Source organism: Astatotilapia calliptera, chromosome 4 (genome assembly GCF_964374335.1).
Source record: "Astatotilapia calliptera chromosome 4, fAstCal68.1, whole genome shotgun sequence".
Classification (NCBI taxonomy): Eukaryota; Metazoa; Chordata; class Actinopteri; order Cichliformes; family Cichlidae; genus Astatotilapia; species Astatotilapia calliptera.
This window is the reverse complement of record NC_137425.1, coordinates 24,498,625-24,619,882: the sequence shown is the minus strand read 5'-3', so window position 1 is coordinate 24,619,882 and position 121,258 is coordinate 24,498,625. Positions and strand designations below refer to the sequence as shown.

At 41.8% G+C, this 121,258-nt stretch overlaps 4 protein-coding genes across 6 annotated transcripts; 3 read left to right on the top strand and 1 right to left on the bottom strand.

Annotated features, from left to right (window-relative positions):
* Nucleotides 1–8,634: 8,634 nt before the first annotated feature.
* Nucleotides 8,635–52,066, top strand: myo15aa (myosin XVAa). Its single transcript, XM_080300420.1, has 64 exons — nt 8,635–8,717; nt 9,069–9,132; nt 13,995–14,104; nt 14,321–14,395; nt 17,962–18,052; nt 18,211–18,216; nt 18,457–18,560; nt 18,689–18,752; nt 18,839–18,952; nt 19,069–19,230; nt 19,475–19,588; nt 23,394–23,452; nt 23,734–23,857; nt 24,991–25,086; nt 25,514–25,645; nt 25,735–25,860; nt 25,979–26,056; nt 26,151–26,305; nt 26,396–26,441; nt 26,525–26,649; nt 27,787–27,904; nt 28,116–28,291; nt 28,642–28,726; nt 28,962–29,015; nt 29,173–29,254; nt 29,569–29,699; nt 29,893–29,988; nt 30,761–30,996; nt 31,138–31,328; nt 31,767–31,839; nt 31,968–32,159; nt 32,253–32,365; nt 34,037–34,128; nt 35,254–35,389; nt 38,571–38,635; nt 39,860–39,997; nt 40,108–40,168; nt 41,030–41,177; nt 41,270–41,363; nt 41,447–41,567; nt 41,673–41,788; nt 41,908–41,967; nt 42,232–42,307; nt 42,420–42,535; nt 42,634–42,752; nt 42,966–43,107; nt 44,666–44,777; nt 44,885–44,959; nt 45,112–45,314; nt 45,582–45,706; nt 45,830–45,893; nt 46,023–46,095; nt 46,287–46,360; nt 46,463–46,545; nt 46,641–46,771; nt 46,852–46,946; nt 47,254–47,331; nt 47,522–47,618; nt 47,736–47,896; nt 48,164–48,297; nt 49,481–49,614; nt 49,988–50,121; nt 50,415–50,555; nt 51,235–52,066. The coding sequence occupies exons 1-64, from the start codon at nt 8,635–8,637 to the stop codon at nt 51,334–51,336; spliced, it is 6,975 nt and encodes a 2,324-aa protein (XP_080156546.1). The 3' UTR covers nt 51,337–52,066.
* A 560-nt stretch (nt 52,067–52,626) lies between these two features.
* On the top strand, nt 52,627–87,395 carry llgl1 (LLGL scribble cell polarity complex component 1). 2 transcript variants are annotated; one of them, XM_026165586.2, is made up of 24 exons: nt 52,627–53,005; nt 56,955–57,052; nt 70,691–70,772; nt 70,903–71,063; nt 71,220–71,366; nt 74,199–74,361; nt 74,468–74,603; nt 75,443–75,497; nt 75,885–76,039; nt 76,135–76,355; nt 76,993–77,060; nt 78,728–78,905; nt 80,245–80,349; nt 80,606–80,898; nt 81,048–81,198; nt 81,283–81,421; nt 81,590–81,903; nt 82,053–82,244; nt 82,337–82,409; nt 82,691–82,805; nt 83,270–83,334; nt 84,086–84,221; nt 84,346–84,425; nt 85,538–87,395. In XM_026165586.2, exons 1-23 carry the CDS (start codon nt 52,925–52,927, stop codon nt 84,419–84,421), a joined length of 3,204 nt encoding a protein of 1,067 aa, XP_026021371.1. In that variant the 5' UTR covers nt 52,627–52,924; the 3' UTR covers nt 84,422–84,425; nt 85,538–87,395. The 2 variants fall into 2 exon arrangements, with proteins under 2 accessions (XP_026021371.1, XP_026021370.1); XM_026165585.2 differs by having other exon boundaries at nt 52,629–53,005; nt 84,343–84,425.
* Nucleotides 87,396–88,021: 626 nt separating this feature from the next.
* On the bottom strand, nt 88,022–100,375 carry flii (FLII actin remodeling protein). The gene is made up of 31 exons (XM_026165584.2): nt 100,164–100,375; nt 99,000–99,110; nt 98,427–98,498; nt 98,188–98,268; nt 97,812–98,059; nt 97,552–97,655; nt 97,293–97,468; nt 96,943–97,100; nt 96,727–96,811; nt 96,214–96,361; nt 95,956–96,086; nt 94,828–94,935; nt 94,366–94,470; nt 94,048–94,227; nt 93,877–93,959; nt 93,611–93,685; nt 93,347–93,430; nt 93,081–93,252; nt 92,642–92,749; nt 92,335–92,526; nt 92,111–92,209; nt 91,940–92,029; nt 91,693–91,832; nt 91,381–91,600; nt 91,105–91,259; nt 90,907–90,967; nt 90,681–90,809; nt 89,472–89,578; nt 89,244–89,349; nt 89,100–89,165; nt 88,022–89,021 (listed from the first exon to the last, which is right to left on the bottom strand). Exons 1-31 carry the CDS (start codon nt 100,224–100,226, stop codon nt 88,887–88,889), a joined length of 3,792 nt encoding a protein of 1,263 aa, XP_026021369.1. The 5' UTR covers nt 100,227–100,375; the 3' UTR covers nt 88,022–88,886.
* Nucleotides 100,376–103,851: 3,476 nt separating this feature from the next.
* On the top strand, nt 103,852–110,703 carry desi1a (desumoylating isopeptidase 1a). Of its 2 annotated transcripts, XM_026163724.2 has the most exons (7): nt 103,861–104,045; nt 104,353–104,374; nt 104,837–104,906; nt 106,289–106,398; nt 106,525–106,647; nt 107,324–107,441; nt 108,066–110,703. In XM_026163724.2, the coding sequence occupies exons 1-6, from the start codon at nt 103,955–103,957 to the stop codon at nt 107,412–107,414; spliced, it is 507 nt and encodes a 168-aa protein (XP_026019509.1). In that variant the 5' UTR covers nt 103,861–103,954; the 3' UTR covers nt 107,415–107,441; nt 108,066–110,703. The 2 variants fall into 2 exon arrangements, with proteins under 2 accessions (XP_026019508.1, XP_026019509.1); XM_026163723.2 differs by having other exon boundaries at nt 103,852–104,045; nt 107,324–110,703.
* Nucleotides 110,704–121,258: the final 10,555 nt, after the last annotated feature.

Sequence of the window (121,258 nt, the reverse complement as noted above, 5' to 3'; positions counted from 1 at the left end):
TGAAAGCCTGTTGTCAGTGGTTGGCACACGGATGAAAAGACTTGATCGTCATCTCTCGTTCACTCTCTATCTTCCTTTCCTGCCGCTCCTCGTTTTCACTTCTTCTCAATAACAGTTTTCTCTGAGGGACACCTATCACCACATAGTAATCCATAGTTTATTTGGAGTAATCTGCAGTTTACACACTATTACAGATTCTGTCTTTTACATGCCTTCTACCTCCCCTCTTTTTCCACCTCAGTCATTTCTGTCACTTGTGCTCTGTTCATTGCACATTCACTCAGTCAGCAGGCCACATCAGTCAGACAGCAGATGCATATCACACATATCAAATAGAGCATTTTGTGTGTCTTGTTACCTGCCTGGTGACCAACAGTGTTCACATGGAAGGAACTTTTGAACTTTCCTCTGGGCCCGTTCTCTGTCCTGTCTTCACCCTCTTATCTCTACCGGCAGTTAGATGATACCGACAACTGCTGTTGTTATTGCTGCACAGGCTGCAGACAGTTTAGAGTGTGCTATGGTCACTGCCTTCGAGGAAACGTGATACCCATTTCTGCTTGGATGTACTCTCAGGTCAAGACTATTAGTCATTCCAATTCAGTGGTTAGAAAAGTTAGAGGTCAACCTGTTAACTGTGGTTGGCATTAATAACCACAATCCTTATTTTGTTCATTGTAATTTTCCTTGTAGATGAATGGTTGTAAATGCCAGTATTAAACCATTACTTTCCATCTGCTGTATGATGTCTGGCTGTTAACCCCTGACAGCAGTATGTATAATATATTGGTTGGGCAGCGGGCCTGGGTGGGGTTGACCCTTTGTGATATATTTAGAGGAGCCCTTGCTGAATGTTTTATCCATGCTACGTAGAAAGAACACAGGGCAGTCATTAAACATTCATATCTGCCACTGAGATGACCTCCTGGAATATCAGCCCATCATCAATGAATCCACGACAGACACTTCTGTAATTCTCTCAGTCTTTTGCACTTCCCATTGCGCATCTACTGACAGCCCATACATGTATGTGTGTTTGTGTTTTTACCAGTTTAAATATGCCAACATGCCACAATAATGAGGGGGAAAATAATAAAAAGGTTTTTGTTGTTTGGCTGTTCTTTAGTTTGCCTCATAGCAGCCATCATTAATATTTAGAAAGATGCATAATAGCCAGTTTATGGTCACGAAGCAGACTGAGTTTTTAAAAGATCTGGGCAATATCAATAAGAAGCAAAGCGACTTGATTTTCTTAAATCTTTCCTAAATCCTTACTTGCTTTTTTAGTTGACATTTTAGATCCTTGAATGGTGTCTTTTTCCATAAAATGTATTGTGCATATGCACTGTAGGAACCTAATAGAAGGCATCACTCTCAGCTGTGGTCCATGCTGCTTCTTGTGTGTGTGTCTGTGTGCATGTATGTGTGTGGTTAAGCTATTTGAAGCTTTGCCTCTCAGACACAGTTTAGCAACAGCTCAGCCAGCTTGCATTATTCATACAGAAGTGAGGCAGCAGATAGTGTTACCCCAAGCCAGTATAGCTGGGACATTATGGTTCCCCTTTTCAATTGTAACTGGGGAGACTCATATTCTGATGCACATGCACGCACAGACATACAATATATTTCTATATTTCTATATATGCTCCTATGTCATGCAACTGGATTGAGATGCGGAAGAGGCCTCGTGTTGAGGTGAACTGGGCTGTGGAAGTTTCAGTAACCAGAGAGAGATGGAAAAGGTTGCAGGAGGTCACAAAGGCAAGCTGACGCGGTTGTGGGTGGATACAACCGCAAACGCAACACTTGTGCACACTCATTCTGAGACAAAGAAGAGGACATCCCTTGACACGGAGACTCACTCTGACGCACTTGCATCGGCTCTCCTTGTTGGGGGGAGCATTGCGCTAAAGTTGGTGCGGTGGCCAAGATGAGGATTCACTGCTGGACTCACAGGACGAACTGACAATGGGAGACACACAAAGGACTACACAGAGTCTGTCAGTGGGATAGCAGGGTCTTTTATCTGTCGTGTGAACCTGGGAAATTACTTACAAACCCATACAGACCATCGGGACCAGGAACTTGCTTTGCCATGATGGATTATTTTCTTATTTTAGATGTTAAGTGGAAAAACTCAGTAAGTGGGTAAAACTTGGAAACAATCAGCACGATTTTTTTTTCCATATGTGATATTTGAAAATCAGTAAGCATCTGCAGTTTGGGGAGTTTTTGGGGGTTTTTTGGGTTTTTTTTGCAATACTCCTGGAAAGGAGGTTTGTTTCTCTTTTTGTGCTTAGAAAACAGCTCTTTTGCCGAGGATTGAGGACGTATTGTAATGCGAGCGAGCACTGATGGCTGAGATTCCGACTCTGTTACTAGATCGTCTTTTGAAGGACTGTGGTTTGTGTTTATCTTGGTGTGCATTATAGAACAACTGACTCGAGACAGAGTATCCTGAAGTGTGTGTTTGTGGTGTCACACTGACAGATCGGATGGAGGAAAAAGGAGAGAAGACATGAAAGCAACTGGGGATGAGAGGATGTCGCTTCTGTTTAAACTGCTCTTCTCAATGCTGCATATCAACATTTACATTAATGCTGCCCTGTCCAGCATGCGTTTGGGAACTTCCTGACCTTCTTTGAAATGATTTGACTCAGAATTCATCATGCCACCCAAAAAAGGTGACCCAAAATCAGCTGCCAAGAAAGGCAAGTCAGAGGAACCAAAGAAGGGAGGGAAGGATGATAAAAAAGGAGGAAAAGTTGACAAGAAAGGGGGGAAGAAGGTGGAGGAGCCCCCAGCTAAGGGGAAAGGAAAGGATGATGGAAAGAAGGGAAAAGGAAAGAAACCTGTCAGTGAGTCGGAGGAGGGGTCGGAGGAAGAAGAAGAGGAGATGAAGACTGAGGAAGAAGAAAGTGGTGACAGTGAGGAAGAAGTAGTGACCAAGAAACCAGATAAAGGGAAAGGGAAAGCAGCTCTTAAAGGTGCATCCAAGGCCATGGCTGTAAAGGGTTTTAAGCCTCCTTCTAAACAGCCTCCTCCATCAGATGATGAGAGTGATGATGGAAAGCCACAAATCAAAAAAGGAATGGGTGCAGTAAACCTGAAAAAGATGAGTGATGTACACATTAAAGGAGCGTCTAAGGCCATGATGGGATTTGCTGCAGAGGGGCAGAAGAAGACCTTAGGAGCAGCAAAAGTACAGAAGACACCCGATGTGAAATCTCACCTGAAAGGAGCTTCCAAAGCCATAACAGGCCTTACAGGAAAGGCATCCCCTTTCAGTTTTCCCTCTAAACAACAGCAGCCAGAGAAGGCAAAACCAAAGAGAAACCTTAAAAGCACATCTCGTCTCTTCCTACGACTCTCCAAAAAAAAGAAACCAGCTGCTGGTAGTAAACCACTTCTAGGCACCAGTAAGCTTTTTGCTGGTTTTGGGGCAAAGTCTGCTGACAAAAAGCCAGGCTTGTCTGGCTTCAGCTTGCTTAATAAAAAAGACAACAATGCAAAAGAAACCACACCACCTAAAAAGACAATAAATCTATCCAGTTTAGGGGGTAAAGGAAACATGGCAACAGAGGCAAAGGGACTAGGAGGGAAGTTCAAAGGCATGTTTGGCAAAAAGAAAACCACACCAGGCTTTAAGGCTAAAAGTTCGATGTTAGGGAGGATAGCTGCAGCAACAAACTGGTTGACAGGGAGGTTCCTGACTTCAAAGGGCCATGGTCAATTTGGTGCAAGGGCTGGAGGACGAGGCCGAAAGCGCTTGTCATTTGCCAACAGGGACACTAGAGGGAGACAGACACATTATTACAATGGAGAATATGAGTATGATGATAATGAGCATGGATATGAGGATGATTACCATGACAGGTGGAGGCCTAGAGGCTTTGGTAGACAACCAATTGCCTATGACCCATATGACCCTTTTGGAGAGGAAATGGATTACTATGATGATGATGAGTGGGAAGATGAATATGGTTACTATGATGAGGAAGGCAACTTTTATTACGATGACGAGCTTTACTATGATGATGAAATGGATTACTATGATTACCCTTATGGCTACTATGAGGATGAGTATGACGATTACTATGGTGATGAAGGGGTGGAGTACTACTATGGTGAGGATGGAACGCTATATGCAATAGAGTCAGAACCATATGGCTATTATGGTGATGCCATAAATGGTTTCTCTGACCCATATGACCCTTGGCCATATGAAGAATACTTTGACCACAATGTGGGATCTGCCTTTGGCCTTTCAGACTCTTATGGACTGATGAACGGTGGAAATGGTTTTGTTTCCGGTCTATATAATGACCCAATGCTGGGATATCCACAGCCTGCTCCTACTTATAATCATTATCAGCAACCTTTCCATATGGATTCTGGGCTGATTCCAGTTGAGATTGGGCAGCTATATGGACAAGAACAGCTGTCTTATCCTCTACCTGAGCCAGTTCCTACACAGCAGTTCAGGTTTCCCAGGCCCCAGGTTAGGTTATTTGGAAAAGACAGACTAGAGGTGGAAACATTGCCACCACCTCCTCTTCATTCTCGTCCCCCATCCCCTATGGTTCCTCCTCCCTCCCCAGTTCTGGCCCTCAACAATCAGGAGATGATGTCAGATATACAATATGAGCAACCCATCCACACATATCATCCTACACAGCCAAATTACCCTACTGTCATGAACCAACAACACACTTCCATTCTTGCTGGACACGCCCCTTTTCTTACAGCCGCAAGCATTCAACAAGAACACATTCCTTTCCCTCAGCACACTTACCCTCCTTTCCCTGTTTCTCCTAGTCATCTGACCCCATCTCCCCTGCCACCTCAGTTCTCCTCACAAGTCTATCAAGATCCCTTTGCACAAGACCCACAGACATTCCAGATGGTTCAAATGACACCACTGGGTCCACCAGTGCAGCCAATGATGCATTCACAGCTACATTCACCTGTTGCCTCACCTAGGCCAGTGCGCCGAATGAGTCCCCTTCCATCCCCACAGCTATCACTGAGGCTGGGATCAACTAGGGCAATGGCGCCTCCTTCATCTCGCCTTTCACCACATCACATGGACTTCCAAACAGGCATCCGGTCTGACCTACACCTCTCTCCTCACCCTCATAGGCGGGTGCTCAGTCAGCGGGCCCCAGTGCCAGGTCAAAGGCCAACATCCCCAGTTAACAGGCGCAGACCACACAGCCCACCACCTTCTTCTCCACTACAACATAGGAGAGGTATGTCAGTGAGAACTCAACCTTCAATGACAAAAGAGAGGGGAGATATTCGGTTGCGTCGAGCACCTTCATCTGTCCGACCCCAATCCCCAATTTCCAGCCCGCTAGCTTCTCCCCGGGGATCGCTAAGGAAGAGAGCAAGCCCACCACCTTCCCCAAGACTCTCCTTTAGACAGCAACCTCCACCAGATGCAGTCCATTTGCCTTCTACCAGACCACAATTGTTCAGAGGAAGAAAACAGACATCTAAGATGAGGCGTTCCCCCTCTCCACCCCAGCCACATTCACAAAGAAGGAGCCCGACTCAACCTGAAAGAGCTGAGTCGCCTCCGCGATCCTTCCGCCCCACCTCTCCCCATCGCCCTCCTTCTCCATCGCCGTCGCGCATCACCAGTAGACCCCTCCCCACCCGCTCCTCTACTCGCAGAATGAGAGGTGGTGCAGGGATTCGAAGTCATGTGCCCATGGGGGCTGTGAAACCGTCTCCAGCCAACCCCTACTTACAGAGACACAGTCGACACGGGGCCCCTGTTACTCAGCATGTTGCCCCATTTAGGTCCTCCATCCATAGTGGTCCCGCCCCTCTTTCAGGTCAGATAGAGGATATAGCTGGAACACCGATGTTAGCCAGGGCAGGCTCCCGGCCTACAGGGTTAAGGGAGTCCAAGCGAATTGGTACCCCCCAACGAGGATTCCACAGACCTGTAGGTAGAGGGCAGCCATTAGTCCGAATGCCCAGAAACCAGTCCTCTCTTCAGTCTAGGCAGTCATTCAGAGCACCTCCTCCAGGTCCCCCTGCCCCTCCACAGCAATCATTGAAACAGAGTGGCCCTCTTTCTTCCCAGCCATCAGTGCGCCGGCTTCAGAGTACACCTCCATCTCCACAGCCCTTGCATCAACAATCTCCAATGCTGTCCCGTTCTGCATCTCCCATGCACCATTTGTCTCATCCACCCTCCCCTTTGCCTCACAGGGCAATGAGTCCCCATGGCTTCAGACCAGCATCTTTTCAGCCTCCTGTTCCTAATGCTAATATTTCTCTTGCTACTTTTCCACCATCACAGAATATCACTCATTATGACTATACATTGATGGAGCCAGGCCCATCTCCAATGCTTACAAATGCTTTACCAAACGGTCAAATTGTAGGCTCACCCTTTCCTACCTCTCCTCTCCCTTACTCCACTATAGCTCACACTTCACCTTTACAAAGGCCCAGCTCCCCACAAACACAACATGAGATTTACCCTCAGAGCCTCCCTCAACTTACACCCTCATCACCTAATCTTGGACGCACACTCCAGAACCCTTACCTGCACAATGTCAGCAACACCACAGCTTTTCAGAGGAGCCCGTTACCTGTCATGCCTGGTGGACAGGAGGAGATATCAGCTAATGTACAGGAGAGCCAGATGATGCCCCAGTATCCCACTGCTGGTCTATCCAATGCTTTAATGCAGAACTCACGCCTACGGAGTGCCTCCTACTCATTTCCTCTGCAGCGCAATGCCAACCTCTATACAACAGTTCTCACGCCACCTGAAGCAGCAGTCCCTCTTGCCCCTTCTGTCCCTTCCTCCCCACAGTTGTCCCCTGCTATGCTGACCTCTCAGCTACGTAATGCTTCTTTTGCTTCACCATTTCAGCGACAACCCTCCCCCACATTGCCAGGCTCACCTGCTCCTCCACCTTCCCCACAACAACAAGGAGGTGTCAGAGGTAGCTCCCCACTTCTCTCAGGTGGATTGCGAACTTCACACATCCAGGGATCCATGTTCAAGCTTCCAGGTGGCACTTTGACAATGTCCCGGGGCCCTGTTGAGACTCCAGTTAACACTGATAGTGTAGGTGGTGTTAGCAGTGGGATGCTCTCTAATGCCTTACAGAACCAAAGCCTACATCGGGCGACCTATAGACTACCCGATGGCTCTTTTGTCACAAGAAATGAACCTGCTGAACATGTCTCAGGTCCATCTCCACTGTCTTCCCCTATGCTGTCCTCTGCTTTGCTCAATCCCAATTTGCGACAAGCCACATATCGTTTACCTGATGGTACACTTGTTACCAGGACAGAGTCCACATCTGCACCCTCCCTTTCCTCTTCTACACTCTCCTCTGCTCTTCTCAATGCTAATGTTCGTAACGCCTCTTATCGATTACCAGACAGTTCATTTCTCACACGTCCAGGAGAGCAGACGCAGAGTGCAGAGAGCTCAGTAGCCTCCCCTGGGCTTTCTAGCGCCCTGATGAATGCTAACTTGCGTAAGGCAAAGTTTCAGCTCCCAGAAGGATCTTCATTGTTCTCACGGAACCAAGCTCAACCTTCTTCCTCTGCTTCTTTCGGCCCTGTCCTTTCTGGTGCATTGTTAAAAACCAACATCCGTGGTGCCTCTTATAGGCTTCCAAACACATCATTATTTAAGCAGCCTGGATCTACTGATGCCTCTCAACCGCGCTCACTTGACCTTTCCAATGCTCTTCGCAACCAGAACCTCCGATCTGCCACTTACCGTTTGCCAGACGGAACTCTCATGACCCGCCCTCAGCCGGCTTCGACACCCAAAGCGCTTGACCTATCTAATGCCTTATCAAAAAACCCAAACCTTCGTGGGGCGAAATACCGCCTCCCTGATGGCAATATCATGACACGACTCGGTGCCCCCAAAGCACCAGAACCTCGAACACTCAACCTATCTGGTGCTTTGCAGAACCCTCACCTTCGGGGGGCCTCCTTTCGCCTACCCTCCTCATATGCAGTAGTATCACCCCAGGTGCAAGGATCTGGCCCTAGACAGCACTGGGCACAGAACGCTGGAGTTGAAGCCCAACAAGATGAAGATGTGTGGGGGGCAGAGAGGGTTTTACCTCATGGCACAGTCCAAAACTTAAATAAGTGGTCCATGTATGGTGAAGGGGAGCTGCTGGACCCCCGCAGCTTGATGGGACAGGAAGGCTTGGGGAATGAGCAAGGAGAATGGAATCTCCGCAGGGAGGGGGAACCACATGGGCAGTGGTTTGACAAGGTAATTTCTAAAAACGAATGTGGCATGACAAAACTATGTATCCACAATGGCTAAAATTGTCATGGTGTCAACCTGTGAAGTGCTTTTGTTTATGCAGTGAGTTCGAAATATCTAGTGTAACATTAGAGTGAAAAAGTTCCATAAATGATTAGGTATGTCTTGATGTTTTTGTTTTGAAAAAGCAGAATGTTTTGCTAAACAGCAAAAAAGGTAAAAATTTCTGAAATGTTTTTCATAAAGTTTGAGGGTAAGCAACTAATAATAATTCAAAAGTTAGAGAATCAACAGTTTCTTGTGAGTGAATGTGTTCTTGTAACATGTACTTGCATTTAATTTCTGAATGTCTGTGCTTGTTTTAGATGTATGCAATCAGAAGCCTGCCCACAATGGTTCAGCGGGAGCAAAGAGAGGAAAATGGTGTTGAAGATATGACACAGCTAGAGTAAGTTAAAAACAAAAATGCCACAGTACACCACAGTTACACTTAGAACAAAGCAGTGGGGACCTTGAACACTGTCTGGTTGTTCAGTATTTGTATATATTTAAGTCATATTTTTGGTTATCAGATTATGGAGGCAATGCATTGTGCTCAGCAGGCAGTGTTGCACAACACATTTTATAACACCTTTATAACTAAAGAATGATGAAAGGGTGGAGAAAGTATTTGGCTGTAAGAAAAAAAAAGCTCAATTTAAATTCAGTTGAACTCAAACATGAAAAAATAGTGTGGTTTTGGGTTGCTTTTTTTGTTCATAACCCCATAAATAATACTCTAATTGCTTCTTTCCCCTAGTGACATGCATGAAGTGGCTGTTCTGCTGAACATAAGGAAAAGGTTTGAGAGAGAGGTTATTTATGTAAGTATTTAAAGTATTTAAGCAATACACACATTGCAAAAACAACCCTAAGGATGTTTTTTTGTTTTTGTCTTTGCAGCACTCATGTATGGTCAAGTTATCTTGTTGTCTTAAAATTTTCCTTAATTTTTATTTAGTTGGATGACAAAAACGTTGTCTATAAACATCTATGGCTACTTCACAAACTACATTGAGTTTGAAAGACAAACAAAACCTGACCTGTAAACCTTGGGTTACACCAAAAAGCGTACATTTTTAACCTGGAATCAAGAGTTATAAAAGGGACATAGTGCATGTATTTAATTCTTTGGTCAATAATTTTAGATACCAGTTTTAATACACATTGTAGCCAGATGGATTTACATCTTGGCTGTACATCTAAATTGACCCACAGGCTGATCATTTAACCTACGTCTGCTGCCTTTAGCAGTACTTGCTGTGTATGGCGTTATTTTTGTGCCACTATTCTGAGCGCATGTAAAAACAAATTGCAGGTGCAGGTGTTGCATTTTGAGGAGAAATTTATTTTGAGTGAAGAAAAGCTAAATTAGAGTGAACAAAATTCATTGCTGCTTGCAAAAAATGTATTTCAGTGTTTGCTATTATCCACACACACACACACAATAGCAGCCCCTCTCGCTCAGTTTTTGCATTTGTGCTCGCTCGCAATGTGTTGCTCGCGCTCTCAACATTTCTGTATGTGCGTGCTCAACTCTTTCTGTACACCGCTATATTTGTGCCACAAAACCAGCCAATCACAGACTTGGATGCAAAAAAAATCTGATTGGCTGTTTTGGTCTCCAATCAGTTCGAAATGACGAAATGCAATATCCCAGAATCCATTTCGTCCAAAACTCAAATGAGGCAGTGGCGGAGGAACACAGAGTGGCGGAGTTTGAAATATTACTCTTTCTGGGTCACAAAATAAACTTTTAAGATATTTTCATGCGAGAATGGTGCTGTGTAAACTTCAAATATCTGCTCGATTTATCGAGACATCACATATTTGCATAAGTGCTCTAACGTTTTCGGAGATGCCTGTTACCCACCAGCTGACCTGGTGGTCACTCGGGTTAAACATAATATAAAAAGCTGAACTGACAAAAAATCGGCCGACTACACCACCAGGTATTATAGGAAAAACCATAAAGCCTTTCAACTAAAACAAACGCTGTTGTGACAGTGATGTACACTGTCTTGTTGGTATATATGTATGATTTGTATCACCTTCATGTTTCCCTCTCACCACATATCCAAACCGATATCATGACCAGCAGCTTTTACAGCTGTGGCTCCAGCAAACATCAGCTGATACTAGAAAGTAATATTAAATACATTCTAACAACAGCTTATCAAGCTTGAACGTGCTGCTGTTGTTTAGCGCGACATCCGCTGGTTTCCTGTTTCTGGTGCACAGTGGGCGATAAACAAACAAGAGAGACGATCAGCTGATCATTGATCAGTTTCATGATTGAAATAGCAACAGGAGAGGGAGGGGGAGAGAATGAGAGAAGAAGAGGAGCTGTGCGTTCCTTTTCCCCTCAATACGGATGTATTGTAATTGGTCCAGCCCAGAGTTGATCATGACCAACTGGCTAATCCACCACCTTTCATTGTTTATATTGTTACAAAAACAAACATAAAAATGAAAAATCACCATCGGCCCACCGGGCAAATGTCCGGTATGCCCAACGGCCAGTCCAGCTATGCGGTCAGCTGGTGGGTAACAGGCATCTCCGAAAACGTTAGAGCACTTATGCAAATATGTGATGTCTCGATAAATCAAGCAGATATTTGAAGTTTACACAGCACCATTCTCGCATGAAAATATCTTAAAAGTTTATTTTGTGACCCAGAAAGAGTAATATTTCAAACTCCTCCACTCTGTGTTCCTCCGCCACTGCCTCGTTTGAGTTTTGGACGAAATGGATTCTGGGATATTGCATTTCATCATTTCGAACTGATTGGAGACCAAAACAGCCAATCAGATTTTTTTTGCATCCAAGTCTGTGATTGGCTGGTTTTGTGGCACAAATATAGCGGTGTACAGAAAGAGTTGAGCACGCACAGGCAGAAATGTTGAGAGCGCGAGCAACACGTTGAGAGCAAGCGCAAATGCAAAAACTGAGCGAGAGGGGCTGCTATTGTGTGTGTGTGTGGATAATAGCAAACACTGAAATACATTTTTGCAAGCAGCAATGAATTTTGTTCACTCTAATTTAGCTTTTCTTCTCTCAAAAAAAATTTCTCCTCAAAATGCAACACTTGCACCTGCAATTTTTTTTTACATGCGCTCAATTTTTTTTACGTGCGCTCAGAATAGTGGCACAAAAATAATGCCATAGCTGTGGGGTTCATGCAGTCCTGGTCACCAAAAACATCGCCTGTCAAGTTAAATGTCTATGATATTTCAGGATTTTTTTTGTAATTCTTTATTCAATATTTGGTGGTGACTAAATGATGACAGTACGGTGGCCCTGAGAGGCCAAATGGACTGCAACTTAAGAAAACACCAGCAATAAGAAAAATGCTGCAAAAGCACACAAAACACAACAGAAATAGGAAAAAACACAAGGGAAGTGTTTCTGGGGAGACAATAACCCGACAGACCAGTTCCAGGAACCCAAAACATGGTAGGCGTGTTTTATCATGATTCATATAATACTGATGACGGATTTTTAGGCTAATAGTTAGGCTATCACACTTAGCTCTCATCTTTTCTTTCCTCACAAAACCGATAGATCCTCCACTTCTGTTAAGTGTCTTCCAGCGCAATTCTTAACATATTTTGGTTCCTGCAGCTGGTCCGTCAGATCTCCCCAGAAACACTTCCCTTGTGCTTTTGGATATCTGTTTTTTCCTATTTCCGTTGTCGTTTTTCCTATTTCTGTTGTGTTTTGTGTCCTTTTGCAGCGTTTTTCTTATTGCTGGTGTTTTCTTAAGTTGCAGTCCGTTTGGCCTCTCAGGGCCACCGTACGACAGATACAAATTTTGATGTCTTTTAAATTCCACGCAGGTGATGTACAGGGAGTGCAGAATTATTAGGCAAGTTGTATTTTTGAGGAATAATGTTATTATTGAACAACAACCATGTTCTCAATGAACCCAAAAAAATCATTAATATCAAAGCTGAATGTTTTTGGAAGTAGTTTTTAGTTTTAGCTATTTTAGGGGGATATCTGTGTGTGCAGGTGACTATTACTGTGCATAATTATTAGGCAACTTAATAAAAAACAAATATATACCCATTTCAATTATTTATTTTTACCAGTGAAACCAATATAACATCTCCACATTCACAAATATACATTTCTAACATTCAAAAACAAAACAAAAACAAATCAGCGACCAGTATAGCCACCTTTCTTTGCAAGGACACTCAAAAGCCTGCCATCCATGGATTCTGTCAGTGTTTTGATCTGTTCACCATCAACATTGCGTGCAGCAGCAACCACAGCCTCCCAGACACTGTTCAGAGAGGTGTACTGTTTTCCCTCCTTGTAAATCTCACATTTGATGATGGACCACAGGTTCTCAATGGGGTTCAGATCAGGTGAACAAGGTGGCCATGTCATTAGTTTTTCTTCTTTTATACCCTTTCTTGCCAGCCACGCTGTGGAGTACTTGGACGCGTGTGATGGAGCATTGTCCTGCATGAAAATCATGTTTTTCTTGGAGGATGCAGACTTCTTCCTGTACCACTGCTTGAAGAAGGTGTCTTCCAGAAACTGGCAGTAGGACTGGGAGTTGAGCTTGACTCCATCCTCAACCCGAAAAGGCCCCACAAGCTCATCTTTGATGATACCAGCCCAAACCAGTACTCCACCTCCAGCTTGCTGGCGTCTGAGTCGGACTGGAGCTCTCTGCCCTTTACCAATCCAGCCACGGGCCCATCCATCTGGCCCATCAAGACTCACTCTCATTTCATCAGTCCATAAAACCTTAGAAAAACCAGTCTTGAGATATTTCTTGGCCCAGTCTTGACGTTTCAGCTTGTGTGTCTTGTTCAGTGGTGGTCGTCTTTCAGCCTTTCTTACCTTGGCCATGTCTCTGAGTATTGCACACCTTGTGCTTTTGGGCACTCCAGTGATGTTGCAGCTCTGAAATATGGCCAAACTGGTGGCAAGTGGCATCTTGGCAGCTGCACGCTTGACTTTTCTCAGTTCATGGGCAGTTATTTTGCGCCTTGGTTTTTCCACACGCTTCTTGCGACCCTGTTGACTATTTTGAATGAAACGCTTGATTGTTCGATGATCACGCTTCAAAGCTTTGCAATTTTGAGACTGCTGCATCCCTCTGCAAGATATCTCACTATTTTTGACTTTTCTGAGCCTGTCAAGTCCTTCTTTTGACCCATTTTGCCAAAGGAAAGGAAGTTGCCTAATAATTATGCACACCTGATATAGGGTGTTGATGTCATTAGACCACACCCCTTCTCATTACAGAGATGCACATCACCTAATATGCTTCATTGGTAGTAGGCTTTCGAGCCTATACAGCTTGGAGTAAGACAACATGCATGAAGAGGATGATGTGGACAAAATACTCATTTGCCTAATAATTCTGCACTCCCTGTATGTTGAACGTGACAAACAGTGAAAGATAGCATTTGCAGGGGGATAGTGAAATGCACATATAGTAACACAGAAAATCAAAAGAATTGGGATTTATAATAAGTGTTTTTAAAACATATATTAATAATTGTGGTATGTGTGACAATGTTCATGAAAAGTTTTTGTTCAGATTGGTCCACGTGTTAAGGGATAGATAGGGTACACAGACACATGTTCCTACACACATACACTATGATCATTATGGTAAAATTACTTTCTTTGTGAACCTCTTCTTTCTTTTTTGTCCAGACATACATAGGCAGCATTCTGGTGTCTGTGAACCCCTATAAGATGCAAAACACCTATGGGACAGACATGGTGCTCATGTACAAGGGCTGTGCCTTGGGAGAAAACCCTCCGTAAGTTATTTTCACTCTAAAATTGTTGAACCGTGAACCTTATATTTAAAAAACAAAACAATAAATGTCAAATTATTAAGTATGTTTCATCCATGCTGACAGCTGTAAATAACTGTCAGCAACAGAGGATCAAAGTGCAGAAAGAGGGAAGCAGAATACTTTGTTGCGCTTCCTTTAAGAGTCTGAAGGCTTGTTGTGTATCTCTTTCTCCTTCAGGCATTTGTTTGCCATAGCAAACGCTGCTCATTCCCAAATGATGGATGCCAAAAAAAAACAGGTCATAATAATCAGGTAAGAGGCTGACTCTCATTGTTTCTTCAGTCACTTTCTCTGCAAATATGAATCAGACAACAGAGACGTGCATGCAGTTAATTATACGGTGCATTGTATTTTTAACATCTGAGTCTTGCAATGTGAAGCTTTTCTTTTGTATCCTTTGATATATCATTGGTAACCTTTCAAGGTTGTCCGTGAAGCTTCTTGGTTAAAGGTTTCCATCTACAGATGGATTAGTGTTTGTAAATTCATGAGTGTCTGTCTGTGGTTTACTGGCCAGCAAACTTAAGATGGAGTGTTTTGCTCCATGTCAGAACTGATCTCTTGGAAGAAAAAACACACACACACACAAACACACACACGCACATAAACCAGTGAAGTTAAATTTACCAACACTTGAGTGTGACTTCATTTAGTGGCTGCGCTCATCTGTGAAAACAAACACACCGACATCCAGAGGTTTGCACAAACATAGGTCTATGCTTTTGGATATGACAAAAGACACTCATAATATACACATAAACGCACACTCACACATGCACACGCCCTCACAAACCTGGAACACTTTAGCCGTATTCGGAAGGAGACACCTGTAAGGAAAGCCCAGCCAGGTCTGAGTTGGAGCAGGTTATGTTTCAGAGGTGTGTGTGTGTTTGTGTGTGAGTACATTTGTGCGGGCTGTGTGCTTGCAAGTGTGTCTTTGTGTTTCAGTTAGTATGTGTTAAGGGGTAACTGAGGTCTGGTGTACAGTGACCAATAATGGTCCTGTTTTTAGCTAAGCAGCCATTGAGCTGAAACCCTATGCTGGAATGCGGTGAAGGTGCCAGCATCCCTAAATGCACACACACACACACACACACACACACCCTTTGGCCAAGCTTACATAATGGTGGTATTTAGTGCTTGGCAATGGTAGATCAATGGACCTGTGTGTGCATGTGTGTGAAACTCTTTCAGGTGGTTTAATGCAAAAGTGGAACCGAAGCCTTGCCTAATGCAAGATTAGCCTTGTCTCACATCACTTAGTCAATTAAGTCAAACACTCTGCAAGCACCACCACAGAGGTGAAAAGGATCAAATAATGGACGCTCTAAATGATTTCTGGAAGTCCTGAGAAGCTGTGCTCTAATTCAGGGTAATGTTCACACTTGGTGAGCTTTTCCTTGCATCAAACCTGTTTTTGTATTTCCACTAGTAGAATGCAGATGATCAAAATAGTTCAGAGTTATTTTTGCCTACCATTAAAGAATATAATCTTTTACACTGCTCAAAAATAAAAGGAACACTTTTTATTCAGAGTATACCATCAAGTTAGTTAAACTTCTGGGATGTCAGCATGACTGGTTTGGTGGTGGGTCAGGGATGGTCTGGGGGGGCATATCCATGGAGGACACACCTCTACAGGCTAGGCACTGACACCATGACTGGCGTTACATATCGGGATGAAATCCTTGGACCCACTGATACACCCAACTCTGGTGCAGTGGATACTGGATTCCTCCTGCTGCTCAACTCATGTACCAAGAGTATGTAGGCAGTTCCTGGAGGATGAAGGATCTGATACCATTCACTGGCCCCCACGTTTGCCTGACCTAAATCCAATAGAACACCTCTGGGACATTATGGCTACGTTCACACTGCAGGCGAAAGCGCATCAAATCCGATTTTTTTGACCCTATGCGACCCATATCCGATCATGGTATTGTCACGGTCCGCTGTGACGGACCGAGTGGAAAGTGCGTGGAGGACTCAGGTGCAGACACGAGTGATAAGGAAGTGGACTTAAACAAAAGCGAGCCTTTTATTGTGGCTGATGAATACAACAGAAGCAAACCAGAATAAGGGCAGCACAAGAGCAATAACTAAACAGAAACCTAAACTGGGAATAAACTAAGGTAAGGCTATGGCTTGGAATATAATAGACCGGGCATGGAAACACGGAGGGTGGGAACACAGACGACGCGACACAGACTGTACGAAACACAGAGACTAAATACACATGAGGGAAGATCAGGGGAAGTGGATGCACACGGGGAACACAGGTGACACTGATAATCATAACAAGACACGGCAGGAGTGGACGTAACACTGATGGGAGATGGGCAAAGTAAAGCAGGAAGTACACAGAGGTTCAAACAGGAGGAGAGAGAGCACGGGGAGAACGCAGACATAACGGGCTGGGGAAAACATAGAATAAAGCACAAAGAGAGACGAGGGCTCATAAATACACAGAGGGGCACACAGGGGGTAAGAGTCACGAAGGGAAAACACATAAGGAACAACGTAACAGATCAACCCAGGAAGCATGGCCTAAATAAAGAACAAAATACAAAAATACATGAAAACTAAGAATACTGGGCCCACATGGCCCATGACCATGACAGGTATGACAGTGTGAACGGCGCAAATCCGATATTTTCAAATCCGATCTGGGTCACTTTCGTATGTGGTACTGAATCCGATACATATCCGATGTTTTAGAAAGCGACTGCTGTTTGAACGGTCATGTCACATTAAATCCGCCTTTTACGTCACCGACACAAGACTGAAGCCAATTATCAGCGCCCGAGAAGACATCGCGAACGCTTCCTGGCCATCCAGTGTAGATGTCAGTGAAACTGTTGGGAAGACAACGTAAACATTTTATTTGTACTGTATAATCTGCAGATTCTGACAGAAATCTGCAGCTATCCTTTGAAGCACCGCTCCTCTCTTAAACGGCAATAAGGATCATTATTAGGTTATTTACATTATTATGTAAATAACAAAATAACTTAAAGCAAAAATTGGGAAACGTGAAGACCGAAGTCTTTATATTAAGGGCCATCAGTCAAACAATACTGTTGCTCTGGGTCTAAACAGAGCGCGTTGTGTGTGACGTCTTCTTTTGCGCATGCGGGCCGCTTTGAGCGTTCACACTAGAGCGCGTTTGCTGTCGCATTTTATTTGTAGTGTGAACGAGCAGACAAAAAAATCGGATTTGATCAAAAAATCGGAATTGAGCATTAAGACCTGCAGTGTGAACGTAGCCTAAGTTTCAGTCCATCCGACGCTGCCAGACTGCACCTCAGACGGTCCAGGAGCTCAGTGATGCCTTGGCCCAGATCTGGGAAGAGATCCCCCAGGACACCATCTGTCTCATTAGGAACACCCCCCAACGTAGTCAGGCATGCATGGAATCATTTCTATCACTTGATGTGCCATCATTTCATTGAGCACATTGCCCAGTCCATATCTGTGTAGATATCAGCATCATTTCTTTCCACTGAGATCAGTGTTTCCAAAGTGTTCCTTTATGGAAATGGCACCTCATAATTAACCCATCATGGCTGTATAACAATAAAGCTTTTTGTATCTGGGCTTTGAAAAAGCACACACAGATTTTAAACATTAAAAACTGGGCATTGTAATGTTTGATAAGCTCAGTTTGTATGCACTAATATTCAAACTTTCCAGGTGCTGGTTATCTGAGGAAAAGTTGTCTCCAGCTCAGCTGAGCACTGGGGCAGTTCTTGATTGTTTTCATTGCCGTGTTGATGGGTTTTCTGTATTCCCAGTGAGACTCTGTTACTGTGTTTCAGTGGGGAGAGTGGGTCTGGAAAAACCGAGTCCACCAAACTCATCCTTCGCTACCTAGCAGCTGTACTTCACAAAACTAATCTTGCGCAACAGGTATGCACACACACTTCCTGACATGAATAAAGAACTGCCATCAGAGTTGGATATTTGCAAACTAAGACACTCAAAGTTTTCCTTCTTGTAATGACGACTAATGTGCTTGTGCATATTTTTTATTTGCCTGTATCTCCGGTGGCTTTCCTTGGGTGCAGATTGAGGTAGTTGGGGTTTTCTGCATGCTGCGTGTTTTATATTTTACAAGTAATTTTCATCAATGGCCATAAGAATATCAGGTTACTGTGTTTTGCCGTGGTGTGTTTTTCTATGATTCATTTGGCCAGACATTCCCACTGAAACAGCTTCTTTCCTGTGTGTTGTACAGTTACAGTTACTGCTCCCTTTATAAGGCGATCTGATAAAGGTTTATATATTGTTTGTGTGTTTGGCATCCCTGATAGATACTTGAGGCAGCTCCTCTTCTGGAATCTTTTGGAAATGCCAAAACCGTGCGGAACGATAATTCCAGTCGCTTTGGGAAGTACATTGAGGTCTTTATGGAGAAGTGAGTTGTTGTTTTTTTTAAAAAGCAACAAGCAAAACTTTGACCTCTGCTCTGATCTCACTCCAGCTTCTTTTACTTCTGAAGCTGCTTCTTTTTCACGTGTGTTTTCTGATTCCTTGTTTTCCCAGTGGTAGGATCAGTGGTGCCATAACCTCTCAGTATCTGCTGGAAAAATCCCGCATCGTCTTTCAGGTGAGGCAAGCTGACACAAAGGTCTCGATAGCTTGTTTATTTCTGTATATGGAAGTGTTGCTGTAAATGTGCCGTGTGTGCTTCAGGCCAAAAATGAGAGGAACTATCACATCTTCTACGAGATGCTGGCAGGTCTTCCTTCGCAGCAGAAGCAGGCCTTCTATCTACAAGAAGCTGAAACCTACTATTACCTCAACCAGGTAGAAGATAGTTTGAGTTTGATCATCATCATTGTCAGTGATTTTGGGTCACGACCCTTCCAAAAATCCTTCTCGGGTCACGTTTAGCACTGCTGGTCTTCTCGTTCTGCACACAGGGAGAGGATTGTGGGATAAAAGGGAAGAACGATGCAGAGGACTTTCTACGTCTGCTTTCTGCCATGGAAATCCTTCACTTCACTGCGGATGACCAGTCGTCCATCTTTAGAGTCCTGTCTTCCATACTGCACCTGGGCAATGTTTACTTTCAGAGGCATGAGGTGTGAATTATTTTATTTCTCAGGTTTTTCTCGTATGTCATCCCTTTTTTAAAATTTTGATTAATATAATAATAAGGTGCAAAGTGTTCAGTCACCTAGACTAATGAGTTAAATTCTAAAATAAACTAAACTTTATCAGGACAATAAAAACTATGTAAGATAAGCAGCAAAGATTTTCCCACAGGTAATTCTTCTTTTCTTTTTTCTTTTCTTTTTGCATTTCTATTTTCCTCCTGAACTGCAGGCTGATGGCCAGGAGGTGGCGTCAGTGGTTAGCACTCAGGAGATCAGAGTAGTCGCAGAGCTGCTGCAGATCTCACCAGAAGGACTACAGAAAGCCGTCACCTACAAAGTCACAGTCAGTATCAAACCGTGTCCCGTCTGCATGTGCACTGATGTTCTGTCTTTTGTTCGTTCAGTGCTTGAAAACAACAAGCATAGCACTGCAGTCTGTGACATTCCTGAACCTGGAGGTGATTTTTCTACATTGTCAACAGGAAGGTGATGTGGCACTATGCCAGCGTTTCTACCTTACTTACACAGCTGTGGTTACATTAAAGGCATTGTATCGCCCAGAGTGTCGCTTACGCAGACACAAAGGAGACACATGTGTTGATGCCACACACAGAGTGAAAGAATGAAAGACAAGAAAGAGGCAAACTGCTGTCATCGACCTGCTTGGATGGTTCTTTTCTCATCCTGACCTCCTCTGGTCGGTTATTAGGATCGTTTCTATCCAACCTGACTATTTCTATAAAGCAGGGGGTTTTGTGGAGTATTTGGTTATCAATTCCAATGAACCATGCCATGTTTTAAAGGGGAATTTAAATATATTGGAGTGCAAAACATTGGAAGATACTTTGTATATGTTTGCGTTTTAAGGCCTTAAACAGAACAATGAATTTAGAAGTGAAAGAATTGAAAAACAAATCAAACGTGCATATAGCAGCCTGTAAACTAGGAGAGCCTTCAGCATTTGTGAAGGAGGTGCATGATTATTTATCGAAGGACTTCACTGCTGATTTAGTTTAAATCTAGGACAGCTCATAGCTCTGTGTAGTGCAGGAGAGTGACTCAGTTTATCAAAGATTTATTGGAGGAGTCTGATTAAAATTGTTCCCTTTTTTAAAAAAAAGTTTTGATTCCTTTATTAAGAGCCAAACATTCAACCCAGTAACTTTTTTGACCCAGCTGATAAACTACCAGCAAAATGGCAGACATCCTCAAGTGAATGTACAGCATGAAAAAAAAGTCTAAAACTGAGTTTTGCAACTTTAGCTTTTACCTTTGTTGGTGTATTAGTGGTATTCAAATAAATGCAGATGTGCCTTTAATAGGTCACTTTTAATGATCTGTATCACTTTCACATGGTGAAAACAAGACTTTGCAACATTATACACAAACAGCACAATTTGATTAAGCTCTTGACATCATTGAGGAGGAAACGTCTCTCACCAGGACCAAGATCAGGAAGGGCAGCCATCTGCCTCAGCCAGTGAAGGCAAAAGGGGCAAAAAAGTATGATGCACAGACAATATATATAAAAAAAAACAAACCAAAAAACAAGGACGGGTCAGTCTAAATTAATTCAGTTCTATTCAGTTTTATGGATCAAATCACAACAGTTGCCCCAAGACACTTTATATTGTAAGCTAAAGACCCTAAAATAACACAGAGGAAACAGAGAACAACAATAACCCTCTGTTAGCAAACACTTGGGAACAGTGGGAAGGGAAAACTCCCTTTTTACAGGAAGAAACTTCCAGCAGAAAGAGCCTCAGGGAGGAGCAGCCATCTGCTGTGACCGTTTGGGCCTGAGCGGTGGAGACAGGACAAAAGACAGACTGTGGAAGAGAGCCAGAGATTATTAATAACTAATCATTAAATGGAGACTCCTAAAACAAGTGACTGAAACCATCAACTCAGCAGGAAATTGTATAGAGTGGTCAAGTCAGAAAGTCCTCTTTCTTATAGGCCTCTATAGGTCTGAATGTCTTTTTTGCAGCCATCTGGTGGTCTGCAGTTAGAATGCAATTTGAGGGCACTTTCACACTGGTTTAATTTTTCCAACCCAGAACAGGAGGCAGCCCACAGCGCTGGAGACTCGCAAGGGGGAAAGCATGAATGTAAACGGCTGCACACATCCACACATCCTCGATACATCAGAGGACACAGAAAAAATTCATATATAGTATTTAGACTGAGCTATGCTATTTTAAAAGGGAAAGCATCTTTTTACTTCTTTTATTTTTAGTGTGCTGCAGAGATGAACAGCCACATTCAGCTTATAGCTCCAGGGCGTGAATCTGTCAGTCATGCTTTTGTTGTGATTTCAGCTTTTTATGCTTCTGGTTTTTGAATCTAACCAGCTGGGAATCCTCTTTGTCCAAAGAACGCAGTTACTTATTTCCACGAGGCTTTGCTGTTTGCATCTTAGTGTCTTCATTTCTATACCTTACACATTCTCCTGCATAAAGAAGAAATGCTGTTTTGTTTTCATGTGAACTTTCTTGAGGTCCATTGAATTCAAACTGGGACAGGATGGTAAATTGGTCATTTTTTTTATGCTCTGAAGGAACTTCTTTAAAAACAGTAAACAGTTAGGTGGTGACAATTTTAAAACCTAGATTGTTTGCAGTACAAATAAATAAATTTGGTTCCATTTTTCCTTATTGTTGCCCACATGGTCAAGTGTGATTAAAAAACAAACTATTTTTGTTATTAATTCCAAACTAACCCAAACTGAGTGTGGAGAAGTGTCACAATACCAGTAAGTATTAAAACCAGAGAGCATAAAAACCTTTGCAGAAGCCTGGCTTTACTTGAACTTATCTCCTTTATTATTTTAAAGCAGCATAAGAGATTTCACAGCTCCAGAAAGTTTGATGGAGCTTTTGAAGGAACTGTCAGTGTTAACAGCGCAGTTAAAGGACTTGAACGTGACTTACAATAGCCAAAAAAAGAGAGGATCCTCCATCGCATTTGCTGTTCAGTTATCCTTAATTACCAGTACATGAGCTATTGATGTGGTCATTATCATCCAGCTAGGAAATGAAGTGAATCCATACCAAATCCAGGAAAGGAACAATTAAAATATCCCACTGTCCATACAAGTGTTCCAGTTGGTCATCCACCTATTTGTGTATTTCCTTGTTTGCTTAATTTCCATCATATCCATGAACAAAGTAGAAAAAAAACATATTTTTTTTGTTAAGCAAAGTATTTCTCCTCTTAGTATTTCGTTTTTTGGATCCATTTTCTTTTATGTGTAAGTGTCCAGTAGTTTCTCTGTCCGGTTTAAGGGCTGATTCAACTCGTCCTGACCCCTCTGGTGCTGCCTCTGGTGAGGAATGAGGGTGATGGGAGAATTAAAAGAGAGAAACATCTAATTATCACCCACCTTATATCTTCCACATACACATGCTCCTATACACTAACCAAGGACCTTTTGTATAATTGAATTCCTAATTACAAAGGTGCCTGAGTAACAGGAGAGGGGTGAGTCGTACCCACTCATTTCCTCTCACTGGAGGAATCATGTGTACACATTAGTGTCTTTGTGTGAGCGCACACGTGTGTGTGTGTGTGTGTGTGTGTGATAATTAAGTGTGTTTGGCAAGAGAGGGTCTCAAGTCTCAAAGCATTCTTTATCTGATCAGATCTCAAGTTTAAGACACCCGAATCAATGAATAAGAGAGTAGAAGAAAGGGAATAAGGGAAGAGCTGAAAGGATGCAAAGGAGTGGATACAAATATAGGAAAAGAAGTTAAATAGGAAGCAGTTCAGTAAAAACAAAGGGTGAAAAGCCTAACTCTTCAGCCCAGAACTTATGGCGTCCTGTTGTGATTCTTCAATTGCAGAAGAAAAAGTTCTGCTTCTATAAAATATATATTACAGTGCAGGAAAAAAAAAAAGGAAAAACAGACTGGAAGAAGCAGGAAGCAGGTGGAGGATAAGACCACCTGATCTGTCAGCCCAAGATGAGAGCCTCACCACAGTTACTGAACAGGCACCAATGAGGGGCACATTAGCAGGAAATTTGGGTGCAATTCCAGTTTTAATTTGAACTTAAAGCCTTTCAACTTCAAACCAAGATGGCTTGAGACTCTATATTATCAGGTAGACACCTGCGTAAAACGTGCTGACTTAATGTTTTTTCACAGGAAACAATGAGGGACAAGATCTACACCCCTCTGAGTGTAGAAAGTGCTATTGATGCCAGGTGAGAGACAGCTACACACAGAACATGCCGTGCATAAAAAATCATTACATTTATTACCGTTAATTTATTTAAATAACATGTTTGCATCTTTATCATTATGTATGCATGCACACTAATACATGTGCACTAAATTACTAACACATATGCAATCTTAAAATCCCTTTTGTCTTAAAGTCTTACCTAATAAAATTCTTGCTAATAACAATGCATATGTTTTCTTTCTCCTTTTTAATTTCTTATATCATTGTGTCACTCGCTGCCCACCACTTACACACATCCAGAGATGCTGTTGCCAAGATCCTATATTCGCTGCTCTTCCGCTGGTTAACAGAGAGGATCAATGGTCAGGTGTACCCTCACCAACACACCCTCTCCATCTCCATCCTGGACATTTATGGATTTGAGGTAACGGAGCCTTGTTGTATGTTTGACCTTAAATCCCTCAGAAAAAACTAGAATGCAATGAATCCTTAGTAGGTTCTAAAATTATTTTAAACTTAATCACAGATGAATAACAGCGCATGATATATTGCACCTTGTCATTATTTATTTAATAATTATTAAGCCAAAATGAAGAGGCAGCTTTACTTCTTCTATAGGAATTATAGGAATGCTACTTTCAGCTGCTCCTTTGCCACATGGGGTCGTCGCAGCCGGCAGCTCTACGTCTTTGATTCATTAGAGTTTTGCACCAGATACCCTTCATGACACTACCCCAAAGGGGATTTGTGGCTTTGGCTGGAATTGAAGCAGCAACCTTTCACTCACACTACATCATGAGAATGATTAGTCACAAGTGGAAAGTATTAAAAACTGCTGCCAATCGACACAGGAGTGAACGACCCAGCAAATTCACCCTGAGGTCATACCGTGCAATATTCAGAAAAACTGCAAAAACCCAAGAGCTCCATCTCAACTCTACAGGCCTCAGTTAGGATGTTGAATGTTAAAGTTCATGACAGTATAGTTATAAAAAAGACTGAACAAGTGTGGCCTGTTTGGAAAGGCTCACAGAAGGAAGCCTCTTCTCTTAGGACAGTTTAAGTGTGCAAATTTGCGGTGCACGAGCAGCTTATCAACACAAACACCTGATACCAGCTGTTAAACATGTGGTGCAGGGGTGATGATTCGGCTTGTTTTCCAGCCACGGGGCCTGGACGCCTTGCAGTTACTATGTTGACTATGAACTCCTCTGTATACCGAAGTACTCTAAAGTCAGATGTAAGACTGACAGCTAAAGCTAAAGCATTTGAAATAATCCGTCGCATTCCCAGTAATGCAGTCAAAGCTTTTATTGACATAACTTATAACTATAAGAGAAAAGATTCAGATTACTATCAGCAGGGAAGGAAGGAAGGAGGGCTTAACAATGTTGCACGTTAAAGATACTCAGAGGGACGTCCAGATAATCACTTTGTAGGCATGATGATGAGACAGAATTACCATATATATGTGTGTGTGTGTGTGTGTGTGTGTGTGTGTGTGTGTGTGTGTGTGTGTGTGTGTGTGTGTGTGTGTGTGTGTGTGTGGGACAACAGGATCTGGTCCTCAACAGCTTCGAGCAGCTTTGCATTAATTATGCAAACGAGTACCTGCAACTCTTCTTTAACAGGATCGTATTCAGAGAGGAACAGGTGAGTCCACGTCACACTTGCCGATGAAAAGCACACACTCACGCACTTGTCCTATAACAATTGAGGACAAAAAATGCACATATTTGAGGCATCATATGCACGCAAATGGATCTCATTAAGTGTAGATTAGTGGCATATAAACATGTGAATCCTTTGCTTATTTCAGGCGTTGGCAACGTTCAACATCAAAACAGCCATTTTACCTCCTCCTACCAAACAGCAGGAGTAAAAGAGCAGCACTTGGGGGATGAGGGATAGACGGGTGGATGACAGATGTAACTGGGGGAGGATAAATGAATGTATTGCATATAGTATATGTATTAATAGGTAACCCTAACCTGTACCTCGTGAGCTGCAGGTTGCCAACATCTGGCTTAGGTAATAATGCAACTAATATTTTATGATCTTTTATGTGATCCTGTTGAAGGAGGAGTACAGCAGGGAGCAGATCCCATGGCAGGACATCACATTCAACGACAACCAGCCCTGCATCGACCTCATTGCCACTAAGCCTCATGGGATACTGAGGATTCTGGATGACCAGAGCGGTTTCCCGCAGGTGAGGATGAGGAGAAAGTACTGACAGACTTTCAGATTCCTTATATGGATTATAAAACTGGGACTTTTGGTGTGGTAATTTGTTGACAGGCAACAGACAACACTTTTCTTCAAAAGTGTCACTATCACCATGGCAGTAATCCACTGTACATGAAGCCAAAGATGCCGGTCCCAGAGTTCACAATTAAGCATTTTGCCGGGCGGGTCACTTACCAGGTACTAAGCTCCTCACTGAGATTCTCTTGGCTAGTTTCATTGTATTATAATTCATTGAAGTATTGAAAATGTGGTGAACTGTAATGACAAACAGAGTGATCATCTGTCACTGATGCAGGTTTACAAATTCCTGGATAAGAACTACGATCAGGTGCGTCAGGATGTCCTGGACCTGTTCATTCAGAGCAAGAACAAGGTCGGCTTGGTCTTAAAACTTAATCTAATCGACACAATCGCTAAGCAATGTTTTTGTAAAGTCTGTATTAATCTGTGCATTTGTGTGTTTCCAGATGGTATCGAACCTCTTCCTGGTTCATGCAGAGGCCACGGGTCAGCAGAGAGGTCACATAAGGAAGAGCAGCACAGTCACCAGAAAATACCAAGCTCCCACCGTCAGCAGCAAGTTTCAACAGTCCCTGCTGGAGCTGGTGGAGAAGATGGAGAGGTGAAGTACACATGTTCTCTCTCAGATCATAATTGGTTTTTATTGTTTTCATTAAAAAAAAATTATCATGTTTTTGTTGTTCCATTTCAGGTGCAATCCTTATTTCGTTCGCTGCATTAAGCCAAATAACATGAAGGTAGATCTTGAAGCGTCATATATTTAAAGTTATTTACCTGCACATACATTAGTGTTTCTGAGCTTTTGGACACCTGTCTTTAGCAACCAGGTGTGTTTGAGGACGAGCTGGTGAACAGCCAGCTGCGGCACTCTGGTGTCATGGAGACCATTAGGATCCGCAAAGAGGGATATCCAATCAGAATGCCATTCTATGTCTTCCTGTTCAGGTAACATGAACTCTGATCCTCAGCGTATTTGTTGAGTTTGTGAAGCTATTCAGGACTTTGTGTTCCCAAAAAAAATGAAGATAATTGATCTCACAGCTGAGGCAGAGGAGAACCTTCTATAACAGAAAATCCCAGCAATAACTGAGCAGACCGCGAAGTGGCAACTCATAGCTGATGCTCTTCTGATTTGCAAATATCATATGTCATGCCTTATTTAAGCTACTTCAACTGGTCCACAGTTGCACGTGTCTCTGCAAGTCACTTTGCAACCCAACTTTAACTAATTTTCTTCTTCTCATGCTTTGTCTGACTTAATCAGTGTCATAGCTGCTGTCATTGCGCTGCTCTTTGGTGGGGTCTTGCTGCTGCCCTCCCAGTACAAAGCCATGCCACCAAAGTTTAAAATTTTAATTCATGTGTAACTTTGTTTATGGTGTTGTCTTATTTGGCAAAAAAAAAATGAACTATGGAAGATTCTGTAACCACAACCACAACCATAAAAGCACACAAAAAGAATAATTACACATTTCACACAATATACACTACATTGACTATGAGGACACGTACACATTATACCTACAGGAGCCTTTATTACATCCCATTATAAATCCACAGCCATTCATAATGTGTCTGTTAATGCGTCCATAATGCGTTTTCCTTCCTCCACCAAATTTTACAGTTGGCACAGTGCAGTTTGGTGTTCAAACCCAGACTCATCCATCAGACTGCCTGATAGAGGAATGTGATTTGTTATGCCACAGAACTATTTTCCACTGCTTCAGAGTTCAGTGGTGGCATGATTTACTCCGCCTAGCACTTGGCATTGTGTCTGGTGATCTAATGCTTAAAGCATGGCCTTCAGCTATGGAGAGCCATGAAGTGAAGCTGCCAGTACTCCAAGAGCTTTGGTGTAAGTTGGCGACCCTGCTCTGTAACTTTGCATGGTCTGAGCTACTTTGGCTCCTAAACAATGCAACTGTTAAACAACAGTTTAACAGCTGATCGTGACCCAATACCTCTGTCCATATTACGTGTCTGAATTGCGACACAGTCAGTATCAATTTATATCAGGACTTCTTTTTTAAAAATCACTATTATCGACTGAGCACCCCTAATTTGAATGTGTGTCTCTGTCAGGTACAAGTCCCTGGCGGGGATACAGACACTTCCTGTGGCAAATGGAGAGAACTGTGTGTTGTTGCTCGGTAAACTGTGTCCTCTCCGACCAGGAGCCTACCATGTTGGAGTCACAAAGGTGAGCTTGTTCACATTAAGCCTCACAGTTAAAGACAGACCCAGCACCAACTGCTGGTCTAATGGCTGAGTAGAGATTGTTTTCCTGCTTTGTAGCTTGAAATTTGAGATACTATGGTTTGTTGGATCAATGTTATATCTTTTTTTTTTTGCATGAACTCACACATGTATTTGAATAATTGCACTTATATGTGTGTGTGTATGAATGGCAGTTGTTCCTAAAGGAGGACATCTACCAGCTGCTGGAGTGTAAGCGAGAGCGCTCTCGTCATCTTGCCGCCCTCACCCTGCAGCGTTACACTCGCATGTTCTTCGTCAGGAAACGCTACGTTGAATTCCGCAACAAAATCAGCAGGTTTCAGGCACACTGCCTAGGCTTCCTCGTTAGGTGAGGTGTCCCACAGAGATCTTACATTTTCAGTAGATTTTATTACAAAACAAAACGCAAATTCAGATTCTGATTGGAGTCCTGCATTCTTTCAATGTAATGATTCTGAATTCCAGTATGTGCTCAACCACATAGTTTAGGTTAAAAGGGCAGTGAGGTAAAGAAAATGTAAATTGTGTCTTTACATTAAAATCACTATAATTAAGAAATAAAGCTTTCAGTGAACTGTTGTGCTTGAGCTTGTAGCATGCTTGTGAAGTTTACCTCTGTGAATGTGGCAAATGTTAGGAAACAAGATCAACAATCAGTGCATTAGGATTCATTGTACTGAGATTCTCTTCATCTTCTAGGAAACGCTATGTGAAAATGAGGGAGAGTCTGGTCCGTTTCCGCTCTCTGGTCCACATGTATGTCAACCGGAAGCAGTACATTAAGGTACACTGAGATACTGTGGTTTGTTGGACTGATGTTTATACCTTCTGCCTGTGATTTTTTTTAAGTAACACATGTATTTGATGCAGTGTCCTTTCAAACATCTTCATGTTTTCTTCATTTCTAAGAAAATAATTTCAAATATGACCCACCCTTAAGCCTGCTTTGTGCTTTTGAGTCTTTCTGCTCTGGATTTACATTAAAACACTGACCGTGTGTTTTTGGGATCTCATTGAAGATGAAGTTTGAAGCCAGGAGGAAAGCAGAAGAGGAGAGGAGGAGGAGAGAGATGGTAAGATGAAGGACTAGCTAAGACAAGACTTCAATGAGAAAAGCATCCGTGTTTTTGTTTTTGCACACTGGCATGAGTTCAAACCAGCAGCCTATGTTAGAGCTCTTCTAACCTCATTGTTAGTTTGCAGATAGATTAAAAGTGGTGTTTCTTTCAGGAGCTGACCAAAAGGGAGGTGGTTAATGTGACCCACTTGGTGATCCCTGCAGAGCTGGGCGCTTTGCTGCAGACAGCAGGAGGTGTGTAGACGTCTGTCCGTCTTTCCTGTCAGTGTGCATCACATGCACATAGATTATTCATGTGTGTGTGAGTGCTCCAGCCAGCTGTTTGAATGTGTCTTATCTCATCAGCACTGACAGTATCAAATTAAGAAATGATACGAACAGTTCTGACAGGGTGGAGCAGGAGGCCCATCATCTAATAAATAAACCAGACACTGAAAAATTGTCAAGGAATGTAAAAAAGTTTTAGGATTTTGTACATGTAAGTTTTTGGTGCTCTTGCATTACTCCTGGCTGACTCCTCGTTTAACCTTGTCTGTTATTCCCTTCAGTCCGGAGGGAGTTGCACTCAGACTGCTTGGCTCTGCTTCAGGCTCCTCATATCCAGGATGATGCTGAACTCACGTTGCCTCTGGACATCAACAACTACCCTTTCTTCCGCTATGTTCAGATTTACTTCAGGGTGAGATGCACGTGCATCAGCATGTCGTCATATGCTGTGTAACATACTGTGTATGTGCGTGGTTACTCAGATTTGAGGACAGCTGTTGAAGTTTGTGTTTAGATTTATCGGTTATAACATAATTTTGAAAGGTTTTAGGTAGATTTGTTTGAAAAGCTGTTTATTAAACACAGCAAATCTTTTGTTGCTGTAGGAGCCAAAGTTTGGGATGTTGATGGCTCCTCTGGAGTCATCTCTGACCCGTGTGGAGGACGACCTGAGAGGGGAGGCTCTGGAGCTTTTCAACATGGTAGGGTGATCTTTGTTCTCCCCTTAAAAGGCAGAGACTATGTAAACTGTTCTTTTTGGTTGTTTGTCTGTCTGTCGTGCACAGTTTTGAAACATCGAAGAGCTCGAGCTGATTTCAGTTGGGTGGAAATCGCCCCAAGGTCAAGGTCAAATGTGAAAATCAGTAAAAACCTTCCTATTACCCAGTTTTTATGAATCGTCTTCAAACCTCTCAACAGTATAGCAGGTCTTGGGGAAATGAGTACGTAAGTTAGCTAAGCATTTGACCTTAATCTTCATTGTTAGTGCCGAAGGTCAAATTTAACCTTGAACACAAACTTCAAGAAATCATATCAAGTGTCATACACTTTTTTAATGCAACGCCCTACGATGTCACAACTATGCCATAACAGGTTGTAATGAAAGCATCATAAAACATCAGTTTAAGTTTCCCATTTACCCTGAATATTCTTGAGCACTGCAGTAATTTAAAATGATAACAGTTTCACAGAGACACACTTGCATCATGTCATTATGTTACTCTCGTTACACAGAAGCAAACCATCCTCTAATTATGAGGTTCTGCTACTAACTGGGAAGCAAATAAGAAATTTGGAACATGCTTTTTACATTGTAAAAGATTTAACAGCAGAATAAAAAAGTCTCTTCTATTTTCTCGTGTTTGTAGGACAAACCTACAAAAACACACACAAATACGTCACCAGACTGCCATAAAGCTGTAAAACCGACAGAGTTAGTTGTTACAGCTTTCACCTGGATTCTGTTTTCTTCAGGTATTACGGTTTATGGGGGACCCTCATCTGAATGGGGCGCAGGAAAACATGTTTGGGAATTACATCGTCCAGAGAGGCTTGTCGTCGCCAGGGTTACGAGATGAGATCCTGGCTCAGGTTGTCAACCAGGTGTGGAGGAACATAAACTCTGAGAATGCAGAGAGAGGCTGGCTGCTGCTGCTGGCATGTGTCTGCTGCTTCGCCCCATCGGCCAAGATGGACAAATATCTGCTCAAGTGAGAAATCATAAAATGACCTCGCAACTAATTATTTAGCAAATAGTTTGAGAGGTTAAAAAAAACACATGTTAAGAAGCTATATGCTGTAAGTAAGAGACTTCTACTCCACTGTTGAACCTCATTTCACCTCTGCTCCAGGTTCGTGTCGGACCACGCTCCTGCTGGCTGGCAGGTGCTGCTGCAGCACAGACTCATCCAAGCGAATCAGAAGATGCAGCTGGGATCAGGCTCCGCCCCCGAGACTGCGCGGACGTATCCGCTGTCGCTGCTTGAGTGGACCGCCAATAGGAAGAAGGCTAACATGGTGTTGCACGTGCACTGTCTTGATGGTAATATCTCACCTGCTTAATGTTGCGTTGTTCAACTTTTCATCGGTCTGCTTCTTTGCTCTTTTCCAAGAACTCCAAATGATTCAAGCAAAGTAAATAAAAAATTCACAACATTTTCCTTTACAATCAGTATCTTTCTTTTGAGGAAAAAAACCAGGAGCTGTTCAAATATTTAGGAAGTCTTTCACACCCGGGGTCTAAACTGGCACACACCTCAGAGAAAAGAAAGAGGGACGACCTGGCATTGCTTTTATTGTGTAGGATCAATTACATCCCCAGATCATTGATTATTCATTGTCATTCAGGATCAGGTGATGTGACTGTGGGGCTCATGTGCTTTGTATTGCGCAATTAACACAGTTTGTTAGTTAATGAGTGTAATTTAAAGCAGCAAAGGAACTATTTGTTGCATTTTTATTAATTTATCTCTCCCTGCAGGAGGGTCCTTCCTGTGTCCTGTCCATTCCTGGACCAATGGAGAGGATTTAGCAGGAAACATTCTGCGTCACAGGTTTGGTTTTGTATTTTTAGCTCCATAACATTTAATGTAAACATCTGAACATGCCATGATAATGTTTAGAGAGTAGTTTTAACACGTGTGTATAGATATTGTGAACATCTGAATCATGCATCTTGCAGGGGAGTGTCTGACTGGTGGAGGGGGAGTTCAATTCTGATGAAGGAGCAGGGTCAGTGGGTGGAGTTAGCTGGTCATGACTATGTCATGGACCTGATTGCAGATATGGAGCTTCCTATGGACTTCCCAAAGCAGAAGAGTTACTTCATCATCAGCACTGACAACCCAGCTAAAGTCAGAGCTAATGCCAGCCTGTTAGTATGCAAGATGCACACATGCAGTTCATTACTCACGTGACTAAAGCTACACCACGTGGCACATTACTCCTCTCTCCTCTCATCTCTCAGTGCTTTGTTTGGCAGTGGCTTTGACTCAGATGAGGAGCTTCCTTCCTCCCTTCCTCTCAGCAGCAGCAGACCAGCCTACAGCCTGCCTGATTCAGATGGTTACTACAGCCACGGTACACACACACAGTTAACTCTTAACTGCATAACTGAATTTTTAAGCACTTACAAATTAAAGATTTTCAAATGATCTGATCAAATGTACAAACTAATCTTTCTGTGAATTGAAGCCCCCATCGGCTGTTGTTTTTAACTACTTACTAGCGTGTATCACTCCCAAACTGCTGAACCCAAAACTTTTATGCTCTTTGTGTTTAACAAATGCTTCAGCTGTGTTATAGATGAATCCCACCTGTCCAGATGTTTAAAGCTGAGTACCAAGGATGGCACTCAGAAAATAGCTTTTTTGAGTCGTGAAATCAGAGGTTTCAGGTTTCCAACTCACTCTGGGTTCCAAGAGATACAGTTAGCAGGATTATATGCAAATTTAAAACTTGTGCTAGTTTGAGTACACAGTCTATAAGAGGAACACTAATGAAGCAAGCTTGATCCTTGCATATTTGCCACTGCATTTTTGATATGCAAGAAAACACATGGATAGGCCTGCAGGGTGCTGTGAGTCTGTTTATGGACTGATGAGACTAAAGTGGACCTGTATTGACCTCTGGATGGGCTACGTGTGTGGTGTAGGAAGAGTAGGCACTATTTTACCATCATGACAGCCAATCCCTCTGATGTTCTTTGATGGGACTTAAAGAAAGCAGTGGATTCATAACTGAGCTGGATGCTTTTGGCTTCTTATTAGGAAATTACCGGAATGTCTTATTGTAGATTTTAACAGTTAAAAGGTGCCCAACAAAGTAATGTATTTGTTGATGATAACCTTTTTTGGAGAAGTTCATTAAAGCTTTAATTAAAGCTAATTTGAATAATTTTAATCACATGACCGGAATGTCTCTTACATTAATGCAGTTGAATAATTGTTTGTACAAGTTTCTGTATTTAAGTAGTTTTGTTTATTAGAGTTTTGGTTATGATGTATGCTCACCTAGTCCTCACCACTGTGTTGTATGTTTCTAACTCTAATTAGTTACTTCCTGGTTCATTTTGCAAGCACTTGTTTTTCTGTGTCTTGTGTTTGTGTTTTCATTAGGTTATTGTCTTCGTTTCCTACATTATCTGGTGTGTTTGTATTGTGTGAGTCTCCATCTGTTCCTTGTCGCATCATCCAGGTTGTGTGTTTCCTTTGTTCAGTGTTTCCCCTACGTTTCCTAGTTTTGGGCCCTTTGCTTCAGCTGTGCTCTTGTTTTGTATCTTTGTATCATTTGAAAGCATTCAGTACTACAGCTGCTGTTTGAGTTTACACGCTGTTTCATGAGCCCTGGATGTGGGTCCATGTCCTGCTTGTCACAGAGCTGCACTTTGGCAACAAAAATGGAAGAGTTGGGAAAGTTTGAAAGTCTTGTGATCTTGAAACAGTTTCCTGTGTGTTGTCCGAAGAGAGAGAGAGACGTAGATAAAAAGCTGGATCAATTAATCAAGGTTTCTGCAACAAATGTGACAATCAAAACCGTGAAAAAACAATGAACTGACTTAGGTTGCATTTTTGAGAATAAGACATTTTGATCAGTGACTAACAACCTTTTCTCTACAGTTAAAGTAAACCTGATCACCTGATAAAACATGCTTGATTAAAAGAAAGAAAATATCAAACATGACAGTTTCTGTGCACTAAAAACACTGAAAATACAATGTTTAAAGCATTATTGCTGTTTGTCTGTGTTCAGAGTCAGAAACATTGAGCGAGGGTCAGCCTCAGAGAGGGATGGACCGCTACCTGGACAGCCTGTTTGACCCTGTGCTGTCGGACAGCAGCACGGTGAGTGCTCGTCCTGATTTCTCATAAACTACACATGTCAACCAACTATTTCCTCTTTGTTTTTAAAATTGCTGTAGTGCTATGAAACTAACACGCAAAATAGTAATAAATGATTGCTTGGTATAATCTTTTAAGTCATCTACCAGGTGAAATACTCGACAGATGACCATATTACTGCATTGCCACTGCTTTCATTTTGACAAAGACTTTTCACTATAAATGTGTCTATGTAGAGCTGCAAGTGCTTTCCTGCCACTGCAACTCAAAGCTTATTACTTCTTTGTTCAGTTATATTAATTATATTATAAGACCAATCAGTTAATTGCCGACCTAAAAGAAAAGTAATAATACAGGTGGATAGTTGTAGCTCTGTGTCATTGATCTGTCCTCTGAGTGTGAACAGAAGAGTGCTGATGGAGGAATTGAGCATGTGATCCTCGGCTTGTGTTTGGGTATGAATGGAGCACACGGGACGGCTGATTAGGTTACCGAGTGACCTACCGTATATGACCGCAGCAGCAGTCAGCATAAACGAGTCACCGTGTGGGGAAAAGATTCCGCTCATAGCTTCATCTTTTGTTTATTAGTGGAAACAAAACGAGTTCAGCGTCCTCATCACTCGGGTTGCACAGGAAAGGTTGCATCAGGAATGTTTTAGGGCTTTGAGTAGTATATATCAATGGCAATAGTTAAAATAAAAACATAATATCTGTGTTTGGCAGAAGTCTTGATAGACCTGTTTAGATTTTCTTGAGCAGTTTTGGCTTTAAAATCATCTGACACTGGAAACAAAGTAGCTGAGAATTTCAGTCAGCTCAGGAGAATGAGGTCTGTCATGTAGTGGTGAATTTTGTTGTAGTCCATTTAGTGTCTTTATGCTGGAGCCTCTCCTCCTGCGTGTACGGTACTTCCTGGAGAGTATACTGTTCCTGCAGCTCTGGCTCAGAGAGGGTCTAAATCAACCAATCCAGTTCACTCCCTCTTGCTTGTTGTCTTAGTCCCTCTCCTTCCCTCCCTGCTTCTGACACCTTTTCTTTTTCCACTTCATGCCCCTTAAACTCCAGTTTCTCAACTATAAGCATCCCTTTCCTTCTGCTGAGTCTCCTGCTGCTCTTTGCTCACCAGGACATGGAGAAGAGTGGAAGTTTGTCAGAAAGGATGAAGGGAGGAGGAGGTATAGGCATCACAGGAGAAGGAAGGGAAGAGGGAGAGAGTCGTCCAGCTTCCAGCCGGCCTTATCCACCAGGAATACATCCTGGAGGTAAACACTGAGTGCTGTGTGTATTTGTTGTTATGTGTGTCAGTGCTGATTGGCCATATGTTTGTCTCTGGACTTCTATTTTTTTTGCTGCCTATATTTTGTGTCTAAGCGGATATTGCTGTTTCCAGAATTAGTGGCACCTTTCTCCCTTTTTGTCTGTGAATATTTTGCTGGACTTTTCATTTTCAGACATTTCTTTTGTCCTCACAGCTCACTCTCTCTGCACTGACATTAATAATTCAGCTTAACCTAAGCGCTCCTAAATCATTGGCTTTTGTCTCAGGCTAATAGAGTTTCCCTTTGTTTCTTCTTTGTAAGCTCCTCCTCAATAAATTAATAATAACGCATTTAAAATGTTTTGGTGATGCTTTATTATCAACCTACTTTCATTCCCATAGTAACAGGCAGACAGAGTATTTCTTTATTGGTATCTTAAAGGCAATGAACAGACCTGAACTTTAAAAGTTTAACTTTGAGCTGTTGGCTGTATTGACTGTCCTCATAGATAATACATTAAAAGCCATTCACTATAACAGGTGACTGTTATTTCTCTTAAACACCAGTCATTACAAATTGATCACTTTCCACACATCTTGTAATGTTAAGTACCTGGTACTATTTTTACTGGCTCTTGTGTGCTCGACTGTAAAATTCCAGAATTTTTATTTATTATTTTACCTTCACAGTTTCCTCTTTTTTCCCCTCTAATGTACTGATGCCAGGCTTACGGCACTGAGCAAAACTCACATAGTGACAGTGCCAACATGCTGATGTTACACTGGTTTGATGTTTATCATCAGCAAGCATGTTTGCTTTACTTCTAAAGCAGGGTATTGGACAAATTGAGATTTTGACCTGACATGTGTTCAAAACGCAAATCTAAAAAGAGGAAACCATACAGTATCAAACAGCACATACTGTAGAGAAATATTGGACTTTTAAGACCAACACTGATAACAATATTTGGTGATATAAAAATCTGATATCCTGATATATCACCAATGCTTTTTTTCCCCCTTTCAGACACATGAACAAACAGATTTCCCTAGCGCTTGCTTATTTACTTGCTTGCATATTTCCTGAGTCTGATTGGATAAACTGGTTGTTATGCTTATGGTGTTTCAAACATGTGTGTTGCCCTCTGCTGGACGACCTAAACAACGTCAACTCCCAGGACACGATTGAAGCATGTTTCACCTGTCTTTACTTTTTTGTTACATTCTCATTTGTCAGCCGTTATGTTATAAGTGTGACAAATAGCTGATATTGGCCAGTAATATCATTCCACTGATGTGCTCTAACAGTTACTACTACTTTACTCAATAGTAAAAATGTTAATTTTACAATGGCTCCAGCGTAAAGCTGAAAAATAAACCGAACATTGGCATGAAACTAATTTCTGAGATTTGTAGAAAGACCCTTTGCAACAGTGTTAATTTTGACAGCAAATTTTGATTTAGTTGTAGTCACAGACTTGACTATGATGTCATTTAGTTTTAGTCGACTAAATAGCTCATGATGAAGTCAAAAGCTGCCCAGCAAATTGGGGAAGTTGGTTGTGTTTTCACTGATGAGATTTGCTCAACACGATTTACAAAGTGTCTTATTTTCCTTGCCATCAAATGTAAAATGTGTACATGTGTCTACTCTTCTCTTCCTCCCAAGCGTTGACATTTTGTCGTGTTTTCATGAGAATCGGGGAGCATGGGAGCTGGTTGTAGTTTCCCTGGGGCGGCTCAGACGTGCGTGTCCAACCTCACAGCACAAGATTAGTTCTGCTTGGATCACTTCCAGACTCGCTTTTCTGTACAACTTAATTAGTTCTGATTGGATCTCGTCTCTCCAGAATGTTTTCATCTTGTTTTTTATTTGTTGAATGCATCAATACATTTTATCATAGCTTTTGTCGTCCTGCATAAGTTTTTATTAAGTTATTGTTCTCATTCGAAAAAACAAGGTTGTTGATGAAAACTATAATTAAAATTATTTTTCAACATAATTAACACGGTTTTTCAAAGCGATAAATACAGCACAAACATCTTCACACCAGCACTGATACAGAGCAGAAAAACATAACAGCTTCTTCATACAAATTGTATGAATACAGAAGTTGTTTGCTCAGCTTTAAGGACTTTTCTTGTCGTAGTCATGTCAGCACCTGCCTGATAACAAAGACACGGAAAGTGCCTCATGGCCTTGAACAGAGTTTACAGTTAGATTTGAACCTGTTGCTTCCCATCTTCACACACGCACACACTTTGTACTCTTTGTACAAGATGTTACAGTCACATACCAGCAGAACACAGAGATTAGAAAAGCTGAAACAGGTTTTCCATTACACACTCAGCAGGATTTGTCTGGGTCAAAGTTGGGGAGTAATAAACACATTAATATTGATGTTCTATGAACCACAGCATCAGTGTGGCTAATAACGACCACTCTGACATATTTTATTTCTGAATCTGAACTTGATCATACCTTGTTTGTCGTAAAATGTGAAATATTTCCCAGTCACTAACAATGTGTGGACTAACTGCCACTTAAGACCTGTCTATCTTCCTTTTCCCTGCCTGCTACTCCTCAAGCTGTGCCAGTGCTTCCAGTAGCAGGAGGAATGATGCCCCCAATCCCTGCTATGCCAATCCCCTCCCACCACCATCATCACGAGCAACATCAACAACAGCAGCAACAACAACAATACCACCAATACAACCGACCCCAACACCCCTACCACCGTCAGCAATCGTTTTCTGCCACCACTCCTTCTAGTCGTGTAGCACCCACGCAGTCACCCACTCGCACCCCCGCTGCTGCCCCCGCAGCTGCCCCTGCTGTTGATACCGATGTCGCTTCCAATGTGTCTGTTGTCCCGGGTCTGCCTGCGGCGCCCTCACTCCCAGCCACGCCTGTGGTTCCAGGCTTGCCTGTGATGACAGGTGTGCCAGGTAGAATAAAAGGATGTGTGTTAGGTTTTCCAGCATGTTTGGCCTGAAGTGTTTGGGCATGATGGACTCCTTTATTTCTTTTTTCTTTAATTAAAGCCAGTTTCAAGTTTTTTTGTGTTTGTTTTTTATGTGGGGTTGCAAAGTTCATTCGTGTGGTTTGTTTTAAACAGATAATTCTGTTTCTTGTGCTCTTAGTGCAGCAACAACATAACAGTTATATGTTTGTGCTTCTCCAGGATCGGAGCAAGTGGTACTGACTCAGCAGCAACAAGCCATCATCAACCAACAAGCCATCATTCTGGTCTGACATCATTTCTCTGAACAACTCTGATATTAAAACCACTGTTCGTACTGGGCGATACAGTTCTGTGTAAAAGAGAGACTGTGCAACACTTACACCTAATGATTCAGTAGTTTGTAGGAACACATCTAGCAGCAATAACTTGAAGTAATCATTTTCTGTGTGACCGGTTTGTCACATAGTTGTGGAGGAATTTTGGCCCGCTCTTCTTTACAGCGTTGTTTCAGTTCACTGGGGTTTGTTTATGCTTTCTCTTAAGGTCACATCACAGCTTTTCAGTCAGGTTTCACTGGACCATTGCAACACATTGATTCTTTTCTTTTTCAGCCATTCTGTTGTAGATGTGCTGCTATGCTGGGGATCAATGTCCTGTTGAATGACCCGGTTTAGGCCAAGTTTTAGCTGCCTCATGTAGACAGACATCACATTGTATTTTCTTTCTGCACCAAAAATATGACACAACAATCTAGTTTTTTGTTTGTTGGTTTTTTAGACTTGTTCAGTATATTTCCAACTTTCCAACTTATCTAATATTCATATTTAACATGCTAACTGATGGCTGCAGAGGCTTACATGTAGCTAATGGGTGTTTTGCAGTTCTTCTGAGTATTGCACTGTCTGACCTTAACTCGTGAATGCACCAGAGCAGCAAAGCGCCAAAACATCTGATTTTATAGATGTGCTCACACTTGCTGATGATCAGCTAATCCATTACATTTGATTTGCTGCTACTTACCCTCTCAATTTCAATGGAAACATTAATGGTGAACTTTTTTTACAGGACTGCACAGAGTCTTTTTCACATGGCTGTACGAGCAAATGAAGTATGATAAAACTGTCTTTATGCAGTCAAATGCTAAAAAGATAATGCTGCACTCTGAGCCCTTAAACTAATGTTTAAGTGAAAGATACCATAATCAGTACCACTTTCACATTTGTATGTCACAGTACACATGACGCTAAAGGCTGTACTACCAAAATACTTGGATAATCTAAGCAGTTAATTCATTTATTGAGTGAAAATTGACAACTTTACAAATGTACCACATTACTTTACTGACTCCTGACATCAAATGTCTTGCCTAAACAAATGATATCAAGTTACAAATTGACACAGTTAACCTAAACATTAAGTTAAACCATAAAAGATGAATATGTTTTAAACATAGGTATAAACTGTTGTTTACTAAATATTGAATATATGTTGGATTGTTTGTGTTGCAGGCCCAGCAGATGACGATGCAGGCCATAGCAATCCAGCAGCAAATGTTGTCTTCTTTCCCCCCAGCTGCTCCAGCCCCACAGTCACCACCCTCATACTATCACGCGCACTCACAACAGCGCTCACGCACAGCCAGTCCTGTGAGTAAACACACACGCTGCTGTGTTGATGTAACGTTCAATACACTTTATGCATGCAAATCTGAAATATAATCTTGAAGCCGTATCACTTATTGTTGTTTTTCCTGCAGACCAAAGAGAGTGAGGCGTCTCTGCACAAGCCAAGCGCTGCCGCTGTTCAACGGAAAACGAGTATGTGGTACACTTGCTGTGCGGTTTCTGAATCAAAAAAGAGTGGAAATAAAAATATTGGTGCATTGCAGCATAGTGATTTGTGGTTGGAAAGCCCACTGCAATAATTGAAAATGCAGAATTGAGTAACTGTCCTTAAATAAGTATATGATTATCACTTTAAGGATTTCTCCCTGTGTGTCATGAGTCGCTGTGTGGCAGGCAGGAGTTGGACCCAAAATGCAGGCACTCAGGCATGAGGTTTAAACACAAAAAAACTGAGCTTTATTTGCTGGCAGGGGAAAGTCATAAAAAAGCAACCTAAACTAAACTGGAAACTCATAAACAAACCTCACAGTGAGACACAGGGAGATCCACACAGCATGAGGGACAACGCAACACTGACTCAGAGAAACACAGGGTTTAAATACACTGGGAAGTAACGAGGGGAATGAGACACAGAAGGAGAGCACAGCTGGGGGAAATCAGAACTGACGAGACAAGGAAGCGTAACCTGAACACACTGAGATAAGACAGAGACCTTCAAAGTAAAACAGGAAACACATAACACAGACTGAACAAAAGACACAGACTCACATGCAGGCACTACAACAGAGGGAACAGAGACGTGGGACCAGGGCAGACACAGACACTGACTGGACACGGGGATATAGCGGACAGGGGAGACAGCAACTAAGGATTACACAGAGACAAACCATAAGACATGACTCTAACAAAGAAACCAAAGACTAGAAATGATAAATAATATATAAACTCAAAACCCTGGTTCAACGACCCAGGCATCCTAACACTGTGGCTACAGGGGTTAGGGATGAACCCTGAACAAACCGGGTTCGTGTGTAATCAAACTTTTTATTCCAGGTCCATTACGTGGCCCCCCTCCTGAGGATGTGGTCCGCTCCACTGTGAGTAACACTGAGCACTTGGACCCCAGCCATGATATTAAAGACATTATCAAACAGCACCAGCCTGAAGGCACAACATCTTCCTCTGGATCTCCCACGCAAAGGTTAACACACACACACACACGATGATGTGAGATATTGACGACTGTCATACTCTGTGGTATTTAATCTGTTCTGACTACTGTGGTGTGTGTAGGAGAAGTGATGGAAAGTTGTTTGGAAAGAAGCCAGACCCTCATGATGAAGCGATGGAGATCCTTAAAGATCAAATGGCAAACCCACCACAACCGGTATCCTAACTCCACACCTACCACACACACACACACACACACACACACGGCAAAACAATATCTAACCATTTTCCATATCTCAGACTCACAGAAAGACTTCGTCCGCCCAATCTAAAGAAGACAGGGGACACAAGACTAGCCAGAAAGCCAAGCCTCGCCCCCAAGGGCCATCTAGCTCCAACATAAGCCCCGCCCCTCCTCCAGGTAAATTTACACTGTAGAAATACCTGTGAATAAGCTCCAGATTAGACTGATACAGGTGTGTATTGTTCATGATATAAATAAATAAATGAATGTTCTTGCTTCCAGTCTCCAGAGAGTTGCCAGTTGAGGAGGAGATCATTCAGACTCAGCTCCACAGCAGAACCAGTGATGAATATTACACTTATTCCAACGTCCCGTGGAAACTCTACATGAGGAAAGAGGTTTGTTTTTACCTCAGTTTTTTTTTAGCTAAGTACAAAAAATGGAGCTGTAAACCCCAACGTCAATATAATCATTTACATAAAAATACAGTTTATTTATGTCTGTCCTCCATTTACAGGTTTTTTATCCTAAAGAGAACTTGAACAATCCACTGATCCTGGATCTGATCTTCAGACAGGTTGGTTTATAAATCCAATAACTGTCAATATTCATCATCTTTATTTATTTTGCTTTTATGCAATTCTTTGTGTAAACTTGTGTAAATTATCATAGAGACCTCAGGGTGTCTTCCAGCTGGTCTAGTTAACAGTAATTATGGCAGTAGTTCAGATGGTCATGATTCATTAATATTAAAATGCTAAAATAGTGTCTGTGATGTAGTTATTTTTCACTCCAAGTGTTTCCCATTAGCACATTCCTATTCCTGGCTGTGTCTTCCCAGATTGTACATGACACCTTTTCTGAGGCTTGCATACGCATCACGCAGGAGGAGAGACAGAAGATGAAAGACCTGTTGGGTATGAAACTAGCATGCATGCTTTAAGGTTTATGACTTACTTGCATCTATGTGATGCTCTCTGTTGGTTCTCAGGAGTTCAAACCTTTACTGATCCTCTGTTTCTGTGACAGCGGAGAACAAGGTGGATCAGGTTTCAGGAACATACAATGAGAACGTGAAGAAGAAGGTGGTCACCGTGGCTAGAGACGAATGGGAGATCTACTTCTCTCGCCTCTTTCCAGCCTCTGTGAGCTGTTGTTTTGCTTGGCATAGATAAACTGAATTAATAAATAGTTTCATGTGTTTATATTGTGGTGTGTGTATATGGTTGTGTGTGTTTTCCAGGGCAGTGTCGGGACAGGTGTGCAGGTGTTGTCCGTGTCTCATAAAGGTATCAAGCTGCTGAAGATGGTGAAGAGCAGCTCTTCTGCTTCAGACTACTTCAGAGTGCTGAGGCCTTACAGGTGAGTCTCATACAACATATTCCTGTTAAAAAACCCTGTAAGTTAGATTGTTTTAAATGCATTTTCTTGTTTTAAAAACACAAATCAGATGCTAAAAAGAAGATCTGGTCATAGATCTTATTTAACTTTCTGTGTATACATGTCAAATGCCTGATTGCTTTGAACTATGACTTTAAGTTGACTTCCTGGTTTGGCGTATCACTTCCTTTGCAGCTATTCAGACATCCTGTTTGTGTCTATTCCATCTAAGAACATGCTTGAGTTCAACCTGACTAATGAGAAGCTGATCTTGTTCTCCGCCAAAGCCCCGCACGTCAAGCATATGACCGACTACTTCCTCACAGAGCTTAAGAAGGTCAGAGGAATGTTGTCAGTGTCTGCGTGTGACGAAGTGTGAATTATGAATGGATGAGTTTTTGTAATGCACACTGATTGGCACAATTAAATTAGATAACATTACTGTGTAAAAAAAACTCATATAATTTTTTTTTAATATATGTATGCATGGGCTTTACTCCATGTCCTCTTTGATTTGAGTGTTTTTTTTATTAACTTTCTATTTATTTATTTTTTTACTTTAAAAAGATGAAATTTCAGGTGTAATCCAAATTTATACTGATGCCATAACATTGACATCTAAGCGCGTTCACAGGGTGTGTAGTGCTCTTTATCCACGTGTGAAACTGGCTCAGTTTTCAGTGTCTTAAAATTATGTGCAAAAATAATTTTTTTTAATATTTTGCTTCCAAGAAGCCAGACTTTCTTGTATTTTTTTAAAGTGGTTTTGAGCAATACTTTTAGAGTTTTTCTTTGGACATTTTCTTCTTTTTCCCTCATTTTCACTCCTTGTACCTGACCATTTTCAGAGGAATTTTTTGTTTTGTTTGTTAAGCCACTTAACACTGACCTCTGAATCATCCAAGCACCAAAAAAGGCGCTTGAGTCAAAGGATAAGTCTGTATTTTGTCTACATGTGACACACAACTTAGCAAAAAAAAAACAACAACAACAAAAAAACCAAACAGGCACTTTGTTTCTAGCAGCCTGTAAAAAAAATAAAAAAAATGAAAATCCCCATTTCTGGAGCTGGATCTTCAAAAAATTCCAAAGACAACAGACATGAAATAGCAATTAGCAATTTTACACCAAACAGGTCCTTCCCAAAGAGCTGCTAGCTGAAACCTGGGTGTATACCGGCATGGTGTGCAGTGTGTCCTGACACGTGACCTCATCAGAAATGGTCTGAGTGGAAGCCATTCTTAAGGAACGGAAACGGGGAGAAAAGACTGAAGTGTGCCAAATAACCCAAGAAGTGGACTAAAAGTCAGTGACAACAGGTGTTATGCACTGATGAATCCACATTTCAAATGATCGGTTCAAATCATCATCAGTATGTACGGAGGAGGAGGTCGGGAGAGATGTACAACACTGAGCGTCTCCAGCCATCTAAAGCATGGTGGAGGCTCCGTCATGGTTTGGAGCTGCAGACTACTTAAACAAAGCTTGCCTGATGATTTCAGGCTGTGCTGAAGAACAAAAATGGTCACACAAATCCTGTATTTCTTGTATGCTTGCACATGTTTCAATAAATCAATGCACATATTTCCCATTTTCTTTGTAAAATACAAAACCATGAAGTGTGGCTTAAGACTTTTATACAGTACTGTATTATATGGCACTTTAACTATAAAATATCACTACCTTTATTTCTTTATTTTTTACTTATGGAGATGTGATCAGTACGCAGGAATAACTATTTAAGTTTATAAACTTTAAAACAAACCTACAGTGAGTAGCGCTGACAAACCCATGAATTCAAAGTGGACATTAAGCAGTGAGTGAGGAAAGGGATTTTCTTGGCACAAATGTTCTTTGGCTCTCTGCTGGATGTCAGCGTGCCCTGTCTTTGTCAGGACTCGGAGTATGTGGTGGCAGTGAGGAACTACATCACTGAGGACAGGACTCAGCTCAACTTCCACAAAGGCGACATCATCAGACTCCAGCACATGGACGGACTGGAGGCTGGTGAGATACAGGAACAATCCAACACTGAAAATTGTCACAGTGATAGATCTGCGTTCTGCCTCTGAATTATTTCACAGTGCCCATTTCATTGTGTGGTTGTATCTCAGGTAAACGTTATGGCTGCATTGTGAGGAAGAAGGTGATGCTTCTGGAGGAGCTAAAGAGAAACACCGCTGAGTTTGGTGCGTGTGGCGTGACCTTTCTTATTCTAGCTTTCTTCTAACATTTTGGAGTTTATTTATGTTGGTTGTGTGACGCAAAATATTTACGACATTGAAGAGTCTCTATTTTGTGTGCAACCTTTTACTTATTTTGTGTGTGTGCATGTGTGTAGGCTGGCGGTTCGGCGCCGTGTATGGAAAGTCTGGAGTGTTCCCCAGCGAGTTCATCCGTCCTGTGGCTGCTCCGGACTTCTTGGTCCTGCCTCCTGAACGCGTGGAGCCCCGAGACCGGCAGGGACGAGTCGCTGCCTCTGCTGCTGTTGCCGTTGCGATGGGCTCAGCTGTAGCTGCTCATGAGCTCGACCTCTCTACCGAGGTGCTAACTGCATTTTTTTTACTCTTTTTTTCTGCTTTTTCAAGCTTCCCACTGTCAGAATAATAGATTAAAGGCTAGTGTAACCTACAGAGCTCAACATGAAAAGTACCCTTACATTATGGTATTAGCCAGTGTTTATACAGCATACATTGGAATGCTTTGGTTAGCAGAAATGGAAATATTTTTTAGATAATTACACTGTTGGTGCTCCCAGTAAGTGGCACTCTTGCTTTTGCTCCTCATGCTGTGGATTTGTGTGTGTCTCAGGTAGTGAATGAGATCTATGGAGACAGCCTGGGTGTCGAACTGGACGACCTGCCTCTGCACAGCAGCCAGTACCACATGGTTGAGTTTGCCAAGAAGTACTTCCGAGAAGCGCAGAGGAACAGGAGGTCAGACACACATGTGCAGTGTCAAAAACAAAAAAGAGTTAGAAGGGTTCAATGTAAAGCTAAAATTTGCACTTACGGTGATAAATAAATAACCAAGAGTTGATTGTCTGCTTTTCCCCACAGTGATCAGAAAGCGAAAAAGGGGAAGGAGCTCAGGGACCCTGCTGACATGGTCAAATTCTCCAAGGTAATTCAAATCACAATCATGTCTCTGTGTTCAAATATATAGGATATGTTTCTCTGTGCCTGTGCACAGACATCTAAAATGTTTTTCTTGCCATCGTGTTCTGGTTTAACATCTTGTTTCTCTTTCTAGTCTCCAATCCAGGAGTCACTGATCGACTTCTCAGACAGTGGGATGAACCGAGTGGCTGCTGACATCTTCTTAGGTGAGAGCAGAGTGTGGAAACGAAAAGAAACATAGGAGGTTGAAGCAGAAGATAGCAGCATAAAATACGCATATATTTCGTGTTTCTTTGTGTTTATTTTTAGTTTATTTTTAGTGTAAAAGCATTAATGTGCTTTAAACGAAATACATCTGAAAAGATGTGGTCCAGCTCCTTCTGTTTCTTTTGCCCAGCTATAATGAAGTTTATGGGAGACTTCCCAATGAAAGGCCAGACCGAGCAGGACCTGGTCACCACTATATTAAAGGTATGCTTACATCAGCAAATTGTCTATCCATTGTAATACTAAGACGAGGTCTGTGTGTGTGATTTTATGTTTTTCTTCATGCATGTGCTTAAACAAATCTAGTTAAGTGGTGACCATGGCCTGATGAAGGATGAAGCCTACTGCCAAGTGATGAAACAAGTTACTGTCAACACCAGCTCCAAACCGTAAGGCTTCCAGCGCTCGCTTGTTCTTAAAGAGCGGTGACATGATCGTGGAGAGGCTTTAATCTGTGGCTGTGTGCGCGCTTCTCTGTGTGCAGGGACAGCTGTCAGAGAGGATGGCGGCTGATGTATATTCTCACATCTTTCCATCGGTGCTCTGATGTTATGAAGCCGTTTCTGTTGACGTTTCTCCAGGATGCATGTGCCAGCCCTGGTTTGCAATACCAAGGTGGGCATCGTGTTCATCAGTCCATCTCTTTTGATCTTCACTGGTCTAAAGTGTTTACTAGCTGCTCTTCCAATTGACAGGTATTGCCAAGGCATGCGAGCAGAATCTGAGGAGGACTTTTCAGTATGGCGGGCGTGTGCAGTATCCCAACAGCATGGAACTCAAAGCAATGATGGTTAGTTTGTAAATAAGCTACACAGTGTTCCTTTGTGGCTTGAAATATGTCAAAATTGTAGGGATTGCTAACATTTATTAACTTAAAGTGTCAACACGTGTTTAAAAATACGGAAAAACAATCGGGATAGTCCTGTATAGTCTCCTTTATCAGGTAGATCAGGCCGTGCTAATTAATCTACAGCGATATCTTTCATATTGTGGTGTCTGTCTGTCATGTTCAGATGTGACTTTGCTACATGACTTCTCAGTAACAGCTGTGGATAGCAGTGTGTGACGTTTCCCTCTGATTTGTTGTCCGTGTACAGGCCGGGCGTAGCTCCAAGAGACAGCTGTTCCTGCTCCCAGGTGGCATCGAAAGGCACTTAAAAATCAAGACATGCTCTGTGAGTGGAAAACACACACACACACACACACACACACACACACACACACACACACACACACACACACACACACACACTCACACACACACACACACACACACACACACACAGAATGGCTGCAGTCTCTAAATGTAAAACACAGATGCCGAATTTGTAGCCTGTAGTGGCATATTTGCTTTTTCCTTATCAGGTTGCTTTGGATGTGATCGAGGAGCTTTGCTTTGAGATGGGACTCCAAAGAATGGAGGCACTGGATGAACATGCCGTCTTTCTGGTCACACACAAGGGTAACAAGGATCTCTTGTTTTAGTGGAGCTCTAAAATGCTAACATTTCCTTTTGCCGAGTTAGATATTGTTACACGTTTTGGATAATAGATGGTTACTAAAGTGTCTTTCTGTGTAGGTCAGAATGTACGTCCCCTGAACAAGCGAGAGTACATCCTGGACATCGCTACAGAGGCCGAGCCCGTGGATGCCAACTACAGTCTTTGGTTCAGACGGGTTATATGGAGTCTAGCTCTCAAACTTGACAATGAACTTTATGTCACCATGCACTATAACCAGGTATAAATCTCATTTCACAGAGCTGTAGATTGAAGCAGTCCTGAAATTTTAGCTCACGTGCTAAAAATTTGTGACATCCTAATATTTCATTGGATAGCTGACATCTTTTTTTTTGTGGCCACATACGTCATCACCACCTGATGAGGGTTTTTTTTTTTTTGTGGTCGGGCGGTGTGCATAGAAGTACATCTTGTTTTGTCTTCTCATCAGTTGATATTTGTCATAGAAACAAGACGGACTAATGCACATTGTGCATCTCTTTTCAAGGTGTTGCCAGACTACCTGAAGGCCTTGCTGAGTGTGGTTCCTCAGGGTAAGCCCAGTGAACAGCATCTGCAGCAGATTACCAGGCTGGCTGCCCTACAGCATCGTGCCAAAGACACCATCTACCTCCCCACCCTGTAAATATATCCATTTGTTGTTGGAAACCTTTTGCATGCTAATGTACCAACTCACACTTGCATATCAATTACTTTTGGGCAAGTTACTAGTGATACAAGGGACAAATTAAAGGTAGGTTTATGTTGATTTTTTGTCACCCATCATATCTAATCATATCTATGCAATCAACATGTGACTGAAGTGCAGACTTTTAGCTTTAATTCAAACGGTTTAATGAAAGTGTTCCATTCACTTTTTAGGAATTAAATTGATTCAAAGTGATTTAAATTAAAGTTATCTAAAGAAACCAGTGATTGAGACTTTTAGTAGCTTAATTTTTTCCAAACAGTAAGACATGGCTGACTTACAGAAGAGCACGTTTGGCCCAGATATCCCTTTTCTACTATTTCTGATATTGTGGCTATATCACAAAGGGCTGAGAAGGTTGCTGCTGCATCCAGGGACTAAGTTAGTTACCTAAGGGTTTTATATAACAACACTCTTTAAAATGTAGTAAGACAATAATAGTAGACCCAGGACTGAACCTTGGGGAAACCTACAGGTTGGAGAAGCAGTGGAAGAGAATGTACGGTATCCCTGAGAGGTCAAACGTACTGCAACATAAAAGAACACAAATAGAAAAATGTTCCAAAAGCACACAAAACACAATGAAAATTCATCAGGTTAGACCATTACATGGTATGTTGAACAACTAATATAAAACATTCATCTACAGTGTTATATGTATCATTCAATTACAACTTTACTTCCTCACAACAGCTACAAATCCTCAGGTTCTGTGTCTCAGTCGAATCCTGTGGATGTCTCTGTTTCTCTCATTTCCACAGCTGTTCTGTAAGATTTTCTGCTAAAAATACACTTTTGTTGTGTTTTGGGAGCTTTTTTCCCCCAACTTCCACTGTGCTATTTATCTTTTTATTTTTTATTTTTGCTTTACATCTGTTGTGTGTTTCTTTTTTAATTTCATTGTGCATTTTTGTGTTTTTATGTGCTTTTGTAGCATTTTTGTATTTTTCTGGCCTTTTCTTATGCTGCAGTCTTTTTGACCTCTCAGGGCCACCATACTCTGCTTTGCACATTGTCGGCTTGCACAGAAAAATACACCTAACATGCACATGTATAATTTGATCTGCTGTCTCTCAATTACACCTTGTTCCCTCTTTGTGTGTGCGTGTGTGTTAGCCGTGAGGTGCAGGAGTGTATCCCTCCGCAGTTCTACAGCAAACAGGGTTCACAGCAGTGGCTGAACATGACAACACAACACATGCAGCAGGTCCAGCCCTTAAACCCACACCAGGCCCGTGCGCAGTTCCTTGGTAAGACAACAGTTCTTTGTGAGTGTGAAAGATACTCACAATTTGGCCATTTAACTTTTACATATGTCCTATAATATTAATAACTTTTGTATTGTTAATAGCAAAGCCCATTGCATGTTCTGTCACAATTCTATTAGGATAAACATCTGAAACATCTGGTAAACAAAAAAAAGGCTTATTCTGATCCCAAATAGCAGTTCTAAGTTGATATGAGTGCAGCAAGGTGTCTTCTTAGAGCATTTTTGTTGGACCAGTGGGAAAGAAAATGTTCAAAAGCACGCTGAGTTGTCGCGACATTTTCTGTAAACATCTTTACCTCGCAATTTGAATGCGGCAGCTTATCAGAAGTGAGCTTTGGTGTGTTTTTGCCCAGGTCTGGTCAGTGCCTTCCCCATGTTTGGCTCCTCCTTCTTCTACATCCAGAGTTCTGGCTCTTCGTCCGTCCACGCCCCATGCATCCTGGCTGTTAATCTGAACGGGCTTCATTTTCTTAACAAGGACACACATGTGAGTCAAACAAGCATTTTACCCTTTTACTGATCTATTGTGATTGAAAAATACAAAAAAGGCAGGAATTTTATTATATTTCAACAAAGCTTTTGGCTCCCCCTCTTGGTTATGGTGTTTACTGGCTCTCCCATCCATCATTTTTTAATAAAATCTAAATTACAAATAAAAAAAAAATCTGTGCAAGAGAAAATATAACCTTTAAAACTTGAGATATTTAATTTTATATTTTATGTCTGTGTGTCCCCTGAATGCCTATTTATATGCACATTGGTGTGTTTGTGTGTGATTAGGAGACTATGGTGCGTTTTCCTCTGAAGGAGATTCAATCAACTCGCACTCAGAGGCCAACATCTGGCTCCAGTTACCCATATGTGGAGATCATGATAGGAGACCTGCTTAACCAGCGTGTCACACAGCTGCAGCTGGAGCAGGTGGGTGTATAAGACATAGATGGAAGATTTAGATGTGTGTGTGTAACAGTGTCTGTATTTACAGTGACACATTTCTGCAGTCAACATGTGACTGAGGTGCAGACTTTTAGCTTTAATTCAAGGTGTTTAATGAAAGTGTTGCATCAACTTTTAAGGAATTAAAGTGATTTTTATACGCAGTACCCCATTTGCGAAAATCTTTCGCAGTCAACGACAGCTTGAAGTCTACAACCCAGGGTCATCACCAAATGCTTAGTTTTCTCTCTTGAGATGCTCCCCCAGGCTTTTACTCCAACCACATTCAGTTGCTGCTTATTTGTGGGTCTCTGCCTTCAGTTTTGCATTTGAAAACTGAAGAGCATGCTTTATTGGTTTCAGAAAGATATCCCATTTCTTTGCCTTGAGAAACTTTTGGGTTGCTTTTGCAGTTAATGTGTTATAATCTGCAGTTTGAATCTGCATCAATCTGAAAGTCTGGACTTCAATCAAATATTGATTCATTTGAAATTCACTCTGATGGTGTACACAAGAAAAATTACAAAAGGAAAAAGTGTCCACAAACTTTTGCCCCTTTCGCCCCTAACTGTACCACTGAGCAGTCTATATTCACTCTTCATCTTAAGTCCAGTGTTGTTTCTTTAAGGGTCTAAATGATGTTATGCTATATGATGTTTTCCAGGGCCTGGAGCTTTGCCGAGTCATCGCCATGCACGTGGAGAACATGCTGTCAGTCAGAGAGAAGAGACTCACATTGCCACCAAGTGAAATCACCCTCCTATAGCACAAACACGAGGATGACATATACATAGAAATCACAGTTTATGCCTTAAAAATGTACTCTACCTCTATTCGTAAGACAGGTTATTTTTGTATGTAAAGGCACTGTTATGTAAGTTGATAACTTGTTTATTGTGATGATTTTGAAAAAGTGCTTTTCCATTATGGCCATGAAAATGTTATTTTTTCTTAATTGATCAGCTGTTTTCTTAATGAATGATTTGGCACATAAAATGTCATTCATGTCAGTCACATTCTAGTTTTAGGAGAAACTTGAATGAATGCCTTAATCTTTAATGTTTATAGTTTTACATAATCATCCAGAAATGTTTAAGATCTTGTCCAATATAACTATAAGGGTTAATGTCTCCTTGTTTCCATGCCCCCTCTTTAGAAGAATAGCATGATTTGCTTTGTTCTTGGGACAACATTAATTTAGTGTAATGGTGGCGCCAGTTTATTGCTGTATAACAAACAAACCCTTATAACCTCATCTTGGTTTTGACATTAATGGAAACTTTTGGTTTGATAGGATAAAGAACTTTTTCTGACACATCTCTTATTCTCTGCTTTGCCAAGGGGCAAAGTCTTTTTGGCACATAAGCTTTGAGGCCACATCACTAAGAGTTTGCACTAACTTAAATATTTTATTTTTACAATAAATTTTTTTGCAAATAGCAGTTTTACATAATTATTGCATGTGAATAATAAATTAAAGCTTTAGTATAACAGTAGTGGTGTGTGAGTACTTTATTTTTTAGCAAATACACAGCAATGTATATGAGTTAGGTGGAATTAAAGAGTATGGAAAATCATTGGTGAATACAATACTACTAAAAAAAACCCCAACTAGTAAAATATAATTAAAATAAAATATATGCTAATTATAACCTTCAATTAATGGTCAGAGTTACCATTCTTTTCATGTTTTTCTTCCTAAACAGGACGTATAATCATGTTTGAAGTAGTCATTCAAACATGATTGAATCTGTCTGCTTCCATTATTTATCTTAAACCCAGTTTTTGACATCTTAAAAAAACAAATTTACAATAGTTAAGGTAAAATATTTACATTTTCTCCACAGTTTCGAGTGAGAAAAGTTAGCCGTTATTGGCTATTTAATCTCTGGCCGTTCCATTTTGTTTAAAGGAACTCCCAGTTGTCGCAGTGTACAAACTCAAGCAGCTGGGACATACCGCCGGTGTATCCTGTGCTACAAACCGAGCATCCGTCTCGCGAGCCCTTGGTTGTGTAGGCGTTGCTGAGTAATTGCTCGCAGATTTCCTCGTCCCTATTGGTTACCAATAACGGGATCCGTGTGAACCGGGAAGAGGAGGGAAGGGAGGGGGGCTGCTGTGGTCAAACCCACCAGGACCTAAACAGCACCAGGAGGGAGAGGAGGGAGGAGAGCCGCAGCAGAGGCAGTAGTGTTGTACCCCCGCTTTCAGCCTGCATGGGCTAGTCCGTTAGCTAGCTTAGCATCTTCCGACTGCGCCGAACCGCCCCTAGTCCCGCCGAGAAGCTCGGGTTGATACCTCCGTGTTACCCTCTCTGTCCCCTCGGTCCTGCCTCCCCCGTGACCGGCTTGAAGATGATGAAGTTTAGGTTTCGTCGGCAGGGCACCGACCCGCAGAGAGAGAAGATAAAACAGGAGCTTTTCGCCTTCAACAAGGTAAAGTAACGGGACAAGAGGAAAGAGAGGGAGATGGTATTCCTCCTCTCGCCTGGTTCCCCTAAACTAACAGACTTATTTTTTAAGTATGGATATATAAAAAAGCCAGTACTTTGCAGCTGAAGTCCGGCCACTCCTCTTGCGCTTGCTGTTTTCTGTCCTACTTCGCGGACAGAAAAACAGATTAGCTGTGAAGTGCGGGTGGTGTGTTTGCAGGGCGCTTTGTTGATGTGTGTTTAGTAGCTGTTGAGTTGTTTTCACGGCGTGTTAATTACCCCTCACCCAAACCAGGACCTCGCTCAAAGTGAGCACCGAGCAGCAATCAAGGAAATCTGTAGCGCTAATATTGCTGTAATTAACCAGCAACAGAGGATTGTGTGGGTGTTGGGGATTATCAGCATGCAGATTAACGGGATTAAATTACAATACATGCTTTTCCAGCAGTTTGATGCTTCGTGTGGTGTGACCCATCTGTCATGCAATGAGCAGGGGTGCCTCTCAGCGTGATGGCACTTTTTACTCCTCTCGTCTGGTTTTAGTAGAAGCTGCCAGAACTCTGCGAGCAGGTTTTTTTTTTTTTTTTTAAATCTCTGCTGCTTTTTGTTATGCAGAGTCCTCATACCCCTTGTTCCAGTTCTTGGGGGTCTTTGGGTGCAGCCACGAGTGTCAGGTTTCATGCTGGCATCACATCCACATGGATATGAACCAGTTCATGTACAGTAAATCTGAGCGTCCTGTGGTAACATTCAGTGGTGGTGATAGTGGGTTTCCCCTCTGGACAGTCAATGTAAGAGCTCATTTCAGTTCCACTTTCAGTATAAGCTGAATCTTGTCACCCAGATCACTGTTGCTCCGCCGGTGGGAACATAAAAGCAGCTTGCACCACCCAGATCTGTGGAATGTACTGATAATTCTGCATATCCAGCGTCAGCTGTAGTAACTTACCTAACAGGTTGTTTCTAAGCTCATACTGAGCACTGCAGTGGCCTTGAACTCAGGTTAGATGAAGGCATGGTCTGCATGCTGTGTCTCAGAAAGTGTCCCAGAGAGCCGGGCTGTCTGAACCTTTTAAATGTTAAAAGAATCAAGTTTGTCCTGCACGCTGGATGTGATAGTGACATTAACCCTTCTCAGCAGGATTGTTTAGGACTGCGGTGCAAACAACACGATGATGACTGATGATCGTTAAGAATCAGCACTACAGTAGATTTATTTCTCCAGAATTAAGTACTTCAAGTCTGAAGTAAAAAGAGTCCTCTTTTAAGCCATTTTAGCAAATGAAAGAATAAGTAATATAAAAAAACACGAACCAGCGCATGTCCTGGAAAATATTAATCAGCCTTTCGTGGCTCCTAGAGTCGTACTTGCATGACCTTGCAGACTTGGGTAACCTCAGTTGTCTGAGTAGCATGAATGAGATTGCTCACTGTGGCCAGCACAGTGACATGAGCGCTTTGACAAACTGTCCTTACACCATCCCGCCTCAGTATCTGCATTCCAGTCGAGGCCCTCATTGAGTTTGCCATTGAACGGTTTTAGATTGTGGCTTTCCTTAGAGCCACAGCAAATAGTCGATTTGTCAGCTGGTGGATCTGACTGAAAATTAATCAGCAAGCATGTCTTTTGGTAATAGAATGATCAGGTGTTTGTTTTGTTCATTTAATTTGGTTATGGGATAAAACAACTCTCACAAATTTGAAAGTAATTGCTCTTGTTAACTTCTCAAAAATGAGGTGTGATCAGTTATTGTTTTTTTTTTTCTTTGTTTTTCTGTTACTTATTCCTGATGATATCCTATGTGGAAGTAAGCTTTTGTGTGAATGTGGCTCAGGCGGGCAAAAACTCCAGAGCAATCAGTTTGACATCATTGTTGCCGTTACACAGCTATCAGAAATGTGTTGACGAGAGTGATTTAACGAGAGTTGGTGTAGTGCCGAGTCATATCTGATAAATATATTTTGTATTATGTCTAACCAAACAAGACATCTGAGAGAATCGCCCACTAGATAAATGCCTTTGTGGTAGGAGAGTACAGTTAGGGCCATTATTTGTTGGACAAAGACATCATTTTCTGTTGTAGTTTTTCTTCCATACACCATCACAGAGGATTTAAAATCAAACAACCGGGATGTGGTTGAAGTGCAGACTTTCAGGGTCATTTTAATAGGTTCAACAAAAGTGCTGCGTTAACTATTTAGAATTCACAGCCATATTTTTCACAGTCATCCATTTTTAGAGACTGAAAATAAATTGGAAAAAAAATGAGGGATTTAAGGAATCCATGGAGATCATGAAATGCTACGTTTCCCACCATGAGACGCTCTCCTCGGCCTCTGCTGCAGCCAGCTTCAGTTCCTGCTTGTTCAAGGGTCTTCCTTCAGTAACTAAAATGACATGCTCTGTTGGGATGAGATCAGTTGATATTTATTTTTCCTTGACAAACTCTTGGGATGCTTTTGCAGTCTGCTTTGGGTCATTAACTGTCTTCACTGTGAAGTACCATCTGGTCAGTTTTCAGCTAGATCTGAGCAGAGGCTCTGGTCCTGTACATGTCACAGTTCATCCTGCTGTTTCTGTCAGACTAGACTGTGGCGATGATGCACCTCCCTTCCAAAGGAGTGTTCTTGTTGCTCGGTTAGATGTTGAAAGTAGTTCTGTCATGAAACATTTTAGTTGTCTTCTGTGGTCTTTGAGGCCTTTCGGCTTTTCTAAGTATGTGTCAGATTGTTTGGTCACTTCTAAAGTTTTTGCTGTTTCTCTAATTGGTTTATTTTACTTTTTCAGCTTTCTCCTTCACTTGCACTGACATCTCTATTTATCTCTTACCCATAATTCCAATAAACAGGTACCAAATGGGACATCAACTACTGATCTTTTATCTGCTATTTTGTTATGGAATAATGAGGGAACAGGCTTCACCTGCCCATCCAATTAATTTGGACTCTCTGAAAATGAGGGACTGTGTATAAAACTTACTGTAATCCATAAACAGTTAATGCAACACTTTTGTTAAACGCCTTGAAAAGAAAACTGAAAGTCTACACTTGAATCATATCTTCTTTGAGTTGTAAAGAGGCCAAAGCTGCAAAAATGTTGTCTTTGTTCAAATACTTACAGACCTCACAGTTTTTAGGTGGGGAGACACTTAAACAGCTTATGTTCATGTTAGCCAAATGATGATTCTTTGTTTGAATCTCTGATGAAAGTCCATGGACTGTTTGTTTTGCTGTAACACACACACACACACACACACACACACACACACACACACACACACACACACTTTTGTAATGTTTGGCAGCAGCTGCCAGACTGTCACAGACGTTGTCTCTCTTCAGGAGGGTTGTTTTGATGTGACTGTGTTTGTGTGATAGAGACAGATCGCACTGCACCGGCACTTTAAAGACAGAAGGAGTTAATGTTTTACGTTATGTCTGAGTTCAAGCAAACAGCCAGGCTCAGTTTTTTCAGTTAGCCATGCCGAAACCTCGAAGACCTCCACAACCTGTTTTTAAACCAGTTTTAGGTGTCTCTCTACTGGTTTCTGTTCCCTTTTTCTTTGTTGACATAAACACTTCTCCAGCTGTCTCACCATCTCCTGACATGGGCTTGGAGAGAAAAAAGCTGAAATTTTATTTCAACCCAATTTAACAAGGTCTGCAGCACATTACAATAAAGCAATGCTGCTGCCATCAGTACTTTTTAAACTACTTTCCTGTAACTTTATTAAGGGAGTCCTCCCTTTTAGACGCCTCGCTGACTATATTCAGCGAGTCTGATGAGCAGAAAATGACACGCAAACTCTCAGACAGAACTGGGTGCATTTATGGAGGAAAGTCTGGAAAAATAAATGCAAGTGTACTTGTTGTTGTATTTCTTGTGGCATTTGATAAATCTGTCTCATCAGTTTGTCTTCTCTACCCTTTCTCTGCCTGGCTTTCTCTCACAGACTGTGGAGCATGGGTTCCCCCATCAGCCCAGTGCTTTGGCCTTTGACCCCAAGTTGCAGCTCATGGCCATCGGGACAAAGTCAGGAGCCATCAAAATGTATCCTTCTGTCAGTGAGCTCATGCATCTGCAGAAGTTGTTTTGGGGGCTTGGTAAGGATTGACATTTTCAAATAAGAAACAACAGCATCACACTTTTTAAATGAATACATCGCATTAGACTAGATTAACAGATCATATTGTAGTCCAAGTCTCAAAGTGGTCATGCTGTATTAGTCAAGGCATGCATACTACAAGTGATCTAACACAAAGCTGAGGTGACTGACTTGTGTTTGTGTCAAACAGATTATAATTTATCATATTTTAGGTTGTGTCATGAAGCTGATAAAGATTTTGTGGACAGGAAAAGATCTAGGAGTACCTCGGATAAGATTACAGAGACTGTTTCTTTTTCACTGCTGTCAGTTTACATCTTTTGAAGTGCTGCTCTGCTTATCTCGCTGCAGTGCAGATACCGTTTTGCTTTAGCTGTGGGTTTGTGGCAGAAGTGTTTCATGGATGTGTCTTTTTTTTCATGCTCTTTAGTGAAAATGCACATGTTGTGGGATGACAGCTAGTCATTCTTTCAGCTGCTGTTATTACACCAGGTCTACAGTGATCATACTCTTCATTGCTTTTCAATAGAACTATATCTTATGGTCTGTCTTTCTCAAGCTCCACTTTTTTTTTTCTTTTTTTTTTTTTTCTTTTTTTTTTTAAATGTGGAGGAATGTCTGATCAGTCGGGATTTGCAGAAGAGCTGTTTACATAACATCAGTTTGGTAGAAGTGTGTGTGTGTGGGTGGGTGGGTGGACCAGTGTGTCTCTAGATTTTCATGTTCCATGTTTTTGTTTTTTTTGTTTTTTTTAAGTTGTGACATTAGTCACATATATTTACCACGCCAACTGTGTTTCTAGAAAGAAGCCTACCATGTGACGCAGCCTGTGACCAGAGAGGTTGTGAAGAAACCCTCAATTTTACTATAATTATTTCTCTAAATAACTGAAATTTTACTTGCACTCACATTCTGACAAGTGGGTTATAAGATATGATTGAAGTGGGGGGGTTATTTACCATCAGTAGCATCATCTGGTCACATGTACTTGCATCCCCAAGTAAGTTGCTGGCAAAAAATGTCATCACAGCTAGGGCTGGGCCATATTATACCGTTCACGGTAATACCGGTATAATGTTAGGCAACGATAGGAAAATGAAATATCGCGATAGAATGGGAGTAAAACGCGCATGCGCAGTGCCTTTGTTTTCATACGCACATGGCCGATTGTTGAGTGAAACAGATGAACCAGAATTGGTTTGTAAAAATGGTGCAACTTCCGTGATGTGGAACTGGTTTGGTGTTTGTCCGTCAGATACACAACAAAGCACATTTTTTTGCAGAACATGCAAGCGGCCGTTCTAAGATGCTCTTAAATCTGGGAGTAATCTGGGTCCTAAACTCCGTATACTTCAGGTCAAACAACACTGCAGCATCACTTAGAGTTAAAAACTGTCTAAATTCTTTCATCTTTAATAAAACGATCAGCATTGCTGCTTTACCAGGTGTAACTATAAAGTTTAACTTCCAGGCATCCATGAAAACAAAAGTTATTACATTTAACGGAGTTAGAAGTTAGCAGGAAGCTAGCGGAAGTTAGCTCGCTAGTTTCGCTAGTTACCTAAGCATGATATAGCATGTTCTGACGGAGAGATTTCTGAAAAAAATCAAACGTACAGCTCTGCTATCACTTCCAACATAAATGAAGACAGGAAACTAAACAGCAGTGACGTTTGTAGGGTTACTGAAGTTGGGCTAGCTGGTATATAATGATGTGCTACGTGATCGCTAGCGACACAGCTATGTTAGCATAACATAAACAGTGAAGCTGGAGGACGAACACTAACACTTTTCCACTTATAAAAGTTAACGTGAAGGTTCTTCATGGTTAGAGACAAATGCAATCGCATGGCAGGATGCTGTAAACGGACCAAACTTCAGTCAGGAGAACAACTGAGATAATCCATCCACAATACAAGGTTAGTCATTAATATACTGCAACAACATGGGAATAGAGCAGCTGCCAGAGAATTCAACATTAATGAATCAATGGTACAGAAGTGGAGGAAGCAAGAAGAATGAGTTTAATAAAGTTGGATTTATCTGACTGCTTTGTTTCGCTTAATGTGCCTTATAATCCCGTGCACCTTATGGTCCGAAAAATGCGTACTGCACACTGCAGTTTAATGTTGCAAAGCACCTCCTTTTTAACTTCAGTGGATATTATACATGGTTATGCTCAGGATATGTCAGCCCATTTCTACTGGAAATGCCTTTTGGTTAAACTTTCAGCAAGGAATTTGCATTTGCACTGTTACATTTTTATAAAGCTTTAATGTACATAAAAACCAGCTTCTTGTTTAAGTGAAAATAAATGGAAGGTTGTCTTTTTGCGCTAGTAATGTTGTGGAGTTGTATTTTGTCTCGCATCAATTATATCGTCGGTTATATCGTAATCGCAAATTTTCAAATATATATCGTGATAAATATTTTTGGCCATATCGCCCTGCTCTAATCACAGCCAAAAGGATGGTCAACAAGAAGTATGAGACTGACACAAAGCCTGGAAAAGAAAAACTGATAAACAACATCATCTTTGTTGCAACAGAATTTAGATGCTTGAAGAGGATTTCATCCTCAGAGGCTTAGAATACCTTAAATGCATTTCTTGGTGTGCGGTCAGTGGGGGAATCTTAACCCCCCGACCCAGGGAGTGGCAGTGTGACGTTCACTCTGTTTGAGTAATGCCGGATGAGCCGAGTGAAGCTGTGCTGGGAATCTGTATCGGGTTTGGCTCATGATATGCATTATGACAAAGCCATAATCTGGCTCAGTGTGTCGGTTGTGTCAGAAATTCCAGCAGCTCTGAGGCTAGTGCTTCATCCACACCAGCAGCTCCGTGACATGTTGTTGATGTCTGTTATCTCTGTGGCATTCAACTCTGCCGTATTTATGCCGTAGCTTCTAGAGTGAGTAGCAGTCTGCTGCTGCGGTGTTGTATTCAGGATTGCCCAGAGTTGGGCTTTCCTCCCTTTCATCGATCAGACAGGTGAACTTCACCAGAGTAAGACCTTAGGTGGAAAACGAAACGCTGGGATATGTTAAAACTTGCATTAAAGGTGTTTCTGCGCAGATTATAGTAACTGTGTGTGTGTGTGTGTGTGTGTGTGTGTGTGTGTGTGTGTGTGTGTGTGTGTGTGTGTGTGTGTGTGTGTGTGTGTGTGTGTGTGTGTGTGTGTGAGTGAGTGAGTGAAGGGAGGCTGCCGGCTGTGTGTGCATTATGCTGGAGAATCGACTCTTTCACATTCAGATGGGAGGAGAGAGAGAGAAACTGGTGGTACCAGGCACTTGCACTGCAGAGAGGGATGGATCGAGGGGGGAATGGTGAGATGGAGATAAACGGCAGCAGTGAAGACAAGGGAGTGTGAAACAGACAGTGGGGGGGAGGCAAAAATAACTCCAGTCCACGGCGAAATGTCTGTATCTAGCAAAACGAACCTGCCATCACCCTGCCTTTTAACAAGATTCCAGCTGCTGGAGAACATTTACCTACATTGCATTAGAACTTCAGCCTGTGGCTCAGGACCACCTAAAGCTGGTTAACTTTCCCAGGTAGTTACACGAGACACTGTTTTAGAGGGCTGGACCAATAAGCTAATAAAGATATAAAATTAATATTGAGGTCAGCTTTTTGGTGCAGTCCTCTACAACATCCCAGTTTCTCATGTGGCCCCTTGGGCGAATTAATTGCCGACCCCTGAGCTAAAGTTGTAAGTTGTTTAAAAAAAGTTTTATGGTGCCCAAATCTGAGAGTTCTCCTAAATGTTAAAAAACTAAACACTTGATGGCAGTGAGATGTTTGTTTGTTTGTTTTTTCCCTTGGAAGAATGTTTGTCACAAAGAGCTGCAGCTAATGATTTTTATGTTAAGCTGATGGAGTTACAGTAATGTGGCAGCTGTGACTTTTGGTGTTGGATGACGTTTGATCTTCAGTAGAGATTCTTAGAAATGAGGGGTCACAGAAAACTTGGCCAACCCGCTGGCTAATCACTGCTTTCCATTCAAGCAAGAGAAAAAAGAGCCAAACCATACACTACAAGGACAAAAGTATTGGGCCACACCTCAGTCTTTGAATTCAGGTGTTTTCAGTTTCGTTGCCACAGGTGTATAAATTCAATCACCCAAGTCATGCAGTCTGGCTTTACAAACATTTGTGAAAGAATGGGTGGTTCTTAAGAGCTCGCTGAATTTGAGTGTGGTGTTTTAATAGTGTAGGTTTAGTTGTAAATGCTTTTATTTAGACCGTGAGAAGCTGAGCAGGAGCTTTTTTTTGTGTGGAGGTGAAACACCATGTCCAGCTGGTATTTTTTAACAAAGTGGCAGGTTAATTATTTGTAGATTTCCATCTGGTGGTGTTCCTATCTGTAGATCCACCACATTTGGTATCAATAAGAACAATGTGAGAGCAGCAGCACCAGTTTCCTTAGGTTTGTTGTTTTTCGTGAGTGTCCTGTTGTCTTTGAGTCTCAGCCTCCGGTCATCTGCATCTTGTTTTCTGTTTGATTTTAACTGCGTGTCTAAGATCTGGTTTCTTCAGAGAATTATGAGTGAAACAAACTGCTGTTTACTAATGAATACACTGGTGTTAAGGTCATCTTATGGTTTTCCCCAGAAACTCTTCATTTCCCCAAATCTCTGTAGACACTACAGGGATCTGCATGACACTTTGAGCCACAACAGCCACTTTAGTGGGAAATTCATTGGAATTTCCCTTTAATCTCTCAAAGCCTACTACTTGTTTGTTTTAACATTTACAGTGATATACAACAAATAATAAACTTGAAGAAAGCAACACCGTTTTATTCCACTTCCGAATTCAAGGTTGGGGGTAAACTAGACAGACAAGCAGTGAGAATGAGTTTCAGGTTTGTGTATGTGAGTGAGTGTCCACATTCCTTGTTAATCTGACAGGCTCACTGACTTTGGTTTGACCTAGAAGTGGTTGCCAGCATACCTGTACTGTAGTACGCATTCACAGCCCTGTAGAGCCAGATGTGCAGTCCTGCTTTCTGACGCTGATGCCTGAACTGTGCAGAGAGCGTGCTGAGTAGTAGGACTAGAGAGTATTCACAAAAGAAGAGTAGAAAATTGCTAAATTTGAGGTACTCGTTTCATTTGAACTCATGCTATCCGTCCTGGCACCACGTCTCCTCCTCTCCTCTTGTTCACATTCAGCCTCTCGTTCAAGTTTCTCACTTGCTCCCTCTCCTTTTCTCCTTCTCTCGTTCTGTGTTTATAAAGGCAGGGTCATATTACACCCTCAGAGTTTCTGCTTCGACCACAGACTGGGGCTCAGCAGAGGGAAGGGGACAATGTAGCGTGGAGGGGTTTTTTTTTGTTGGTTTTTTTTCCCCCCCTATCATCTGTGGGGGTGGTGGGGCGACTTAGGAGTCTGTCTCCTGTCATGGAATGCATGTTGCGTTGCCCTGGGTTAACCCTCCCTCATTGTGTGTGTGCGTGTGTGCAGATCGGGTGAGTAAGAGCTTTGTTGCTGAGTCGAGTCTTAATAAAGGGCGCTTTTGAAATGGTTTCCAAGACGACCATTGCAGTTGCCTGGGATGAGAAGTACTTGCACACTGGAGGGGTTTAAAAGTCTGCAGCTAAGCACATCAGACATTAGAGTTTGGTAAGAAATGCATCGGTTAAAGGTAAAAAGGTCAGAAAATGCTGCCTACAGTATTACAGAACCTCTTTGCGATGAACACATTTATTTCAGAATGACAAGTCAGGGCTCTGATTACTTCTAGACAATGTGGTACGTGCTCAGTCGCACAGACACTCTGACCATTTATCAAAAGGACCGGCCATCTAGCAGCCAGGACGAGCTAATATTTACACACTCGGGCAGCAGAGCTTTGATCTGTGTGTTTGTGAGTGTGCTCCAGCTGATGGCTCTGCATCTGTCTCGCTGACATCCTGCTGGTCAATTGCCTGTTGTTGTTCTGATTCATCAGTTCCTATCTGACACTTTATATTTGCATCTTTATTCAGTATTTTTATCTGTACTGAAGTCACCATAGTCCAGCTTAGTTTAGACCACAGGGTTGTTCACTGATTTTTTTTTTTTTTTTCTTTTTTCGGGAATTCAAGAGAAATCTGTCTTTAACACCATGAGTCATGCACTATTGCAATGTCACACTGACTGGATTTTAAAAAAAAAATAAATAAAAACAAATCCCTGTTTTCTTAATTTCTTCTCATGATGAGTTGATTTTATTCTGACAGCTGTTTTAGTTTAATGCGAGTGCTCATGTCTGTGTAGTTGGTGGTGAAAGCGGTGCATTTCCTTTGTGCTTGTTGGTGCCATCAGTTTCCCTTCTAATTGTAGTACAGCTTCAGCTTCTCCTGCCATTTCCCCATCATCAGTCTCCAGCTTTTGATCAAGTTATATGCATTTGTGTTTTTATGCACAACTGTGTGGTCTGTGTTGCAGGGGAGTCTGCAGAGAGGGTATACCATTTTATGTAAGCTGCATTATTTTTGTTTGTGTTGAACAAATCAATGCAAGTATTCATTGGTATAGTTGAGATCAAGTTAGACTTTGATTTAATCTGGAACACTCCTCCTATCCTTTACCTCCTACCTTCTCCTCCCCCAATCACCCACACACAGCCTACTCTCTGCTTGCTTATACGGATGTCTTATAAAGTACTTTTCTCTCTACAATATTTTTAGTTTCTCCCTCCTCCTATCATACTTTTGTCTTTGTTTTTTCTTTTTCACTTTCTGTGTCACTTGGTTTCCCGACTATTCCTAGCTCCTCATTGATATTCCTGAAGAATTGCAGGACCTTTTAACCCCACCCCTTCTGCTCTCTCTGCCTTCACCCTCCTCACGCCTCATTCTCTGCTTTTAGTCCCTGCCTGCTTTTACACCCACACACATGAATTAATGTGCACACACTCGCTCGCCCAGTTGGCAACAAGTTGCAGGAGTCTGTCTGCGGGGATAAAGACTGTGCGGGCTTACCAAGTAGAGCAGATTGGATGGGTTGTATAATAGAGTTGAGGCATGAAAAGGAAAACATTTATCTGAACTGACAAATCAAAGTTGTCTGATTTGCTGAATGAGCAGGGTAAGGTGACTGAATTAAAGAGAGCATTATGGCAGCATTAGCTACTTGGTAGCTTTACTTTGAGTTGTATTTGTAAGCCATTACCTCCCAGTGTTACTGGCTCTGGCATTGCAGATAATAAACCTGTTAAAGCTATGTTTACATCTTTACATAAGTAACACTCAAAGCACAATTTTTATTAATTTTTTTTAAAATTTCCTTTCCTTTTTTGTTTTTTCTTTTGTGAATTAATCAGCAGCTATGCTTCTGGGTTTGAGGCTGTAATTTCAGCCAAAAAAAAGACTAATGACAACATTAACATGCCCATAGTCACTATGTCCGAAATCAGGTGTTATTTACAATAGAGTAGTGTAAAGTTTCAGTCAGTGTACTGCAAACCTGGTGACCTGCATCACCTAAACATCAGGAATTGTACAATTTTTAGTTAAGTTTATTTTAGGTTTTCTGTACGTTAGCTTTGCTAATGTATCTTGTTGGCTTTTGCCTTAAACTTGCGTTCTTTTTAAAGGTGGGATTGTTGCAAAACAAAAGCCCTCAATATGTTGTACATATAAATAACATCCTTTTCTATTTCTCTTTGATGTTACTTTTAGTAGAGGGTTTTCTCTAGCTAGACCTGGCTTAGGTAGAAATGCTCTACTCGAATTGCTGGACTTGTGCTGTTTGTTCCTGCTAATGATGTTATTTTGTTCAGCTGATCTTCTTGGGACCATTAATGTTTGCAGTGTTAAAATAAACAGTGTACTGTTTTGTAGTGATTCTCCAATGTACATGTACATCCACTCCTTCAGGTTTGACTGCCTCGGTGTGACAGAACGTGCACTGAGGGGGCTGCACAGAAAGGGGAGTGTGGGAGGTGGAGAGGTACTAGCAGAGGGAAAGGATGCAAATGAGACAAGATTGTTTCTCTAGTGGGTGGGTGGAGTTGTTTGGCTTGTCTTGTTGTAGACTTTTGCCAGACGTCTGAAGAGTTTGTGCATGTGTTGCTATGCATGTAGGGAGGTGAAGGAGTTAGAAAATGCACATAAATGATGTCTTTCATCAGTTCAGCTTCCCTGAAAGTCTGAAACTTTTAGGAATATATTTTTTAAACCTTTTTTAGGGCCTTCATTCTCTTTCTGTGTGTGATTAATTTGTACTTCATCTTTAGGTCTAGTGATGGGGTCAGGCAGGAAGTAAGAACATATCTTCTGTCACTGTTTGTGGGTGGGTGTGGGTGTGTGTTTGCTGCTACCTGTGTGTCCACATGGAAGACAATGCCTTCTGTTTGTCTGTATTCAGACCGTGAAATCGCTTTATCCTTGCTAACGCACTCTCTCTGCATCAGCGGGCAATTGTGCGTGCGTGTGTGTGTGCGCGCATGCGTGTGTGAGGACGAGACAGTGATTCAGTGATTATAAGTTACTGTAGGCCTCCATTGTGTGCTTTTCTGTCCTCTGGTGAGCAGTGAAGCAAACCTTTGCATGCTACAAACAGAACATATAGATCAGTTCAACCAGTCTGTCATTCAACAGGTGTCGTTCTTTTTCTTTAAAATTTTCTCTAAACCCTTGGCATGCTGTTTAGGAGTGGTTTTACACAGCTGGAGTGTCTGTTTATACTTTTTTTCCAGACTGGATGGAGGAGGACTTTAAGTTTCTGCTTTGAGTCAGCGTTTCATTCTGTTTACGAGTATTAAAGTCTGACTCCCTTTAGTTTTTGCTGTTAGAGCCTTGTGTGTGTTCGAAGTGTCGATGAAACTTCTGCCTTATCTGGTGAGGCACCCTGAGACTTTGCAGGCGTTCCTCTTTACCTTATCCTGCGTTTGGTAGGCACATAGTTTAACTCTTTCCTCCATAAAGATGCCGTTTGATGTCCTCCACCTGTACTCTTAATGACAAGCTTTGACACCTCAGTAATAGATCAATAAAGACATGGTTCAGGTTTTCCAAGGGTACCTCCATAAGCAGAGACCACCCTCACCAACTTCTGATGCTGCTCATTTCAAAAAAAGAGCTTTCAGGAGGTAAAGAGCTGAGCCTCAGAAGCGTATTTTGTACATGATAAAGGAAGCACTTGGTCCCCAGAGGATAAATCCTTACATATTTTATTATAATCCTACTTATTTGTGTATCAGCATCAATATCAAGTCATGGGTATAAAAATAAAATGTGTGCGTATAATGGGCAGATTGCCATGTCTTCGATCTGTTGAGCACATTTGTGCTTCCCAGAATACAAAACCATTTGAGGATCAACACTGCAGCTCCAGGGATATCTAGTGAGCCTTCTGTGTGTGTGTGTGTGTGTGTGTGTGTGTGTGTGTGTGTGTGTGTGTGTGTGTGTACATTATTCCTATAAATGTTTAATCAGTTCCCCTCTGATCACTTTATTCCTGTTGGCATTGCTTTATCTTTTGTCTTGCTGGAAATGAAGGTATTGGATATCAAATTACCTGATGCTTCTGAAGGGATCAGGACTAGAGTTGATGGGGAAATTGAATTCAAACACATTTTAAAGAAACTTTTATTGAAATCAATAATATATGTAGGTTTTTAATATTTTCTTTTCAGCTCACCTGTTTTTTTTGTTTTGTTTTTACCGTCAGTGCTTTGTTTTTTTTTTTGTTTTTTAAGTGCGATTTCTCAACATTTTAATGGTCCAGCTCTTCTGAATAATAATCTAACGACATTCCCAATCAGCCTTAGTCACACTTGTGGTTTGTGCTTCTTGACAAACATTTGCATGTTAACAGGCTAAAGTAAGACTATGATCATGGTGAACATTATACCTGCTAGACATCAGAAATTGTGAGCCTGTTAGCTTTTGGCTAGTACTCAGAGGTGCCACCATGCCTGTAGACTCTTATGCTAAAACTTCTTAATGTTTATTTTAAGTTTCGTCATTAATCAGAGTTTACTGGAATGAAGATGACAAAGCTGTGAGCACAGGCACATAGTTGTAGAGGCAGGAAGGGTGACACATTTACTCACTTATTATGACCCCACAGCTTTTGGGGGCTTGTATTATTGGCCAATGAGCAGACCTCTTGGGGGAGGGAGCTTAATTCAGACATGCACATAAACTTTTAATGAGGTCAAAGCAACAGGGTGACATCATCCCTGGGAATCCCTCTACCAGCTGTCTGCTGACACACCAGGAGCAGGAAGTGTGTGTGTGTGTGTACACATTTTTACTTATAAATTTTTCTAACTGCTCCTGATTGATAAACGTTTTTATTCCTGGTTATGTGGTGTTGGGCTGGTTTCTGTCTGAGCTGCTACAGACCAGCCAAAAGTCAAGTCTCTGACAGAGTCCTAAATATTAGTGGTCTTCTTTTTTTTTTTTTTTTCCCCCTCAATGTGCTGACAGCTTTCTTTGCACTCGTTTTTGCGTAGCCAACCTAAATGTGTGGGAGCTGCGAGATTTGTGATGAATGAGCTGTGGTCACCATGACATAGCTGGAATATATGCACAAACCGCTGCTGTCTGTCTGTTTTTCAGTCCCTCTCATCTTTCCCACACAGCTGTGATTTTTCTCCGTTCACTTATTCTCCTGTCGGCTTTTTCACTTTTACCTTTAAGTTACAACAGAGCACTTTTAATTTGTCCCTCGGTAATTTACCTTTCTGTGGAAGCTTATTTCTGCTGCTGGAGGGGAACAAAATGCCATCCATAACTTAAAATTTGGGTATCACACAAGTTTAATTTAGTAAGATTGACAGAGCTAACACAAAATTCAATCCGGAAGCTTCACAAAGGAAAGCAGATGGAGCAGCATGCACACTCAAAAGCATCAGAGAGCTACCAGTGAACGTGAACAAAGACCAGGATGAGTGTGTTCATGTCAAACTGTTGGGCAGCGAATACTGTCAGCCACCTCCTTGTTACCTGCTTCCAGATGACAAGGAGATGACATATCTTCATAGACCTTCCTGATTGGGAGAGCTAACTTTAAATTTCAAGTTATTATTTTTTTTCCTCTCCCCATTGGCGGTAATGCGGTTCTGTACCTTTTTGCCATTATTGCTCCTCTTTAGATCGTGATGCCTACTCTGCTCATTGAATCTGCTTTTAACACAGATGTTGTAATGCAGCAATTCAGTCCTTTTAATATTTTAGCACACATGCTGTTGTGCCACGCACAAATTGACTCACAGCTTTGGCTTAAAAAAAAAAAAAAAAAAAATCTGCACTGGCAGTTCATGACCCACAAATGAAAGCCCTCCTCACACCTCCACCTCCAGCTGTCTGAGACTTGTTACTGCCGTGTATAAAACACAGGGACAGGAAGTGACAGCACTCAGGAATGCCAGTATAACACCCAGCTTGGTCTCCAGGGGATCGGCGTCGTGAGGGAATGAAAAAGAGGGATTTAAGTTCTTCCTGATGGAAGAAGACAGCTTCCATAAACAAGAGGATGGAACTTACAGTTATGAAAGCTGTAGGAGGATTTTTTTTGTTTTTGTTTTGTTTGTTTTTTGCACCCCCTCGTCTGACAGTAGAGCAGTAAAGCAGTGAGAATGATGATGATCGAATATCTGTGACTTTCTTAACAAATTCCTGACTATGGGGATTTGGAGTCCTGGGAATAGGAAGTGAGGGAAAGAAACGTATAAATTAATGTAATTATAATATTGATCTTTTCTTTTTCCTCAGATAAAACAGGAATGTAGAAAACCCGCTGTGCACACAGTAGAATACAAACATGCACTCCCCAGATTTCCTCTTATTTTTCTGCATTTTTAATCCACATTCCTACAGGCTTATGTAAGCAGTGTGCTGAAGTGTGTCGATATTGCTTCCAAGCACCACGTGTGTGTGTATATGTGTGCAGCTTCTAGTGAGGAGTGTGTGTGTGTATGCGCGCTAACTCACAATTTAGTCCTATTTAGTGCAGTTGTCGTCACAGATCTTGAGAGTAATCTTTATTTTATCAGCTCGGCTTCATTTCCTGGGCTAACAAAGGGGTGACTGCGGAGATTGCCGCTGATTACACACACGCTCAGACGTACATATATGTACACAGTGGTGGTTTCAGGCATCTGCGTCATCTGGTTTTGATAATTGCTATGAGCTTTGTTATAGTGTTCTAATTCCACCCCTCTATTACACCTAAACTGTGTGCGTCTAGTTTACAGCTCAGAATTATAGCACTCTGTCCTCTTACTCACTAGTTTTATTTGTTTGTTTAGTTTTTTTTACTTTAAGGTACTCCCCTCTGCCTGCTGGTGTGTACGTGCATCTTTTTTTTTTTTTTTTTTTTTTGTGCCGTGATTGTTTTGTGTATTCACATTGTCTTGTAGTATCTGAGGACGCTGAATTTTGGTACAGAATATATGCATCTAAACAGACAGGAGGACACAGACGACTATGTTATGGTCCCCTCTATCTCGTGACCTTTCTGAAAAACTAAAAATATCCACAGTTTGGTTATCTGCTTTTAACAGCACTGGTGTTCCGTACCAGTCATGCATATTTTTAAACCATGATGGGAGTCTAATTGCTTGCCCTGGCAGAGTTGGCGCCACGCTTGGTGCACAGTGTTATACTGATGTGCAGGGAAATGGGAAGGAGTAAAAGAATGATATTTTAAACAGGAATGTTAATTTGGGCATGTGACAGAGAGGCAGATATATCCAGGTTTATGTTTTTAAACCTCTCAAGCTTTGTTTTAGGAGTGTTCTTCTTGTGTATAACTAGCCATTGACTTAAAAAATAAAATGTGCTTTTGCCCGTCTCTCTGCTGAGACCACTCAGTGTCTAATAATTCATGCAAGTTTTTTGCCTGCAGAAATTATATTATGTCTTGCTGCACCAGCTGTGGCCAGAGGCATCTTCTCTATAATGTGATATCTCAGGATACTGAAAAAATGTACTTTTCTGATTTTCTATGAGTTTGAACACGAAAAATAAAATGATGACAATTTGTCTTTTATGCAATGACACGCCATGGGTTATGTCTTTGTCAGCAAGACGATTGTAAGACTGATGAAATTGCTGTTAAAGGTTCAAATTTTATCCTCCTCCGTTTGAAATGACCATATTTTTGAAAGACCAGGAGCAGCCGGGACCCCCTGGCAATATGTTTGACACTCCTGGTCTAAAAGAAAACATTATACATGGAAAAAGCCAAGCCTGGAATGACAAAGAGGTAAAATGCAACTTTACTGACTGGTGGAAGCAGAAAGTTTAGTTTGGATTAAGGTGGAAACTTGTAGTATATGAAGTGTCTTGGTAAGGTGTGCAGCCAGAACAGCCTCAGTGCACGTCTCTGGAGGGATGAAGGACCATTGTTCCAAACATTTATTGATTTGCAGTGAATCTTCTCTTTAAAGGGAGTAGTGGACACAAATTATACAGAAGAACAGAGATTCCCTCCTTCCAATCTTTTTTTTTTTTCCCCTCCGTGTCTGTAGCTCTAGACAATAAGTATGCTGCTTTGTGACATCTTAACTTTAGCCCACTGCTCATGCCAGTCTAAATGTCTGAATGCCAAGTTGTGTATTTCTTTAACGGGATACCTGCAGCTATGGGGCGCCTGGTGTGGAGTTCACAGGTCTGCACAATGACACCACTGCTGTCACACAAATCCACTTCCTGCCTGGACAGGTGAGCTCAATTTTCTCCTGAATGTTTAAAAATGTTAAAAAAAAAAAACCCCTCCAAAACATTAAAAATTAAGTTAAGGTTTTGGCAGTGAGTCATGGCACACATCATATATTAATTCTTTTCTCCCAAGGGTCGTCTGCTGTCACTGTTGGATGACAACACAATCCACCTGTGGGAGCTGGTGGCCGGACCCCTGAGAGAGGTCGGTGGGGTTAAGAAAGAGGGCGTGGTTTCTCTACAGGAAGTGAACACCTACAATCTGCCCGGCAGACCTGGCATCGAGAGCTGCAGGTACACAAGAGTCCTCTTTACAGAAACCTGAATGAAAATTGGGAACTTTTGAAAGTCTGTAATCATGTCTCGCCTTCTTTCACACCCTAACTTGTTGTTGGTTGTGCCTGTTAGAATTTTGAGTATCATAAATTTTCCTAATTTCCTTTCTCTCAGTGCCACTCGGGTGACTGTCCTCCTCTTGCTGAAGTCATGTGACCTCCTCTGCGTTGGAACAGAGGGAGGAGGCGTCTACTTCCTAGAGGTGCCCAGCCTCTCGCTGAAAGATAACCAGACACTGCTCCAGGATCAGATCACACACAGGTGAGATTGTTACACAAAAGGAATTAATACAAAAAAACATGAACAAAGAGACAACCCAAGTACAGATCAAGCAATAAATCTGTGTCTTTTTTTGTTAACTTACACTGTTAAACAAAAGAATCTGGTGGATACAGCAGCTAAGCTGATATTGGAATGGAATACATAGCCTTATTGTCTAACTGTCAACACATGTGGAAGGGTTATATTTTTTATTTTGCAGATATTTATTAGAGAATATGAAATTATCCTTGTAAATAGCTTCACATGCTTAAATCTTTTGACTTTTCTTCACCATCCTTGTTCTCCACTCTTCTCCGTCCTCCATCACAGTGAGCGTTCCTGTAAACATTAAACACTTCAGCTTCCTCCACTCACAGCTCCAGCTGAGCAGCTCACACACATGCGGATACAAATATCCCCACTGACCCTAGCACCAGCAGGCAGGTCAGGTTCACTGGGTTCAGGCTCCATTAAACGCTGTCAGATGTTTTATATATTAATTTATTTAGCTTTTAAAAAACCCCCAAAAAAACCGACAAGTCAAAAATAATTACACACCGTAGTGTGAGTGAGGAGCACTAAAAATGAAGATATGGCTGCTTTTACTTGCAGAATAAAATGATCAAATCAGTCATGACAGTAAAGTTGACCTAACAAAGCAGCCTATTACCTAATTTTGGCTTTGTTCCGGTAACTCACTTGCACAGTTTTTTAACAGACATGTTCTGTGAAGCTTATTAAAAATGTACCTGTGTTTTTTCCCTTCAGCGCTTTTGTTTTCACATAGGAGGTTTGTGTGTGTAGAGTTCATTTGAACAAAGGTAATGTCACATAATGGATTTTTTGTTTGTTTGTTTTAAACCAGTGCAGATTAGAAAACCTTCTTTAATTATGTGTGAGGGTTTTCAGCTTTAATTCTTCATTTTCTGCCATATTATGACAGTGGTTTATATAATATTATTACAGTGGTATTAAATATGGCCAAAGTTGAGCCTCATTTTTGTGGGTTTTTTTTTTTCTTCTTTTGTCTTAAGATATCAGAGTGAGGGGAATAACGTTAATATTGGTCCTCTCAGGCTGTGGCTGTGAGCACAGTAGCTCCAACCACCTGCTGATGAAAACCTTCTCTATGCTAATAGCAGCCAACCATTAGAATTAGAAAGGTTTAGAGGAAGGGTGGCCTTAAAGAAAAGCTAAAAACGCCTTGTTTCAGACTGGGGGTTGCACCATGATATCAGTTGTAAAGGCTGCAAAGGAACTTGCTAACAAAGCAGTGTTAACTAGATATACAGACACCTGAAAGACGGCTATGTTACTTCAGGGCTGTTATTTGTAAGGTGTTTTTACCCCCTCCCCCTTAATGATGGTGGAGCCTCACTGTGGCAAGCAGTGATGTGAGAGCTCAGCAGTGAACTAGAACAAAACACAGTGAGAGTGGAGCACAAACACCGATCATCACGCACGTAAAGGAATTCAATTGTTATCATAGAAGAAAGGAAATGCAGAATGTTGTATGATATCTGACAGAAAACAAACGTGATTTTTTTTTGCCTCCCTACATACCACAGACTACTTTGTGGTTCGTGCTTGAGCTTTGCTGTGCTGCCACACTGGCTGTGTATCAGTACTACTGTTGTTTCTTTTTCATTCTGCTGTGACTGTGTGACTGCTTGGCCAAACCCCTCATTAACCAGGCTTGTCGAGGGAAGTAAGCAGAACTGAAGCCTAACGAGGGCGCTGATAAGGCAGGCGTGCGTGCGCGTGTGTGTGTGTGTGAGAGAGTGTGTTTGTGCGCAAAGGAGGGGAGGTTTTAGACAGTAAAGCTTTGTACCAAATGCCAAAACACAGTATTCCGGTTGGGGAAGTGTTTCAACACACACACACACACACACACACACACACACACACACACACACACACACACACAAGCGTACACAGGATCATCTCTAGGACTCTATGGCAGGATGCTGGATTCCCTAAAAATACTTATGAACAGGGCGACAGAGACAATGGAATGCTTTGTTGGGAATGTTTCTGCCGCTGTGCTTCCGGAGAGGATCTTCCTCAGTGAAGCCTACAACAGCAGACAGAAGTTATATATGTGTGTGTGTGTGTACGCTTCACCCGGCGCTGCTGTTCATTGATCCTTGTTTCATCTGCATTAAAGTCCATAAAGCTGCAGTACTTTCTTTCTTTATCACTTCATTTTCTCTCTCCGTCTTGGCTGTTTCGTCTCCTTTCTTCTTCCTTCGCTGAGGGAATCCTCTGACATCTCAAGGGTGTGTCCTGCTCTACATTCCTGCTCTGGCTCAGAGGAATGTCTTGTTCTCAAACTTCAGCAACTTGGGTCTTTGCTCTGTGCTGATTATACATGTTTTAGCACTTTTGCTTTGGGGTGTTTCGGTGCAAAGAACAGCTTTGTGTATTTGCTGCAGTGACTTCAACATTTTGTATAATCTCCTTGCACTGTTTCCGAAACTCTGTTGCGCCGTATGTGTACTGCATTATTTACCCTCTCCCTCCACACACCATAATTTCAGATGATGACAAACACTAAACCAGTTTGAGGATGTAGTTGTTGTTGTTTTGTTTTTCAAACTCAGCTGTTTACTGTGTCTGTACAGTGTAACCAAAACACAGAATTTCTCTCGCATGAAACCAGGTGACTCTGTCCTCTGGTATCTCTCGTGTCATTGGATAATTGTTTCATCAGACAGATGTCTGACCTCGTCAGGATGTGTAGATAAATGTAATTTACAGCCGTGTGGATCACAGTAAAGCGGGAAGCTACAGATGTGGGATAATGGATAATGTTTGTTTTCATTTTCCCAGTCTGCCAGATGACTACAGATGTGGGAAATCTCTGGGGCCGGTGGAAGCTCTTCAGGAACACCCTCAACAGTCAGGGAAGATTCTGATTGGCTACAGCCGAGGCCTGGTGGTCCTGTGGGATCTGAGCATTCGTCACGCTGAGCAGCTCTTCCTGGGCAAACAGGTACCTGTTACAGTTGGTGCTCATTGTTCTTGCTCCCAGTTTTCAGGGTGATGTTATAGCTAGATGACCTGCAGTGATGACTGTGTGTCTATGACCCTCCCCCCAGCAACTGGAGAGTCTGGTATGGGAACGCTCTGGAAACTTATTTGTCTGTTCCCATAACGATGGAGGCTATTCAGTTTGGGCTGTTACCAGTGGCAGCACCTGCAATCACCAGCCAGTGTCCTCCACTATCCCCTACGGTGAGAAATGCACACATGCATACATCACATGTCACACACTCCACACATTTGCATTTCAAGTGTAGGAGTGAAACATTCTCAGGTCTGGAGGACAGAGTGGAACCAGTGATGGACAGTGGACTCCACAGTGATGAGAATAAGTGCTTCAGCTGAGAGCTCGCTGTGGCTCCACACACAGGCTGTGTTAGATGCATTTTTCCCAGTCATGCAAATTGTTTTCAGAATCTTTTTACCTGTCATTTTACATTTCTTTCATGATCATAAACATTTCTAAAGCATTTAACTTTTGTTCAGTAATGAGCTCTAACGTGATAAAACTCTGTTCTGCATCTTAGTTAATTCTCTCTACCACGCTGCAGACGTGTAGAGAATAGATGAAGAGCCACAAACCATATAGAGACTTTTCATGCTTACCCTTTTATTTTTCCTGTAGTAACAGAAGCATTGAAATAAAATGGACTAAAACTTCACTTTAAAGAGAACCTGAGAGAACTTCGCACCTAAATTACTTTGGGTGTGAATGCTGAACTCGTACTTCTATTACAGTTATGAACTCGGAAGAACCCTTCCTGGAAAGTGTTACAGCTTCCTCGAGTTGTGGTGGATTCTGTAATGGTTTTGCTGCTTAAGATTTGATACTATGTTAAGAACAGACCACTACTAGTGCGTACACGGTTTCTGTCTGTGTTGGCTGTAAATTATTTAATATTCCCGTGGAGTACCCTGAGTGCTGTCTAACAGACGGCCCCTTTCATTTGCCCTAACTTGGACTAAAAAGGATCTCTGGTAGCTTTTAATAGTCTTCTTTTTCTTCTTTCTTTTGTAATTGTCTATCACAGGTCCATTTCCCTGTAAAGCCATCAGCAAAATCCTTTGGAGGACAACACAAGCAGGGTGAGTGTTAAACCTCGTTTTGCAACCTTCCTGTTAAAGTGTGTTTGAGTCCTTCTATCAAACAGGTCATTTGGAATCAGCGCTGGCGAATTTTCACTTATGACTGTTTTCTCAGATTCATTTTCATTTTATTTTTATTGGTCTTTTCTTTTGCATCCCTATATTTATGCAATTGCTGATTATTTTCCTAGTTTTGTAAATCTAAAAGGTATAATTTACCACATCATGTAACTATTATCTGTGGTGAGAAAAATACTATTAAAACATAATAAAGAGAGAAGTTAACTTTTTGTTTGCAAGTTAATGTAAAAGAATGCAGTGATGCAGAGTGAAAATAGAAAAAAATTGTGCGGTAGAAAAGTAGCTAATCTGTGTTTCTCACTGTAGTTCTCCAGTGCTTTTATACAGTGGAGGGATGCCCAGAGCCAGTTATGGTGACCGCCACTGTCTAACGATCCAACAGGACAAAGATCACGTCACCCTCGATTTCACATCTCGAGTGATTGATTTCTTCACCGTCCACAGTGTGGAGCAAGAGAGAGGTCAGAATCTGACCTGTGTTAAAGATGGTGTATGTAAGGTAACATTTTCACGAGTATCAATCCTTTATCCCCTGTGTGATCTTTTCTTCTTATAGAGTTTGATGAGCCATCTGCTGTAGTGGTGTTACTAGAAGAAGAACTGGTTGTAATTGACCTCCAGACCCCCGGATGGCCCTCTATGCCCACTCCCTATCTTGCTCCTCTTCACTCGTCAGCCATCACCTGCTCCTGCCACATCTCCAGCGTCCCTCCTAAACTCTGGGAGAGGCTGGTCAACGCTGGCAAAGCACAGCAAAGCCGGCAGCACACACACAGGGTAAGAAGCTCATTGGCACTGTGAATGACAGGATTATTTAGCAAATTGGTTTATACATGGCAGTACGGGATATTCAGTCGCAGGAAATCCGAGATCCTCATAAGAGGCTTAACCTGAAAACACCTTAGACAAAGTCTGACCCATCAGCTGACGTTTTACTTGGATTTATATTAAAATTGCTTGTTTCAAATCTCAAAGGCAAGAACAGTTGTAAATTGATCAGAGGAGGCTATTTGCATGTAAATGGAAGTAATAAGTCACAGGCTCTCAGCCCAGCAATGAGAAGAGGAAACGATCAGGAATGTAACCATGAGCCACTGGTAGTGTGTGAGCTTTAAGAGCAGGTGTAGACAGTTAAAGGCTTTTCAAAAGCTCTGTGGCTTAGATCGGTTGTGCGATCAGTGGGAGATTAGCAACACACACGGACACACAGCTGTTACGCTCTTCATCATGGCTCTTTGTTTGTCTATGTGAGGCCAAATCAGATTGGCAGATCCTTTATGAGAGTGTGAATCTCTATGGTACATTTTTCTGCTCTAACTTTTAAGACGAGTTCATGAGAAAATATGTTGATGTGAAAAATGATGAGTCCTAGCTTGGTTCAGAATGATTATTTATTTATTGTTTGTGTGTACAGAGTTGGCCGATATGTGGGGGGAAAAATCTGGCACCTCCACCTAAACAACAAGAACTGCTATTGACAGGGTATTTACACACACACACGCACACACACATACACTCTTTGCACATGTCTACCCTGCAAATGAATTCAGGTCTCTTGTTTTTTCCCATAACGTAAATCTGATGCTTTCTAGTAAGATTAGGTCACTAAAAGCAGCGTGAAGAAAGGATATCCTGCATTCAAAAAAATGGTGAAGGGGAAATCCCGTGAAACTGTTGGTGTTGCCAACCGCACACTTGACAGAGCTTGCATTGGCCTAAAGTGCAATAAAAAGAGTTATGTAATAGAAGTGGTTTAAAGACAATTTGAAAACTGAGAATAGCGTGAAAGCAGGAGGAGAATTTTGATGCCGCTGTTAGTTTTGTTAGCAACAAACTGACTGACGTTATCCTTGTTTTTCTCTTTCTTTGTCCTTTGTGTTTCTCTCCATTGTTTAAAGTACAGGAACTTGTTTCCATCACCAAAGATGAGTTAACTAAAAGCAATGGATTGCAGCAGATAAACACTTATATGATTTTAAAAACTTGATGGTCAGAAAGTGACAGGTTTGAATAGCTAGCTAAGAGTATAAATAACTGTTGAAGTGGGTAGTGGATAAATTGGTTAGTGTATCTATTAAACATTTTATATAGCGACCTAAAATTCAGAATTAAAAAGGAAATTATTACTTACAAGTTTGTTTAGCATAGTGACCAGCTGGTCATGCAGAGGTTGAGCTTGCAACACTCTCAACCTCTGGGTAACTTTTTTGGATTGCAATGTGGTTGCACAGGTTGTTGAGAAATAACATGTCTGCAAACCATCATGCTCTGACTGGGACTGACTGCAGTCACTCTCATACAGTTCGGTGAAGGCAATCAAATAAATGCTGACCAATTTACAAGCACGGAAGGATTGCCAACATGTTGCGATCAATTTGATTAATGAGCGCAACTCGTCTGGGCTGCGCTGCTTTGCTGCAGGGTACTCGACTCAGCCAGTTGCCAGCTGGTTGTATTTTGGTTATTTTCATATATAAAAGCAAGTTACTGAGTGCTTGTGTTATTCTGCAACAACTGTACCACTACGTGTGGAGGATTTTCTCTGACTGATTGCAATGTGTTGACAGTCTGTCTGCATTTATAAATTAGATGGTGATTATTTGCAAACTTTTGCCAGTCAGTCTGAGAGTGATTCCAATCGATTCATGTCAGACCACGAGTGCTTCAACTGCCATAGCAGGCAACCTGAAAACTAGCAACTACGTATCCAGCCAGTAAAAGTGGAACAAATTCAGTCATTGAGCAGACACTGATTTTTATTTTTTTATTTTATTTTATTTTTTTCACTAGTGATAATGAGGTTGCCATCTAATTTTTACTGCAGTGTGACTGACCCATGATTTGATTGTCTCTGTATGAACACGGCAACTTATGTAGTCATTTCTATGCCAGTTTTTCCCAGTCAATCGCCACATTATCACGTGATCCCATTCAGTCATAAACTGATGGAATCAGGTGAATCTGCTATCTTATTGCCTTTTTATTGCTGTCTTGATGCACCAACATCACTTTGAACATGGCACCTGACTAGCTGGACATAATAGACTAATAGTTTAAACTGGTCACTAGCTGTTATAGATGGCTGTTAAAGGGAGCAGTTGTTGAATTTTCTGTGATTGTTATTTATTTTAAATCTGTTGTGATTACAGCCATGAGGATGGCACGGTGCGATTCTGGGATGCTTCGGGTGTCGCCCTCACTCCGCTGTACAAACTCAGCACAGCCAACGTCTTCCACACCGACTGCGACCCTAGCGATGACCCGCAGGACCCCAGCAACGACCCCGATATGCAGCAAGAGGAGGAAGAATGGCCTCCGTTCAGGAAGGTGAGAAGCAATGAGGCTTTTCACGAAAGGAGGTGAAATGGACATAAATATAAGTCTCTCCTCAGAGTTCAGACACAGGGTCTGGTTTTACAAGCTGAGGGAATAAAAGCAATCTGTCTTTCGCACACATGCAGCCCTGTAATGCTGCATCTGTGGCCCTAATTTTCTGATTGTTTTCATGTGTTTGGATTTGAGACTGACCCACCCCATTGTTCCTCTTATTAAAACTCGACTCCAGCGTAAACCGCAGTCTGTTTCTGGTTTAATGGACAGTTTTCTGTGCAGAAATACATTCAAATGAAGTGATTCACAGTCTGGAGGCAGAATTTTGTGTCAAGGGGAATCTAGCTGAGCTGTTTGGCTTCATTAGTCAGGAAACGGAGACGGGAGATTTTAAAGAAACGGTTTCTACAGTCAGAAATGTTTCTCAGTGCTCGGGCATGTGATCAGGATAAGAGCACATTATATCTGGGATTTGATATGAATGGAGAAAAAAAATAGAGGCATCACACCAGTAGAAAATAGATGAAGTATTTGTACATGCTGATAGACAGAATGGCAAGTTCCTTCTGCTCACTTCTTTTCTTCCTCTTCGCTCTTTAACTGCCTTACAAACACATCTCCTCGTGTATCCTGTGGTAACAGAGCTGCATGTTCAGGAATGTGGCCCTCATATGGGATGAAGAGCCTTTCCCTTTTTTCTCCTCTGTAATGAAAACCAGACCCATCATCCCACTCTTTCTGCTGTGTGTGTGTGACAAGCTTCTCTTACTCCTTGTTTTGCTAAGACAAAACTCCAATGTGAGAGGGATTCCTACTGTGTGCGTGTGTGACGGACAGATTAATGCGCATTTGCAGAGACTGTCAGGGTAAAGTAGGGACTGTCCTGGCATTTGGTTGATAGTAAGAGGAGAGAGGCCTTTAAAGGAGGAGGAAACCATCAGGAGGGCATTTTGACATTAAACTAAATTTGTAATTGGGCCATTAAGACAAAATGTTTTACACTGATGATGCAGTTTTTACAAGTTTCCAAAAAAGGTCTGCTTGTGAAGTCAGGTAGAGTTTATAAGATAATTTCTGACATAGGTACATTACATTTCATTAACTGATTTGCAGCTCACTACCTAGCACTTTTCCATGGGGATATTTATGATGAACTTGAAGTGTGTGGGAAGTAATCTTCAGTGTAACTTTGCGTGGCTTAGTGTCACTCACTGCATAGTTCAGTTTTGCTTTGATCATCTAGAAAGGCACAGTATTCAAAATGGTTTAATGTTAACAACTTACAAGAAAGTGGTTTTATATTCAAATGAATTAAATCCAATGTGTGTGTGTTTAGGTGGGCTGTTTTGACCCCTACAGTGACGACCCCAGGCTTGGCATCCAGAAGATAAGTCTGTGCAAGTACAGCAACAAGCTGGTGGTGGCCGGAACCGCCGGACAGGTGAAGATCAAAAACACACTGTCACAAGTTATTAAAAAAAATAAAACCAACATTAAGTAAGTTTGTTTCATTAATTATATCATAGAAAAACTGAAATCTAATTTTAGTCATTTTCCAAGTGTTTGCTTATAGGGCCTTGTGTGATTGTTGGTTTATTTCTTTTTATTATTGTGAATTGGGGATATGTAAACAAAACTGAATTGCTTGGAAAAAAAAAAACCCAAAATGAGCCACGGTGTTTCTTTACTGTTTCTAGGTGATCGTGCTGGGTCTGAGTGATGAGCGTTCGGACCACTTGGTCGACGTGTCAGTGGTTGATCTGCTGTACGACAGGGAGGGCTTCACCTGGAAGGGCCACGACAGGCTGGAACCGCGCTCTAAACCCGCACCTTTCCCCCCGGGCTTTCAGCCGCTGGTGGTGGTGCAGTGCTTGCCCCCGGCCTCTGTGACGGCAGTGGCACTGCATGCCGAGTGGAACCTGATCGCCTTTGGGACGAGTCATGGTTTTGGCCTTTTTGACTACCACAGACGAAATGCTGTGCTGGCAAGGTTAGGCGCACACAGTCATGTGATTTGTATTCTTTGGTTATCGGGCAAAGCCTGAGTATTTTTGGCATAATGAAGATCTACTTAGTCCCTGCTTAACCCATTTTCCCGCTGTCTTTACATTCATTCTGGTGCTCTTTATGCTCTCCTAGGTGTACCTTACACCCTAATGACTCCTTAGCAATGGAGGGTCCCCTGTCAAGAGTCAAGTCCTTGAAGAAGTCCCTACGACAGAGCTTCAGACGCATCCGCAAAAGCAGGGTTTCAGGAAAGAAACGCACCATCACTACGCCCACCAGCAAGGTGAGAGACTGTGTGTCTGAGAGTAAACTGTCCAAAAAGAACACTGTCTATACTATTTATACTATGTATTGTATGTGTGTATAGGTTCAAGAGGCAAATGCTGCTCTAGCGGAGCAGGAGGAAGTAGCTCCGGTGCAGAGGCGGATAGAGCCGCGGTCAGCAGATGACTCGCTCTCTGGAGTGGTCCGGTGTGTCTGCTTTGCAGACACATTTCTACGTGATGGTGCGTTTACTTACTTTTCAACATATTTCCACTCTGTCTTTACTTCATTCACTTTTTCTTAAACTGTTTGAACTGCATTTGTTTGTTGGAGAAAATGTCAGGATTGAGCTAAGGAAGGTTGTCGTTTATCGTTTGTGCCGCGCTAACAACACGCTCGGTCTTACTTAGGTACACACCACGGCCCCACGCTATGGGCAGGCACCAACTCGGGCAGTGTGTACGCCTACGCTCTGGAGGTGCCCGGTGTGGGTTCGGGGCGAGTGTGTGAGCGTGGCGGTGCGAGTGAGAGCAGTGTGTGCGTGGAGGCAGTGCTGGGTAAAGAGATTCAGCTGATGCACAGAGCGCCTGTGGTGTCGATCTGCGTGCTGGACGGTCGGGGGAAACCTTTACCAGACCCGTACGAAGCCTCTCAAGACCTCGCCATCGCGCCTGATATGACCAACGCTCACTCTGTCCTGATCGCTTCGGAGGAGCAGCTCAAGGTATCGTCTGGAAACAACATCACAAAGTCTGTATTTACATTTTTATTGTCATTTTTTTTAAGTTTGTAATGGATCTGGGCTTAAAACGTGGTCTGTTACTTGTATATTGTTTTAAATCGTACCTTTCTTCCTCCTCTGCTTAATTCCAGGTGTTCTCTCTTCCCAAAGTCAGCGCTAAGACTAAGTTTAAGCTGACTGCACATGAAGGCTGTCGGGTGAGGAAGGTTGCCATGGTGGTCTTCAGCTCCACAGCTCAGGAGGATTACAGCGAACACACACTCGTCTGTCTGACCAACCTCGGGGACATGCACCTCTTTAGTATTCCTGCCCTCCGACCACAGGTGCAGCCTCAGGGTTTGATCAAGAGCTTGACAGCAGCGTGTGCTTTCAAATGTGTTTTTGTGAGTCATAACTGTGTTTTATGTGTCCTCAGGTGCGTTATGACTGCATCCGTAAGGAAGACATCAGTGGCATTGCATCATGTGTCTTTACCAGGAATGGACAGGGTGAGAAGAATATGCTTGAATTTAAAGTGAAAGAAGTTATTTCAAGACACCTAAAGAGCAGAGTGGGATTTCTTTCATTATTATTTTTTGCTTTTAGATTTTCATCACAATAACATTTGCCTCCTTGTCTCTGATATACACACACATGAGGTAGTGCAGGAAAAAATTAAATTAAATGTGGAGGCAACATAAAATGAAAGCTATGTATGTTCAGAAAGGTCAGCGTATGACTAAAAGGATGGTTTCACTCACTAATATAAAAAAATTGTTCTTCTCTGCAGGGTTTTACCTGATCTCTCCTTCAGAATACGAGAGGTTCTCTCTCTCCGCCAAGGTCCTCACTGAACCGCTCTGCTTCGTTCAGCTCGACCGACCATTAGAGCCCACACCCACCAGGTAACACACACACACACTCCGATTGCAAGCATCATTAAATCTCAGGCTGCTTTTACTCTGTGATTATGAGCGAGTGTGTTCAAAACTTTAACGGGTGTGTTATGAAAAGGCGAAAGGGAAGCAGATCCTTCTTTGCTGAAATTTGGTTCTAGATCTGAGGATCCAGTTAAACTAGGGTTGGCTATATGGATTTATCCTTTATCAGAATATACGTGCTAATAAATATATCATAAATAATAAAAAAAATTAAAAAATTCAGTGTCATTGTTACTGATTTGCAACATTTCCCAGGACCAGTGTAAGTCCCTGGGAGGTCTCTGGACACCACACTGAAAACCACTAAGCTGTGACTGTTCATTATGATTTCTCATGTGAAACCAAAGAAATGATCATTTTATTGTTATTGCTGTATTATTCCATCGACTGCCAAAGTAAATGGTGCATGCTTGTGTGTGTGTCCACAGCGATGGTACGACAGTGCAGCCTCAGGCCAACGGAACCCACAAGAACCAGATGGGTCAGGCTGAGGGTAGGTCTGGACACACACACACACACACACACACACACACACACACACACACACACACACACACACACACTTCTTCCTCCTGCCCTTCTCTCCTTTTTTTTTCTTTCTCCTCTCGCTTATTCTTCCTCTTCATCACTCTCTCTTCTTTCTGTAAACCTCTTACAACCCTGACCGTGCCTTAGCAGGGGTCCCCCCCCCTCTGGTCTCCACGGTAACCATTCAGTATGCCCCACTCGCCTCTCCTATCCAAAACCACCTTCCACAGCAGGAAACTGTGGTTGCTGTGGAGACCAGCAGGCCTTTCACCTGGGACTAGGTCATTAAGAACTTTACACGCAGACACCAACACATTATCCTGGATTATGATACATTGGGGCAATTTTTACTGTCTTTGTACAAGACAATGTCAATTTTGGCACATCAGAGCAGCTCCAGTGTCTTCAGACAGTGTAGCAGGGCGCAGATGTTTAAATGTTTTGATCACATGCAAATATTTCTAATGAGGAGAAAACAGTAAAATCCAGCTCAACACACAATAATGAGCAAGTTACTGGAGGAGAGAGTGGTGGTGGTTTGTTTCCGGCTGTTCAGATGTGGCTTGTGGTTACAAGTCTACAGAATACAGTAAAGTGCTTTATAAATATCAATCTGTTCGCCATATTTAAATCATTTGTTTTCTGGGGCGACCAATCAGTCACTCTCTGTCACTCTCTATCGGACGTAGATGAATCTCTGGATTTGTCCCTTGCAGGGCAAACAGAAGAGCCTCCCAGCTGCTTGTCCTCGCCAATCCTGGACACCCCACTGGACTCCCCCCTTAGCTGTGCTGACCTCACCCTCGACTCGACAGCAGAACTCACCGTGGAAGACGTCAGGGATTTCCTAACGTAGGTACACACACACACACACACACACACACACACACACACACACACACACACACACACACACACTTATTAAATGTATTATCAGCAAAGACGATAAATAATTTGCGTGTCCGTGCTACAGAAGTGTGGACGAGGCAGAAAATAACCTGAAGAATATCAAAGAAGAGGAAGGACGATCGACTGGCATCCTCATCAACTGAACAGGTGAGAAACATTGGTTTATTAACCTCATAGTCCTTGAAGCCCGTCCACCTCTATGGTGAGGGTATCAGAGCGAGTGGACACACACACACACACACACACACACACACACACACACACACACACACACACACACACACACACACACCTGTTTCTAATGGAGCGCATCCAGACTGTGCAAACTTCAAAGAGCCGCTCTGTCTGAGCGCTGCATTCCAATAACGAGCCGTCCACACTGTTTCCACCCAAACTATGTGTCTCTGAAAGCCAGTCGAGCTGAAAACCTTTGCACCGAGGCGCACTGAAGCTTCAAGCTGTAGCTCAGTATTTTTGGTTACTGTCATTATAAAGTACACGGAACGGGCTCATGAACTTTTTTCTTTTTTCCTCACTGTTCTGGTTATTATTTCAAACATTTGCAACTTTTACTTCACATCAATCAGATTTTCTGCAGCTGTGACCAACACGAGTGTCCTCAGCGGGTTTCCTTAAGACACTGGGGTTTCACAAATAAGAGCTCGTTTACTTGATTTAGATTATAAGCTTATTATTTATGACAGGATAGTATTTATTTTAAGTCTTTGCTTCCCTCTTGTGGTGCTCAAAAAATATCTTTGCACAGATTTGACAAAGGAAACTCAACATCTGTCGTCACCCCTCCCAAAATAAATAAATATGACTTCAGGTTTTTTTTTGTTTTTTGTGCAAAGCAAGATTGTCAGTCGTACTAACAGTGTGACTGAAAACTGCTGTAAATGTTGCCATAAGACGGTGTTACACTGCATGTAATTGCCAACTTGACCCCATTCAGTTGCAGTCTGTTTCAGATATTACAGCAAATAACTGATAAATCATTGAAAATCACGTGTTGCGGTGTACACAGACAGAAACATTACATAAGTAAACATTTGGAAATCTTTTCTTCTTTTGTGGATGTGAGACGGCTGCTGTTCAGTATTTATTTTTTAATTCATTTTTTTCCTTGTGTGACTAAGTCATTAGCTTGTTCTGAATTAGGAGTTAGCTTCATGGAGCTCAATGTGTTGTGTGTTTGGTTTGTTAGTTGAGCCGATTTATTGTGAATTTGCTTGTAATTATGTATTTGTTTATTTCAGTATTACAGGGAGGGGCTCAGGTGGTCGTGATGGATTGGATTTCAGTGCTGGACCACAAACATCTCCCATCAGCCCACAGTGGAGCCCCCTGCCAGCACTCTGCACTCTCTTGTTTACCTGGCACAAGCTGGGATGAAAGTCTTACTCCAGACACAGAATCCAACGTTAAAAACACTTGTTGTGGTTCCTCCTGCTGGAAGAACAAATTCTCTATTGTCTTCTTCTGGAACCCTTTTGGAAACATGTCGTTTCCTCCGATGTGGAGACACAAAGTGGGCACAGTGTGGCGTGGGGTCGGCCTTGGAGCTGATGGTTCTGATTTCAAGAGCTCAAACTGAAACGTCCGTCTTTGAGGTCTTTGTGTTCATCTGTTATCGGCCCTTCAGCTCAGCATTCGAGGAAAGAGCCGTCACAGTCTACAGCGGAGACTCGATGGTCACTTTTTTCCCTCCACCTGCAGCCTGTGGCGCGCCTGGCTCGGCCTGAGGTTTTGCAGTTGCCAAATTCCCTTCTTGATCTTCAGCACATGAGCGGATGCGATGGACCGCTCTTCCTGACGCGTCCTGTGAATAACCCGTTTAAAAAGAACCGAGATTGTCCAGCAAAGCCTGAAGGAGAGCACTGTAGTGTTGAAGACAGAATAGCAAATGAAGTATTTTGAGTATGAGTCTTAAAGTTGTAGCATTTCTCTATAGGTGCCAACAAAGGCAGCTGACTTTTTCACCTGTGGGGGTCGAGGCAGCGCTGAAATCGGCAGCAGGCTCTGAGAAGCTCTCTCCACTCTGTGGGTACTGAAGAGGAAGCTGAGTGTGGGACAGTGGAGGTGTTTTTGTATTGCAAACTTTTCTATGGCTTTTGGAGAAAGTGAAGATATTTTCATTGATGAATGAAGTGAGGAAATATTAAAAATTCATACTGTGACTACAAAGGGAACCAGCTGGGGCAGAGGGCAGATTTTGGTGATTTATTTTTTAACTTTTGAAATATCTTTATTGCTAAAGAGCCGGGCAGTGATGTCACAGGGGTAATAAACACAGAATTACCATCCTCGTGTTAGTGACTGTGGCAGAACATCTGCTTTCCCTCCCACGTTAACACCTCTTATAAAGGACCCCCGTGGCATCACTGTCCCCGACTACAGTGGGAGTCAGCGGGGCCATGTGATGTGAGGTTACTGTGCAGTGTCAGCCTGTTTGAAATTTAAAATATATTTTGTCAATAATTCAAACATGTGGATGAAGGTGGAAAGTGGGTCTCTCTCCTGAACCCTCCTCCTTCATCGCAGCATGCAGAAACCTTCGGGCGGGACTCAGGGAAGTGTTGCAAGCTAAGCAAAGTTAGCGTGGAAGTGGAGTGGGACTACTTTTTTGGAGGGGGGGTCTCTGAGTTGGTGCATTCTGCATAGTGTTGGTTACACACAGAGCTTTGATTGCTAGTATTTTTACCCCCCTTGTGTTTTTTTTTTAAAAGACGTTTTACTGTATATAGAAACAAATGTATACAGCATCTATATCTGGGTTCACACAAGAAAAGAGGGAAGTATTTGAAACTGTCATAACCTTAAAACCACTGTTCCCTCACTTTAACACACGTCACCACCAACTAATTTAGCTCAGCAGGTAGGAGTCATGTTAATGCCTTTTTAAAATGTTAGCTTTTTCCCCCCTCTCGGCGTACTGGTTGATGCACATAATTAACCCTTTCATGCTACAGCTGGCACGATTTACCTTCTTAATCCACATTTAAGATGAATCTGTTTCTATTTTTGTCAGTTTCGTGTGTAGGAATTTATTAATCGGGTCATTTAGCAGTTTGGCTGATGAAGAATTGAATGTTAATAAAATTATTTACACTCAAACTCAAGTTTGGTTTGTGCTTACAAATCACCTCTGCTTTATTAGAGCGCTTAAGAGGTTTGACACCTTGCTTGAAAATGCCTCAGTTTGAAGAGCTGATGCTTTAAAAAAAGAAAAGACCAGATGGACAAAGATGTGATGTGAAATTTTATTTTTATATAAAATACATAAATAAAGCATCTGCAGGTGGCATCAGGAGCATGTGCAAATTTTCAGATACACACATGTATGTGTGCAGGACTCAAACACACATGTATGTGTGCAGGACTCAAACACACAGACAGGCATACACCCCACACAATATTAACCAAAATGATGGAAGTTGCAGCCATCTGGGAACACAGACTGGGTTTTGCCTGCACCAGTGCCAACATCCAACACAGGTCACATGATCATTAGAAGCACTGCAGCAGTTTAGTTTGACGGCGCCGGCTGCAATGATTTTTAAAAAGTGCTTTAACAACTCAAAGATTAGCAGAACCAGAAGTCACGATACAATGCTCGAGCTCTCCCATTTCAGAGTTCTGTCCCAATAAGGAAGCTATTTGAAAAGCAAACATGCGCCTAAAGTTTTAAACCTGTAGCATTTTAAATATCATGCATTTACTTTTTCAAATGTAGGTACCCATTCTATTTTTTTTTTTTTTTTTTTTTTTAAATTTGGAAAGAAATATCTTCTTTCTTCGGATTCTCTCCAGAAAATAAACATTTGACAAGTTAAAAGCAGCCTGTGATGAAGAATACAGTATTGTTCAGTTTCAGAAACTCCCGATCTTCACCAATTGCACAAACATCAGTCCTCAAACATTACAAAAAAACCAAAACAAGACTTTGCTCTGACCTTGACAAGATTTCTTTGGCCAAATAAACGTGACTGTGTTACTTTACTTCAATTACTGTCCATCATGCTCTTAACAGGATCAGGAGGTGAGCGCAAAAGTATACTAATATGATGACAGGAAAGGGGATGACCCCATTTCAGCAAAGGCGCACAGGGTAGACACTCACACTTCATGAAAAATATATAATATATAAAATGACATTCCTCAGAAAAACTATTATAGTGCCGTTTCGTGTTCAGTCCCTCAATGACGACGAGAATACACACTAGTCCCTGCCTTAAGCTGCATGAAGGAGCGCCTAGCCCTCCCCGCTGACGACCGTCGACCATGCAGCACGAGCCACGTGAAAGCAGCAGAACAGATCGATATGTTAGATGGTGCAGCTCCCTTAGGTTTTCATAAAGCCCATTTTTATCTCAAAACATAATTCTTTATTTCAGACTTGCTAAGAAAATAAAAAAGCTTGGGGGAAAAAGGGGAGGGGGTAATTTGCAGTCTATATCAGATACTTAGCAGCCAGCAGCCGCTTGACCAAAAAGGCTGCTGAGCATGGATGGAGGGGAAGGGTCTCGGGTAAAGCTGGGATAGATTTCTGTAGAGAACTCTCTGGCAGTGTGTGTGCACGTGTGTGTGATTGGGATAGTGTTTGGCCTATGCAGGGGGAGTTTTGAAGGGTCCCCAGGCGTGGAAGCAGCGCGTGAAGCAGTGAGGCTCGTTGCCCTTCCTCACCAGCCGAAGCTTCCTCGGTTGTTCGGTTTCCTTGGCGCGCATGTGCTGGATGTAAACCTGAGAGGGAGGAGGAGGAGTTACAAAGATGTGGATAACACAAAGCACGCACACAGAAAGTGCACTCCCCCTACTCACCTGGCAGGCTTTCAGACTGAGTTTGATCTCCACCTGGCTAGTCTGGGTACCAACCCACATGTACACCTGAAGGAAAAATGATATCAAGTATGATGATAAAACCTAACAAAGTCCATCAACACACCAATCCTTAATTGTCTCTACCTCTTTGCCGTTATCCAGCAACATGATGTCATCATCAGCCAAGTCATCCTGGCAGAAGTCTGAGCACTTCTCTGACACAGAGAAATAACCTTTCTCGTTTGAACACCTGAAGCAGAAGAGTAGAGGGGAAAGGAGGAAAACGCCACAAAGATAGAACCAATGTGATGAGTGAAAGAGAAAAGCAGCTGTTTCATACTGTAATGTGTAAAAACACGAACAGTTACTCACCGGAAGAGACGAGCGTGTTTCATGTACTCTGCGTCTTCATCATAAGGTTTCTGAGAACCAATGCCGACCCAGAAGAAGTTCTCTGGCTCCTCCCCTTCATTAATCACCTAGGAGACACATTAATGATCTGTGACTGCATTTCCACTGCTGAAGGCACACAATCTTCTTTAGAGAGTTTAAAAGAGAGGCCAATGCTTCCATTAGTCACAAGTGAGTCTCTCATTTCCTGTATGATCATTTTTACCCGCACACCTGCCAAGCTGCTGGGGGGGGGGGGGACTGTCAAAAGTGGCTACAAACAAGTTTTTGGAGGTAAATCTCAAAGTGACGATGCTGTGAAGTTTCATCACTGCCGAGGAGACGTATGAAGCAGTCTCAGAAAAATTAAAGATTCATTATCTTGCTTTTTAGCGAGGATGGATTTTGTTTTATCGAATGACTCATAATGCCAGCAGCTGTCACGTCCCAGCTTTTGAAGAAGGCCCCTGTGAGTCGGCTGTTTGGTAGCCTACTTTCAGAACTTGCTGATTTGTCAAATCTGGTAAAGGCCTGACTTTTTGTTTTCCTCTTTCAAACACACGACATGCAAATAGGTTTCCATAGCAACTGCTGGGTGTAGTTATTTGTGAGTCCTTAATAAGATAATGTTACAGTATATAGTATACAGATTTTGCTAACACGGGAAGTTATAGAGTGCCCTCTGGTGGACAAACTATGCAACATCAGCACCCGTAACATGGCTGAAGGGTGTTCCTCCTGCGTCTTTCTCACTTCTACAGATGCTGATACAGATAAATAACAAATATCAGCCAGGTTACGAAGAATTAAAGACTAAATTGAAATTAAATCATGTTATATAATGTAATGGAACATGTAATAAATCAAGAATTTATAAAAAGGTATCTGCTGTGTAAGCACTGAGCAGCTGTAGTAAAGGATGAAAGCACTTGAACTCAAAGTTAAAGGTTAAGTGTGCAGAGGTTTCTACTTGACTGTATTAGCTGTATGCAGAATAAATAAATAAACACTGGCGGGTACCAGTGGTCCCCCTCAGCCTCCCAGTAGACACACCTACGGTGTCAATTTCAAACTCCTATTTTGCCTTTCTCTTGAGTTACCGCAGTCACAAACTTGGGTGCCTACACCGCCTGTCTGTCTGGAAGGGTGACGACAATACCCGTGAAGATCCATGCTTGCACATGATCTCACCTGCTTGCTGTACGTGTCGTCGAACATGCTGTTCATGATGTCCTCGGCCAGCTTTCCTTCATCGGGATCGGCGGCTCTGCCCACCCAGGTGTAAACGATGCCCTGATTATCTGTGCTCTCAAACGGTACCTGCAGAAAGCACATTTTGGGATTGGATCCACATGAAATCATGCTTTGTCTTTATTAAGTTGCTTGAATGACAGATGTTCTTTTTTTATATCCAAACCTTGAGTATGTAGCAGAACTCAGAGTTGAGATTGCCGGAATCTGTACCAATCTGGATGGTTCTAAGAGAGAGATGGAGGGAACATGTTTAGCTTTAAAAAAAAAAAAAAAAAAAAAAGATCTTTCTGGGGGAGTGGAAGCTGGCATGCGTCAAAACATTCGAACTTTTCTGAGGACAAAAGAAGCAGGTTTTGCATGCCTGGTGCAAAGTGCGCTGCCATTGGTGCGTATGTGGTAGAGGGAGGGCTGGGCAGAGTCGGTGTTCTGTTTCCTCTTCCCTTTGTGGATGATGAACTTCCTCTTAAAGTGGGACAGGAACTTGAGGTTCTCCTGCTGCTGAGTCATACGCACCACCTAAACAACAAAACAGGACGTGACTGTCATTGTGATGCTGATGGATGTAGTGTGGTAAACATTTTTTTCTTATTTTGGAAAAACAAAATTCCAGAAACTAGATTAAACTCTTTGCTCGTACTTGCAGTTTTCCAGGGAAAAGACTCTCAAACTTCTTCTGCAGGGAGAAGGTGAAGGTGAGCCAGCCCATGTTGGAGGCCTGCCTGCCCTGCCAGAAATAAACTACACACTGGAAGTCCTCCTCAGGCTGTTTGTCCTCCTCCTCCCCATCTCCCCCTGCTCCTTGCTCACCCTCCTTCTTTTCCTTCTCTTCATCCTCGTACTCCACAGGCACCCAGTATCTAACAAAGCACAGAAAGTCACCAGTAAAATGAGGTTTTTCTTCATCTTTGAAATCAATTCCAGCATTACAGCCCCAGAAAGACTTGTCTACCTGCAGAGGAAGACATAACAATCTTGGGTGTAGAAGTGCCCAAACTCCTCCTCGGGGAGGCGAGCAAACTTCTTTCCCTCCAACACAAATCCTTCCATGCCATCCAGGTCCTCGTTCCACTCCTCCATCAGCTGTTCAGCCTACACAGGTAATACAGTAAATATGTGAGATGTAAATATGTTGTTTTACTGTGCTTTACAAAGTCAACAACAATCAAAGGTAGAAATCAACTGCACTGCGTTGTTACCTCAGTGAGGGGCATGGGTGGCTGTCTGGGAAGGAAGAGAGCTGTGAGGTCAGCTTTCATCTGGTCTTTCTGCTCTGCATCCTTCTTCACCTGAAAGAAGAGCACAGTTTAACTTGTGCATTAAAAACAAAACAAAAAACAGTCTGATGCTGGTCAGCATGTGTCACTGACCTTGCCCTGCAGATTATCCTTCTGTTGCACAGTCTCCGCTGCTCTGGTGTAGTCCACCTTCAGCACATCATCCCAATTCTTAAACTTGGACTTGAAAACCTGAGGAAGAGGATGAAGCAGAGGAGAGGTTAAGCAGGAAGAAAATAGTTTTAAAGAGTGTAGATTAAAAAGTGACAATGATATTTAAACCGTATTCAACTGCAGTGGCTTCAGTAGACGTTTACCTGGCACTCTGTGCCCTCCAGGTTGCGGGTGACACATGCGTGTTTGGGCCGGTGCAGCATGGAGCACAGCTCCTGACCAAGCTTTAACGCGGCGGCTCGGACGAGACGGGGAGACTTCCTCCCGATCCAGATGAAGACGTCAGACCAGCAGTCCAGGATGTAAACGCACTTTGTGTCCAGCAGGGACTGCAACTGAGGAAAGGGGCAGACATAGAAGGAAAGGAGGGTGAATTTATGGAGTGCACCATGAAGGGAAGAAAGGTGAAACAGGACTTTACTGCTGCTCATTTGCAGCAGATGGACGTACCAGTCTGAGCTCTGGTAGGACGTCCAGTTTGACCTTGTGATCTTTGTGCTCGACTGAGAGCTTGTAGTTAATCTGAGGCAGCTCCAGGTAGCCAAGACCCAAGCCCACCTAAAAGAGAGATTAAAAAGTAAAAGCCACTGATGAATCTTTGCTTTGACTCTCTCTCATATCCGAGTAATGTCTAAGAGCTGTAAATTAAATATGGGCTGTCATGCAGATGATTTTTCAGGCTACAGAAGGGTTACGGTTAACTGATGTAAACAAACAAACAACCCCCCCTCCAAAAAACCAAACAAACAAAAAAAAGCCCCACATGCAGCTTCAGGTCTGCATCCCCTACAACACTGACCAACACACTTTACACTTGTGCCACCTTAAAACTTAATGTGAAGTTCAACTAAAAGATATGCACAGCATGTAAACATCAATAAATATTTACTTTATATAGTTTAGGTCTTATTGGAGTGAAGTCATCTGGCACGTGTTTCTTGATCTCCTCTGGCTGCCCTCCCAGCGTCTCCCAGAATCCTGGAGGCTCCTGGTTGTGCATGAGGGTGATGATCTCTGACTTCCCCTTACGTTCGTTCTTATTTATCTTTTCAGCAAATAACCTGGAGGATGACAACAAATCACATGACATTTCACCAACTTTCTGGGCTGTAATAATCGGTACAGTGTCTCTAACACCGTCGGTTAGCGTCTCACCTGGCCTTGGTGGTGGCGCTGAGAGTAGCGTTGGCTCCTCTCCAGATAAAGATTTCCAGGCCTGAATCCAACAGGAAGACGAAGCTGCCGATAAGGAAAAACGCAGAATGTTATGGACACAATGCTCCGAGTTCCAATAGGAGAAATTAAAGCTTGAAGATTAAGGATATAAAGAGGATGATGATTGTGTGTCAACTGTGCTGGAATGTGTAGAGAGCTGGTGGGTGTCAGAGAGTGTTGCAGCAAGAGTGTGTTCAAAGTCACCGTGGATCGAGGGACGAGGCCTTTACAGGAACAGACTCCAGTTTGATGTTTTTCTTGCCGTAGACTCTGTACAACCTGATAAACACATGAAAGCATTCGAGCCTGTTAAAGTGCTCTGAGCCTGAGCAGACGCAGTACTTTGAATTTACCGCTGATACACTCACAAAATTAGGCTCAACATAAAGATATGAGCAGCTGTTTAAAGCTAACGTGTTTCTGCACATTGCAATGAGTCATTTTCTAAGTAAAAAGGTGCTCCAGCCTACCTTAGTGGATACTGTGTCTCTTCCACAGTGTAAAATCCACTGGCTGTTCCTCCCTCGATGTAAGAGATGTCATTGTTAAAAACCTGAACACAAGAGAAGGTCCTTTATGACAGCACAAAGCGAATAACTGCTCACACAGGTACGTGTAGTTGTTTTAATGTTTCTACATACGGCAGTAAACTCGTCGCTCTCGTCTCCCATCTCTTCCCTTATCGTCCTGCACTCTGCTCCCAGGAAATTTCTGAGGTTGACTGCATGGATTGCAGAGCCGGCCTTCTTGTCCAGGGTGGCTTCCTGACCAATCCAGTAGAAGATCTGCCAGTTTAATGCCCCATTGTCATCCAGATATGTCTGTAATTGAAAATTGTAAGATTAATGACTGGAATATTGTTTATATTGCACATTATCGTGACCAAACAGACGAGTTTATCCCGCTTTGTTTTGCTGATCAGACTCCTCTGAGGCAAACACACTTAAATGACACGTTACCTTGAGGATGATGTAACAGTCGGCCTCGTAGAACTTGCCGTGCAAAGCTTCGTCCACTTGTAGGGGAATGAAGTTCTCTATCTGCCACACTGTCACACCTGGAATCTGGAGAAGAACAACAACAGAAATATGTAAGGTTACATTTAGTTTAGACCTCTAAACTGTCGACTGACCACTTTTCTGTCCCATTTAAGGGAGGATGTGGCTCAACAGGGGGTTTGATCCCCAGTTCGCCCAGTCTGCATGTCCTTGGCAAGAAACCCAGCCTAAAACTGCCCCCAGCTGTGTCGGAGCGTGGAGAGAAAGCCTTCTGAGAGAATGTGAAGTGCAGCATACAGCACTCTGAGGAGCCAGCAGGACTCCATGTGATGCAGACTGTAAACAGTCATTTAAACACAAATAGGAAGTAGGAGTTGCTGATTGTTGGAGTTAGGTGTTTATATACACACACACACATATTACCTGCCCCACATCCTCCATATAGAACTCCGAGTAGTCCAGCTGAGGCTTCTCTAGGCTCTTGTCCCAGCGCCGGACTTTTAAATCACCATATTTCAAATCCCCGTTTTCCTGCAAAATTAAAGGATTTCTTTGTAAGGATTACGCAGCCATTTCTTCTACCAGTCGTTTAGATTATGTTTAGATGAAATATAAAGACATTCACACGACAACAATTACTTAATATAGCCGAATAACCTGACTTTAAGTTGGAGTAGGCTGAACTTACTCACTTATCAGATTACTGTAAACCTTAGGCCTTGATTATACTCTGCTGTGCACACAGACAAACAGTTGGAGACCCAGCAGCTGAGCAGTCATTCCTACCATACGAAGTCCACCGCCTGGACCACATGTATAGTTGGTACAGTGTCATTAAATTCTTTGCAGATAAGTCCAAAAAACAGACATCCATACTGACCATTGAGCTCACTGTCTGATGATTACATTTAAATCACGTGGATCTGAGTGGACCTGTGGACGTGTGAAGCACAACCCCAGCTTTAGGTGTGTTTACACCACAGGGCTGCAGTAATCTGAGGGAACCACTGCGGGTTGTTATCTATATCACAAATCATGATGTCATCACATTACCTAACAACCACCTATCAATAGGTTTAAAATACCCTTCTGTTGTATTTACTTATCCTGTATAACACTGTATAACCTTCCAACAATAAAATCTAAGTCATAACCACCTAATGTTATTCTGATGCAATCATGTTGCTTAGTAACAACCTACCAAAGGGCTAAAACAACTCATTTATAATATTTATGCACCTGCAAAACATTTATTGCTAACCTAAATAGCACATTTTACACATATTTAACAAATGAAATTAATTTATATCCACAATACTTGCATGTTACATAATATATTAAGACGCCATCATGTTGCCTAGCAACCACCTAACAACTGATGATTAATGACTAAACTCACAGGCCAAATAATCCTGAAGCATTACTAGTAAATTTAATTCCAACAGCTTCCAATAACATGAATAATAACTGTCATGCAGAACTTAAATCCCTATTTCTTCTGTGTGAAGTTCCAGGATCTGTTTGATGTCCTTAACTTGTCTTTTGCCTTACCTCCAAATTCTTCTTCTCATGTGCGACATCACTCATGCCCTTCAGCACTTGCTTTGCTTGATCATCCTGAGAACAGTCCTTCCTCCTCCTCAGTCGCATCCTCCTTGCCATGGGATCCCGGGGGCTGGCTCCTGGACAAATGTGTACAAAGATGCAGATCTGAGCCTCCAGGAAATGATCAAGATGTATGCAAAGAAGGAAACAACAAAACATACTGTTGTTACCAATACATTCATTCATATTTAGAAGCTGTCTTACCTCCTCCTGCGGCTGCAACGGTAGCAGGGGAGGCTCCGGCCAGACGGAGCTGGTTCTGTAGGGAGAAGTCAATGTTGTACCACTCTGCTGCGCGGTCGACTGGTTTAGGAGGCATCACGAGGTTGGGGTTCTCACGCACATCAAGCACCTACAGAGAGAGACGGGAGTGTGTTTGTGAGTGCGTTTCAGGCAGAGATTCTTTTCCTAAATTACAGCAGGGGAAAAAAAAAAAAACCAAGGCATATTTAATAAACCATTTGTTTGTTACAAGGTCAATCACGATTCTAATTTGTTTAAGAAAAATATCATTACATAGTTCCATCTCATTACATTCACTGCTCAAGCTTCTTCCTGGACTGTCTCTTCAGTCATGACTCAAGCTTGCTGGGGTTTTTTCCACCAATAAAAGGATCACAACCACTGTTATGCTCCATTTAGCCAAATATTACAAACATTGTGTGTAAAGGTATTTTAATTTTAATATAATCTGATTACTTTACTAGAGTACTGTACCTCTAAGTCTGTCAAGAAGTGGATAGCCTCAGGTAATGTAACCAGACGGTTTTTATTCAGCACCAGCTTCTTCAGCTTGCCACACCTGGACAACACAAAAACACAAGAAGCTTTAATATTTCTTGGTGTAAACTGGAATGAGCAATGTAAACTAAATTATTTTAAGTGTCAGCTGATTGCCCAAAAACTGTGTGTTTGTTTATGGGTTAAACTGACCTGCAGAGTCCCTCAGGGATGAGTTCCAGGTTGTTGTTAGCAGCCATGAATTCAGTGAGGTTGGACAGTTTGCCCACTCCGGGTGGAACCCCATCAAAGTCCAGTTTGTTGGAGTTGAGGTACAGCTTCTTCAGTTTGGACAGCTTGCAGATGGCAGACTGGTTGGAGAAAACAAAACCAAACTTTATATTATGGGAAATTCCACATGAAATACATTTCTTTTTCCTGTGTCTCCGCTTCCCCTCTGCAGGATACTAAAGCAACAAATTTGTTTCTGCTTGTGCTTCTAATGTTAGTTAACAGAATAGAATAGAATATAAAAATGGCAGCTGCCTGCTCATGGTCCTTACAGGCAGTGAGGTGAGCTGGTTGCGGCTTAGGTTAAGCGTCTCCAGCTGGGTCCACTGGTCGATGCAGAGCGAGAGCTCAGAAATCTGATTACTGCTCAGGTTCAGCCTCTTCAGACTGCTCAGTGAATACAGGCACTCTGGTACTCGAGTCAGGTCATTACATGAAAGGTCAACATCTTGGAGGGAGAAAAGAATAGAATATGAAACAGAGAACACATGTTTGCAAAACGCCGATAGGTGTGTGTGTTTATGGTGTTACCTGCTAATTGTGTTAGTCCCTCCAGGCTGGTGGGCATGTTGCTCTGTGTTCTCTGGGTGTTCCTCAGGTGCAGAGTCTGTAATGCCACCATTGCTGGGAGCTGACTGCTCAGACAATAAAAGAAGAAGCACTAAAATCAGTAAGGAGGTTTAAAAGATAAAATCATCCTTTCTGGATGTTTGTTTAAAGGTATAAGGTGACTGTTAAATTGAACAGAGGTTGGCAAAAAATGATGCAATATTAAATCTTTTTTTTTTTACCGCAACTGGGCATGCATCAGCGGGTTGTTGTTTAGAATCAGAGTCTGCAGGTGCACCAGGCGTCTCATCTGGGGTGGCAAGCTGTCCAGTTTGTTGTCACTCAGGTCCAGATACAGCAGGTCTGTCAGATTGATGAACAACTGGTTGGGGATGGAGTCGATGCTGTTGTGGCTCAGATTGAGCACCAGCATGTTCTTGCTGTTCTCCAGGTCCCTGGGGATCTCTGTCAGCTGATTGTAGCTCAGGTCCTGGTGGAGGAGAATGTGAATAAATAAAGAAAAAGTAGTGGACTGGAAGAAACCGATTCATGCTCAAAATGTTAGTGTTAAATTTAAGGGTATGTTGAAAGTATGAGAGTTAAGAGACGTTTGTGTACCAGCACAGAGAGGTCATCGAGCTGAAAGATGTCATCTGGGACTCCAGAATTTTTCAGATTGTTGGCTCTGGCTACCACCGCCTGCAGACAAAATTTAGAATACTAGATTACACACTGGTGTACAAAGAAAGAAGCAATCATGTGGCAGGAGCTCTGTTTTTTAATGTATGGGTGGAACATCATTTCCATTTTTTCTATTTTTTTTTAAAGGCATGCGGTTTTTATGTTTTTTTAGTTACCCGTAGATTCGGTAAGCTGGACAGTTCCCCATGTAAAGTGGTCAGGTTGTTGTGACTCACTGAAAGGTGCTCCTAAAAAGGGAAAATACACACAGACACATGTCACTGCTATACTTTGGTCTTCACAAGTCATGAGAATACAGGGTATGTGTGCGTGTTTCACAAGCAAATCAATCTGCTGATTGCACCCTTGTAGTTACCTGCTATCAGATTAAATACTTCTATGTTTTGACTTCAAACACAGTTTAAACTTGTTCATGTGACCACAAATACAAAGTTGAACCCAGCAAGGACAAAATGAAAATATATTGAGCTTTGATCTGTCTCATCTCCTGTATAAATAATTTTCTTGCACGAATATCTACCTCACTTGATAAAATAAACAGTTCCTTGATCCTTTTATCTTTGGAAAACTGCACAGTACAGATGTAAAACAAAAAGACTGTGGCCATTACAACGAGGTCTACTCACAAAAAATTCTTATCTAATTGAATTTTAGATGCACATACACACATATAATGACATAAATGACTTCATGTATGAGGATGCTCCTAACTAGTCAGGATGTCTCACCAGCTTCTGCAGAGAGGCCAGCTCCTCTGGGAGGTAACACAGTCCTGTCCTGTTCAGTTTCAGCCATCGCAGGCTGCTCATACACTTAACGTGCTCTGGGAAGTATCCACCCTGAATGAGATGACACAAAAATACATGACTTTTGACAGCAACAATGCAAGAACTTACTTTGTTATAGCGCAGGGGGGCTGAATTTTTCAGGATTTACCAAAGCACTGAAACACCTGAAACAAAATCGCAGACATGCTACCAGAGAAAGATTATATTTGTAAACAACTTCCCCCAAAATATACTCTAACAATCTCATTGCCAATTATAGGAACGAACTGCACGCATGTTCAGGTTGCATAAAAAGTGACAGTGGCACATTTTCATACAAATGGGCAGATAGCATTAATCTTGATTTTTTTAACAGATGAAAAGTGCACACATCAAGGAAGAGAAATGCTAGGTCTACATATGCTAAAGCATTTGGAATATAAGGAAATGATCTCTTCATGTACTGGCAGATTTCAATCAAAAGCCACCGATCGACTAACAGATAACTCAGTTGTTTAAGCAGCATATTTCCAATACTTTGACGGGGATACGTAAATAGTTGTGTCAGGACAAATACATGCCAGGTGATCGCAGCTGTCAATCGGGCTGTTTTTTCCACTCTCCCAAAATAAGCTCACAAAAGGGTGTCGCAACCTAAAATCAACAGCAGGCTCTATTAGTTAGCTGACGCTGTTTGTCAACTTCACTTTCTGACAAGTTACAACACGGAGCTTGAGCTTCTGTAACAGACATTTAGTTAGCCATAAGTGTGGCTAGATTACTTAGCTAACATGACGGTGAAAAGAAGACCTGGCTCATCAACAACTTCACAAAAATAATATTAACGCTAGCTGACGAGCTAAAAATATATATCATTCGCAAACCAACACGTCAAATAAGAACTGTGTTAACCACCAAACTGGGCGGTGGTGGCTGAGAGCAGACTGTGTCACTCTGACAACTGGCTAACGCCCAATGCTAGTAACGTTAAGCTAAGCTAGTTTATAGCTAGCCCTGCCGTTTGTTGCTTTGAGAATGACTGAAGTCGCTCCAGCCACGCTAACGTCGTATTTACTAAACATCGGAGGGTGTGAAAATCAGTGAATGCTGTTTAAAAATCCTTACTTTAAAGTCGTTTCCACTGAGGTCTACCCCCCGTATAAAGGGAAGAACTCCGGTGGCAGCCATTTCTAACTATTTGATGTCTGCTGCTCTATTTTGGTCAAAAGAGGGTTGTGGCTGAAAAGACTGCCGTTTCTTTTTCTTATTCTTTTTCCGTGTCGCAAACCAACGCGATGAGTGGCATGTCGCCACCTAACGTACACCCACTGAGTAACAGCTGTCCCAAGCATGGATGAGTGGAGTACCAGGAAGGGCATCCAGGGGAAAATCTACTCCAAATCTAATACGCGGATCATCAAATGATTAAATCCCCAAAATTGTGAATTTGCTGCAAAAACAGTAAAAAAAAAAAGTCAAACACAACCCCAATAAATACATAAGAAGGTCAACAATTAAAAAGTAAAAATCTAAAAACAATACATATATATATATATATATATATATATATATATATACATATATATATATATATATATATATATATAAAACACCCAGCACGCCCCTGCGGGCGGTTTATCCTTCAAGCTCGGGTCCTCTACCAGAGGCCTGGGAGCTTGAGGGTCCTGCGCAGTATCTTAGCTGTTCCCAGGACTGCGCTCTTCTGGACAGAGATCTCCGATGTTATTCCCGGGATCTGCTGGAGCCACTCGCCTAGCTGCACCTAGTGCTCCGATTACCACGGGGACCACCGTTACCTTCACCCTCCACATCCTCTCGAGCTCTTCTCTGAGCCCTTGGTATTTCTCCAGCTTCTCGTGTTCCTTCTTCCTGATATTGCTGTCATTCGGAACCGCTACATCGATCACTACGGCCGTCTTCTTCTGTTTGTCTACCACCACTATGTCCGGTTGGTTAGCCACCACCGTTTTGTCCGTCTGTATCTGGAAGTCCCACAGGATCTTAGCTCGGTCATTCTCCACCACCCTTGGGGGCATCTCCCATTTTGACCTCGGGACTTCCAGATTATACTCGGCACAGATGTTCCTGTACACTATGCCGGCCACTTGGTTATGGCGTTCCATGTATGCCTTGCCTGCTAGCATCTTGCACCCTGCTGTTATGTGCTGGATTGTCTCTGGGGCATCTTTACACAGCCTGCACCTGGGGTCTTGCCTGGTGTGATAGACCCCAGCCTCTATGGATCTTGTGCTCAGAGCTTGTTCTTGTGCTGCCATGATTAGTGCCTCTGTGCTGTCTTTCAGTCCAGCTTTGTCCAGCCACTGGTAGGATTTCTGGATATCAGCCACCTCCTCTATCTGCCGGTGGTACATACCGTGCAGGGGCCTGTCCTTCCATGATGGTTCCTCGTCTCCCTCCTCTTTCTTGGGTTTCTGCTGCCTGAGGTATTCACTGAGCACTCGGTCAGTTGGGGCCATCTTCCCAATGTATTCTTGGATGTTTGTTGTCTCATCCTGGACTGTGGTGCTGACACTCACCAGTCCCCGGCCCCCTTCCTTCCGCTTAGCGTACAGCCTCAGGGTGCTGGACTTGGGGTGAAACCCTCCATGCATGGTAAGGAGCTTTCTTGTCTTTATGTCAGTGGCTTCTATCTCCTTCTTTGGCCAGCCTATTATCCCAGCAGGGTACCTGATCACGGGCAGGGCGTACGTGTTGATGGCCCGGATCTTGTTCTTACCATTCAGCTGACTCCTCAGGACTTGCCTGACCCTCTGCAGGTACTTGGTGGTTGCAGCTTTTCTAGCGGCCTCTTCATGGTTCCCATTCGCCTGCGGGATCCCCAGGTACTTGTAACTGTCCTCTATGTCTGCAATGTTGCCTTCTGGTAGTTCAATCCCCTCAGTTCTGACTACCTTCCCTCTCTTTGTTACCATCCGACTACACTTCTCCAGTCCGAATGACATTCCAATGTCATTGCTGTATAGCCTGGTAGTGTGGATCAGTGAATCGATGTCTCGTTCACTCTTGGCATACAGCTTGATGTCATCCATGTACAGGAGGTGGCTGACAACTGCTTCGTTCCGTAGTCGGTATCCGTAGCCAGTCTTGTTAATGATCTCACTGAGGGGGTTCAGGCCTATGCAGAACAGCAGTGGGGACAGAGCATCTCCTTGGTAGATCCCGCACTTGATGGTGACTTGTGCTATGGGCTTGGAGTTGGCCTCTAGTGTTGTATGCCACATCCCCATTGAGTTCCTGATGAAGGCTCTTAGGGTCCTATTGATCTTGTACAATTCTAGGCATTCCAGTATCCAGCTGTGGGGCATTGAGTCATAGGCCTTCTTGTAATCAATCCAGGCAGTGCACAGGTTGGTCAGTCTGGTCTTGCAGTCTTGCAGTCTCGGCTGCAAGACCATATATATATATATATATATATATATATATATATATATATATATATATATATATATATATATATATCCTCTCGAGCTCTTCTCTGTGGAGGGTGAAGGTAACGGTGGTAATCGGAGCACTAGGTGCGGTGACTCCCAAGCTAGGCGGGTGGCTCCAGCAGATCCCGGGAACAACATCGGAGATCTCTGTCCAGAAGAGCGCAGTCCTGGGAACAGCTAAGATACTGCGCAGGACCCTCAAGCTCCCAGGCCTCTGGTAGAGGACCCGAGCTTGAAGGATAAACCGCCCGCAGGGGCGTGCTGGGTGTTTTTTAAAAAAAAAAAAAATACTTGGTGTATTCAATTAAAACCAAGCATGGCAAATATCAGTCAACATAAAAATGGCTCACTGTAACCCACAAAAGTACATTTTTTCTTTACAGTCTTTAGTGCAGAGTGAAAATAAAACATTTGCTCTCATCTAATTTCTTTTTTCGACCCTTCATCCCAGTTCCTGCAGTTTGTTGCCCTTGTTTAATATCTGTGTCCCACTTTTTCTGCCAGGAATCCCACATTGCCTCTCTTCTTAACCAGGTCGAATTTTCTAGAGAGAACCTTCATAATTTCTTCCTCCTAATTGCAGCACTTTTTTTTGTATAATTTCACCTGCTTTCTCAAAAAAAAAAAAAAGGGGGGTAAGGACGCAGCAACCTCCAACAAGCTGTATTCTCTACATTATGGAGAAAAATATCCACCAGTCAGTCATCTCCTTTTATTTCTGCTGGATTTAAACTAATATGGTCTGCTAAAAAATGTAAACAAATTACAGCTCCCTCGGGGCTAAACTTCTTATCTATCATCATTTCCTTTGCACACACGGCCATTGTCTCATATCTTGTCTCGGAATACAGCGCCCTCCAGTGGTTACCACTGATCATAACAAATCCAAGGACTCACTTGTGTCCCACTTTTTCTACATTTTTCTCGCTAACAAGCCAAAACCTGTAGAAATCTCTGTATAGAGGTGATATATTTATATATTGTGGTCCTTATTTTTGTTTAAATAAATAAACGAATTTTTAAAAATATATTTTTAAAAATGGCTCCCTTTTCTGGGTGATATTAGTGTCAGCTATCAGGCTACCGAAGCGTTTATTTAATCTTGATAAACCTTGTAATTATTTTCTATTCGAAATAAAAACACAAGCTTTGTGTTATCAAATTAAAATTCTGTCAAGTCATTCACAGACAGCGAACTAAAATCGGAAGAGCCACAGAGATCCTTCAAAATAAAGCAATCTCACAAGAAAACAGTCGACCTTTCATTAAAGATTCTCGCCAGCCGTTCTTATTTTGAAAGCAGTGAAAGCGGAAGTGCTTGGGCTATTTAAAGGCCTGACATCATTCCTTTCGTTTAGAACCTCGCAGGAGCGTATGTTGAGAAAGCTCTGTGGCTTAGCTAGCTAAGGAAAAATAGAAAAATAAAATTTCTGAGTTTGAGTTATGGACAAGAATCCTACGCGATACAATGTACAACTGTATATTTATGATTTGTCCAGAGGAATGGCTCGGAGCCTTAGTCCTATAATGTTGGGTAAGTAGCCTGCAGACAAATACTGATGCAGTCTGGCCTTGGGGGACAAATAAGTGATGATAACCGGCTGGAGAAGCCTTCTTTGACGGTCGTCTAAAGTAGATGTTGCTGTTCTCTGGTTAAAATATCAAGGTCAAGGGACTTTTATAAATATTGTTTGGTTTAAAATAAATGGCGAACTTAATCGACTTGCACCCGTACATCATTAGAAATGGCTCATCTCTTGTTTTACCGGCTTCTTGCATTAGCGACCATCTCCTGCCTTGCATGCATTAATCCCCCCCCCCCCCCCCCTTTTCTATTGCAGGAAAGCAGCTGGATGGGATATGGTAAGTGTAACCTCCTTATCACGAAAACACAGCTTTTACTGTAGATACATCAGGTGTAGGCCACTGACCTAATTCTGGTCCCAGGGAAGACGGCAGTGGCATTAAAAATGGTCAAAACACCTCCTGGTGGTCTGCCTGTTTGTATTTATTAATGAAGGTGTCTGGGGATGTATGTGAACTGACCAAGTGAGCTATAATTAAAAAGATTAGGCAGATACATATGATATTTTAACACTAAATAAACAGCTAGTTGCTCACTCATCCACTCGTCTGTCTATGGATGGATTTTTAGTCCTTATAATTGTTGTATTCGGTAGTTTGTAAAATGCACCGTGACTGTATTGTGTTATTTGGTGTGCCAAAGTGGATTAAGCGTCATGAATGGTGCTAATGTAATTTTAAATATGCTGTTATGCCACTGAGATGCTCTGACCTGGATTTACCAATGTAATAATTTTGCAGGCACACAGCTATAGTGGCATATGGTGATGAGTTCTTCTTTGGAGGGGAGGGGATCTCCAGCTGTTCTCCGGTAAGGATGTGACGTCCATTTCACTTATATCACCAAACACCTCAGCCTTCTCCCAGACTGCTGCACACATGTGGAAAATAATTTTTGAAGGTGTTTTAGACGTGTGTCGGCTGCCTCTCATTTCTGCAGTACCTTTCATTTTTGCAGGATTTACAAAGTATACCCTGAGTTTTGAAATGGTTGTTGTCCCGAAACAAACATTTGTATGTTTGTCCCTTGGGGCCACAAATGAATCGACCAGATGTTTGTGATGTCATGATAGCGAGCAGGGGGAAACAAAGAAACAAACAAAAGCTGTGCAAAGAAGGCAAATCACAACGCCTGAGACCAGTGTGACACTTGTCAAGAAAGAAAAAGTACAATTGGGTAGGTGATATTCTACAAAAGAACTCAAGAAATGAAGTTCTATCCATTTTCTTTATTTATTCGTGGGGTGATGGGTTGAGGAACCTATACCAGCTGCTGTTGGGTGAGAAGCAGGTCACCAGCCTGCACAACGCTAACACAGAGAGACGCTTCATACCTACATAGAATTTAACTATATCTATATGTACTACTCATACATATGAAAGTAGTACATACCATTTTTTATATATATATATATATATATATATATATATATATATATATATATATATATATATATATATATATATATATATATATATATATATATATATATATATATATATATATATATATATATATATATATATATATATACACACACACACACACACACACACACACAATATCAGTAAAGAAATGTTCAGATTTGCCTAATAATTTAGATCATAGTATATCGTATAATATACATTTCATACATCTATGGTCTGCTACCACAGCTTTATTATCATGACAAAAGTCCACCTATTAAAAATAATAAATTAGTTAAAAATAATATAAATGGGTTGTTTTAATGTTTTGGCTGATTGCATATTCTTACCTGTAAGTTGAAGTATTTTACTTTTTTCCAAGACCAAATAAATGATGTGAATTCAATCATCTTTTCCTGATTTTTTTTTTTTTTTTTAATTTATTTTTCCCCCCCAAAAAAACAAAAAACAAAACCTCAGTCATAACAATTAGCTTATTAGCTTAGCATTTTTCCCACCTTGGAAGTAAGGTGGCTTGCTAACTAACTTAAGCGTGTATCACAAATACAGAAAATTGACTCAAGAAGACCTCTTTATTTTTTTATTTATCTAACATTTCTTTATGCAGGTAATCCCATTTTATGCTTACTAGCGAGAGTTGTTTTAGACATGCATAATAAAATTAAAACAATAGAAGCTAATAGTGCAGCAGCTTCCTCAGACCATCACTGATTTACTCTTTAATCATGTTTCTGTTTTATGACACATTTTCTTTGTTTTTGGCAGGGTGGGACTATGCTGGGGCCTCCTGACACAGTGGTGGAGCTCGGTGAGACTGAAGTCTCTGAGGAGATCTTCATGGATTACCTCTCTTCCCTGGGAGAAAGCACATACAGGTCAGTTTCTTTCCCGCATACAGAAAAGCTCCAAGCTCCTTACATAAGTAATGTATAATCAGGAGATAGTCAGGTTTATTATTTGAACTTTGCATGTTACTGAGTTTTTTTGTTGTTGTTGTTCAGAGGTGACAGGTATCGTCTGTTTGAGCACAACTGCAACACTTTCACCAACGAGGTGGCTCAGTTCCTGACTGGCAGGCCTATCCCGTCCTACATCACCGACCTTCCATCTGAAGTCCTCTCTACGTGAGTGAAACTCGGGCTGTCAGCTTACATTCGCTTCATTTGAGTCTGTGGTATTAATAATGTCCCTGCTCACCACTGCTCACCCCATGACTGTGAATGTGTCCCATTGAAATCTGAACAAGGCGGCAAGTCTTTGAACGCCACATTAGTCGTCTAGACCTCCAATTGCAGTGAAGTTATGTACTATTAGTCATGATCGCAGCTAAATTATGAAATGTTGTTTATTATTAAGCATTAATTATAAACTACAGTGTAGCTTTGATATGTTGCCATACAGTCTTGGATGAAGAGGAAGAGATTTTAAATTTGCCCACTAAATGTTAATATAGTGCAGCCTGCAGTGGAGTTGTTTGTACTTTGCCCTGGTTGAACTTTTTGTGGTATTTAATTATTATGAAAGCTCAGTTTGAGCCTTTTTTAGCCAACAACAAGGGCAGTCATAGCAGAGGCACAAGCTTTTACCACAAATTCAGTGTGACTGCATGAAAAGGGAACAGGCAGCACTACCTTAGGCTGTTGCTATTGCTCCTATACTTTAAACATCCCTGCAGAGATTTGCTTCACATCTGCTGATGCATAAAAGTAAATATGTTGGAGGGAGTTATTGGGTTAAAAATGGGGCAGTCATTGTGCTTATGTGTTTTTAAAATGTCAAATGAAATCTCTCCATCTTTAGACCATTTGGACAAATACTGCGGCCCATCCTGGACTCTATTCACATCGCCCCTCCGGGAGGAAACGTCATCAACGGGGGACGAAACATGTAACCTGAGAGAGTGCAGAGTAATCTCGAGGTATTCCAGTGTAGTCAGTCAGTGTGAAGTCTCAATCGTTCTTTTTTCTTTCTTCATATACATCACTAATATATAATATAATGAATGACTTGGGATTGGGGGGGTATTATTTGACACTTTAGCTTTTCAGGAGTGAAAAGCCGTCGAGTATGTTGAGTCATGTTTTGTATAGAAGAGGTTTGAAGCACTGAAACATTGTTTTGACTTTAAAAAAACAGACTTTGTAGTATTAAGAACAGCTCATGTGGTAGCTGTAACTAATCCACCTACGATATAACTTAGTTTTGTACTGAGGTACAAAATGCTCTTTTATCTTAAAGCTGAAATTCATTTGGTCACATGTTTGATCACAATTTTCTCGCTCCGTTTGCACGACTAATATTTTTAATAACACTCACCTCTGAGGATCTTCTGCTGCTGACTACAGTGGATTGAAATCTCAGCATATCAATTTCCAGTGGATAAAGACTGACATGAACACAATGGCTGATTAATGGAGAGGTTTTTTTTTTGGTTTTTTTTTTCCATTTTGGTCAATCATGTTTTGATTTTGCACTTTTATGTTGTTAATTTTCCATCTTCTGTTCTTTTGTACCTGTAATCTTTGTCTTTGTTTGTATTTAGGTCAACTAATGTGGATGCCTACTTACATGATCGCTCCATTTGTCACAGAGTGCGATGTAACATACAGCAGGTGATTGATTGTCTATACCATGCCAAGGTTGTAAGACTAGAGTGTATAGACTGTATATAAAATATGATTGTAGCCGTGGTGGTGGATTGGCTTGAGAGGTCACCAGTAGAAGCCTCCAATTGAGCGTTTTGGCCACACCCTTTTTTGTACCCAGACTTGTTAACAGTTAAATTCCGTGTTTTTTTTTTATTTTTTTATTTTTTTTATTTTTATTTTTTTTTTAAAAAGACCGTAAATGAGACTATAAACTCCTCAGACAGTGTTTACTGTGATAATAGATGATGTGATCAGTACTATAATTCTACACAGTCAGGCTTCTTTTACCTGACTATGGCTACGTTCACACTGCAGGTCTTAATGCTCAATTCCGATTTTTTGATCAAAGCCAATTTTTTATTTTTTTTTTGTCTGCTTGTTCACACTACAACTAAAATGCGACTGCAAACGCGCTCTACTGTGAACCCTCAAAGCGGCCCGCATGCGCAAAAGAAGACGTCACACACAACTCGCTCTGTTTAGACCCAGAGCAAACAGTATTGTTTGACTGATGGCCCTTAATATAAAGACTTCGGACTTTACGTTTCCCAATTTTTGCTTTAAGTTATTTTGTTATTTACATAATAATGTAAATAACCTAATAATGATCCTTATTGCTGTTTTAGAGGAGCAGTGCTTCAAAGGATAGCTGTAGATTTCTGTCAGAATCTGCAGATTATACAGTACAAATAAAATGTTCACGTTGTCTTCCCAACAGTTTCACTAACATCTACACTGGATGGCCAGGAAGCGTTCACGATGTGTTCTCGGGCGCTACTCCGGAGCTGATAATTGGCGTCTGTCTTGTGTCAGTGACGTAAAAGACGGATTTAATTCGACCTGACCGTTCAAACAGCAGTCGCTTTCTAAAACATCGGATATGTATCGGATTCAGTACTACATACGAAAGTGAGGTCGGATTTGAAAATATCGGATTTGTGCCGTTCACACTGTCATACCATGATCGGATATGGGTCACATAGGGTCAAAAAAATCGGATTTGATGCGCTTTCGCCTGCAGTGTGAACGTAGCCTATGAGTCGCCTCCTGCTGGCGATTAGAAAAGAAATGCAGTTCTGCTTCAGTCGTCAGATCTGGAGGCTACATCTGTTTTTATATACAGTCTATGGAGTTGACTACTGCTTAAACTTGTTCTTATGTGTGCACATCTACAGCAGGACTGTAAATTCTCTGTATATGCAAGTAATCCCTGGCTTTCAATAGTTAATTGCAGAGATGATTACAGGCAGCAGAGTTCCACAGTGCTGTAAACTTTCCACACAGTCTCTCTCTGTCTTCTTAAAAACAAAGAACAAAGCAGTGCGTTTGGCTGTTTCCGATTAGGCCGAAACATTTTGAGAAATAACCTTGTTTTGGTGTCGAGTCTACTGAAAGCGATGCGCGTCTCAGTCCCGCTTTGACAGAAAGTTGTCATAGGTGCTTCGTGGTCTGAATTAACTCTAGAAATAGATGCTGATCATAGATACATTTTCTTATATAGATATATTTTTACAACTGCCTGTGATCCAGATGCCATGACAGTAATTCCAAACGATAGCACATCCACATTTGCAGGCAAAGTTGACCTGTACTCTTAATAACTTCCCGCTCGAGTCCTTTAACAACCACCAGAGTGTGTTTAAAAATACAATACACCTCTGTGCCTTCATTCCCCTCTGCTTGGCTGTAGTTACACTGTTGGCAGTTGACGTGGTTTCCATATAGCATGCAAGGTAATGTGCCGTGCAGGCTGCGTTATAAGCATCTGATCCTACGTGAAGAGAAAGGAACTAAAAGTAGTAAGAAGCAACACTCATTAGAACATTTACCGTAAACTATCAGAAATATTCAGATTTAATATCAGTAAGTGCACACACAGCTAACTTCAATATAATGCATTTAGTAGGTGTCAATCTGTTAAGCCGATGTTAAACACGTAACCCACATTTGAACTTACTAACTTTTCTCTGCTTAAACAGAGTGATGGGTGAAAGAAGCACAGAAAAAACAAATTCTCACCGAGTGATTAAACCAGCATTAACTCTCCTCACGTGTTCCTGTGATAAACAAACCCTGCACACACTATCTCCATCACTTTGGCACGGCACCTGTGGCTCGACTCTTTCTTTGTTGCACGCGCACAAGCTAACTGGACCTGCAAGCTTTTTAAAACTTTCTTTTAGAGTTTAAGCTGACCTTTGCAAAGCTTTAACCGTACACGTTTGGAATATTTCTCTTCAGCGAACTTTTGAAAAACTCAGGTGATTCTGAGTTCTGTAAATCTGCCTTCTACTAATCAACTAACTCATATAATAACCCGACCGCTGAAATGTTTTTAAAAGTCACCCTTCGTTGCTCTGATTTTTGTTGTTGCTGGCTGCTACCTGTAATGTGAACTTGCAACAGATGTTTATGGATATTATTTCCTGATTTAACTAATAACTATGATAGATATATTTATGCATATTGTTTGTATTGTTTGTGTGATTGTTTTTTGTAATTCTACCTATACATAAAGCCATTGACTGCAAATACTAGTTGTATTTTCTTTTTAATTATTTTACCCCATAAATGTAGCATTTTGACTTTTTTTTTTATACTTTTTCATAGGCATACATAGATCCATAGGACCTTTCTCTCCCACAGCTGCACTGCCGCTGATGTTCATTTCAGCTTTGACCTTTGGCCTCTGGGGGCTTCTTAATGTAAGCCTGGTCTTTACCCTATTCAGTTTGATGCTTTCTGTTTCAACAGGAATAAAACCCAGAGTGAGAGCACGTGATACCACTGTGTACATCTGTGAGGAAAGTGCTTTAAAAAAAACACGATTAACGCTGTAAAACTGAATGTGTGTGAATGGAGGAGCCAGAGTGGCAAAATCAGACAGCATCAGACTCTGACTATACACATGCAGAGACACAGATGGGAGAAGATAACAAAGAGTTTATGAATATACAGATGTTCAGCAGCTGTGTTCGCTCGTGTGTTTGTGTTTTACGTACAGTTCTCTAACAGGATGCAGGTACTGGACCATGTCGTCAGCAATCTTCAGCACATTATGCTTGAGATGATGATGATGGCTATCAGACAAGCTGCAATGCTACCATCTATTCAGTAGGTGGTAGAATTTGCCCTCTTTTACATATAAAAATTGAATGTGTGCGGCGATAATATACATTCACGTGAATGCTGGGAGACTGCAGTGTGCGAACAGGAGCTTACTGGGTTTGAAGGAGTAGCAGAAAGAACAGTTGCTGTTGTTGCCGTTGTGCATAAAACTGTAATACTGACACTTAGGCTGGCATTTCAAAGACTAATAATGATAAACAGCACAGAAACATGAAAGTGTGGAGTGATTAAACCTTTGGTAATCTCTTTGCATGAACTATGCAAAGTAGAGTGAACATGTGCAGAAACTACATTCATTTAAGTTTCTATTAAGACGTGCTACACAGACTGTTCAGTTTGCTTCACAGCAAAGATGTACTATATCGCCTAAAGTATTCACTCACCCATCCAAATCATTAAATTCAGGTGTTCCAATTACTTTAATGGCCACAGGTGTATAAAATCAGTCAAGTCAAGTCAAGTTTATTTATAGAGCACATTTAAAAACAACCAAGGCTGACCAAAGTGCTGTACAGTAAATACAGATAAAAATACAATAGAACACAATTTCGTAAAACAAATCAGGCATGCAGACTGCTTCTACAAACATTTTGTGAAAGAATGGGTCGCTTTCAGGAGATCATTGAAATCCAGGATGATACCAGGATAGGTCCACCTGTGCAACAAGTCCAGTCGGGAAATTTCCTCACTACCTATCATTGTTTGCAAAGCACGCTACCACTGGACAGTAGAGCAGGGGACATGCGTTCACTGGAGGGATGACGCTCTGGTGGTTGCCAGGAGAACAGTACTTGACTGCATCGTACCAAGTGTAAAGTTTGGTGGAGGGAGGTTTGTGGTCTCGGGTTGTTTTTCAAGAGTTGGGCTCAGGCCCTTAGTTCCAGTGAAAGGAACTCTTAATGCTTCAGCATACCATTTTGGACAATTTCATGCTCCCAACTTTGTGGGAACAGTTTGGGAACCTGACTGCACATGCGAGCCAGGCTTCTAGTCCAACGTCATTGTCTGACATCAAAATGTGCTTCTGTAAGAAATTTCTAAACCTTGTGGAAAGCCTTCCCAGAAGAGCTGAGCTGGCATATTAAACCCTAGGGAATAAGAATGGGATGTGACTCAAGTTCATATACGTGTGACGGTACAGCAGCAAATACTAATATAGTGTATAATGGCATGAACAAACACTAACAGTTCCTCTGGAGATAATTTCCTAATGAAGCATTTGGTCTTTACTTGCACTTTGCTCGCCTGAGTCTTTGGAATTATGATTCACTGGAAGTGATTTAAGTTCACTGATCAGCAAAGCCTCACAGCACAGTTACACAAAGGTAAACTACAAAGAAGATAACAGCAGATTGATTTTTAGACTCAAAAAGAAGTTTTTCTTTCATTTGGCCTGAAGCATCCAACAGTTTCAAGCACCTTTATCAATAAAAGTCTAATTACACCTGTCACTACCTCCAAGTGTCTCACCTGTCCCTGGCTCTCTGTGCCTGCCTGCCTGTACATGTGAGATGGCAGCATAGTGATGGGAGCAACCATGAGTGGAACTTGCTGTTGAGACAGAGGAGGAGCTGATCTCAAGCAGGTGTAGCTGCACTCGGACAGCCACCCACAAGATTTAGAGGAAATATTTTTGTAGAAACCGTAATCATGAGTTAAAAGAATCAAGTGTATTTGTTTAGATTAAACAACCTGAGTTTCAGTTATTTTAAAACCATCTATGCCAGTGCTTATCAAAGTCATTCAGTGATGGTTCAGTTTGTGTTGTAAAATTGGGGCGACCGTGATTCAGGAGGTTGGGAAGCTCATCTGTAACCGGAAGGTTGTCGGTCCGATCCCCCAACAAGACACTTTACCCTACCGCCTACTAGTGTGGCTGTGGTTTGCCTGCACCAGTGTGTGAACGTGAGAGTGGAACTGTAAAGCTTTGGGTGCCTAGAAAAGCGCTATATAAATGCAATCCATTATTAAAATGTTTGAGTTCATCTAAATATTTCATTGGATTCCTGTCCATTTCTCTTCACCCACAATCATCATCATGGTGGGATCAACTTCCATGGAGACCCCCAGCAGTTACTGGACCCCCACTGACCTAACAGTACTGCGAGATATCGCTATACACTTATTTCCTAAAGCTCCCAGGTGTGATGCTGATGATTTTTGGACATATTATATATTTAATAAATGAACTGACTTTTAAAGTAAATTGCTTTCTTGCAATTCATTGCAGTTATGCAAGCATCTGCCAAGTGAATTAGCGTTGGGGTGAGCATGGCAATTAAACTGCTAATTGCCGTAAAAGGCCCTCAACCACTAACAAATGACTGATGTCCTACTGAGCAAGTGCTCCATCATAAGTGTGAGCTTTGAAGGTCAGTGATCCTCAGCAATTGTGGGTCATTTCTTGGAAAACGCAGAGTAAAAAAGGGAAAATGCACAGAACACACATTAATGTGTGAGCTTTATACACCTAAAGCGCTACGGTAATTTACTTTTAACTTTTAAACAAAACTCATATGCAACAATTAAAGTTCATCATTCTTCAGCAATTTAACCATCAGCACAAAAATATACAAGACCTCCTCTGTACTGTGCTGTCAGTTTGTCAGCTAACCCCTGTGCTGCGTGTTACGATGGCAAAAAAGATATCACTTTTCCAGATGGCCGACTTCTCGCTGTGGAGCAAAACTGTTGTGCAAACAGATGTGCAGCAGACTTTCTCAATGGCCTTTCGACCAGCATCCCTTCTAAGTGAGAGGAAAATAAATGCATGCAGACCTAGCCCGTCCTTGCTCCCTGCGGCTGGGTAGCTGAATCAGTTGAGTTAGTGACACGATTATAAGAGAGCGTGTGACATTTGACAAACGTTAACCTTCTCTTTTACTTCAAGGATACTCTCAGGCAGGGCCAAAGTTGTAAGCATGGCACCTGTGTGATAAAAGCTGGTGAGTCACACCAAACCTCCTGCTGTGGTGACACATCCTTCCATGGCATACAGAGGTGACTTGGCTTTTCTTTCTTTAGGGTCTCTTATAACTGTGAGTTGTTCATTTTACCATTATCATTAAAATATGAAATGATAAGGCTGAAGATTTTAAGCCAAACAAGTTAATATATTTAATGTGGCTGATAAAATAAAAAAAAGAAAGAAAATATGACTTATAATACAGTAACACATTATATAGTACTGCACAAAAGACTTGAGCCACCCCTCCTTTCTCAGAATATGCATCCAAGGATCAAAACTTTGTCACTTTTTAAAGTCGTCTTCAGCAATAGTTCTCCAGGCTTTCTGAAGCTCTTTCAAAGTGTTCCTTTGAACATCGGTTGATTTTCTTTTTCACTTATATTCAGTCCAATCTTTGTACCTGATCATTTTCTGGTTGCCACTTAAAAGCAATCTATGAATGATTCATGCATTAAAAAAAGGCAACTAACTCAAGGGATGAACCAATGTTATATCATATAACAGAAAACTTAGCAGAAGAGTGATTTTAAATTGTAGTTCCATTAGATTTGAAATGCCTGATTGGTAATGGTTTTCTTTTTCAGCATGAGAGGAGGACGGCGTTTAATCTCGCTGATCAAATAAAGTTATTTAGATATAATGACGCTATTTTCTCAATTGCTTTTTTGACAGTTTGAGGTGTAAAGTGCAAATGAAACATGTAAGATGTAAAACTACACAAACTGATTTTGCATAGACTTAAACATCACAGATCTGTAATGAGGAGGTGTGGGAAGCCAGATCCGGCTCTCCTCTCTGCTCTCTCCTATCTTGTCCCCTTTGTCTTACTTCTCTCTATCATCTATTCTATCCCTTTGAAGAAGTGAGGCTCCATGAATGTTAAAGAGGTAAGTATTACTTCTCAGTTGCAGTGAATAGATAGAAGAAAATAAACTGTAGAAAACTAAAAATTTTAATATGACAATCTAGATCAGATCTCTAATCTAAGTTGGGAGTTGTGACTGCTTATCCATAACAGGATATGGTGAACTCACTCTGTAGTACAGGGCCCTGATTTGCTCTACCAAGTATACATGAGAGCTGATGTCTGCATCAGGGTGTGAGCAAAAGTAAGAGACAGGGAACTAGTTTGTAAAAGCTCTCCTGAAGGTTTTGCAGGGGAGATCCCCATGGCCTAATGTTTCATTTAGCACTGGTGTGCATAATTAAGGGATTCATGTACCATTTTTGAAGGTTACCCTGCAAGAAATAATTAATGAACATAGCAGCGGAATACCAAGTTCCTGGTTTTGGGGGTAACTGAATGTGGTGTTTTGCAGGAAGGCAATCCAAATCTTATCTGGAGCACTTAAAAAACACAACGTGTTGCAAAATCGTCTGCACAGCGCAGCTTTGAGTCTCTGATTCATCACATTCCAGCAACAGGCTCAAGTATTTCCGGACACCTACAACAAAATATTGCATTACTGGACCAAATTACTTACACACAACTGAGGCAGTAGAATAAATGTGTCTGGCGTTGAAATTATTCATTAAAATGTGTATTGCTTGTAGGTACTTTATTGTGTGGTTACAACAGCTTTCTCCACATTTATTAGGCTGTTCTCAGAGGGATCAGGCTAAATGCTGTAGCCACATCAGTAAGTGCAATGATTATTCTTGTCTGGTCACGCTTGACCAGACATGGTTTCATCTTTGCTGTAAGTGTCACTTTAAATGACTGTCAGTTTGTCGCAGCCCCTGTAGTCCCTCTTTCCACTTTTCCAATTCTTTTCTTTCTACCATACATCCCTGTGTTTACAACAGTCTCCCTCTGAATTCGCTCTTCAGCATCTCATCAGTCATCTATTTATTACCGGCATCTTTTTTTCAATAACATACCTTTAGCAAACAGTGGATTACTTACCTTCTTAGTCTTTATTTCTTGCCTGTTTCTCTTCAGACCTTCATTCCCTTCCTTTGCTTTGTTTCCCCAACTCCATTCTTTTTCCATCCTAGTTGACTTTTTCTCAAAATCCTTAATTACCTATGAGTTTCTGCCTCGCTGCACCTCCTTCGCTTTCTGAGCCTCCTCTCATTTCTCTACTTGCCTCCTTCTCCTCCTCTAACTTCCTTGACCTTGTTCCTCAACCTGTATCATTTTCTATTATCCATTTTGGTTTGTAGCTCTAATGGCCTAAGACTTTTCAGCCATTACAAAGTACTCGAGTACACCATTTTTAAAAGAAAACTCTGAGAAATGCAGTTATGCAAAGTGCAAGCATTTAAGGTCGAGAGTTTCTGAATGTCATTGGGTTTATGGCTGTTGCATGGTCAAATGCAGAGTTAGCTCATTTCTGAGTCCTGCACAAAATTGCGTCTTATGTGTTTGCATAATGCTCTAAGACATTAATTTTTTTTGTTAGAATAACACTGAAATGAAAGCATGTTGCCAGAGTTTGACACAGTGTTCCACAGGAAAGCCAAATAACACGTGTGACCCTTTTGCTTTTTACCCATCATGCTCTGATGCTGTTTGTCTCTAGGTTTTCTTGAATCCACCTCTATCCACCTTCTCTATTTCCTTAACCACCTTGTCATCTCCCTCTGAGGGCAGCCAAAGGGGGGAGGCCCACCAGCTGGCCAGGTCACGGATTTGAAATCACTTGGGTCAACAGCATCTGTGTGCTCCTTGTCTATGTAAAACCAAGGCCAGGATAAGTGCCATGTCCTCGCATAAATACATAGATGCATAAAGGCGTGGACACGTGAAGTGTCCTCAAGGCCTTCTGCTGCATCAGTCAGGTTCCTTGAACGCCCTTGGTTGGTCCCAAGTGGAAAATGGGTATGAACTCAGGTGTTTTTACCTGTATACCCATCTGTGTGTGCAAGAGATTAATTCTGTGTGCTTTGTGTCCTATTTTGCCATCTTGAAATTTGATCATCATAATCTTGCTTTAAGAAATAACACTGATGCAATCACTGATAACGTGCTTCAGCCAGGAGCCAGTCAGCTGCTGCTCCGTACTTCTACAGATAAAACATAAATGTGTTAATAAGAGGGCATTGGATATGATGGTTAGTGAAGCTTGATACATTTGAGCACTATTTGTTTCCACTATTTATGCTAAGCTACCCCAACAGACTTCCTAATAAATGGGCAAGCATGTCTTCATGTAGCTCTGCACCAATTTCCCACTATGTCAAACATATTCATTGCCTCTATTTGGCAGAATAGTAGGAAAGTAGACAGAGAGCAAGAGGGAAATGCTCCAGGGCAGAATAAACACTCAGTCAGTCATCGACTGCATATAAAAGATGGATAACTTTCAAAGATGTGAAAGTGCTTTAAACCTGCATGCTTCTGCACATCCAGCAAGAGGCTACTACAGGCTGGAAACATCTAAAAGAATGGAAGTTAAATGACCCTACTGCTCACTTAATTTATAACCTCAGTTATCATTTAGAGTAAAATCCACAAACGTTGGGTCAGTTTTTTATGTGCAGTCTATACTTAAATATAGTACATAGCTAATTTTATTTTGAAAAGAAAAGAAAATTTATTTTGAAAATATACAGTGTAACTTCCAATGCAGTTCAAAAAAGAAAGCATAACAGTATCTGAGACTTGCCTTGTAATTAACCAACAATACATAACGACTTGTTTTATGTAGTTAAATAGAGATAAAAAATAAAAATAAAATAACAAGACTGTATCAGCCATGTCGACCCAGTAATAATGTGCTTTAATCCACAGAGTAACTTTGTAGGATTAGAGCAGCAGATCATTTTTCATTACTCTCATTTTCCACTTGATGGCACCAGCTCAGAGCAGTAGCTCCCACATGTAATGTTCTGGGCACAGACGTTGCAGCTGCTATAGTCATCGTTACATTAGAACAGGGTTGTGTTTTTATGGTATCATTATAAGATGCGATGTGTCCTCGGGATTTGTAAAAAAAAATCTCTACTTTGATAAGGGCCACTGAATGCTTTTGGAGGCAGATTTATAGGACAGAACAACCCGGCAGGGTAATGTTTGTATTACAGCTGGAGCCTGAAATTGAAAACACTTTTCCCATAGACCTAAATGTAATTTGAACATTATTGTCTAATTCTTGGCAAAAAGGGGAAAAGGTCTCCAGAAATGCCAACCTGTTCTTTTAAGAGAGGACAGTACAACAGTTCTATACGTGTGTGCATTAAATTTGGAAGAGCACAGTATTTATTCATTTAAGTCGGCCGACTTTCTTACTTACATTCTAAAGCAACGCCATAACCTGACACATCAACAGCATTCATGCCTTGTGCTCACTGATGTGGACGCAGCCAGAGAGGCTGAGAAAGATCTCTTTGCACTCATGCAACCTGTAACTAGGGATGTCAGTACAAATTTTAGACCCCGTGAAAAGATGTGACACATGTACCCTCAACTTGAATGCATCGGATGAATGCACACTGGAGAGTCAGCTGTGAAGATGCTTTATTTGATGGGAGAAGAAGAAGCAGCACTCTGAATGTAGAAGTAGTCCTGGTAAAACATGATGTTAGGTTGGGCCAGAGAAGGCAAAACAGGAGAAATTTGACAGCAGCTTTGCTATAAAATAATCACATTTGTAGCATTGTAGCTTACATAGTTTTGCCTCATATCTACTTGCTGGCTTGCTTCCTCCCTCATTTTTGTTCTTGTTTTTTGGCACCACTATAGTTCAGCTTTTAGGTGCAGCTGCAGACCATCGGCAGGACAAAAAGAATCGTCATTCAGAAGTGGACTGCTGTTAAATGTGTGGGATGTGTGATATGCGAAATCAAACTCCTGTGTTTGTGTTTTCCTGCCTTCACCCTTTCTTGTTTGTTTACTGTGATAAACAGCCATAGACCGCGAATCAGGAACACCACCTGTTCAATAACCTTCACTTTTCCTGTCTGGATTGTGTTTATGTCACGACATTTTCGAACAGTGCTGCAGTGACGATCAGCTAAGATTCCCACCTACACTGAGGGGGTAGTGTCTGCAGCAGAAGGAATATAGAGAAAATTGCTGCCATTACTACCAAAAACAGGCAAAGTTGAACTGAATCATACCACACAGGGAAGGCTAATGTGCAAATAAGAACCAGTAACTAATGCAGGACATTAAGCATGGTTTCATATACTTGGCCACCTGATCCAGCTGTCTCTCCACAGTTAGCTGTGGACTGGTGGATTACCACAAAAACATGTAGAGAGTTTGATGAGTCATCCTGTAATGACTGGTAAAAATATATGAAATACAGTGAAGGAGCTGTAGAAAATGTTCCCTGAGCCCTGAGGTTTGAAAAACAGCCGAAGACAAGTGAATCTCTGACAGGAAGAACATCCCAGAGTCAAAAAGACAGAATTTACAAGATTTTGGAGACATGATGAGCTGTTCAGTAGGGTAGGAGTCCTCTTGAGGACAATCTCTGCAACCCCACATATGAAAAAACCTTGAGAAGGGTTGGAAAAAATTGTCACTGAAAATAGAATAAGGATGAAAAATTGCACACTGTGTTTCCTTTTGTCCTGCAGCATCTGCTACATAAATACTGCCTACAAATGCGTAGAAGTCCCCAACCTGTAATTACCACACTTTATGGAAGGTGCCAACACGGGCGTACGGATTAGCACGCACTTTTAAGGAATAAATTATGCATTGCTGCGTCAGAGTCGATTCGCCGGTGTGTGAAAGATATTTTGGAGGCAATAAAGCTTTAATTCCAAAATGAGGTCACAGAATCTGACAGCTCACATAATACACCTCAGCACCGAGACTGGAAACAGAATGAAAGATAGACTGTCTGTCGCTGTCAGTGATAGAGCGTATTTACATTTCAGATCCTCTATGAAGAATACAAAGACACTTTTTTCATATACGCTGCGACTTCAGATTTGTAATTGTGCTTGTCATCACCAACTAAAAAAAGCAGAAAAGTAGAAAATAAAAACCATCCACGCTGACACTTTTTCGCTGCTCTTCTTTCTTCTGTAAGTGGTAGTGTGAGTTGCAGCCTCAGTAACAAAAGATATCACTGTCATGCCGAACTGTCAAAACAATCAAAGACAGAAACGGCTGTGGGTAATGGAAACTTTTCAAACAAACTTTGTACCAACTGTTTGTGTGTATGCATGTATATATATATATATATATGAATGGGAGTCACTATGTTATTGCTGTAAAACATTAAAAGATGATATCACGAGTTTTCCCTCCATTACATTTAGCTGAGAGGATTTTGCATCCACATCACAACATGACACAACCCAGTGGTCTTATAATTAACTCTCGAGGGGTTGATTCTGGGACTTCACTGCTCTTGATGACCCGTAGCGTCATTCATATCATGAACCCAAATGGGAACATACAGAGCCAACCCTAATGCCTCAGCTCAGAGTATCTGCGCATGCTGAACGCTTACGTTATTTAAAATCTGCACATCTAACTGTGTTGAAACTGCATTCATAACGTTGATAGATCAAACACTGCTGGATCTAATGTGATTTTGTCTTGTGCGCTTTGGATCGTGGTTTGAGGAAGGCATCCATCTCAGTCGAGTCGAGCAGCCGCCTCTACGTTTTTCAGTATACCGAAAAAGGTAGAGATGGCTGGTAGAGGTGGTTGTTACATTTACAAAAGTCTAACTTGTAATTTGAATAAAATAATTTCATGTTTCTATGGTGAACGTAATCAAATCATGTAGGATCTGTAAGAAACTCAATAACTTAATTTGTTCTTGTTGAGATAACGTGATACAATCTAGTAAGAGTGGTTAGTTGCTGGACTCATGAAATTCAAAAGATCACATGAGATTTTAAACTGTAAGAAAATCACTGAAGTCAAGACGCAGACAACTACACACACACCAAATGTATGCTATTGGTATTTATTGTGGTTTAACCTGTCAAGGACAAAAACATACAGAAATCATAGCTTTCCTACTTTCATTCAGCCTGGATTGGTGGCATGGTGGTTAGTGCTGTTGCCTCATAGCA

What these genes read in the sequence shown, in the direction of transcription:
- llgl1 (XM_026165585.2), top strand. Translation starts at nt 52,925, where the DNA reads ATGATGAAGTTTAGGTTTCGTCGGCAGGGCACCGACCCGCAGAGAGAG. An exon ending in CAGGATCAGATCACACACAG is followed by an intron (nt 71,367 to 74,198) that starts GTGAGATTGTTA and finishes TCATTTTCCCAG; the next exon opens with TCTGCCAGATGACTACAGAT. An exon ending in AGACACATTTCTACGTGATG is followed by an intron (nt 81,422 to 81,589) that starts GTGCGTTTACTT and finishes GGTCTTACTTAG; the next exon opens with GTACACACCACGGCCCCACG.
- desi1a (XM_026163723.2), top strand. Translation starts at nt 103,955, where the DNA reads ATGGACAAGAATCCTACGCGATACAATGTACAACTGTATATTTATGAT. An exon ending in CCTTAGTCCTATAATGTTGG is followed by an intron (nt 104,046 to 104,352) that starts GTAAGTAGCCTG and finishes TTTCTATTGCAG; the next exon opens with GAAAGCAGCTGGATGGGATA. An exon ending in CTGGGAGAAAGCACATACAG is followed by an intron (nt 106,399 to 106,524) that starts GTCAGTTTCTTT and finishes GTTGTTGTTCAG; the next exon opens with AGGTGACAGGTATCGTCTGT.
- flii (XM_026165584.2), bottom strand. Translation starts at nt 100,226, where the DNA reads ATGGCTGCCACCGGAGTTCTTCCCTTTATACGGGGGGTAGACCTCAGT. An exon ending in CGTTGCAGCCGCAGGAGGAG is followed by an intron (nt 96,087 to 96,213) that starts GTAAGACAGCTT and finishes ACATTTGTCCAG; the next exon opens with GAGCCAGCCCCCGGGATCCC. An exon ending in ATGAGAAGAAGAATTTGGAG is followed by an intron (nt 94,936 to 95,955) that starts GTAAGGCAAAAG and finishes TTAATTTTGCAG; the next exon opens with GAAAACGGGGATTTGAAATA.
- myo15aa (XM_080300420.1), top strand. Translation starts at nt 8,635, where the DNA reads ATGTATGCAATCAGAAGCCTGCCCACAATGGTTCAGCGGGAGCAAAGA. An exon ending in GCACGTGCACTGTCTTGATG is followed by an intron (nt 31,329 to 31,766) that starts GTAATATCTCAC and finishes CTCTCCCTGCAG; the next exon opens with GAGGGTCCTTCCTGTGTCCT. An exon ending in TGGATCTGATCTTCAGACAG is followed by an intron (nt 41,968 to 42,231) that starts GTTGGTTTATAA and finishes GTGTCTTCCCAG; the next exon opens with ATTGTACATGACACCTTTTC.